This window comes from Oncorhynchus nerka, unplaced genomic scaffold (assembly GCF_034236695.1).
Source record: "Oncorhynchus nerka isolate Pitt River unplaced genomic scaffold, Oner_Uvic_2.0 unplaced_scaffold_1363, whole genome shotgun sequence".
NCBI classification, from domain to species: domain Eukaryota; kingdom Metazoa; phylum Chordata; class Actinopteri; order Salmoniformes; family Salmonidae; genus Oncorhynchus; species Oncorhynchus nerka.
This window is the reverse complement of record NW_027039987.1, coordinates 1-128,154: the sequence shown is the minus strand read 5'-3', so window position 1 is coordinate 128,154 and position 128,154 is coordinate 1. Positions and strand designations below refer to the sequence as shown.

Genomic DNA, 128,154 nt, shown 5'->3' with positions numbered 1-128,154 from the left:
GTATCCCTACTCACAGTGAACTATAATATATCCTACTACTCACAGTGAACTAGGATATCTGATTATGACATCGGCAAAAAACAATTTTTAAAGAGCCTCATGATTTTTGGTTAAAACCCGATAATTATAAACAGAAACAACAGCTACTAGACCAAAAACGAAATATCCCAATTTGATCCCTAAACGAGCTCCTCCAGAACAAAATCCATTTGTTCCTGTTATGGTTGTAATCTATGGTTTCTCTTCTAAGAAGGTCATAAACTGTAATAACATAATAACATTCCCATTATAAACCGCAGTGGTTTCCCATTGAAGTCATATACAACCCCGGCCAGTTCCACAACAAGCGGAGAATGTTCCAGCGGAAAACACAACAAAATGATTGAATTCTGCAGCACTCTGCACCCAAGGGCAGGATTTAATTACATTAGAGCATCAATAAACGAATGAATAAATAAGTTTAGTGTGAACTCTCGTATTTTTTTTTTTCTCGTTCATCTGTCATCTGTCATCGTGGGGTCACTTTAAACAGCTATATTATAATATTGCCCCTTTCGGGAATAATTTTGCAGTTGGTCTTGCCTTGGCTATAACAATTTATAACCCTACTGCAATAGACCTTACCATTCATTAAAAAAAAGCATTTCAATTGTTATCGTGTTAAAGAGCTCTAGTTGACTATTTAATCACATTCTCAATTTGTTCCAAATGCCTATAAATGTTTTTCTTTAAATCATTTAAATCTGTGTCCTATCATCGTGTAGATAAAAAACATTTACATGGCTAAATTGTTGGAAGCTAGAGGTGTTCAACCATCGACTACACATAATAATAGGCTAACGCAAATACTGCTGTTGTTAAGCATTCATATGCATTTCGCTGCACCGGCTATAACATCTGCTAAACTGTGTACACGATCAATAAACTTAGACTTTTTTAATGCGGATTGTTATGTCTTATTTCAACAGGAGGCTCTGGGAACCGGTCACTGTCACCGCGCAGGACAGCCAGTGTCAAAGCCAAAGGCGCGAGGCCGCGTGCATTCATCGACGGGATTTTAGAGGTTATTTGTCAACAAAACTCGTATAGCTCCGTTAATCTCTGTATCCCCGTGTGCCCCCGTCCCTGTGGCTGGTCGTCCCTATAGGCTGATTGCTCATTGATCTCTGTTCAAACAGGTCGCTGTGGCCACTGTTGCTTTTGAATGCCAAACGAGTCATTCGCCCTCGTCCTTCGCATTGAACCTAATCCGGTAAACGAATGGGAATGGACGTCGTCCTCTCGAGACGGGATAATGCCCCCTTTCACTCCGCACATTAATTCTCTATTTATCTTATTGACTCAGTATAGACTGGAGTAAGATCAGAACGCTAAATGAGAAGGGTCACCGCATTATGATGGTCATAGCCAGGCTCTCGTCAAGGTTAAAAGGTTTTCAACTTTATTTTCCTCACAATTTATGAACAAATATAGGCTAATAAATTCAATTTGAAGGGTTTTGTTGTGTGATGTGATAAGGATTTAGAGGGAACTGAAATCATTTGATGTTTCTGAAAAGTTCACAGGTAATTTGTGCGTAATTGTGCACGTTAAAATCTAATTTACAAACAAGTTATGAGCTAAACTAGTTTTTGTATTTTACGGTCGACTTTATTATCACAACATTTAGATTTACATTTCACTAAGGTAAATATAGACAGGAAACTCAAGACAACCTTGTAATAGACAGGAAACCTTTGGAAAATCCAGCAGGCCTATTCTCTATTTCCATCAAACTAAATTACATTGTATTTTCTATTAGGCCTACAATGCAGCTTAATTTACATGATTTGCTTTAAATGGAAACGGTTTAGTAAGGCTACACGTGTGTATATGGGCAAAGCCTTCTCAACCCCATCAGTACATTCACCCAAATGTTCAATCTAGCGTGGTCGAGCTGTTTGAAAGTAAAGCAGGCGATCTAAACCTCCTACTATGAGGAGACTAAAATCAGTCACCCAGCGAACGGTCGAGGCCCTAAGCAACGGCCTTGATTTGTAAGGCACGACACAGGGAATGACATTTAACGTGTTATTATTTCCCTGAGAAGATTAATGATAAATTGTCTATAATTTATTTATTTTTTTTTCTTAAAAAGCGTCAGATAAGGCCGCAGTAGTTTGGCCCGGAGGCAGAGAGCGGCCGCTATGCAAAGTGACAGGCAATTATCAGGGCCTAGTTTGGGATAATGACTTTACAATGAATCTTTTGATTGAAATGTTACTGGCTTGGCTCCGGGCAAACTGCGGGAAAAAAAATGAATAGAAAAGTTAAAGAAACAATGAGCAAATATAAAATAAATCTCTCTCTCTACTCCCCCTCTCTTCAAATAGCAATAGTGCCTACGCGGTGCAGAAGAGATATGCATATAATGATGAAAAAAATATTAAGTCATAGAGCGCTTGCAGCAAACATAAATTAACATATTCAGGGTAAATATGCAGACTATTTACGATAATAAGGGCGGATTATTCAATTCAATGAATGTTAAATAGATGAGGAAATGGTATGTCTCTTATCTAGCCATGGCTCCTATTCATTTTAATCGCTTCCCAATTGAACTCTTCATTTTCTTCACTCTGCATTATTGTTCTCATTCCTGGAGCGGTGGCACCCATTGGCCGCGGTGATTTCCACTGGTCACATGGTTTAAGTGGCTTTCCCTTTATTCAGTGCGGGGGCAAATAGAGGAATTCGACGTCACGCCCGGGGCCAACATCACGATAAGATGTTTTCATTATGCACCGCGGCTGATAGGCTACGCGATTATTCCGGTTCCTATATGCATAAAGGCAAGAACATACCATTCATCTAGATGAAATATAAACTGTATGTCCTTTATACATCGTCCACATGTTCGCTATGGACATAGAAAACAAATGAAGAGCAGAGACCCCAGACCAAACTTTAACTGTGTGTGTGTGTGTGTGTGTGTGTGTGTGTGTGTGTGTGTGTGTGTGTGTGTGTGTGTGTGTGTGTGTGTGTGTGTGTGTGTGTGTGTGTGTGTGTGTGTGTGCGTGTGACAGAGAGAGAGAGAGAGCACCGTTTCAAGTTTAAGGCTACTCAGGCAGGTTTATATAACTTAAGGCTACTCAGGCAGGTTTCTATAGCAGAAGGCTACGCAGGCAGGTTTATATAGCAGAAGGCAACTCAGGCAGGTTTATATAACAGAATGGTACTCAGACAGGTTGATATAACAGAACACTACTCAGGCAGGTTTATATAGCAGAACACTACTCAGGCAGGTTTATATAACAGAACACTACTCAGGCAGGTTGATATAACAGAAGGCTACTCAGGCAGGTTTATATAACAGAACACTACTCAGGCAGGTTGATATAACAGAAGGCTACTCAGGCAGGTTTATATAACAGAAGGCTACTCAGGCAGGTTTATATAGCAGAAGGCTACTCAGGCAGGTTGATATAACAGAAGGCTACTCAGGCAGGTTTATATAACAGAACACTACTCAGGCAGGTTGATATAACAGAAGGCTACTCAGGCAGGTTTATATAACAGAATGGTACTCAGACAGGTTGATATAACAGAACACTACTCAGGCAGGTTTATATAGCAGAACACTACTCAGGCAGGTTTATATAACACAATGGTACTCAGACAGGTTGATATAACAGAAGGCTACTCAGGTAGGTTCATATGGCAGACTCTGCTGCCCTCTACTGCTAGTTGTTAGTCTCACATCTGTTGTCGCATATTATGGGTTGTACATTGAGTGTACAAAACATGAAGAACACTCCAAATATTGAGTTGCACACACTTTTGTCCTCAGAATTGCCTCAAGTTGTTAGGTCAGGGACTCTACAAGGTGTCAAACGCGTTCCACAGGGATGATGGCCCATGTTAACTCCAATGCTTCCCACAGCTGTGTCAAGTTGGCTGGATGTACTTTGGGTGGTGGACCGTTCTTGAGAACACACAGGAAACTGTTGAGTGTGGAAAAACCCAGCAGCGTTGCAGTTCTTGACACAAACCGGTGCGCCTGGCACCTACTACCATAACCTGTTCAAAAGACAATTAAATACCCTCTGAATGACACACATACACAATCCATGTCTCTATTATCTCAAGGCTTTAAAATCCTTCTTTAACCTGTCTGCTCCCCTTCATCTACACTGATTGAAGTGGATTTAACAAGTGACATCAATAAGGGATCATATCTTTCACCTGGATTCACCTGGTCAGTCCATGTCATGGAAAGAACAGGTGTTTGTAAGGGTTTTGTACACTGTGTGTGTTTGTGTCCCTGTCTGCTCTTCCTTCCTGCCGCCACAGGTGCCAGTCTCCTGATGGGAAGTGTAGAGTGTCATGTTTACCACAAGGTGCCAGTCTCCTGATGAGAAGTGTAGAGTGTCATGTTTACCACAAGGTGCCAGTCTCCTGATGAGAAGTGTAGAGTGTCATGTTTACCACAAGGTGCCAGTCTCCTGATGAGAAGTGTAGAGTGTCATGTTAACCACAAGGTGCCAGTCTCCTGATGGGAAGTGTAGAGTGTCATGTTTACCACAAGGTGCCAGTCTCCTGATGAGAAGTGTAGAGTGTCATGTTTACCACAAGGTGCCAGTCTCCTGATGGGAAGTGTAGAGTGTCATGTTTACCACAAGGTGCCAGTCTCCTGATGAGAAGTGTAGAGTGTCATGTTAACCACAAGGTGCCAGTCTCCTGATGAGAAGTGTAGAGTGTCATGTTTACCACAAGGTGCCAGTCTCCTGATGAGAAGTGTAGAGTGTCATGTTTACCACAAGGTGCCAGTCTCCTGATGAGAAGTGTAGAGTGTCATGTTAACCACAAGGTGCCAGTCTCATGATGAGAAGTGTAGAGTGTCATGTTTACCACAAGGTGCCAGTCTCCTGATGAGAGGTGTAGAGTGTCATGTTAACCTGGCTGCCAGTCTCCTGATGAGAAGTGTAGTGTCATGTTAACCACAAGGTGCCAGTCTCCTGATGAGAAGTGTAGAGTGTCATGTTTACCACAAGGTGCCAGTCTCCTGATGAGTAATGTAAACAGACATGTTAAAGTGGCTGCTTGGTTTCAGAGATCTTTTCTGTGAAGACTAGACATGTATTTCTCTCATGTAATAAAACACAACAACACTGTGCCCCAAATGGCACCCTATTCCCTTTCGGCCCTGGTCAAAGTGATGCACTGCATAGGGAATAGGGTGCCATTGGAGATGCCACTGCATAGAGAATAGGGTGCCACTATATAGGGAATAGGGTGCCATTGGAGATGCCACTACATAGGGAATAGGGTGCCATTGGAGATGCCACTATATAGGGAATAGGGTGCCATTGGAGATGCCACTACATAGGGAATAGGGTGCCATTGGAGGCGCTACTATATAAGGAATAGGGTGCCATTGGAGATGCCACTATATAGGGAATAGGGTGCCATTGGAGATGCCACTATATAGGGAATAGGGTGCAATTTAGCTTTCTCAGAATGAGTCATAAGTAAAGACATTGGCTCAGGAAGCCGGGTGTCTCGTCTCCTTCCCCTGTCAGAGGGTTTCTGTTCAGTCATTGGAGAAGTCCCGAATGGCACCCTATTCCTTATTTAGGGCACTACTTTTGACCAGGGCTGTAGGGCTCAGGTCAAAAAAAAAGTAGTGCACTATATAGGGAATTTGGGATGAATCCACTATATCTTCTTATCAAATCAGTCAAGGCACACCGCAGATGATGAGGCCTTGTTTTTCTAAATTCAGACTCAGGACGTCGACATGCACTGTTCTGTTCCATCCTCCTCTGTCGTTTAGTTTAAAATCAAATAATACAGAATAATACAAATCATGACAGCTCTGATGGAAACAGGAAGTTGAGGTATAGTTGTATAAATGCCAGAGATCATTTGTTCATTGGGATCTTTTTGTGCCTGTAAAATAAATGTTGAGAGAAATGGCGGTGGAAAAGCCTTTATGTACAAATATTGATAGAGGTCCTGGTGTAGAGGTCCTGGATGGCACGCAGCTTAGCCCCAGTGATGTACTGGGCCGTACACACTACCCTCTGTAGTGCCTTGCGGTCAGAGACCGAGCAGTTGCCGTACCAGGCAGTGATGCAATCATGCTCTCAGAGGTTGCAGCTGTAGAACCTTTTGAGGATCGCAGGACCCATGCCAAATCTTTTTGGTTTCCTGAGGGGAGTAGACTTTGTCGTGCCCTCTTCACGACTGTCTTGGTGTGTTTGGACCTTTCTACTTTGTTGTTGATGTGGACACCAAGGAACTTGAAGCTCTCAACCTGCTCCACTACTGCCCCGTCAATGAGAATGGGGCCGTGCTTGGTCCTCCTTTTCCTGTAGTCCACAATAATCTCCTTAGTCTTGGTTACGTTGAGGGATAGGTTGTTATTCTGACACCACCCGGCCAGGTCTCTGACCTCCTCCCTGTAGGCTGTCTCGTCGTTGTCTGTGATCAAGCCTACCACTGTTGTGTCGTCTGCAAACTTAATGATGGTGTTGGAGTCATGCCTGGCCATGCACTCATGGGTGAACAGGGAGTACAGGAGGGGACTGAGCACGCACCCTGGGGAGCTCCAGTGTTGAGAATCAGCGTGGCAGATGTGTTGCTACCAACCCTCACCACCTGGGGGTGGCCCATCAGGAAGTCCAGGATCCAGTTGCAGAGGAAGGTGTTTTAGTCAAAGGGTCCTTAGCTTAGTGATGAGCTTTGATGGTACCATGGTGTTGAACCCTGAGCTGTAGTCAATGAATAGCATTCTCACATAAGTGTTCCCTTTGTCCAGGTGGGAAAGGGCTGTGTGGAGTGCAATAGAGATTCCATCATCTGTGGATCTGTTTGGGCGGTATGCAAATTGGAGTGGGTCTAGGGTTTCTGGGATAATGGTGTTGATGCCATTACCAACCTTTCAAAGCACTTCATGGCTACGGACGTGAGTGCTACAGGTCTGTAGTCATTTAGGCAGGTTGCCTTTGTGTTCTTGGGCACAGGGACTATGGTGGTCTGCTTGAAACATGTTGGTATTACAGACTCTGACAGGGAGAGGTTGAAAATGTCAGTGAAGACACCTGCCAGTTGGTCAGCGCATGCCCGGAGCACACGTCCTGGTAATCCGGCTCGCGGCTGTGCTTCCCTTTGTAGTCTGTAATAGTTTGCAAGCACTGCCACATAAGACGAGCGTCGGAGCCGGTGTAGTATGATTCAATCTTAGCCAAGTCCCGATCCTTGAAAGCGGCAGCTCTACCCTTTAGCTCAGTGCGAATGTTGCTTGTAATCCATGGCTTCTGGTTGGGGTATGTACGTATAGTCACTGTGGGGACGACGTCCTTAATGCACTTATTGATAAAGCCAGTGACTGATGTGGTGTACTCCTCAATGCCATCGGAAGAGTCACGGAACATGTTCCAGTCTGTGATAGCAAAACAGTCCTGTAGTTTAGCATCTGCTTCATCTGACCACTTTTTATAGGCCGAGTCACTGGTGCTTCCTGCTTTAATTTTTGCTTGTAAGCAGGAATCAGGGGAAGGATAGAGTTGTGGTCGGATTTACCAAATGGAGGTGAGGGAGAGCTTTGTACGTGTCTCTGTGTGTCGAGGAAAGGTGATCGAAATTATTTTCTCCTCTGGTTGCACATTTAACATGTTGGTAGAGATTTGGTAGAACTGATTTAAGTTTCCCTGCATTAGAGTCTCCGGCCACTAGGAGCGCAACTCTGGGTGAGTGGTTTCCTGTTTGCTTATTTCCTTATACAGCTGACTGAGTGCGGTCTTATTTCCAGCATCTGTCTGTGATGGTAAAATAAACAGCCACGAAAAGTATAGCTGAGAACTCTCTAGGCAAGTAGTGTGGCCTGCAGTTTATCACAATATACTCTACTTCAGGCGAGCGAAATCTATAGACTTCCTTAGATTTCATGCACCAGCTGTTGTTTACAAATATGCACAGACCGCCCCCCCCCCTCGTCTTACCGGAGTGTGCTGTTCTATCCTGCCGGTGCAGCGTGTATCCCGCTAGCTGAATATCCATATCGTCACTCAGCCACTATTCCGTGAAACATAGGATATTACAGTTATTGGTGTCCCTTTACTAGGATATTCGTGATCGTACCTCGTCTAGTTTATTGTCCGATGATCGCACGTTGGCGAGTAGTATTGACAACGGCAGGTTTCCCCTTGCCTTTTCCGGGTCCTGACCAGGCATCCGGCTCTTTGTCCTCTGTACCTCGTCATTTCCTGTAAGATGGCTGTTCATTGACTACAGCTCAGCATTCAATGGGGCCCTGGGTATGAATCCGCACTGTGCAATTGGGTCCTGGACTTCTTGACGGGCCGCCCCCGAATGGTGAAGGTAAGAAGCAACACCTCCATTCTGCTGATCCTGATCAACACTGGGGCCCCACAAGGGTGTGTGCTCAGCCCCCTTCTGTACTCCCTGTTCACCCACGACTACGTGGCCTTGCACGCCTCCAACTCAATCATCAAGTTTGCAGACGACACAACAGTAGTAGGCCTGATTACCAAACAACGACGAGACAGCCTACAGGGAGGTGAGGGCCCTGGGAGTGTGGTGCCAGGAAAATAACCTCTCACTCAATGTCAACAAAACAACGAATTGGAGATGATTGTGGACTTCAGGAAACAGCAGAGGGAGCACGCCCCTATCCACATCGACGGGACAGTAGTGGAGAAGGTGGAAAGCTTCAAGTTCCTTGACCATACACATCACTGACAATCTGAAAGGGTCCACCCACACAGACAGTGTGGTGAAGAAGGCACAACAGCTTGTCTTCAACCCCAGGGGGCTGAATAAATTTGGCTTGGCCCTTAAAACCCTCACAAACATTTACAGATGCACAATTGAGAGTATCCTATATCACCACCTGGTACGGCAACTGCACCCGCCAAGAATCAAAACTCTCCAGAGGGTGGTGCGGTCTACCCAACGTATTACCGGGACAAACTACCTGCCCTCCGGGACACCTACACCACCCGATTTCACAGAAGGGCCAAAAAGATCATCAAGGACAACAACCACCCTGCCTGTTCACCCCGCTATCATCCAGAAGGCAAGGTCAGTACAGGTGCATCAAAGCTGGGACCGAGAGACAGAAAAACAGCTTCTATCTAAAGGCCTTCAGGCTGTTAAATAGCCAGCACTAGCACATTAGAGGCTACTGCCCTATATGCATAGACTTGGTATCACTGGCCACCTTAATAATGGACAACTAGTCACTCTAATAATGTTTAAATAATGTTTACATGTATTCTATTCTTGTAAGACCCTGGAGTGGAAAAGCAGGGGAGTCAAACATTTAATCGTAACAAGACAGGAACAGTGTCAACACACAAGGACATATGACAATGAATGGGAACAGAGCAGGGGAACAGACAGATGTAGGGGTGGTAGACAGAGGTGATTGAGTCCAGGTGAGTCCAATAATCGCTGATGTGCGTGACGGGAGGAAGGCAAGTGTGTGTAATGGTGGTGGCAGGAGTGCGTAATGCTGGGGAGCCTGGCGCCCTCGAGCGCCAGGGGGAAGAGCAGGAGCAGGAGCAGAGGTGACATTCTACTGTATTTTAGTCAATGCCACTCTGACACATTGCTCAATCTAATATTTATATATTTCTTATTTCAATTGTTTTACTTTTAGACTTGTGTGTATTGTTGTGAATTGTTAGATACTACTGCACTGTTGGTGCTAGGAACACAAGCATTTAGTTAGATACTACTGCACTGTTGGAGCTAGGAACACAAGCATTTAGTTAGATACTACTGCACTGTTGGAGCTAGGAACACAAGCATTTAGTTAGATACTACTGCACTGTTGGAGCTAGGAACACAAGCATTTAGTTAGATACTACTGCACTGTTGGAGCTAGGAACACAAGCATTTAGTTAGATACTACTGCACTGTTGGAGCTAGGAACACAAGCATTTAGTTAGATACTACTACACTGTTGGAGCTAGGAACACAAGCATTTAGTTAGATACTACTACACTGTTGGAGCTAGGAACACAAGCATTTAGTTAGATATTACTACACTGTTGGAGCTAGGAACACAAGCATTTAGTTAGATACTACTGCACTGTTGGAGCTAGGAACACAAGCATTTAGTTAGATATTACTGCACTGTTGGAGCTAGGAACACAAGCATTTAGTTAGATATTACTACACTGTTGGAGCTAGGAACACAAGCATTTAGTTAGATACTACTGCACTGTTGGAGCTAGGAACACAAGCATTTAGTTAGATACTACTGCACTGTTGGAGCTAGGAACACAAGCATTTAGTTAGATACTACTGCACTGTTGGTGCTAGGAACACAAGCATTTAGTTAGATACTACTGCACTGTTGGAGCTAGGAACACAAGCATTTAGTTAGATACTACTGCACTGTTGGAGCTAGGAACACAAGCATTTAGTTAGATACTACTGCACTGTTGGAGCTAGGAACACAAGCATTTAGTTAGATACTACTGCACTGTTGGAGCTAGGAACACAAGCATTTAGTTAGATACTACTGCACTGTTGGAGCTAGGAACACAAGCATTTAGTTAGATACTACTGCACTGTTGGTGCTAGGAACACAAGCATTTAGTTAGATACTACTGCACTGTTGGAGCTAGGAACACAAGCATTTAGTTAGATACTACTGCACTGTTGGTGCTAGGAACACAAGCATTTAGTTAGATACTACTGCACTGTTGGAGCTAGGAACACAAGCATTTAGTTAGATACTACTGCACTGTTGGAGCTAGAAACACAAGCATTTAGTTAGATACTACTGCACTGTTGGAGCTAGGAACACAAGCATTTAGTTAGATACTACTACACTGTTGGTGCTAGGAACACAAGCATTTAGTTAGATACTACTGCACTGTTGGAGCTAGGAACACAAGCATTTAGTTAGATACTACTGCACTGTTGGTGCTAGGAACACAAGCATTTAGTTAGATACTACTGCACTGTTGGAGCTAGGAACACAAGCATTTAGTTAGATACTACTGCACTGTTGGAGCTAGGAACACAAGCATTTAGTTAGATACTACTGCACTGTTGGAGCTAGGAACACAAGCATTTAGTTAGATACTACTGCACTGTTGGTGCTAGGAACACAAGCATTTAGTTAGATACTACTGCACTGTTGGAGCTAGGAACACAAGCATTTAGTTAGATACTACTGCACTGTTGGTGCTAGGAACACAAGCATTTAGTTAGATACTACTGCACTGTTGGAGCTAGGAACACAAGCATTTAGTTAGATACTACTGCACTGTTGGAGCTAGAAACACAAGCATTTAGTTAGATACTACTGCACTGTTGGAGCTAGGAACACAAGCATTTAGTTAGATACTACTACACTGTTGGTGCTAGGAACACAAGCATTTAGTTAGATACTACTGCACTGTTGGAGCTAGGAACACAAGCATTTAGTTAGATACTACTGCACTGTTGGTGCTAGGAACACAAGCATTTAGTTAGATACTACTGCACTGTTGGAGCTAGGAACACAAGCATTTAGTTAGATACTACTGCACTGTTGGTGCTAGGAACACAAGCATTTAGTTAGATACTACTGCACTGTTGGAGCTAGGAACACAAGCATTTAGTTAGATACTACTGCACTGTTGGTGCTAGGAACACAAGCATTTAGTTAGATACTACTGCACTGTTGGAGCTAGGAACACAAGCATTTAGTTAGATACTACTGCACTGTTGGTGCTAGGAACACAAGCATTTAGTTAGATACTACTGCACTGTTGGAGCTAGGAACACAAGCATTTAGTTAGATACTACTGCACTGTTGGAGCTAGAAACACAAGCATTTAGTTAGATACTACTGCACTGTTGGTGCTAGGAACACAAGCATTTCGCTACACCCACAATAAAATCTGAGAAATATGTGCATGTGACCAATAAAATCTGAGAAATATGTGCATGTGACCAATAAAATCTGAGAAATATGTGCATGTGACCAATAAAATCTGAGAAATATGTGCATGTGACCAATAACATCTGAGAAATATGTGCATGTGACCAATAACATCTGAGAAATATGTGCATGTGACCAATAAAATCTGAGAAATATGTGCATGTGACCAATAAAATCTGAGAAATATGTGCATGTGACCAATAAAATCTGAGAAATATGTGCATGTGACCAATAAAATCTGAAAATATGTGCATGTGACCAATAAAATCTGAGAAATATGTGCATGTGACCAATAAAATCTGAGAAATATGTGCATGTGACCAATAAAATCTGAGAAATATGTGCATGTGACCAATAAAATCTGAGAAATATGTGCATGTGACCAATAAAATCTGAGAAATATGTGCATGTGACCAATAAAATCTGAGAAATATGTGCATGTGACCAATAAAATCTGAGAAATATGTGCATGTGACCAATAACATCTGAGAAATATGTGCATGTGACCAATAACATCTGAGAAATATGTGCATGTGACCAATAAAATCTGAGAAATATGTGCATGTGACCAATAAAATCTGAGAAATATGTGCATGTGACCAATAAAATCTGAGAAATATGTGCATGTGACCAATAAAATCTGAGAAATATGTGCATGTGACCAATAAAATCTGAGAAATATGTGCATGTGACCAATAAAATCTGAGAAATATGTGCATGTGACCAATAAAATCTGAGAAATATGTGCATGTGACCAATAAAATCTGAGAAATATGTGCATGTGACCAATAAAATCTGAGAAATATGTGCATGTGACCAATAAAATCTGAGAAATATGTGCATGTGACCAATAAAATCTGAGAAATATGTGCATGTGACCAATACATCTGAGAAATATGTGCATGTGACCAATAACATCTGAGAAATATGTGCATGTGACCAATAAAATCTGAGAAATATGTGCATGTGACCAATAAAATCTGAGAAATATGTGCATGTGACCAATAAAATTTGATTTTAATTTGATGTTTTTAGGCTCATCTGTAAAACAGACCCTGGTTTCAGTATGACTTCCTGTCAAAATAAGGGTAAAGGTTAAATATTTCATTTTTACCCATAAGAGTAAAATGTCTCTATTCTCAGAACTTACAACCAATTTTCTACTCTGAGACACTTTGTGGATATGGCCCCTGGCCAAGAAGGCAGCAGCAAAACACAATGTTACAACATTTTAAACAACACGATACAATCACCACAACAACACGATCCCATGTCACAAGTCGTGGAAACCGAAGGCGGCAGCATGATGTTAAGTGGACGGGAGTGACTGCGAGAGGTTCAGAGCAGATTGACATAAGGAATAGCTTTCGCTGCAATGCGCCTTCATTGATGGGATTGCCTGTGTCTGCAACGGCAGTACTGACTCCTGTGGGGCCTAATCTACCTGTGCCTTCAGCTCCGGGACCGTTTGTGTCTGACTCCTGTGGGGCCTAATCTACCTGTACCTTCAGCTCCGGGACCGTTTGTGTCTGACTCCTGTGGGGCCTAATCTACCTGTGCCTTCAGCTCCGGGACCGTTTGTGTCTGACTCCTGTGGGGCCTAATCTACCTGTGTCTTCAGCTCCGGGACCGTTTGTGTCTGACTCCTGTGGGGCGTAATCTACCTGTACCTTCAACTCCGGGACCGTTTGTGTCTGACTCCTGTGGGGCCTAATCTACCTGTACCTTCAGCTCCGGGACCGTTTGTGTCTGACTCCTGTGGGGCCTAATCTACCTGTGTCTTCAGCTCCGGGACCGTTTGTGTCTGACTCCTGTGGGGCGTAATCTACCTGTGTCTTCAGCTCCGGGACCGTTTGTGTCTGACTCCTGTGGGGCCTAATCTACCTGTACCTTCAGCTCCGGGACCGTTTGTGTCTGACTCCTGTGGGGCCTAATCTACCTGTACCTTCAGCTCCGGGACCGTTTGTGTCTGACTCCTGTGGGGCCTAATCTACCTGTGCCTTCAGCTCCGGGACCGTTTGTGTCTGACTCCAGCTGTGGCTTCGTCCTCAAGTTCGGCTCCTTCTCCTCCTTTCTCTGGATCTCCCACATGCTGTGGGAGGTCCTGGACCTATCGCCAGGATTAGCGGGCGCACGCGAACTAATTGTGTGTGTCAATATCGTTGTATTGGACAGTTCGAAGGTGAGAAACGTCTCAGTGTCTCGAGCAAAAACATTGCGATATTCAGGAGCACGATTACAGGACATCAATAAACTGCTCCCCACACATTTTAAACTAGCATCAGGAAATTAAGTGTAGCACAGTTCGTGTGTGATTCAATGACACTATGAAGGGCAGCTCAGAACAGTTGAAGATACATTTTAAAGAACTGATTGGGTTTCTACTTGACACCAACAAACGCCCCATAATATCTGTCCCTCTGACCTCCCTAAATGGTGGCATTGAACGGTTCAGCAGACTGTTATCCCTCCATAACTGGTTACCAGGCTGTTATCCCTCTAACTGGTTACCAGACTGTTATCCCTCTAACTGGCTACCAGGCTGTTATCCCTCTAACTGGTTACCAGACTGTTATCCCTCCATAACTGGTTACCAGACTGTTATCCCTCTAACTGGTTACCAGACTGTTATCCCTCTAACTGGTTACCAGACTGTTATCCCTCCATAACTGGTTACCAGACTGTTATCCCTCCATAACTGGTTACCAGACTGTTATCCCTCAATAACTGGTTACCAGACTGTTATCCCTCCATAACTGGTTACCAGACTGTTATCCCTCCATAACTGGCTACCAGACTGTTATCCCTCCATAACTGGTTACCAGACTGTTATCCCTCCATAACTGGTTACCAGACTGTTATCCCTCCATAACTGGTTACCAGACTGTTATCCCTCTATAACTGGTTACCAGACTGTTATCCCTCTAACTGGTTACCAGACTGTTATCCCTCCACAGGTAGAGCGTTTGACAGTGATGAGGGGTGGTCGTTTGACTGCGGCTCCGTGGCGGATACAGGCAATGAGGCAGTGATCGCTGAGATCCTGGTTGAAGACAGCGGAGGTGTATTTGGAGGGCCAGTTGGTCAGGATGACGTCTATGAGGGTGCCCTTGTTTACAGAGTTAAGGTTGTACCTGGTGGGTTCCTTGATGATTTGAGTGAGATTGAGGGCATCTAGCTTACATTGTAGGACTGCCGGGGTGTTAAGCATATCCCAGTTTAGGTCACCTAACAGAACAAACTCTGAAGCTAGATGGGGGGCGATCAATTCACAAATGGTGTCCAGGGCACAGCTGGGAGCTGAGGGTGGCCGGTAGCAGGCGGCAACAGTGAGAGACTTATTTCTGGAGAGGGTAATTTTCAAAATTAGTAGTTCGAACTGTTTGGGTATGGACCTGGAAAGTATGACATTACTTTGCAGGCTATCTCTGCAGTAGACTGCAACTCCGCCCCCTTTGGTAGTTCTATCTTGACGGAAGATGTTATAGTTGGGTATGGAAATCTCTGAATTTTTGGTGGCCTTCCTGAGCCAGGATTCAGACACGGCAAGGACATCAGGGTTAGCAGAGTGTGCTAAAGCAGTGAGTAAAACAAACTTAGGGAGGAGGCTTCTGATGTTGACATGCATAAAACCAAGGCTTTTCGATCACAGAAGTCAACAAATGAGGGTACCTGGGACATGCAGGGCCTGGGTTTACCTCCACATCACCCATGCGGAACAGAGAAGGAGTAGTATGAGGGTGCGGCTAAAGGCTATCAAAACTGGTCGCCTAGGCGTTGGGGGCAGAGGATAAGAGGAGCAGGTTTCTGGGCATGGTAGAATATATTCAGGGCATAATGCACAGACAGGGGTATGGTGGGGTGCGGGTACAGCGGAGGTAAGCCCAGGCACTGGGTGATGATGAGACAGGTTGAATCTCTGGACATGCTGGTTGTAATGGGTGAGGTCACCGCATGTGTGGGAGGTGGGACAAAGGAGGTAACAGGGGTATGCAGAGTGGGTCTAGGGGCTCCATTGTGAACTAAAACAATTATAACTAACCTGAACAACAGTATACAAGGCATATTGACATCTGAGAGAGACATACAGCGAGGCATACAGTAATCACAGGTGTTGAATTTGGAAAGCTAGCTAAAAACAGTAGGCGAGGCTAATCCGCTAGCACAACAAACAGCAGGTAAAATGGCGTTGACTAGGCAACGGGGCCGACAGGTAAGACAAACAAGCAGAAAGGAGTACCGTGATTAATGGACAGTCCAGCGTGCGTCAGCTATGTAGCCAAGAGATCAGTGTCCAGGGGCAGCGGTGGATGGGCAGGGGGCTGGCGAGTGTTATCCAGGTTTTTTTTTTTTTTTTTTTTTTTTTTTAAACTAACAATGACTAACTAGCTTGTAGCTAGTTAGCTGGTTAACGTCTGGAGGTTCTTGAGTGTGTCATAAAAATAAAAATAAGAGTAAAAGTAATAGCGATTCCGTATCACATTGGGTGAGGCAGGTTTCGGAAGGTATAAACAAATAAAAAATCAAAAAGAGATAGAAAGTAAATGGGGTCAGAGAGTGATTGGGACGCGGTGGTACAGACGGTTAGCAGGCCTGTGCTAACAAGCTAACAGTTCGTAGGCCCGAGCTAGACAAGGTAGCAGTTAGCGGACCGGAGCTTGACAAGCTAGCCGTTAGCAGGCCGAATTAGCAAGCAGGGAGATAGCGAGGGCTAGAGAGTTAACCTTTGGGGGGACGTCGCGATGGGGTGAGTCTGTTTATTTATTCCTCTTCATGCGGTGAGCTGGAGATACAGCGATTCAGAAAGCTCGCGGGCCTTGGCCAGCAGATGGATCTTTGGCGATGTCGCAGCGGAAAAGCCTGTTGAAACCCCCTCGGACGATTATGTCGGCGGACCAGTCGTGATGGATCGGCGGGGCTCCGTGTCGGCAGTAGAGGGTCAGTAGAGGGTCCAGGCCAATTGGCAAATTAGGTATTTTTGGACCTCTTCGGGTAGTCGGGAGATGGGCTTAGCTCGAGGCTAGCTCCAGGCTAACTGGTGCTTGCTCTGGGACAGAGACGTTAGCCAGGAGTAGCCACTCGGATTGCAGCTAGCTATTTACGATGATCCGGTATAAAGCTTCAGAGCTTGCGGTAGGAATCCGGAGATGTGGTAGAGAAAAAGCAGTCTGATATGCTTTGGGTAGATGTCGCGCTGGTGTCCTAGTTAGCGTTAAAGACCGCTAGCAGTGGCTAGCTAGTAGCTAGTTAGCGGCTAGCTTCTGGTGAGGGTTCCGATTCTAAAGCATAGAAAAAGCAGATCCGTACCACATTGGGTGATGCGGGTTGCAGGAGAGTATATTCAGCCTGTGGTTGGGAAGTGAGATTAAAATATGTACGAAATATATACGGAAAAAAGAGGAAAAAATATATATTTACACTATACAGGACGGGACAAGACAAAACACACGTCCGACTGCTACGCCATCTTGGATAAGTTATCCCTCCATAACTGGTTACCAGACTGTTATCCCTCCATAACTGGTTACCAGACTGTTATCCCTCCATAACTGGTTACCAGACTGTTATCCCTCCATAACTGGTTACCAGACTGTTATCCTTCCATAACTGGTTACCAGACTGTTATCCCTCCATAACTGGTTACCAGACTGTTATCCCTCCATAACTGGTTACCAGACTGTTATCCCTCCATAACTGGTTACCAGACTGTTATCCCTCCATAACTGGTTACCAGACTGTTATCCCTCTATAACTGGTTACCAGACTGTTATCCCTCCATAACTGGTCACCAGACTGTTATCCCTCTAACTGGTTACCAGACTGTTATCCCTCTAACTGGCTACCAGGCTGTTATCCCTCTAACTGGTTACCAGACTGTTATCCCTCCATAACTGGTTACCAGACTGTTATCCCTCCATAACTGGTTACCAGACTGTTATCCCCCCATAACTGGTTACCAGACTGTTATCCCTCCATAACTGGTTACCAGACTGTTATCCCTCCATAACTGGTTACCAGACTGTTATCCCTCTATAACTGGTTACCAGACTGTTATCCCTCCATAACTGGTTACCAGACTGTTATCCCTCTATAACTGGTTACCAGACTGTTATCCCTCCATAACTGGTTACCAGACTGTTATCCCTCTAACTGGCTACCAGACTGTTATCCCTCCATAACTGGTTACCAGACTGTTATCCCTCTAACTGGCTACCAGACTGTTATCCCTCTAACTGGCTACCAGACTGTTATCCCTCTAACTGGTTACCAGACTGTTATCCCTCTAACTGGCTACCAGACTGTTATCCCTCTAACTGGCTACCAGACTGTTATCCCTCTAACTGGCTACCAGACTGTTATCCCTCTAACTGGCTACCAGACTGTTATCCCTCTAACTGGTTACCAGACTGTTATCCCTCCATAACTGGTTACCAGACTGTTATCCCTCCATAACTGGTTACCAGACTGTTATCCCTCCATAACTGGCTACCAGACTGGTATCCCTCCATAACTGGTTACCAGACTGTTATCCCTCCATAACTGGTTACCAGACTGTTATCCCTCCATAACTGGTTACCAGACTGTTATCCCTCCATAACTGGTTACCAGACTGTTATCCCTCTATAACTGGTTACCAGACTGTTATCCCTCCATAACTGGTTACCAGACTGTTATCCCTCTAACTGGCTACCAGACTGTTATCCCTCCATAACTGGTTACCAGACTGTTATCCCTCTAACTGGCTACCAGACTGTTATCCCTCTAACTGGCTACCAGACTGTTATCCCTCTAACTGGTTACCAGACTGTTATCCCTCTAACTGGTTTACCAGACTGTTATCCCTCTAACTGGCTACCAGACTGTTATCCCTCTAACTGGCTACCAGACTGTTATCCCTCTAACTGGCTACCAGACTGTTATCCCTCTAACTGGCTACCAGACTGTTATCCCTCTAACTGGTTACCAGACTGTTATCCCTCCATAACTGGTTACCAGACTGTTATCCCTCCATAACTGGTTACCAGACTGTTATCCCTCCATAACTGGCTACCAGACTGGTATCCCTCCATAACTGGTTACCAGACTGTTATCCCTCCATAACTGGTTACCAGACTGTTATCCCTCCATAACTGGTTACCAGACTGTTATCCCTCCATAACTGGTTACCAGACTATGGCAGCTCTGTGGGTGTAACATTTTATAAGGGGGATGGGATCCACCCAAATGATCTGGGTTCCTGGATCCTTTCACAGCACTATAAGGAGGATGGGATCCACCCAAATCATCTGGGTTCCTGGATCCTTTCACAGCTTTATAAGGAGGATGGGATCCACCCAAATCATCTGGGTTCCTGGATCTTTTCACAGCACTATAAGGCTGCTTTGAGACAATGTACCAATGACCCAAACCCAGCTCATTTAATCCCTACCATTGTGTCGCTGAGTCATCATAATGCTTCAGCAAAATGTACATTATACCAGGGGTGTTGGAAGACACAATGTAATTAACCTATTTTATGTCCCTCTTACTGCCTTGAATGCCTCTGCTGATCCTACAGTTAATGTATGCAGTAATCATGTGCCTATGCATTATACTGTCAGCACTGAGGCGGTGTGGCCTAGCAGGAAGTCCACTGTGTTTAGCTCACCCTGCATTAACATAAATAACCTGAGCACTTCTGCTAAACTTCCCAGTAAAACAATAAAAACAATCAAGCATCCCAGATATAAGTGTTAAAAAATAGCCCACGTTAAGTAGCAAACTCAACTCAGTACTGCACTATATAGGGACTAGGGTTCTATAGGGGCCTGGTCTAAAGTAGTGCACTATATAGGGACTATGGGTCCATTTGGGACGTAGATAGGGTGTTGCATGGAGCAGCCAATCAAATCAGAAGCACGTATTTATTCCTACGATGTATGTAAACACACACAATCAGAGAGCTACGGAAAGTCTAACAAACATTCCAAACTAGATAGCAGCATTTCTGCATCAACGATTTCTGGAAAGGGTTTTTGGAACATCTAATTTTAGAGATTATATTGTTAGGCCTACTTGACATGTTCTTTTAGAGAATATATGGTGTGGCCTACTTGACGTGTTCCATAAGAGAATATATGGTGTTGCCTACTTGACGTGTTCTTTTAGAGAATATATGGTGTGGCCTACTTGATGTGTTCTTTTAGAGAATATATGGTGTGGGCTACTTGACATGTTCTTTTAGAGAATATATGGTGTGGGCTACTTGACGTGTTCTTTTAGAGAATATATGGTGTTGCCTACTTGACGTGTTCCATAAGAGAATATATGGTGTGGGCTACTTGACGTGTTCTTTTAGAGAATATATGACTAGGCCTACTTGACGTGTTCTTTTAGAGAATATATGGTGTGGGCTACTTGACGTTTTCTTTTAGAGAATATACGGTGTTGCCTACTTGACGTGTTCTTTTAGAGAATATATGGTGTGGCCTACTTGACGTGTTCTTTTAGAGAATATATGGTGTGGGCTACTTGACGTGTTCTTTTAGAGAATATATGGTGTGGGCTACTTGACGTGTTCTTTTAGAGAATATATGGTGTGGCCTACTTGACATGTTCTTTTAGAGAATATATGGTGTGGGCTACTTGACGTGTTCTTTTAGAGAATATATGACTAGGCCTACTTGACGTGTTCTTTTAGAGAATATATGGTGTGGGCTACTTGACGTTTTCTTTTAGAGAATATACGGTGTTGCCTACTTGACGTGTTCTTTTAGAGAATATATGACTAGGCCTACTTGACGTGTTCTTTTAGAGAATATATGGTGTGGGCTACTTGACGTGTTCTTTTAGAGAATATATGGTGTGGGCTACTTGACGTGTTCTTTTAGAGAATATATGGTGTGGGCTACTTGACGTGTTCCTTTAGAGAATATATGACTAGGCCTACTTGACGTGTTCTTTTAGAGAATATACGGTGTCTCCTACTTGACGTGTTATTTTAGAAATATATGACTAGGCCTACTTGACGTGTTCTTTTAGAGAATATATGGTGTTGCCGACTTGACGTGTTCCATAAGAGAATATACGGTGTTGCCTACTTGACGTGTTCTTTTAGAGAATATATGACTAGGCCTACTTGACGTGTTCTTTTAGAGAATATATGGTGTGGCCTACTTGACATGTTCTTTTAGAGAATATATGGTGTGGGCTACTTGACGTGTTCTTTTAGAGAATATATGGTGTGGGCTACTTGACGTGTTCTTTTAGAGAATATATGGTGTGGGCTACTTGACGTGTTCCTTTAGAGAATATATGACTAGGCCTACTTGACGTGTTCTTTTAGAGAATATACGGTGTCTCCTACTTGACATGTTATTTTAGAGAATATATGACTAGGCCTACTTGACGTGTTCTTTTAGAGAATATATGGTGTTGCCTACTTGACGTGTTCCATAAGAGAATATACGGTGTTTCCTACTTGACGTGTTCTTTTAGAGAATATATGACTAGGCCTACTTGACGTGTTCTTTTAGAGAATATATGGTGTGGCCTACTTGACGTGTTCTTTTAGAGAATATATGGTGTGGGCTACTTGACGTTTTCTTTTAGAGAATATATGGTGTGGCCTACTTGCCGTGTTCTTTTAGAGAATATGTGGTGTGGCCTACTTGCCGTGTTCTTTTAGAGAATATATGGTGTGGGCTACTTGACGTGTTCTTTTAGAGAATATACGGTGTTGCCTACTTGACGTGTTCTTACATTTACATTACATTTAAGTCATTTAGCAGACGCTCTTATCCAGAGCGACTTACAAATTGGTGCTTTCACCTTATGACATCCAGTGGAACAGCCACTTTACAATAGTGCATCTAGGTCTTTTAAGGGGGGAGGGGAGAAGGATTACTTTATCCTATCCTAGGTATTCCTTAAAGAGGTGGGGTTTCAGGTGTCTCCGGAAGGTGGTGATTGACTCCGCTGTCCTGGCGTCGTGAGGGAGTTTGTTCCACCATTGGGGGGCCAGAGCAGCGAACAGTTTTGACTGGGCTGAGCGGGAACTGTACTTCCTCAGTGGTAGGGAGGCGAGCAGGCCAGAGGTGGATGAACGCAGTGCCCTTGTTTGGGTGTAGGGCCTGATCAGAGCCTGGAGGTACTGAGGTGCCGTTCCCCTCACAGCTCCGTAGGCAAGCACCATGGTCTTGTAGCGGATGCGAGCTTCAACTGGAAGCCAGTGGAGAGAGCGGAGGAGCGGGGTGACGTGAGAGAACTTGGGAAGGTTGAACACCAGACGGGCTGCGGCGTTCTGGATGAGTTGTAGGGGTTTAATGGCACAGGCAGGGAGCCCAGCCAACAGCGAGTTGCAGTAATCCAGACGGGAGATGACAAGTGCCTGGATTAGGACCTGCGCCACTTCCTGTGTGAGGCAGGGTCGTACTCTGCGGATGTTGTAGAGCATGAACCTACAGGAACGGGCCACCGCCTTGATGTTATTTGAGAACAACAGGGTGTTGTCCAGGATCACGCCAAGGTTCTTAGCGCTCTGGGACGAGGACACAATGGAGTTGTCAACCGTGATGGCGAGATCATGGAACGGGCAGTCCTTCCCCGGGAGGAAGAGCAGCTCCGTCTTGCCGAGGTTCAGCTTGAGGTGATGATCCGTCATCCACACTGATATGTCTGCCAGACATGCAGAGATGCGATTCGCCACCTGGTCGTCAGAAGGGGGAAAGGAGAAGATTAATTGTGTGTTCTTTTAGAGAATATATGACTAGGCCTACTTGATGTGTTCTTTTAGAGAATATATGGTGTGGGCTACTTAACGTGTTCTTTTAGAGAATATATGGTGTGGCCTACTTGACGTGTTCTTTTAGAGAATATGTGGTGTGGCCTACTTGACGTGTTATTTTAGAAATATATGACTAGGCCTACTTGACGTGTTCTTTCAGAGAATATATGGTGTTTCCTACTTGACATGTTATTTTAGAGAATATATGACTAGGCCTACTTGACGTGTTCTTTTAGAGAATATATGGTGTTGTCTACATGACGTGTTCCATAAGAGAATATACGGTGTTGCCTACTTGACATGTTATTTTAGAGAATATATGACTAGGCCTACTTGACGTGTTCTTTCAGAGAATATATGGTGTTTCCTACTTGACATGTTATTTTAGAGAATATATGACTAGGCCTACTTGACGTGTTCTTTTAGAGAATATATGGTGTTTCCTACTTCACATGTTATTTTAGAGAATATATGACTAGGCCTACTTGACGTGTTCTTTTAGAGAATATATGGTGTTTCCTACTTGACATGTTATTTTAGAGAATATATGACTAGGCCTACTTGACGTGTTCTTTGAAAGAATATACGGTGTGGCCTACTTGACGTGTTCCCTTTCATTCTCAGTGGGGTGATGGCCGTTCCGCCTGCGGTGTAAAACATACTTTACATCCCGTCTGTTTCACCGAAGGGTTTGGAATCTCTGAAAAGGGAACATTTCCGCCGTTAATTTCTTTAACAATCTCGTGGAGCGTTATTGGCTTTGTTGTTTGTGTTTTCTCAGTTGGTCCCCAGGGGAGGGAGTCTGTTAGCTGAGTAGAGGAGGGAGTCTGTTAGCTGAGTAGAGGAGGGAGTCTGTTAGCTGAGTGGAGGAGGGAGTCTGTTAGCTGAGTAGAGGAGGGAGTCAGTTAGCTGAGTGGAGGAGGGAGTCTGTTAGCTGAGTAGAGGAGGGAGTCTGTTAGCTGAGTGGAGGAGGGAGTCAGTTAGCTGAGTAGAGGAGGGAGTCAGTTAGCTGAGTAGAGGAGGGAGTCTGTTAGCTGAGTAGAGGAGGGAGTCTGTTAGCTGAGTAGAGGAGGGAGTCTGTTAGCTGAGTGGAGGAGGGAGTCAGTTAGCTGAGTGGAGGAGGGAGTCTGTTAGCTGAGTGGAGGAGGGAGTCTGTTAGCTGAGTAGAGGAGGGAGTCTGTTAGCTGAGTAGAGGAGGGAGTCTGTTAGCTGAGTGGAGGAGGGAGTCAGTTAGCTGAGTAGAGGAGGGAGTCTGTTAGCTGAGTGGAGGAGGGAGTCTGTTAGCTGAGTAGAGGAGGGAGTCTGTTAGCTGAGTGGAGGAGGGAGTCAGTTAGCTGAGAAGAGGAGGGAGTCTGTTAGCTGAGTAGAGGAGGGAGTCTGTTAGCTGAGTGGAGGAGGGAGTCAGTTAGCTGAGTGTAGAGGAGGGAGTCAGTTAGCTGAGTGGAGGAGGGAGTCAGTTAGCTGAGTGGAGGAGGGAGTCAGTTAGCTGAGTAGAGGAGGAGTCAGTTAGCTGAGTAGAGGAGGGAGTCAGATAGCTGAGTAGAGGAGGGAGTCAGTTAGCTGAGTAGAGGAGGGAGTCAGTTAGCTGAGTGGAGGAGGGAGTCAGTTAGCTGAGTAGAGGAGGGAGTCAGTTAGCTGAGTAGAGGAGGGAGTCAGATAGCTGAGTAGAGGAGGGAGTCAGTTAGCTGAGTAGAGGAGGGAGTCAGTTAGCTGAGTGGAGGAGGGAGTCAGTTAGCTGAGTGGAGGAGGGAGTCAGTTAGCTGAGTGTAGAGGAGGGAGTCTGTTAGCTGAGTAGAGGAGGGAGTCAGTTAGCTGAGTGGAGGAGGGAGTCAGTTAGCTGAGTGGAGGAGGGAGTCAGTTAGCTGAGTGTAGAGGAGGGAGTCTGTTAGCTGAGTAGAGGAAGGAGTCAGTTAGCTGAGTAGAGGAGGGAGTCTGTTAGCTGAGTAGAGGAGGGAGTCAGTTAGCTGAGTAGAGGAGGGAGTCTGTTAGCTGAGTAGAGGAGGGAGTCAGTTAGCTGAGTAGAGGAGGGAGTCAGTTAGCTGAGTAGAGGAGGGAGTCAGTTAGCTGAGTAGAGGAGGGAGTCAGTTAGCTGAGTGTAGAGGAGAGAGTCAGTTAGCTGAGTGTAGAGGAGAGAGTCAGTTAGCTGAGTGTAGAGGAGGGAGTCTGTTAGCTGAGTAGAGGAGGGAGTCAGTTAGCTGAGTAGAGGAGGGAGTCTGTTAGCTGAGTAGAGGAGGGAGTCAGTTAGCTGAGTAGAGGAGGGAGTCAGTTAGCTGAGTAGAGGAGGGAGTCAGTTAGCTGAGTAGAGGAGGGAGTCTGTTAGCTGAGTAGAGGAGGGAGTCTGTTAGCTGAGTAGAGGAGGGAGTCTGTTAGCTGAGTAGAGGAGGGAGTCAGTTAGCTGTGTAGAGGAGGGAGTCAGTTAGCTGAGTGTAGAGGAGAGAGTCAGTTAGCTGAGTAGAGGAGGGAGTCTGTTAGCTGAGTGTAGAGGAGGGAGTCAGTTAGCTGAGTAGAGGAGGGAGTCAGTTAGCTGAGTAGAGGAGGGAGTCAGTTAGCTGAGTAGAGGAGGGAGTCAGTTAGCTGAGTGGAGAGGAGGGAGTCTGTTAGCTGAGTAGAGGAGGGAGTCTGTTAGCTGAGTAGAGGAGGGAGTCTGTTAGCTGAGTAGAGGAGGGAGTCAGTTAGCTGAGTAGAGGAGGGAGTCAGTTAGCTGAGTAGAGGAGAGAGTCAGTTAGCTGAGTAGAGGAGGGAGTCAGTTAGCTGAGTAGAGGAGAGAGTCAGTTAGCTGAGTGTAGAGGAGGGAGTCAGTTAGCTGAGTAGAGGAGGGAGTCAGTTAGCTGAGTAGAGGAGAGAGTTTGTTAGCTGAGTAGAGAAGGGAGTCAGTTAGCTGAGTAGAGGAGGGAGTCAGTTAGCTGAGTAGAGGAGGGAGTCTGTTAGCTGAGTAGAGGAGGGAGTCAGTTAGCTGAGTAGAGGAGGGAGTCTGTTAGCTGAGTAGAGGAGGGAGTCAGTTAGCTGAGTGTAGAGGAGGGAGTCTGTTAGCTGAGTGTAGAGGAGGGAGTCTGTTAGCTGAGTGTAGAGGAGGGAGTCTGTTAGCTGATTAGAGGAGGGAGTCAGTTAGCTGAGTAGAGGAGGGAGTCAGTTAGCTGAGTAGTGGAGGGAGTCTGTTAGCTGAGTAGAGGAGGGAGTCAGTTAGCTGAGTGGAGGAGGGAGTCAGTTAGCTGAGTAGAGGAGGGAGTCAGTTAGCTGAGTAGAGGAGGGAGTCTGTTAGCTGAGTCGAGGAGGGAGTCAGTTAGGTGAGTAGAGGGGGGAGTCTGTTAGCTGAGTGTAGAGGAGGGAGTCAGTTAGCTGAGTAGAGGAGGGAGTCAGTTAGCTGAGTAGAGGAGGGAGTCAGTTAGCTGAGTAGAGGAGGGAGTCAGTTAGCTGAGTGGAGGAGGGAGTCAGTTAGCTGAGTAGAGGAGAGAGTCAGTTAGCTGAGTAGAGGAGGGAGTCAGTTAGCTGAGTAGAGGAGAGAGTCAGTTAGCTGAGTGTAGAGGAGGGAGTCTGTTAGCTGAGTGTAGAGGAGGGAGTCTGTTAGCTGAGTAGAGGAGAGAGTCAGTTAGCTGAGTAGAGGAGGGAGTCAGTTAGCTGAGTAGAGGAGGGAGTCTGTTAGCTGAGTAGAGGAGTCTGTTAGCTGAGTAGAGGAGGGAGTCAGTTAGCTGAGTGGAGGAGGGAGTCTGTTAGCTGAGTGGAGGAGGGAGTCTGTTAGCTGAGTAGAGGAGGGAGTCTGTTAGCTGAGTAGAGGAGGGAGTCTGTTAGCTGAGTAGAGGAGGGAGTCAGTTAGCTGAGTAGAGGAGGGAGTCAGATAGCTGAGTAGAGGAGGGAGTCAGTTAGCTGAGTAGAGGAGGGAGTCTGTTAGCTGAGTAGAGGAGGGAGTCTGTTAGCTGAGTAGAGGAGGGAGTCTGTTAGCTGAGTAGAGGAGGGAGTCTGTTAGCTGAGTAGAGGAGGGAGTCAGTTAGCTGTGTAGAGGAGGGAGTCAGTTAGCTGAGTGTAGAGGAGAGAGTCAGTTAGCTGAGTAGAGGAGGGAGTCTGTTAGCTGAGTGTAGAGGAGGGAGTCAGTTAGCTGAGTGTAGAGGAGGGAGTCAGTTAGCTGAGTAGAGGAGGGAGTCAGTTAGCTGAGTAGAGGAGGGAGTCAGTTAGCTGAGTAGAGGAGGGAGTCAGTTAGCTGAGTGGAGAGTAGGGAGTCTGTTAGCTGAGTAGAGGAGGGAGACTGTTAGCTGAGTAGAGGAGGGAGTCTGTTAGCTGAGTAGAGGAGGGAGTCAGTTAGCTGAGTAGAGGAGGGAGTCAGTTAGCTGAGTAGAGGAGGGAGTTAGTTAGCTGAGTGTAGAGGAGGGAGTCTGTTAGCTGAGTGTAGAGGAGTCAGTTAGCTGAGTAGAGGAGAGAGTCAGTTAGCTGAGTAGAGGAGGGAGTCAGTTAGCTGAGTAGAGGAGAGAGTCAGTTAGCTGAGTGTAGAGGAGGGAGTCAGTTAGCTGAGTAGAGGAGGGAGTCAGTTAGCTGAGTAGAGGAGAGAGTCAGTTAGCTGAGTAGAGAAGGGAGTCAGTTAGCTGAGTAGAGGAGGAGTCAGTTAGCTGAGTAGAGGAGGAGTCTGTTAGCTGAGTAGAGGAGGGAGTCAGTTAGCTGAGTAGAGGAGGGAGTCTGTTAGCTGAGTAGAGGAGGGAGTCAGTTAGCTGAGTGTAGAGGAGGGAGTCTGTTAGCTGAGTGTAGAGGAGGGAGTCTGTTAGCTGAGTGTAGAGGAGGGAGTCTGTTAGCTGAGTAGAGGAGGGAGTCAGTTAGCTGAGTAGAGGAGGGAGTCAGTTAGCTGAGTAGTGGAGGGAGTCTGTTAGCTGAGTAGAGGAGGAGTCAGTTAGCTGAGTGGAGGAGGGAGTCAGTTAGCTGAGTAGAGGAGGGAGTCAGTTAGCTGAGTAGAGGAGGGAGTCTGTTAGCTGAGTAGAGGAGGGAGTCAGTTAGCTGAGTAGAGGGGGGAGTCTGTTAGCTGAGTGTAGAGGAGGGAGTCAGTTAGCTGAGTAGAGGAGGGAGTCAGTTAGCTGAGTAGAGGAGGAGTCAGTTAGCTGAGTGGAGGAGGGAGTCAGTTAGCTGAGTAGAGGAGGGAGTCAGTTAGCTGAGTAGAGGAGGGAGTCTGTTAGCTGAGTAGAGGAGGGAGTCAGTTAGCTGAGTAGAGGAGGGAGTCAGTTAGCTGAGTAGAGGAGGGAGTCAGTTAGCTGAGTAGAGGAGGGAGTCAGTTAGCTGAGTAGAGGAGGGAGTCAGTTAGCTGAGTAGAGGCGGGAGTCAGTTAGCTGAGTAGAGGAGAGAGTCAGTTAGCTGAGTAGAGGAGGGAGTCAGTTAGCTGAGTGTAGAGGAGTCAGTTAGCTGAGTGTAGAGGAGGGAGTCAGTTAGCTGAGTAGAGGAGGGAGTCAGTTAGCTGAGTGTAGAGGAGGGAGTCTGTTAGCTGAGTAGAGGAGGGAGTCAGTTAGCTGAGTAGAGGAGGGAGTCAGTTAGCTGAGTAGAGGAGGGAGTCTGTTAGCTGAGTAGAGGAGGGAGTCAGTTAGCTGAGTGTAGAGGAGGGAGTCTGTTAGCTGAGTGTAGAGGAGGGAGTCTGTTAGCTGAGTGTAGAGGAGGGAGTCTGTTAGCTGAGTAGAGGAGGGAGTCAGTTAGCTGAGTAGAGGAGGGAGTCAGTTAGCTGAGTAGTGGAGGGAGTCTGTTAGCTGAGTAGAGGAGGGAGTCAGTTAGCTGAGTGGAGGAGGGAGTCAGTTAGCTGAGTAGAGGAGGGAGTCAGTTAGCTGAGTAGAGGAGGGAGTCTGTTAGCTGAGTAGAGGAGGGAGTCAGTTAGCTGAGTAGAGGGGGGAGTCTGTTAGCTGAGTGTAGAGGAGGGAGTCAGTTAGCTGAGTAGAGGAGGGAGTCAGTTAGCTGAGTAGAGGAGGGAGTCAGTTAGCTGAGTGGAGGAGGAGTCAGTTAGCTGAGTAGAGGAGGGAGTCAGTTAGCTGAGTAGAGGAGGAGTCTGTTAGCTGAGTAGAGGAGGGAGTCAGTTAGCTGAGTAGAGGAGGGAGTCAGTTAGCTGAGTAGAGGAGGAGTCAGTTAGCTGAGTAGAGGAGGGAGTCAGTTAGCTGAGTAGAGGAGGGAGTCAGTTAGCTGAGTAGAGGCGGGAGTCAGTTAGCTGAGTAGAGGAGAGAGTCAGTTAGCTGAGTAGAGGAGGGAGTCAGTTAGCTGAGTGTAGAGGAGTCAGTTAGCTGAGTGTAGAGGAGGGAGTCAGTTAGCTGAGTAGAGGAGGGAGTCAGTTAGCTGAGTGTAGAGGAGGGAGTCTGTTAGCTGAGTAGAGGAGGGAGTCAGTTAGCTGAGTAGAGGAGGGAGTCAGTTAGCTGAGTAGAGGAGGGAGTCAGTTAGCTGAGTGTAGAGGAGGGAGTCTGTTAGCTGAGTAGAGAAGGGAGTCAGTTAGCTGAGTGTAGAGGAGGGAGTCAGTTAGCTGAGTGTAGAGGAGGGAGTCAGTTAGCTGAGTAGAGGAGGGAGTCAGTTAGCTGAGTGGAGAGGAGGGAGTCAGTTAGCTGAGTAGAGGAGGGAGTCAGTTAGCTGAGTGTAGAGGAGGGAGTCAGTTAGCTGAGTGGAGGAGGGAGTCAGTTAGCTGAGTAGAGGAGGGAGTCAGTTAGCTGAGTAGAGGAGGGAGTCAGTTAGCTGAGTGTAGAGGAGGGAATCTGTTAGCTGAGTAGAGGAGGGAGTCTGTTAGCTGAGTAGAGGAGGGAGTCAGTTAGCTGAGTAGAGGAGGGAGTCAGTTAGCTGAGTGTAGAGGAGGGAGTCAGTTAGCTGAGTGGAGGAGGGAGTCAGTTAGCTGAGTGTAGAGGAGGGAATCTGTTAGCTGAGTAGAGGAGGGAGTCTGTTAGCTGAGTAGAGGAGGGAGTCTGTTAGCTGAGTGGAGGAGGGAGTCTGTTAGCTGAGTAGAGGAGGGAGTCTGTTAGCTGAGTAGAGGAGGGAGTCTGTTAGCTGAGTGGAGGAGGGAGTCAGTTAGCTGAGTAGAGGAGGGAGTCTGTTAGCTGAGTGGAGGAGGGAGTCTGTTAGCTGAGTAGAGGAGGGAGTCTGTTAGCTGAGTGGAGGAGGGAGTCAGTTAGCTGAGTAGAGGAGGGAGTCTGTTAGCTGAGTAGAGGAGGGAGTCTGTTAGCTGAGTGGAGGAGGGAGTCAGTTAGCTGAGTGTAGAGGAGGGAGTCAGTTAGCTGAGTGGAGGAGGGAGTCAGTTAGCTGAGTGGAGGAGGGAGTCAGTTAGCTGAGTAGAGGAGGGAGTCAGTTAGCTGAGTAGAGGAGGGAGTCAGATAGCTGAGTAGAGGAGGGAGTCAGTTAGCTGAGTAGAGGAGGGAGTCAGTTAGCTGAGTGGAGGAGGGAGTCAGTTAGCTGAGTAGAGGAGGGAGTCAGTTAGCTGAGTAGAGGAGGGAGTCAGATAGCTGAGTAGAGGAGGGAGTCAGTTAGCTGAGTAGAGGAGGGAGTCAGTTAGCTGAGTGGAGGAGGGAGTCAGTTAGCTGAGTGGAGGAGGGAGTCAGTTAGCTGAGTGTAGAGGAGGGAGTCAGTTAGCTGAGTGGAGGAGGGAGTCAGTTAGCTGAGTGTAGAGGAGGGAGTCTGTTAGCTGAGTAGAGGAAGGAGTCAGTTAGCTGAGTAGAGGAGGGAGTCTGTTAGCTGAGTAGAGGAGGGAGTCAGTTAGCTGAGTAGAGGAGGGAGTCTGTTAGCTGAGTAGAGGAGGGAGTCAGTTAGCTGAGTAGAGGAGGGAGTCAGTTAGCTGAGTAGAGGAGGGAGTCAGTTAGCTGAGTAGAGGAGGGAGTCAGTTAGCTGAGTGTAGAGGAGAGAGTCAGTTAGCTGAGTGTAGAGGAGAGAGTCAGTTAGCTGAGTAGTGGAGGGAGTCTGTTAGCTGAGTAGAGGAGGGAGTCAGTTAGCTGAGTGGAGGAGGGAGTCAGTTAGCTGAGTAGAGGAGGGAGTCAGTTAGCTGAGTAGAGGAGGGAGTCTGTTAGCTGAGTCGAGGAGGGAGTCAGTTAGGTGAGTAGAGGGGGGAGTCTGTTAGCTGAGTGTAGAGGAGGGAGTCAGTTAGCTGAGTAGAGGAGGGAGTCAGTTAGCTGAGTAGAGGAGGGAGTCAGTTAGCTGAGTAGAGGAGGGAGTCAGTTAGCTGAGTGGAGGAGGAGTCAGTTAGCTGAGTAGAGGAGAGAGTCAGTTAGCTGAGTAGAGGAGGGAGTCAGTTAGCTGAGTAGAGGAGAGTCAGTTAGCTGAGTAGAGGAGGGAGTCAGTTAGCTGAGTAGAGGAGGGAGTCTGTTATCTGAGTAGAGGAGTCTGTTAGCTGAGTAGAGGAGGGAGTCAGTTAGCTGAGTGGAGGAGGGAGTCTGTTAGCTGAGTGGAGGAGGAGTCTGTTAGCTGAGTAGAGGAGGGAGTCTGTTAGCTGAGTAGAGGAGGGAGTCTGTTAGCTGAGTAGAGGAGGGAGTCAGTTAGCTGAGTAGAGGAGGGAGTCAGATAGCTGAGTAGAGGAGGGAGTCAGTTAGCTGAGTAGAGGAGGGAGTCTGTTAGCTGAGTAGAGGAGGGAGTCTGTTAGCTGAGTAGAGGAGGGAGTCTGTTAGCTGAGTAGAGGAGGGAGTCTGTTAGCTGAGTAGAGGAGGGAGTCAGTTAGCTGTGTAGAGGAGGGAGTCAGTTAGCTGAGTGTAGAGGAGAGAGTCAGTTAGCTGAGTAGAGGAGGGAGTCTGTTAGCTGAGTGTAGAGGAGGGAGTCAGTTAGCTGAGTGTAGAGGAGGGAGTCAGTTAGCTGAGTAGAGGAGGGAGTCAGTTAGCTGAGTAGAGGAGGGAGTCAGTTAGCTGAGTAGAGGAGGGAGTCAGTTAGCTGAGTGGAGAGTAGGGAGTCTGTTAGCTGAGTAGAGGAGGGAGACTGTTAGCTGAGTAGAGGAGGGAGTCTGTTAGCTGAGTAGAGGAGGGAGTCAGTTAGCTGAGTAGAGGAGGGAGTCAGTTAGCTGAGTAGAGGAGGGAGTTAGTTAGCTGAGTGTAGAGGAGGGAGTCTGTTAGCTGAGTGTAGAGGAGTCAGTTAGCTGAGTAGAGGAGAGAGTCAGTTAGCTGAGTAGAGGAGGGAGTCAGTTAGCTGAGTAGAGGAGAGAGTCAGTTAGCTGAGTGTAGAGGAGGGAGTCAGTTAGCTGAGTAGAGGAGGGAGTCAGTTAGCTGAGTAGAGGAGAGAGTCAGTTAGCTGAGTAGAGAAGGGAGTCAGTTAGCTGAGTAGAGGGGGGAGTCTGTTAGCTGAGTGTAGAGGAGGGAGTCAGTTAGCTGAGTAGAGGAGGGAGTCAGTTAGCTGAGTAGAGGAGGGAGTCAGTTAGCTGAGTGGAGGAGGGAGTCAGTTAGCTGAGTGGAGGAGGGAGTCAGTTAGCTGAGTAGAGGAGAGAGTCAGTTAGCTGAGTAGAGGAGGGAGTCAGTTAGCTGAGTAGAGGAGAGAGTCAGTTAGCTGAGTAGAGGAGGGAGTCAGTTAGCTGAGTAGAGGAGGGAGTCTGTTATCTGAGTAGAGGAGTCTGTTAGCTGAGTAGAGGAGGGAGTCAGTTAGCTGAGTGGAGGAGGGAGTCTGTTAGCTGAGTGGAGGAGGGAGTCTGTTAGCTGAGTAGAGGAGGGAGTCTGTTAGCTGAGTAGAGGAGGGAGTCTGTTAGCTGAGTAGAGGAGGGAGTCAGTTAGCTGAGTAGAGGAGGGAGTCAGATAGCTGAGTAGAGGAGGGAGTCAGTTAGCTGAGTAGAGGAGGGAGTCTGTTAGCTGAGTAGAGGAGGGAGTCTGTTAGCTGAGTAGAGGAGGGAGTCTGTTAGCTGAGTAGAGGAGGGAGTCTGTTAGCTGAGTAGAGGAGGGAGTCAGTTAGCTGTGTAGAGGAGGGAGTCAGTTAGCTGAGTGTAGAGGAGGGAGTCTGTTAGCTGAGTGTAGAGGAGTCAGTTAGCTGAGTAGAGGAGAGAGTCAGTTAGCTGAGTAGAGGAGGGAGTCAGTTAGCTGAGTAGAGGAGAGAGTCAGTTAGCTGAGTGTAGAGGAGGGAGTCAGTTAGCTGAGTAGAGGAGGGAGTCAGTTAGCTGAGTAGAGGAGAGAGTTTGTTAGCTGAGTAGAGAAGGGAGTCAGTTAGCTGAGTAGAGGAGGGAGTCAGTTAGCTGAGTAGAGGAGGGAGTCTGTTAGCTGAGTAGAGGAGGGAGTCAGTTAGCTGAGTAGAGGAGGGAGTCTATTAGCTGAGTAGAGGAGGGAGTCAGTTAGCTGAGTGTAGAGGAGGGAGTCTGTTAGCTGAGTGTAGAGGAGGGAGTCTGTTAGCTGAGTGTAGAGGAGGGAGTCTGTTAGCTGAGTAGAGGAGGGAGTCAGTTAGCTGAGTAGAGGAGGGAGTCAGTTAGCTGAGTAGTGGAGGGAGTCTGTTAGCTGAGTAGAGGAGGGAGTCAGTTAGCTGAGTGGAGGAGGGAGTCAGTTAGCTGAGTAGAGGAGGGAGTCAGTTAGCTGAGTAGAGGAGGGAGTCTGTTAGCTGAGTCGAGGAGGGAGTCAGTTAGGTGAGTAGAGGGGGGAGTCTGTTAGCTGAGTGTAGAGGAGGGAGTCAGTTAGCTGAGTAGAGGAGGGAGTCAGTTAGCTGAGTAGAGGAGGGAGTCAGTTAGCTGAGTAGAGGAGGGAGTCAGTTAGCTGAGTGGAGGAGGGAGTCAGTTAGCTGAGTAGAGGAGAGAGTCAGTTAGCTGAGTAGAGGAGGGAGTCAGTTAGCTGAGTAGAGGAGAGAGTCAGTTAGCTGAGTAGAGGAGGGAGTCAGTTAGCTGAGTAGAGGAGGGAGTCTGTTATCTGAGTAGAGGAGTCTGTTAGCTGAGTAGAGGAGGGAGTCAGTTAGCTGAGTGGAGGAGGGAGTCTGTTAGCTGAGTGGAGGAGGGAGTCTGTTAGCTGAGTAGAGGAGGGAGTCTGTTAGCTGAGTAGAGGAGGGAGTCTGTTAGCTGAGTAGAGGAGGGAGTCAGTTAGCTGAGTAGAGGAGGGAGTCAGATAGCTGAGTAGAGGAGGGAGTCAGTTAGCTGAGTAGAGGAGGGAGTCTGTTAGCTGAGTAGAGGAGGGAGTCTGTTAGCTGAGTAGAGGAGGGAGTCTGTTAGCTGAGTAGAGGAGGGAGTCTGTTAGCTGAGTAGAGGAGGGAGTCAGTTAGCTGTGTAGAGGAGGGAGTCAGTTAGCTGAGTGTAGAGGAGAGAGTCAGTTAGCTGAGTAGAGGAGGGAGTCTGTTAGCTGAGTGTAGAGGAGGGAGTCAGTTAGCTGAGTGTAGAGGAGGGAGTCAGTTAGCTGAGTAGAGGAGGGAGTCAGTTAGCTGAGTAGAGGAGGGAGTCAGTTAGCTGAGTAGAGGAGGGAGTCAGTTAGCTGAGTGGAGAGTAGGGAGTCTGTTAGCTGAGTAGAGGAGGGAGACTGTTAGCTGAGTAGAGGAGGGAGTCTGTTAGCTGAGTAGAGGAGGGAGTCAGTTAGCTGAGTAGAGGAGGGAGTCAGTTAGCTGAGTAGAGGAGGGAGTTAGTTAGCTGAGTGTAGAGGAGGGAGTCTGTTAGCTGAGTGTAGAGGAGTCAGTTAGCTGAGTAGAGGAGAGAGTCAGTTAGCTGAGTAGAGGAGGGAGTCAGTTAGCTGAGTAGAGGAGAGAGTCAGTTAGCTGAGTGTAGAGGAGGGAGTCAGTTAGCTGAGTAGAGGAGGGAGTCAGTTAGCTGAGTAGAGGAGAGAGTCAGTTAGCTGAGTAGAGAAGGGAGTCAGTTAGCTGAGTAGAGGAGGGAGTCAGTTAGCTGAGTAGAGGAGGGAGTCTGTTAGCTGAGTAGAGGAGGGAGTCAGTTAGCTGAGTAGAGGAGGGAGTCTGTTAGCTGAGTAGAGGAGGGAGTCAGTTAGCTGAGTGTAGAGGAGGGAGTCTGTTAGCTGAGTGTAGAGGAGGGAGTCTGTTAGCTGAGTGTAGAGGAGGGAGTCTGTTAGCTGAGTAGAGGAGGGAGTCAGTTAGCTGAGTAGAGGAGGGAGTCAGTTAGCTGAGTAGTGGAGGGAGTCTGTTAGCTGAGTAGAGGAGGGAGTCAGTTAGCTGAGTGGAGGAGGGAGTCAGTTAGCTGAGTAGAGGAGGGAGTCAGTTAGCTGAGTAGAGGAGGGAGTCTGTTAGCTGAGTAGAGGAGGGAGTCAGTTAGCTGAGTAGAGGGGGGAGTCTGTTAGCTGAGTGTAGAGGAGGGAGTCAGTTAGCTGAGTAGAGGAGGGAGTCAGTTAGCTGAGTAGAGGAGGAGTCAGTTAGCTGAGTGGAGGAGGGAGTCAGTTAGCTGAGTAGAGGAGGGAGTCAGTTAGCTGAGTAGAGAGGGAGTCTGTTAGCTGAGTAGAGGAGGGAGTCAGTTAGCTGAGTAGAGGAGGGAGTCAGTTAGCTGAGTAGAGGAGGAGTCAGTTAGCTGAGTAGAGGAGGGAGTCAGTTAGCTGAGTAGAGGAGGGAGTCAGTTAGCTGAGTAGAGGAGGGAGTCAGTTAGCTGAGTAGAGGAGAGAGTCAGTTAGCTGAGTAGAGGAGGGAGTCAGTTAGCTGAGTGTAGAGGAGTCAGTTAGCTGAGTGTAGAGGAGGGAGTCAGTTAGCTGAGTAGAGGAGGGAGTCAGTTAGCTGAGTGTAGAGGAGGGAGTCTGTTAGCTGAGTAGAGGAGGGAGTCAGTTAGCTGAGTAGAGGAGGGAGTCAGTTAGCTGAGTAGAGGAGGGAGTCAGTTAGCTGAGTGTAGAGGAGGGAGTCTGTTAGCTGAGTAGAGAAGGGAGTCAGTTAGCTGAGTGTAGAGGAGGGAGTCAGTTAGCTGAGTGTAGAGGAGGGAGTCAGTTAGCTGAGTAGAGGAGGGAGTCAGTTAGCTGAGTGGAGAGGAGGGAGTCAGTTAGCTGAGTAGAGGAGGGAGTCAGTTAGCTGAGTGTAGAGGAGGGAGTCAGTTAGCTGAGTGGAGGAGGGAGTCAGTTAGCTGAGTGTAGAGGAGGGAGTCAGTTAGCTGAGTAGAGGAGGGAGTCAGTTAGCTGAGTAGAGGAGAGAGTCAGTTAGCTGAGTAGAGAAGGGAGTCAGTTAGCTGAGTAGAGGAGGGAGTCAGTTAGCTGAGTAGAGGAGGGAGTCTGTTAGCTGAGTAGTGGAGGGAGTCTGTTAGCTGAGTAGAGGAGGGAGTCAGTTAGCTGAGTGGAGGAGGGAGTCAGTTAGCTGAGTAGAGGAGGGAGTCAGTTAGCTGAGTAGAGGAGGGAGTCTGTTAGCTGAGTCGAGGAGGGAGTCAGTTAGGTGAGTAGAGGGGGGAGTCTGTTAGCTGAGTGTAGAGGAGGGAGTCAGTTAGCTGAGTAGAGGAGGGAGTCAGTTAGCTGAGTAGAGGAGGGAGTCAGTTAGCTGAGTAGAGGAGGGAGTCAGTTAGCTGAGTGGAGGAGGGAGTCAGTTAGCTGAGTAGAGGAGAGAGTCAGTTAGCTGAGTAGAGGAGGGAGTCAGTTAGCTGAGTAGAGGAGAGAGTCAGTTAGCTGAGTAGAGGAGGGAGTCAGTTAGCTGAGTAGAGGAGGGAGTCTGTTATCTGAGTAGAGGAGTCTGTTAGCTGAGTAGAGGAGGGAGTCAGTTAGCTGAGTGGAGGAGGGAGTCTGTTAGCTGAGTGGAGGAGGGAGTCTGTTAGCTGAGTAGAGGAGGGAGTCTGTTAGCTGAGTAGAGGAGGGAGTCTGTTAGCTGAGTAGAGGAGGGAGTCAGTTAGCTGAGTAGAGGAGGGAGTCAGATAGCTGAGTAGAGGAGGGAGAGTCAGTTAGCTGAGTAGAGGAGGGAGTCTGTTAGCTGAGTAGAGGAGGGAGTCTGTTAGCTGAGTAGAGGAGGGAGTCTGTTAGCTGAGTAGAGGAGGGAGTCTGTTAGCTGAGTAGAGGAGGGAGTCAGTTAGCTGTGTAGAGGAGGGAGTCAGTTAGCTGAGTGTAGAGAGAGAGTCAGTTAGCTGAGTAGAGGAGGGAGTCTGTTAGCTGAGTGTAGAGGAGGGAGTCAGTTAGCTGAGTGTAGAGGAGGGAGTCAGTTAGCTGAGTAGAGGAGGGAGTCAGTTAGCTGAGTAGAGGAGGGAGTCAGTTAGCTGAGTAGAGGAGGAGTCAGTTAGCTGAGTGGAGAGTAGGGAGTCTGTTAGCTGAGTAGAGGAGGGAGACTGTTAGCTGAGTAGAGGAGGGAGTCTGTTAGCTGAGTAGAGGAGGGAGTCAGTTAGCTGAGTAGAGGAGGGAGTCAGTTAGCTGAGTAGAGGAGGGAGTTAGTTAGCTGAGTGTAGAGGAGGGAGTCTGTTAGCTGAGTGTAGAGGAGTCAGTTAGCTGAGTAGAGGAGAGAGTCAGTTAGCTGAGTAGAGGAGGGAGTCAGTTAGCTGAGTAGAGGAGAGAGTCAGTTAGCTGAGTGTAGAGGAGGGAGTCAGTTAGCTGAGTAGAGGAGGGAGTCAGTTAGCTGAGTAGAGGAGAGAGTCAGTTAGCTGAGTAGAGAAGGGAGTCAGTTAGCTGAGTAGAGGAGGGAGTCAGTTAGCTGAGTAGAGGAGGGAGTCTGTTAGCTGAGTAGAGGAGGGAGTCAGTTAGCTGAGTAGAGGAGGAGTCTGTTAGCTGAGTAGAGGAGGAGTCAGTTAGCTGAGTGTAGAGGAGGGAGTCTGTTAGCTGAGTGTAGAGGAGGGAGTCTGTTAGCTGAGTGTAGAGGAGGGAGTCTGTTAGCTGAGTAGAGGAGGGAGTCAGTTAGCTGAGTAGAGGAGGGAGTCAGTTAGCTGAGTAGTGGAGGGAGTCTGTTAGCTGAGTAGAGGAGGAGTCAGTTAGCTGAGTGGAGGAGGGAGTCAGTTAGCTGAGTAGAGGAGGGAGTCAGTTAGCTGAGTAGAGGAGGGAGTCTGTTAGCTGAGTAGAGGAGGGAGTCAGTTAGCTGAGTAGAGGGGGGAGTCTGTTAGCTGAGTGTAGAGGAGGGAGTCAGTTAGCTGAGTAGAGGAGGGAGTCAGTTAGCTGAGTAGAGGAGGGAGTCAGTTAGCTGAGTGGAGGAGGGAGTCAGTTAGCTGAGTAGAGGAGGGAGTCAGTTAGCTGAGTAGAGGAGGGAGTCTGTTAGCTGAGTAGAGGAGGGAGTCAGTTAGCTGAGTAGAGGAGGGAGTCAGTTAGCTGAGTAGAGGAGGGAGTCAGTTAGCTGAGTAGAGGAGGGAGTCAGTTAGCTGAGTAGAGGAGGGAGTCAGTTAGCTGAGTAGAGGAGGGAGTCAGTTAGCTGAGTAGAGGAGAGAGTCAGTTAGCTGAGTAGAGGAGGGAGTCAGTTAGCTGAGTGTAGAGGAGTCAGTTAGCTGAGTGTAGAGGAGGGAGTCAGTTAGCTGAGTAGAGGAGGGAGTCAGTTAGCTGAGTGTAGAGGAGGGAGTCTGTTAGCTGAGTAGAGGAGGGAGTCAGTTAGCTGAGTAGAGGAGGGAGTCAGTTAGCTGAGTAGAGGAGGGAGTCAGTTAGCTGAGTGTAGAGGAGGGAGTCTGTTAGCTGAGTAGAGAAGGGAGTCAGTTAGCTGAGTGTAGAGGAGGGAGTCAGTTAGCTGAGTGTAGAGGAGGGAGTCAGTTAGCTGAGTAGAGGAGGGAGTCAGTTAGCTGAGTGGAGAGGAGGGAGTCAGTTAGCTGAGTAGAGGAGGGAGTCAGTTAGCTGAGTGTAGAGGAGGGAGTCAGTTAGCTGAGTGGAGGAGGGAGTCAGTTAGCTGAGTGTAGAGGAGGGAGTCAGTTAGCTGAGTAGAGGAGGGAGTCAGTTAGCTGAGTAGAGGAGAGAGTCAGTTAGCTGAGTAGAGAAGGGAGTCAGTTAGCTGAGTAGAGGAGGGAGTCAGTTAGCTGAGTAGAGGAGGGAGTCTGTTAGCTGAGTAGAGGAGGGAGTCAGTTAGCTGAGTAGAGGAGGGAGTCTGTTAGCTGAGTAGAGGAGGGAGTCAGTTAGCTGAGTGTAGAGGAGGGAGTCTGTTAGCTGAGTGTAGAGGAGGGAGTCTGTTAGCTGAGTGTAGAGGAGGGAGTCTGTTAGCTGAGTAGAGGAGGGAGTCAGTTAGCTGAGTAGAGGAGGGAGTCAGTTAGCTGAGTAGTGGAGGGAGTCTGTTAGCTGAGTAGAGGAGGGAGTCAGTTAGCTGAGTGGAGGAGGGAGTCAGTTAGCTGAGTAGAGGAGGGAGTCAGTTAGCTGAGTAGAGGAGGGAGTCTGTTAGCTGAGTAGAGGAGGGAGTCAGTTAGCTGAGTAGAGGGGGGAGTCTGTTAGCTGAGTGTAGAGGAGGGAGTCAGTTAGCTGAGTAGAGGAGGGAGTCAGTTAGCTGAGTAGAGGAGGGAGTCAGTTAGCTGAGTGGAGGAGGGAGTCAGTTAGCTGAGTAGAGGAGGGAGTCAGTTAGCTGAGTAGAGGAGGGAGTCTGTTAGCTGAGTAGAGGAGGGAGTCAGTTAGCTGAGTAGAGGAGGGAGTCAGTTAGCTGAGTAGAGGAGGGAGTCAGTTAGCTGAGTAGAGGAGGGAGTCAGTTAGCTGAGTAGAGGAGGGAGTCAGTTAGCTGAGTAGAGGAGGGAGTCAGTTAGCTGAGTAGAGGAGAGAGTCAGTTAGCTGAGTAGAGGAGGGAGTCAGTTAGCTGAGTGTAGAGGAGTCAGTTAGCTGAGTGTAGAGGAGGGAGTCAGTTAGCTGAGTAGAGGAGGGAGTCAGTTAGCTGAGTGTAGAGGAGGGAGTCTGTTAGCTGAGTAGAGGAGGGAGTCAGTTAGCTGAGTAGAGGAGGGAGTCAGTTAGCTGAGTAGAGGAGGGAGTCAGTTAGCTGAGTGTAGAGGAGGGAGTCTGTTAGCTGAGTAGAGAAGGGAGTCAGTTAGCTGAGTGTAGAGGAGGGAGTCAGTTAGCTGAGTGTAGAGGAGGGAGTCAGTTAGCTGAGTAGAGGAGGGAGTCAGTTAGCTGAGTGGAGAGGAGGGAGTCAGTTAGCTGAGTAGAGGAGGGAGTCAGTTAGCTGAGTGTAGAGGAGGGAGTCAGTTAGCTGAGTGGAGGAGGGAGTCAGTTAGCTGAGTGTAGAGGAGGGAATCTGTTAGCTGAGTAGAGGAGGGAGTCTGTTAGCTGAGTAGAGGAGGGAGTCAGTTAGCTGAGTAGAGGAGGGAGTCAGTTAGCTGAGTGTAGAGGAGGGAGTCAGTTAGCTGAGTGGAGGAGGGAGTCAGTTAGCTGAGTGTAGAGGAGGGAATCTGTTAGCTGAGTAGAGGAGGGAGTCTGTTAGCTGAGTAGAGGAGGGAGTCAGTTAGCTGAGTAGAGGAGGGAGTCAGTTAGCTGAGTGTAGAGGAGGGAGTCAGTTAGCTGAGTAGAGGAGAGAGTCAGTTAGCTGAGTAGAGGAGGGAGTCTGTTAGCTGAGTAGAGGAGGGAGTCAGTTAGCTGAGTAGAGGAGGGAGTCAGTTAGCTGAGTGGAGGAGGGAGTCAGTTAGCTGAGTAGAGGAGGGAGTCAGTTAGCTGAGTAGAGGAGGGAGTCAGTTAGCTGAGTGTAGAGGAGTCAGTTAGCTGAGTGTAGAGGAGGGAGTCAGTTAGCTGAGTGTAGAGGAGGGAGTCTGTTAGCTGAGTGTAGAGGAGGGAGTCAGTTAGCTGAGTAGAGGAGGGAGTCAGTTAGCTGAGTGGAGGAGGGAGTCAGTTAGCTGAGTGGAGGAGGGAGTCAGTTAGCTGAGTAGAGGAGAGAGTCAGTTAGCTGAGTAGAGGAGAGAGTCAGTTAGCTGAGTAGACGAGAGAGTCAGTTAGCTGAGTGTAGAGGAGGGAGTCAGTTAGCTGAGTAGAGGAGAGAGTCAGTTAGCTGAGTAGAGGAGGGAGTCAGTTAGCTGAGTAGAGGAGAGAGTCAGTTAGCTGAGTAGAGGAGGGAGTCAGTTAGCTGAGTAGAGGAGAGAGTCAGTTAGCTGAGTGTAGAGGAGGGAGTCTGTTAGCTGAGTGTAGAGGAGGGAGTCTGTTAGCTGAGTAGAGGAGAGAGTCAGTTAGCTGAGTGTAGAGGAGTCAGTTAGCTGAGTAGAGGAGGGAGTCAGTTAGCTGAGTAGAGGAGGGAGTCTGTTAGCTGAGTAGAGGAGGGAGTCAGTTAGCTGAGTGGAGGAGGGAGTCAGTTAGCTGAGTAGAGGAGGGAGTCTGTTAGCTGAGTAGAGGAGGGAGTCTGTTAGCTGAGTAGAGGAGGGAGTCTGTTAGCTGAGTAGAGGAGGGAGTCAGTTAGCTGAGTAGAGGAGGGAGTCAGTTAGCTGAGTAGAGGAGGGAGTCAGTTAGCTGAGTAGAGGAGGGAGTCTGTTAGCTGAGTAGAGGAGGGAGTCTGTTAGCTGAGTAGAGGAGGGAGTCTGTTAGCTGAGTAGGGGAGGGAGTCTGTTAGCTGAGTAGAGGAGGGAGTCAGTTAGCTGTGTAGAGGAGGGAGTCAGTTAGCTGAGTGTAGAGGAGAGAGTCAGTTAGCTGAGTGTAGAGGAGGGAGTCAGTTAGCTGAGTGTAGAGGAGGGAGTCAGTTAGCTGAGTAGAGGAGGGAGTCAGTTAGCTGAGTAGAGGGGGGAGTCTGTTAGCTGAGTGTAGAGGAGGGAGTCAGTTAGCTGAGTAGAGGAGGGAGTCAGTTAGCTGAGTAGAGGAGGGAGTCAGTTAGCTGAGTGGAGGAGGGAGTCAGTTAGCTGAGTAGAGGAGGGAGTCAGTTAGCTGAGTAGAGGAGGGAGTCTGTTAGCTGAGTAGAGGAGGGAGTCAGTTAGCTGAGTAGAGGAGGGAGTCAGTTAGCTGAGTAGAGGAGGGAGTCAGTTAGCTGAGTAGAGGAGGGAGTCAGTTAGCTGAGTAGAGGAGGGAGTCAGTTAGCTGAGTAGAGGAGGGAGTCAGTTAGCTGAGTAGAGGAGAGAGTCAGTTAGCTGAGTAGAGGAGGGAGTCAGTTAGCTGAGTGTAGAGGAGTCAGTTAGCTGAGTGTAGAGGAGGGAGTCAGTTAGCTGAGTAGAGGAGGGAGTCAGTTAGCTGAGTGTAGAGGAGGGAGTCTGTTAGCTGAGTAGAGGAGGAGTCAGTTAGCTGAGTAGAGGAGGGAGTCAGTTAGCTGAGTAGAGGAGGGAGTCAGTTAGCTGAGTGTAGAGGAGGGAGTCTGTTAGCTGAGTAGAGAAGGGAGTCAGTTAGCTGAGTGTAGAGGAGGAGTCAGTTAGCTGAGTGTAGAGGAGGGAGTCAGTTAGCTGAGTAGAGGAGGAGTCAGTTAGCTGAGTGGAGAGGAGGGAGTCAGTTAGCTGAGTAGAGGAGGGAGTCAGTTAGCTGAGTGTAGAGGAGGGAGTCAGTTAGCTGAGTGGAGGAGGGAGTCAGTTAGCTGAGTGTAGAGGAGGGAATCTGTTAGCTGAGTAGAGGAGGGAGTCTGTTAGCTGAGTAGAGGAGGGAGTCAGTTAGCTGAGTAGAGGAGGGAGTCAGTTAGCTGAGTGTAGAGGAGGGAGTCAGTTAGCTGAGTGGAGGAGAGAGTCAGTTAGCTGAGTGTAGAGGAGGGAATCTGTTAGCTGAGTAGAGGAGGGAGTCTGTTAGCTGAGTAGAGGAGGGAGTCAGTTAGCTGAGTAGAGGAGGGAGTCAGTTAGCTGAGTGTAGAGGAGGGAGTCAGTTAGCTGAGTAGAGGAGAGAGTCAGTTAGCTGAGTAGAGGAGGGAGTCTGTTAGCTGAGTAGAGGAGGGAGTCAGTTAGCTGAGTAGAGGAGGGAGTCAGTTAGCTGAGTGGAGGAGGGAGTCAGTTAGCTGAGTAGAGGAGGGAGTCAGTTAGCTGAGTAGAGGAGGGAGTCAGTTAGCTGAGTGTAGAGGAGTCAGTTAGCTGAGTGTAGAGGAGGGAGTCAGTTAGCTGAGTGTAGAGGAGGGAGTCTGTTAGCTGAGTGTAGAGGAGGGAGTCAGTTAGCTGAGTAGAGGAGGGAGTCAGTTAGCTGAGTGGAGGAGAGTCAGTTAGCTGAGTGGAGGAGGAGTCAGTTAGCTGAGTAGAGGAGAGAGTCAGTTAGCTGAGTAGAGGAGAGAGTCAGTTAGCTGAGTAGACGAGAGAGTCAGTTAGCTGAGTGTAGAGGAGGGAGTCAGTTAGCTGAGTAGAGGAGAGAGTCAGTTAGCTGAGTAGAGGAGGGAGTCAGTTAGCTGAGTAGAGGAGAGAGTCAGTTAGCTGAGTAGAGGAGGGAGTCAGTTAGCTGAGTAGAGGAGAGAGTCAGTTAGCTGAGTGTAGAGGAGGGAGTCTGTTAGCTGAGTGTAGAGGAGGGAGTCTGTTAGCTGAGTAGAGGAGAGAGTCAGTTAGCTGAGTGTAGAGGAGTCAGTTAGCTGAGTAGAGGAGGGAGTCAGTTAGCTGAGTAGAGGAGGGAGTCTGTTAGCTGAGTAGAGGAGGGAGTCAGTTAGCTGAGTGGAGGAGGGAGTCAGTTAGCTGAGTAGAGGAGGGAGTCTGTTAGCTGAGTAGAGGAGGGAGTCTGTTAGCTGAGTAGAGGAGGGAGTCTGTTAGCTGAGTAGAGGAGGGAGTCAGTTAGCTGAGTAGAGGAGGGAGTCAGTTAGCTGAGTAGAGGAGGGAGTCAGTTAGCTGAGTAGAGGAGGGAGTCTGTTAGCTGAGTAGAGGAGGGAGTCTGTTAGCTGAGTAGAGGAGGGAGTCTGTTAGCTGAGTAGGGGAGGGAGTCTGTTAGCTGAGTAGAGGAGGGAGTCAGTTAGCTGTGTAGAGGAGGGAGTCAGTTAGCTGAGTGTAGAGGAGAGAGTCAGTTAGCTGAGTGTAGAGGAGGGAGTCAGTTAGCTGAGTGTAGAGGAGGGAGTCAGTTAGCTGAGTAGAGGAGGGAGTCAGTTAGCTGAGTAGAGGAGGGAGTCAGTTAGCTGAGTGGAGAGGAGGGAGTCTGTTAGCTGAGTAGAGGAGGGAGTCTGTTAGCTGAGTAGAGGAGGGAGTCAGTTAGCTGAGTAGAGGAGGGAGTCAGTTAGCTGAGTAGAGGAGGGAGTTAGTTAGCTGAGTGTAGAGGAGGGAGTCTGTTAGCTGAGTGTAGAGGAGTCAGTTAGCTGAGTAGAGGAGAGAGTCAGTCAGCTGAGTGTAGAGGAGGGAGTCAGTTAGCTGAGTAGAGGAGGGAGTCATTTAGCTGAGTAGAGGAGAGAGTCAGTTAGCTGAGTAGAGAAGGGAGTCAGTTAGCTGAGTAGAGGAGGGAGTCAGTTAGCTGAGTAGAGGAGGGAGTCTGTTAGCTGAGTAGAGGAGGGAGTCAGTTAGCTGAGTAGAGGAGAGAGTCAGTTAGCTGAGTAGAGGAGGGAGTCAGTTACCTGAGTAGAGGAGAGAGTCAGTTAGCTGAGTGTAGAGGAGGGAGTCTGTTAGCTGAGTGTAGAGGAGGGAGTCTGTTAGCTGAGTAGAGGAGAGAGTCAGTTAGCTGAGTAGAGGAGGGAGTCAGTTAGCTGAGTGTAGAGGAGTCAGTTAGCTGAGTGTAGAGGAGGGAGTCAGTTAGCTGAGTGTAGAGGAGGGAGTCTGTTAGCTGAGTGTAGAGGAGGGAGTCAGTTAGCTGAGTAGAGGAGGGAGTCAGTTAGCTGAGTGGAGGAGGGAGTCAGTTAGCTGAGTGGAGGAGGGAGTCAGTTAGCTGAGTAGAGGAGAGAGTCAGTTAGCTGAGTAGAGGAGAGAGTCAGTTAGCTGAGTAGAGGAGAGAGTCAGTTAGCTGAGTGTAGAGGAGGGAGTCAGTTAGCTGAGTAGAGGAGAGAGTCAGTTAGCTGAGTAGAGGAGGGAGTCAGTTAGCTGAGTAGAGGAGAGAGTCAGTTAGCTGAGTAGAGGAGGGAGTCAGTTAGCTGAGTAGAGGAGAGAGTCAGTTAGCTGAGTGTAGAGGAGGGAGTCTGTTAGCTGAGTGTAGAGGAGGGAGTCTGTTAGCTGAGTAGAGGAGAGAGTCAGTTAGCTGAGTGTAGAGGAGTCAGTTAGCTGAGTAGAGGAGGGAGTCAGTTAGCTGAGTAGAGGAGGGAGTCTGTTAGCTGAGTAGAGGAGGGAGTCAGTTAGCTGAGTGGAGGAGGGAGTCAGTTAGCTGAGTAGAGGAGGGAGTCTGTTAGCTGAGTAGAGGAGGGAGTCTGTTAGCTGAGTAGAGGAGGGAGTCTGTTAGCTGAGTAGAGGAGGGAGTCAGGTAGCTGAGTAGAGGAGGGAGTCAGTTAGCTGAGTAGAGGAGGGAGTCAGTTAGCTGAGTAGAGGAGGGAGTCTGTTAGCTGAGTAGAGGAGGGAGTCTGTTAGCTGAGTAGAGGAGGGAGTCTGTTAGCTGAGTGTAGAGGAGAGAGTCAGTTAGCTGAGTGTAGAGGAGGGAGTCAGTTAGCTGAGTGTAGAGGAGGGAGTCAGTTAGCTGAGTAGAGGAGGGAGTCAGTTAGCTGAGTAGAGGAGGGAGTCAGTTAGCTGAGTAGAGGAGGGAGTTAGTTAGCTGAGTGTAGAGGAGGGAGTCTGTTAGCTGAGTGTAGAGGAGTCAGTTAGCTGAGTAGAGGAGAGAGTCAGTCAGCTGAGTGTAGAGGAGGGAGTCAGTTAGCTGAGTAGAGGAGGGAGTCATTTAGCTGAGTAGAGGAGAGAGTCAGTTAGCTGAGTAGAGAAGGGAGTCAGTTAGCTGAGTAGAGGAGGGAGTCAGTTAGCTGAGTAGAGGAGGGAGTCTGTTAGCTGAGTAGAGGAGAGAGTCAGTTAGCTGAGTAGAGGAAGGAGTCAGTTACCTGAGTAGAGGAGAGAGTCAGTTAGCTGAGTGTAGAGGAGGGAGTCTGTTAGCTGAGTGTAGAGGAGGGAGTCTGTTAGCTGAGTAGAGGAGAGAGTCAGTTAGCTGAGTGTAGAGGAGTCAGTTAGCTGAGCAGAGGAGGGAGTCAGTTAGCTGAGTAGAGGAGGGAGTCTGTTAGCTGAGTAGAGGAGGGAGTCAGTTAGCTGAGTGGAGGAGGGAGTCAGTTAGCTGAGTAGAGGAGGGAGTCTGTTAGCTGAGTAGAGGAGGGAGTCTGTTAGCTGAGTAGAGGAGGGAGTCAGTTAGCTGAGTAGAGGAGGGAGTCTGTTAGCTGAGTAGAGGGGGGAGTCTGTTAGCTGAGTAGAGGAGGGAGTCAGTTAGCTGAGTAGAGGAGGGAGTCTGTTAGCTGAGTAGAGGAGAGAGTCAGTTAGCTGAGTGTAGAGGAGTCAGTTAGCTGAGTAGAGGAGGGAGTCAGTTAGCTGAGTAGAGGAGGGAGTCTGTTAGCTGAGTAGAGGAGGGAGTCAGTTAGCTGAGTGGAGGAGGGAGTCAGTTAGCTGAGTAGAGGAGGGAGTCTGTTAGCTGAGTAGAGGAGGGAGTCTGTTAGCTGAGTAGAGGAGGGAGTCTGTTAGCTGAGTAGAGGAGGGAGTCTGTTAGCTGAGTGTAGAGGAGAGAGTCAGTTAGCTGAGTGTAGAGGAGGGAGTCAGTTAGCTGAGTGTAGAGGAGGGAGTCAGTTAGCTGAGTAGAGGAGGGAGTCAGTTAGCTGAGTAGAGGAGGGAGTCAGTTAGCTGAGTAGAGGAGGGAGTTAGTTAGCTGAGTGTAGAGGAGGGAGTCTGTTAGCTGAGTGTAGAGGAGTCAGTTAGCTGAGTAGAGGAGAGAGTCAGTCAGCTGAGTGTAGAGGAGGGAGTCAGTTAGCTGAGTAGAGGAGGGAGTCATTTAGCTGAGTAGAGGAGAGAGTCAGTTAGCTGAGTAGAGAGGGAGTCAGTTAGCTGAGTAGAGGAGGAGTCAGTTAGCTGAGTAGAGGAGGAGTCTGTTAGCTGAGTAGAGGAGAGAGTCAGTTAGCTGAGTAGAGGAGGAGTCAGTTACCTGAGTAGAGGAGAGAGTCAGTTAGCTGAGTGTAGAGGAGGGAGTCTGTTAGCTGAGTGTAGAGGAGGGAGTCTGTTAGCTGAGTAGAGGAGAGAGTCAGTTAGCTGAGTGTAGAGGAGTCAGTTAGCTGAGCAGAGGAGGGAGTCAGTTAGCTGAGTAGAGGAGGGAGTCTGTTAGCTGAGTAGAGGAGGGAGTCAGTTAGCTGAGTGGAGGAGGGAGTCAGTTAGCTGAGTAGAGGAGGGAGTCTGTTAGCTGAGTAGAGGAGGGAGTCTGTTAGCTGAGTAGAGGAGGGAGTCAGTTAGCTGAGTAGAGGAGGGAGTCTGTTAGCTGAGTAGAGGGGGGAGTCTGTTAGCTGAGTAGAGGAGGGAGTCAGTTAGCTGAGTAGAGGAGGGAGTCTGTTAGCTGAGTAGAGGAGAGAGTCAGTTAGCTGAGTGTAGAGGAGTCAGTTAGCTGAGTAGAGGAGGGAGTCAGTTAGCTGAGTAGAGGAGGGAGTCTGTTAGCTGAGTAGAGGAGGAGTCAGTTAGCTGAGTGGAGGAGGGAGTCAGTTAGCTGAGTAGAGGAGGAGTCTGTTAGCTGAGTAGAGGAGGGAGTCTGTTAGCTGAGTAGAGGAGGGAGTCTGTTAGCTGAGTAGAGGAGGGAGTCAGTTAGCTGAGTAGAGGAGGGAGTCAGTTAGCTGAGTAGAGGAGGGAGTCAGTTAGCTGAGTAGAGGAGGGAGTCTGTTAGCTGAGTAGAGGAGGGAGTCTGTTAGCTGAGTAGAGGAGGGAGTCTGTTAGCTGAGTAGCGGAGGGAGTCTGTTAGCTGAGTAGAGGAGGGAGTCAGTTAGCTGTGTAGAGGAGGGAGTCAGTTAGCTGAGTGTAGAGGAGAGAGTCAGTTAGCTGAGTGTAGAGGAGGGAGTCAGTTAGCTGAGTGTAGAGGAGGGAGTCAGTTAGCTGAGTAGAGGAGGGAGTCAGTTAGCTGAGTAGAGGAGGGAGTCAGTTAGCTGAGTAGAGGAGGGAGTCAGTTAGCTGAGTGGAGAGGAGGGAGTCTGTTAGCTGAGTAGAGGAGGGAGTCTGTTAGCTGAGTAGAGGAGGGAGTCAGTTAGCTGAGTAGAGAGGAGTCAGTTAGCTGAGTAGAGGAGGGAGTTAGTTAGCTGAGTGTAGAGGAGGGAGTCTGTTAGCTGAGTGTAGAGGAGTCAGTTAGCTGAGTAGAGGAGAGAGTCAGTTAGCTGAGTGTAGAGGAGGGAGTCAGTTAGCTGAGTAGAGGAGGGAGTCATTTAGCTGAGTAGAGGAGAGAGTCAGTTAGCTGAGTAGAGAAGGGAGTCAGTTAGCTGAGTAGAGGAGAGTCAGTTAGCTGAGTAGAGGAGGAGTCTGTTAGCTGAGTAGAGGAGGGAGTCAGTTAGCTGAGTAGAGGAGAGAGTCAGTTAGCTGAGTAGAGGAGGGAGTCAGTTACCTGAGTAGAGGAGAGAGTCAGTTAGCTGAGTGTAGAGGAGGGAGTCTGTTAGCTGAGTGTAGAGGAGGGAGTCTGTTAGCTGAGTAGAGGAGAGAGTCAGTTAGCTGAGTGTAGAGGAGTCAGTTAGCTGAGTAGAGGAGGGAGTCAGTTAGCTGAGTAGAGGAGGGAGTCAGTTAGCTGAGTGGAGGAGGGAGTCAGTTAGCTGAGTAGAGGAGGGAGTCTGTTAGCTGAGTAGAGGAGGGAGTATGTTAGCTGAGTAGAGGAGGGAGTCTGTTAGCTGAGTAGAGGAGGGAGTCAGTTAGCTGAGTAGAGGAGGGAGTCAGTTAGCTGAGTAGAGGAGGGAGTCTGTTAGCTGAGTAGAGGAGGGAGTCTGTTAGCTGAGTAGAGGAGGGAGTCTGTTAGCTGAGTAGAGGAGGGAGTCTGTTAGCTGAGTAGAGGAGGGAGTCAGTTACCTGAGTAGAGGAGAGAGTCAGTTAGCTGAGTGTAGAGGAGGGAGTCTGTTAGCTGAGTGTAGAGGAGGGAGTCTGTTAGCTGAGTAGAGGAGAGAGTCAGTTAGCTGAGTAGAGGAGGGAGTCAGTTAGCTGAGTAGAGGAGGGAGTTAGTTAGCTGAGTGTAGAGGAGGGAGTCTGTTAGCTGAGTGTAGAGGAGTCAGTTAGCTGAGTAGAGGAGAGAGTAAGTTAGCTGAGTGTAGAGGAGGGAGTCAGTTAGCTGAGTAGAGGAGGGAGTCAGTTAGCTGAGTAGAGGAGAGAGTCAGTTAGCTGAGTAGAGAAGGGAGTCAGTTAGCTGAGTAGAGGAGGGAGTCAGTTAGCTGAGTAGAGGAGGGAGTCTGTTAGCTGAGTAGAGGAGGGATTCCGTTAGCTGAGTAGAGGAGGGCGTCTGTTAGCTGAGTAGAGGAGGGAGTCAGTTAGCTGAGTGTAGAGGAGGGAGTCTGTTAGCTGAGTGTAGAGGAGGGAGTCTGTTAGCTGAGTGTAGAGGAGGGAGTCTGTTAGCTGAGTAGAGGAGGGAGTCTGTTAGCTGAGTAGAGGAGGGAGTCTGTTAGCTGAGTAGAGGAGGGAGTCTGTTAGCTGAGTGTAGAGGAGGGAGTCTGTTAGCTGAGTGGAGGAGGGAGTCAGTTAGCTGAGTGGAGGAGGGAGTCAGTTAGCTGAGTAGAGGAGGGAGTCAGTTAGCTGAGTGGAGGAGGGAGTCAGTTAGCTGAGTAGAGGAGGGAGTCAGTTAGCTGAGTAGAGGAGGGAGTTAGTTAGCTGAGTGTAGAGGAGTCAGTTAGCTGAGTAGAGGAGGGAGTCAGTTAGCTGAGTGGAGGAGGGAGTCAGTTAGCTGAGTAGAGGAGGGAGTCAGTTAGCTGAGTAGAGGAGGGAGTCAGTTAGCTGAGTGTAGAGGAGTCAGTTAGCTGAGTGTAGAGGAGGGAGTCAGTTAGCTGAGTGTAGAGGAGGGAGTCTGTTAGCTGAGTGTAGAGGAGGGAGTCAGTTAGCTGAGTAGAGGAAGGAGTCAGTTAGCTGAGTGGAGGAGGGAGTCAGTTAGCTGAGTGGAGGAGGGAGTCAGTTAGCTGAGTGTAGAGGAGTCAGTTAGCTGAGTGTAGAGGAGGGAGTCAGTTAGCTGAGTGGAGGAGGGAGTCAGTTAGCTGAGTAGAGGAGAGAGTCAGTTAGCTGAGTAGAGGAGAGAGTCAGTTAGCTGAGTAGAGGAGAGAGTCAGTTAGCTGAGTGTAGAGGAGGGAGTCAGTTAGCTGAGTAGAGGAGAGAGTCAGTTAGCTGAGTAGAGGAGGGAGTCAGTTAGCTGAGTAGAGGAGAGAGTCAGTTAGCTGAGTAGAGGAGGGAGTCAGTTACCTGAGTAGAGGAGAGAGTCAGTTAGCTGAGTGTAGAGGAGGGAGTCTGTTAGCTGAGTGTAGAGGAGGGAGTATGTTAGCTGAGTAGAGGAGAGAGTCAGTTAGCTGAGTGTAGAGGAGTCAGTTAGCTGAGTAGAGGAGGGAGTCAGTTAGCTGAGTAGAGGAGGGAGTCTGTTAGCTGAGTAGAGGAGGAGTCAGTTAGCTGAGTGGAGGAGGAGTCAGTTAGCTGAGTAGAGGAGGGAGTCTGTTAGCTGAGTAGAGGAGGGAGTCTGTTAGCTGAGTAGAGGAGTCTGTTAGCTGAGTAGAGGAGGAGTCAGTTAGCTGAGTAGAGGAGGGAGTCAGTTAGCTGAGTAGAGGAGGGAGTCAGTTAGCTGAGTAGAGGAGGGAGTCTGTTAGCTGAGTAGAAGAGGGAGTCTGTTAGCTGAGTAGAGGAGGGAGTCTGTTAGCTGAGTAGAGGAGGGAGTCTGTTAGCTGAGTAGAGGAGGGAGTCAGTTAGCTGTGTAGAGGAGGGAGTCAGTTAGCTGAGTGTAGAGGAGAGAGTCAGTTAGCTGAGTGTAGAGGAGGGAGTCAGTTAGCTGAGTGTAGAAGAGGGAGTCAGTTAGCTGAGTAGAGGAGGGAGTCAGTTAGCTGAGTAGAGGAGGGAGTCAGTTAGCTGAGTAGAGGAGGGAGTCAGTTAGCTGAGTGGAGAGGAGGGAGTCTGTTAGCTGAGTAGAGGAGGGAGTCTGTTAGCTGAGTAGAGGAGGGAGTCAGTTAGCTGAGTAGAGGAGGGAGTCAGTTAGCTGAGTAGAGGAGGGAGTTAGTTAGCTGAGTGTAGAGGAGGGAGTCTGTTAGCTGAGTGTAGAGGATTCAGTTAGCTGAGTAGAGGAGAGTCAGTTAGCTGAGTGTAGAGGAGGGAGTCAGTTAGCTGAGTAGAGGAGGGAGTCATTTAGCTGAGTAGAGGAGAGAGTCAGTTAGCTGAGTAGAGAAGGGAGTCAGTTAGCTGAGTAGAGGAGGGAGTCAGTTAGCTGAGTAGAGGAGGGAGTCTGTTAGCTGAGTAGAGGAGGGAGTCAGTTAGCTGAGTAGAGGAGAGAGTCAGTTAGCTGAGTAGAGGAGGGAGTCAGTTACCTGAGTAGAGGAGAGAGTCAGTTAGCTGAGTGTAGAGGAGGGAGTCTGTTAGCTGAGTGTAGAGGAGGGAGTCTGTTAGCTGAGTAGAGGAGAGAGTCTGTTAGCTGAGTGTAGAGGAGTCAGTTAGCTGAGTAGAGGAGGGAGTCAGTTAGCTGAGTAGAGGAGGGAGTCTGTTAGCTGAGTAGAGGAGGGAGTCAGTTAGCTGAGTGGAGGAGGGAGTCAGTTAGCTGAGTAGAGGAGGGAGTCTGTTAGCTGAGTAGAGGAGGGAGTCTGTTAGCTGAGTAGAGGAGGGAGTCTGTTAGCTGAGTAGAGGAGGGAGTCAGTTAGCTGAGTAGAGGAGGGAGTCAGTTAGCTGAGTAGAGGAGGGAGTCAGTTAGCTGAGTAGAGGAGGGAGTCAGTTACCTGAGTAGAGGAGAGAGTCAGTTAGCTGAGTGTAGAGGAGGGAGTCTGTTAGCTGAGTAGAGGAGGGAGTCAGTTAGCTGAGTAGAGGAGGGAGTCAGTTAGCTGAGTAGAGGAGGGAGTTAGTTAGCTGAGTGTAGAGGAGGGAGTCTGTTAGCTGAGTGTAGAGGAGTCAGTTAGCTGAGTAGAGGAGAGAGTCAGTTAGCTGAGTGTAGAGGAGGGAGTCAGTTAGCTGAGTAGAGGAGGGAGTCAGTTAGCTGAGTAGAGGAGAGAGTCAGTTAGCTGAGTAGAGAAGGGAGTCAGTTAGCTGAGTAGAGGAGGGAGTCAGTTAGCTGAGTAGAGGAGGGAGTCTGTTAGCTGAGTAGAGGAGGGAGTCAGTTAGCTGAGTGTAGAGGAGGGAGTCTGTTAGCTGAGTGTAGAGGAGGGAGTCTGTTAGCTGAGTGTAGAGGAGGGAGTCTGTTAGCTGAGTAGAGGAGGGAGTCAGTTAGCTGAGTAGAGGAGGGAGTCAGTTAGCTGAGTAGTGGAGGGAGTCTGTTAGCTGAGTAGAGGAGGGAGTCAGTTAGCTGAGTGGAGGAGGGAGTCAGTTAGCTGAGTAGAGGAGGGAGTCAGTTAGCTGAGTAGAGGAGGGAGTCTGTTAGCTGAGTAGAGGAGGGAGTCAGTTAGCTGAGTAGAGGAGGGAGTCTGTTAGCTGAGTAGAGGAGGGAGTCAGTTAGCTGAGTAGAGGAGGGAGTCAGTTAGCTGAGTGGAGAGGAGGGAGTCTGTTAGCTGAGTAGAGGAGGGAGTCTGTTAGCTGAGTAGAGGAGGGAGTCAGTTAGCTGAGTAGAGGAGGGAGTCAGTTAGCTGAGTAGAGGAGAGAGTCAGTTAGCTGAGTGTAGAGGAGGGAGTCTGTTAGCTGAGTAGAGGAGGGAGTCAGTTAGCTGAGTAGAGGAGGGAGTCAGTTAGCTGAGTAGAGGAGGGAGTTAGTTAGCTGAGTGTAGAGGAGGGAGTCTGTTAGCTGAGTGTAGAGGAGTCAGTTAGCTGAGTAGAGGAGAGAGTCAGTTAGCTGAGTGTAGAGGAGGGAGTCAGTTAGCTGAGTAGAGGAGGGAGTCAGTTAGCTGAGTAGAGGAGAGAGTCAGTTAGCTGAGTAGAGAAGGGAGTCAGTTAGCTGAGTAGAGGAGGGAGTCAGTTAGCTGAGTAGAGGAGGGAGTCTGTTAGCTGAGTAGAGGAGGGAGTCAGTTAGCTGAGTGTAGAGGAGGGAGTCTGTTAGCTGAGTGTAGAGGAGGGAGTCTGTTAGCTGAGTGTAGAGGAGGGAGTCTGTTAGCTGAGTAGAGGAGGGAGTCAGTTAGCTGAGTAGAGGAGGGAGTCAGTTAGCTGAGTAGTGGAGGGAGTCTGTTAGCTGAGTAGAGGAGGGAGTCAGTTAGCTGAGTGGAGGAGGAGTCAGTTAGCTGAGTAGAGGAGGAGTCAGTTAGCTGAGTAGAGGAGGGAGTCTGTTAGCTGAGTAGAGGAGGAGTCAGTTAGCTGAGTAGAGGAGGGAGTCTGTTAGCTGAGTAGAGGAGGGAGTCAGTTAGCTGAGTAGAGGAGGGAGTCAGTTAGCTGAGTGGAGAGGAGGGAGTCTGTTAGCTGAGTAGAGGAGGGAGTCTGTTAGCTGAGTAGAGGAGGGAGTCAGTTAGCTGAGTAGAGGAGGGAGTCAGTTAGCTGAGTAGAGGAGAGAGTCAGTTAGCTGAGTGTAGAGGAGGGAGTCAGTTAGCTGAGTAGAGGAGGGAGTCAGTTAGCTGAGTAGAGGAGAGAGTCAGTTAGCTGAGTAGAGAAGGAGTCAGTTAGCTGAGTAGAGGAGGGAGTCAGTTAGCTGAGTAGAGGAGGGAGTCTGTTAGCTGAGTAGAGGAGGAGTCAGTTAGCTGAGTAGAGGAGGGAGTCTGTTAGCTGAGTAGAGGAGGGAGTCAGTTAGCTGAGTGTAGAGGAGGGAGTCTGTTAGCTGAGTGTAGAGGAGGGAGTCTGTTAGCTGAGTTTAGAGGAGGGAGTCTGTTAGCTGAGTAGAGGAGGGAGTCAGTTAGCTGAGTAGAGGAGGGAGTCAGTTAGCTGAGTAGTGGAGGGAGTCTGTTAGCTGAGTAGAGGAGGGAGTCAGTTAGCTGAGTGGAGGAGGGAGTCAGTTAGCTGAGTAGAGGAGGGAGTCAGTTAGCTGAGTAGAGGAGGGAGTCTGTTAGCTGAGTAGAGGAGGGAGTCAGTTAGCTGAGTAGAGGGGGGAGTCTGTTAGCTGAGTGTAGAGGAGGGAGTCAGTTAGCTGAGTAGAGGAGGGAGTCAGTTAGCTGAGTAGAGGAGGGAGTCAGTTAGCTGAGTAGAGGAGGGAGTCAGTTAGCTGAGTGGAGGAGGGAGTCAGTTAGCTGAGTAGAGGAGGGAGTCAGTTAGCTGAGTAGAGAGGGAGTCTGTTAGCTGAGTAGAGGAGGGAGTCAGTTAGCTGAGTAGAGGAGGAGTCAGTTAGCTGAGTAGAGGAGGAGTCAGTTAGCTGAGTAGAGGAGGGAGTCAGTTAGCTGAGTAGAGGAGAGAGTCAGTTAGCTGAGTAGAGGAGGGAGTCAGTTAGCTGAGTGTAGAGGAGTCAGTTAGCTGAGTGTAGAGGAGGGAGTCTGTTAGCTGAGTAGAGGAGGGAGTCAGTTAGCTGAGTAGAGGAGGGAGTCAGTTAGCTGAGTGTAGAGGAGGGAGTATGTTAGCTGAGTAGAGAAGGGAGTCAGTTAGCTGAGTGTAGAGGAGGGAGTCAGTTAGCTGAGTGTAGAGGAGGGAGTCAGTTAGCTGAGTAGAGGAGGGAATCAGTTAGCTGAGTGGAGAGGAGGGAGTCAGTTAGCTGAGTAGAGGAGGGAGTCTGTTAGCTGAGTAGAGGAGGGAGTCTGTTAGCTGAGTGTAGAGGAGGGAGTCTGTTAGCTGAGTGGAGGAGGGAGTCAGTTAGCTGAGTGGAGGAGGGAGTCAGTTAGCTGAGTAGAGGAGGGAGTCAGTTAGCTGAGTGGAGGAGGGAGTCAGTTAGCTGAGTAGAGGAGGGAGTCAGTTAGCTGAGTGTAGAGGAGGGAGTCAGTTAGCTGAGTAGAGGAGGGAGTCAGTTAGCTGAGTGTAGAGGAGGGAGTCAGTTAGCTGAGTAGAGGAGGGAGTCAGTTAGCTGAGTAGAGGAGGGAGTCAGTTAGCTGAGTGGAGGAGGGAGTCAGTTAGCTGAGTAGAGGAGAGAGTCAGTTAGCTGAGTAGAGGAGGGAGTCAGTTAGCTGAGTGTAGAGGAGTCAGTTAGCTGAGTGTAGAGGAGGGAGTCTGTTAGCTGAGTAGAGGAGGGAGTCAGTTAGCTGAGTAGAGGAGGGAGTCAGTTAGCTGAGTGTAGAGGAGGGAGTATGTTAGCTGAGTAGAGAAGGGAGTCAGTTAGCTGAGTGTAGAGGAGGGAGTCAGTTAGCTGAGTGTAGAGGAGGGAGTCAGTTAGCTGAGTAGAGGAGGGAATCAGTTAGCTGAGTGGAGAGGAGGGAGTCAGTTAGCTGAGTAGAGGAGGGAGTCTGTTAGCTGAGTAGAGGAGGGAGTCTGTTAGCTGAGTGTAGAGGAGGGAGTCTGTTAGCTGAGTGGAGGAGGGAGTCAGTTAGCTGAGTGGAGGAGGGAGTCAGTTAGCTGAGTAGAGGAGGGAGTCAGTTAGCTGAGTGGAGGAGGGAGTCAGTTAGCTGAGTAGAGGAGGGAGTCAGTTAGCTGAGTGTAGAGGAGGGAGTCAGTTAGCTGAGTAGAGGAGGGAGTCAGTTAGCTGAGTGTAGAGGAGGGAGTCAGTTAGCTGAGTAGAGGAGGGAGTCAGTTAGCTGAGTAGAGGAGGGAGTCAGTTAGCTGAGTGGAGGAGGGAGTCAGTTAGCTGAGTAGAGGAGGGAGTCAGTTAGCTGAGTAGAGGAGGGAGTCAGTTAGCTGAGTGTAGAGGAGGGAGTCAGTTAGCTGAGTGGAGGAGGGAGTCAGTTAGCTGAGTGTAGAGGAGGGAGTCAGTTAGCTGAGTGTAGAGGAGGGAGTCAGTTAGCTGAGTGGAGGAGGGAGTCAGTTAGCTGAGTGTAGAGGAGTCAGTTAGCTGAGTGTAGAGGAGGGAGTCTGTTAGCTGAGTAGAGGAGGGAGTCTGTTAGCTGAGTAGAGTGGTCAGTTAGCTGAGTAGAGTGGTCAGTTAGCTGAGTAGAGTGGTCAGTTAGCTGAATAGAGTGGTCAGTTAGCTGAGTAGAGTACCACACGGAGTGCCCTTGTGCAAGCAGGCACCAGATGTGCCACAGAATTGAATAAGGCCTGCCTGGATAAAGCAAAAAGATATTATTAGACTGAGAGGAAAGACCACGGGCAGTAAATATGAATAATCATACCTAAAGATAACCTAACAGAGAACACTGAAGCTCTATAAATGTGTTATGCTACACACAGGACTGTACAGATTCTGGGAAGATTCAACCCTCCTGTCCAGCAGCCTCTTGATTTGAGGGGTTAGTAATGAGGCGCTGCCATTACAGTCCCCCTATTCTCTCCTGTAGACGTTCAGTCTCCTTCTTAATCTCTGTGTTGTAGTTCATAACGCTTCCCCTTTACAGACAGCTCTATGGTGGTGCCATGTATCTTCCTAACAGGCCTTCTCAACAAGGAGGTGAGAGCCTGGTGTGGGTGCCATTGTAACCCACACAGACAGACACACACCTTCCTACTCCATAAGGTTCTAGCAGTCTTTTTTAATTTTTTATTTTTAAAGGTAAAAATAGTAACGTCGTGCAATTCTAAAAAATAAAATAAAAATCCAAGGCTTATGACGTGTTCATGACGTGTTCATATGATATCTACGGGACCAGGGGTCGTCAACACAAGCCACTGAACACTGGACAATAGGTCCTAACTTTGGCCTATTTTAGTTTGAATGAATTGAATGTCTTTTAGAAAATAAGCCTTTAGTCAATTTTTTTGAATGTAAAGTGTAGATTTTGCCGAAAGCACACTTCAAGTACCCTTCCTCTCAGAATAGTACCCTGGAGCCACAGCCATCAATGACGAAAGTGGTCGACGACAACAATAAACGGCAGCACTTGAAATAGCTTGCCTGCCAGTCCGCTCAACCACTACATGTCTTATCAGATAGCAGCATTTCGGCACCACAGCTCAGGGACAGATCTTTCTTTCTAAGGGAAAAATCTAGAGATCAATCCATTTGAACTAGTTGATTACCGCATATAAAAAATATTTTTAAAAACTAAAAACACAGATTACAGAAAATATGGATTTTGACCGACCGATGAACGTTTCATTTTTGACTTTACCGGGGAGTTCAACTACTCCACGGTGTGAACGCCAGGTCAGTCCTCCCTGTTATTCTGATAGGGATCTGTTGGACTGGAGTCATAGGGAACCTTCTGGTACTACTGAGTCTCGTCCACGACCTGAGAAACAGGACAGCATCCGAAGTCAAAGCGCTACTTGCCGGTCTGAGCTCTACAGACCTATTGATCACACTGTTGTGTGCACCTGTGCGCGCAGTCACCTACTACAGACAGACCTGGATCTTGGGAAGCTTGTTGTGCCAAACAGCGGATTGGTTTCAGCACTCCTGCCTGGTCGCCAAAACGTTCACCCTGGCGGCAACAACCGGGGCAAGATGTACCTTTGTTTCAGGCTCCTCTGATAGCAAATATTTTAGCCACATGCACATCTATGGAGCCCTGGCTTCCATCTGGATAGCATCACTGGTCTCCTCCACCCCTCTTACGATATTCACGTCTTTACAGCCATACCATGACGTCAAGCTGTGCGTAACTGAAATACCATTTTGCGCATCTGGGTTCATGGATGTGTTCTACAAGATCTACCCAACCCTAACTTACCTGGTGCCCATTCTCTTTACCGTTGTGCACTACACCAAGACACTACTGGACACGAAGCCGAAGGGGGACCTTGACGTGACCAGTGTTCAACCCCAGGACAAGGGGGCCACTGCGGTGTGGTTATCTGTCAGTGTGGCCAACGCGCTCATGCTACTGCCTGAATGGAGCTCATGGACTTGGGCTCGGTTGGGATACAGTAACAACTACACACCTCCTGTGGGGTTCGTCATCTTCTCTCAGGTCCTCATGTACTCATGTAGCTCTCTGTCTCCCATCATATTCCTCACCGCATATGAAGACGTGCGTCATGGGCTCAAAAGTCTGTGGCTTTTCAGAACTTGCAGACGCTCGAAACGCACCAGTATTAGCACAAGTCCAAATATGGAGGAGCACGGAGCAGAGGGAAGAGGAGCCATTGTCATCTATCCACTCGTGGACTTGAAACATGCGTCTTTGGAGACGCCAGAGGGGTGCGATCTGCTTACAGACACTGCAGCGCGGAAGATCTTTCCTGACTTGGAACACTTTTGGACAGAGCGAGTGGACACGCACGATCCACTTCCGTGGGAGTCACAGGAGGAAAAATCATACTTTAAATCCTGAATTGATCTGAGCGGACGGTGAGACAGACGATTTTGGGATGAATATATTCTTGCTGTCCCACATATTATTTGGAAATGGTCCTCTTTCTGATTTATATGCGTTAGCCTAACTATTGTATTAAAATTACATCTTTTTCGCATTATTCATACACTCAGAATTCGTTGCTTCATCTTCAGTAGCCTACCTCTCCTTGTTGTGCATGAGAGTTCAATTGCGTGGTCTCAGTGGGTGTTCTCACTAAGTAGAGTACATGGGCGGAGAATCAAGTCGCAGTTAACTTAAATATTAAATTAAATTGAATATGATTAGAATGTAGTTTACTACAGTGTCTGTAAATAAATATTGATAATGGAACAAAGAGGGTGCTCAACCAACGTGAGTCGAAGTACAATGAAAAGCATGTCATTATGATTGAAAGGCACAACTCGCACATAGGTGACCATAGGTTAGGTTACTATGATCACTTGATGTAAAATGGGACCCAACGGGGCCATATAGTAGGCTTCACACAACCTGTTATTCTGCTCTGTGGTGTCCAAATTGTCCTAAATCCAGCAGGCTGAACACAACAAAAAAATGCAATTTCAGAATGTTGGGGAGACATGACCCCCTCTCCCCCGTCCCCGGGGAATGTTGGGGGAGACATGACCCCCTCTCCCCGTCCCGGGGAAAGTTGGGGAGACATGACCCCCTCTCCCCGTCCCCAGGGGAAAGTTGGGAGACATGACCCCCTCTCCCCGTCCCCAGGGAAAGTTGGGGGAGACATGACCCCCTCTCCCCGTCCCGGGGGAAAGTTGGGGAGACATGACCCCCTCTCCCCGTCCCCAGGGAATGTTGGGGAGACATGACCCCCTCTCCCCGTCCCGGGGAAAGTTGGGGAGACATGACCCCCTCTCCCCGTCCCCAGGGAATGTTGGGGAGACATGACCCCCTCTCCCCCGTCCCCAGGGAATGTTGGGGCGACATGAACCCCTCTCCCCCGTCCCCAGGGAATGTTGGGGAGACATGACCCCCTCTCCCCGTCCCCAGGAATGTTGGGGAGACATGACCCCCTCTCCCCCGTCCCCGGGGAATGTTGGGGAGACATGACCCCCTCTCCCCCGTCCCCGGGGAAAGTTGCACCCCTGGTACATTTTATAAATAGATCCAATTGTGTTTAAACAGTGATGTTTTTAGTTAGTCATGTTTTTAATAATAACAGTCATGTTTTTAATAATAACAGTCATGTTTTTAATAATAACAGTCATGTTTTTAGTAATAACAGTCATGTTTTTAATAATAACAGTCATGTTTTTAGTAATAACAGTCATGTTTTTAATAACAGTCATGTTTTAGTAATAACAGTCATGTTTTTAATAACAGTCATGTTTTTAATAACAGTCATGTTTTTAATAACAGTCATGTTTTAGTAATAACAGTCATGTTTTTAATAACAGTCATGTTTTTAATAACAGTCATGTTTTTAATAACAGTCATGTTTTAGTAATAACAGTCATGTTTTTAATAACAGTCATGTTTTTAATAACAGTCATGTTTTTAATAACAGTCATGTTTTAGTAATAACAGTCATGTTTTAGTAATAACAGTCATGTTTTTAATAACGGTCATGTTTTTAATAACAGTCATGTTTTTAGTAATAACAGTCATGTTTTAGTAATAACAGTCATGTTTTTAATAACGGTCATGTTTTTAATAACAGTCATGTTTTTAATAATAACAGTCATGTTTTTAATAACAGTCATGTTTTTAATAACAGTCATGTTTTTAATAACAGTCATGTTTTTAGTAATAACAGTCATGTTTTAGTAATAACAGTCATGTTTTAGTAATAACAGTCATGTTTTTAATAACGGTCATGTTTTTAGTAATAACAGTCATGTTTTTAATAACAGTCATGTTTTTAGTAACAGTCATGTTTTTAATAACAGTCATGTTTTTAATAATAACAGTCATGTTTTTAGTAATAACAGTCATGTTTTTAATAATAACAGTCATGTTTTTAATAACAGTCATGTTTTAGTAATAACAGTCATGTTTTTAGTAATAACAGTCATGTTTTTAATAATAACAGTCATGTTTTTAATAACAGTCATGTTTTTAATAACAGTCATGTTTTTAATAATAACAGTCATGTTTTTAATAACAGTCATGTTTTAGTAATAACAGTCATGTTTTTAATAACAGTCATGTTTTTAATAACAGTCATGTTTTTAATAACAGTCATGTTTTTAATAATAACAGTCATGTTTTTAATAACAGTCATGTTTTTAATAACAGTCATGTTTTTAATAATAACAGTCATGTTTTTAATAACAGTCATGTTTTTAATAACAGTCATGTTTTTAATAACAGTCATGTTTTTAATAACAGTCATGTTTTTAGTAATAACAGTCATGTTTTTAGTAATAACAGTCATGTTTTTAATAACAGTCATGTTTTTAGTAACAGTCATGTTTTTAGTAATAACAGTCATGTTTTTAATAATAACAGTCATGTTTTTAATAACAGTCATGTTTTTAATAACAGTCATGTTTTTAGTAACAGTCATGTTTTTAGTAATAACAGTCATGTTTTTAATAATAACAGTCATGTTTTTAATAATAACAGTCATGTTTTTAATAACAGTCATGTTTTTAATAACAGTCATGTTTTTAATAACAGTCATGTTTTTAATAACAGTCATGTTAATACTCACTGATGCTGGTTATCCTCTTTGCATGATCCTAATGAGCTAGATGCCCAAACATAATATGCTCTACGATGTTTAATGTTAGTATTAGCCTAACTATTTGGAAAGTTCTTGAAACTGCATGTCTATTTGGTGTTTGTGCAATTATATTATCAAACTACCTTGAGTTGATTCATTTTACTATTTTCCAGACAACTGATTGCGGGAATACAGTATGTTACAATATGTAAACTGAGTATTTACAAAACATTAGGAACAGCTGCTCTTTCCATGACATAGACTGACCAGGTGAATCCAGGTGAAAGCTGCTCTTTCCATGACATACACTGACCAGGTGAATCCAGGTGAAAGCTGCTCTTTCCATGACATACACTGACCAGGTGAATCCAGGTGAAATCTGCTCTTTCCATGACATAGACTGACCAGGTGAATCCAGGTGAAAGATATGATCCCGTATTGCTGTCACTTGTTAAATCCACTTCAAATCAGTGTAGATGAAGGGGAGGAGTCATGTAGATGAAGGGGAGGGGTCATGTAGATGAAGGGGAGGAGTCATGTAGATGAAGGGGAGGAGACTGGTTAAATAAGGATGTTTAAGCCATTCAGAGGGTGAATGGGCAAGACAAAATATTTAAGCGCCTTTGAATGAGGTATTGCAGTAGGTGCCAGAAACACCGGTTTGAGGTGGTGTGTGTGTGTGTGTGTGGGGGGGGGGGGGGGTTGGTACAGTCAGTGTGTATCCACACCATTATACTGTAAGTCCAATGTAAATACCTTCCTATAAGAGCCACTTGATATAAACTGGGACCCAACAGGGCCATATAGTAGGCTTGATATAACCTGGCACCCAACAGGGCCATGTAGTAGGCTTGATATAAACTGGGAACCAACAGGGCCATATAGTAGGCTTGATATAAACTGGGACCCAACAGGGCCATATAGTAGGCTTCATATAAACTGGGACCCAACAGGGCCATATAGTAGGCTTGATATAAACTGGGACCCAACAGGGCCATATAGTAGGCTTGATATAAACTGGGACCCAACAGGGCCATATAGTAGGCTATATATAAACTGGGACCCAACAGGGCCATATAGTAGGCTTGATATAAACTGGGACCCAACAGGGCCATATAGTAGGCTATATATAAACTGGGACCCAACAGGGCCATATAGTAGGCTTGATATAAACTGGGAACCAACAGGGCCATATAGTAGGCTATATATAAACTGGGACCCAACAGGGCCATATAGTAGGCTATATATAAACTGGGACCCAACAGGGCCATATAGTAGGCTATATATAAACTGGGACCCAAACAGGGCCATATAGTAGGCTTGATATAAACTGGGACCCAACAGGGCCATATAGTAGGCTATATATAAACTGGGACCCAACAGGGCCATATAGTAGGCTATATATAAACTGGGACCCAACAGGGCCATATAGTAGGCTTGATATAAACTGGGACCCAACAGGGCCATATAGTAGGCTTGATATAAACTGGGACCCAACAGGGCCATATAGTAGGCTTGATATAAACTGGGACCCAACAGGGCCATATAGTAGGCTATATATAAACTGGGACCCAACAGGGCCATATAGTAGGCTTGATATAACCTGGGAACCAACAGGGCCATATAGTAGGCTTGATATAATCTGGGAACCAACAGGGCCATATAGTAGGCTTGATATAATCTGGGAACCAACAGGGCCATATAGTAGGCTTGATATAACCTGGGAACCAACAGGGCCATATAGTAGGCTTGATATAACCTGGGAACCAACAGGGCCATATAGTAGGCTTGATATAACCTGGGAACCAACAGGGCCATATAGTAGGCTTGATATAACCTGGGAACCAACAGGGCCATATAGTAGGCTTGATATAACCTGGGACCCAACAGGGCCATATACAGGCAGCCTCTGAAACAAGCTCCTTGTTCCTGAACTGTTATCATTTTCTCCCGCAGTGTAATCATTAATATGTTTTATAAATAACTGGTGCTGTTTGGTGTAGTGATTAATATGTTTGATAAATAACCAACACTTTTTGGTGTAATGGTAGACAGGGTATTTCCAGTTAGTGTGCCTCCGTATGATGACATTGAAAACAGAGTCAGATGGATAGGTAATGCTGATTTTAATAAGATTTAAAGTCAATTATCTTATTGACATGATTGATTGATTAATGTATATGTAGAATCTTGTTCATTTCTAGTCATCGTTGGTCTGCAGTAGAATCTTGTTCATTTCCAGTCATCGTTGGTCTGCAGTAGAATCTTGTTCATTTCCAGTCATCGTTGGTCTGCAGTAGAATCTTGTTCATTTCCAGTCATCGTTGGTCTGCAGTAGAATCTTGTTCATTTCCAGTCATCGTTGGTCTGCAGTAGAATCTTGTTCATTTCCAGTCATCGTTGGTCTGCAGTAGAATCTTGTTCATTTCCAGTCATCGTTGGTCTGCAGTAGAATCTTGTTCCCGAGGTTTATGGTCTGATCCGCCTTCCAGTTTCTATGAAGTAGATTTCAATTTTACTTCCTGTATCATAATCACATTATTGATTCATTCAATGATTGATTGATCTAAAGAATGGACATCATGAAGACCATGAAATAACCAAAAAAAATACTAATTCCATACACCAATCTAGGAAATATTTCCCTCATCCTCCAGCTTTAATAGAATCTTGTCCCGCAGGTACAAGGCTCGTTCCTCCTCTCTGTCTCTGTAGAAGGACGAACAGATCTTCCTCCTGATCCTCCTGGTGAACACCTGTCATAATAACATCGTAATATGATACATGGCATTTGCAGAAGCTTTTATCCAAACGTTACGTAGAGTAGTAACGTTTTCAAACGGGTGGCAGCAAACAAAAGTGCCGAACTCTACCTACTGAGCTACAGAGGACCACCTCTCACCTCTCCCAGAATCATGACCAGGGCGGTGAGGAAGAGGGCTGCGGTGGTGGAGAGGACAGACGGGTCTGGGGGGGACAGGGGACGTACGCAGTCCGGGGGCAACAGCATGATCGTGTAGTGATACTCTTTGTTCATTTCTCCAGCAGGTTCACGGATAAAGCCAATGATTAGGACTGTAATCTAAAAACAGAGACAGAGGGTGGACCTTTGTGGATGGTAATACAGCTGATACTGTTGATACGGGTAGCGTAACCAGGTAATGTAACCAGGTAACGTAACCATGTAATGTAACCAGGTAACGTAACCAGGTAATGTAACCAGGTAACGTAACCAGGTAACGTAACCAGGTAACGTAACCAGGTAACGTAACCAGGTAACGTAACCGGGTAACGTAACCGGGTAACGTAACCATGTAACGTAACCGGGTAACGTAACCGGGTAACGTAACCGGGTAACGTAACCAGGTAACGTAACCAGGTAACGTAACCAGGTAACGTAACCAGGTTACGTAATCTAACCAGGTAACGTAACCAGGTAATCTAACCAGGTAGTGTAACCAGATAATCTAACCAGGTAATCTAAACAGGAAATCTAACCAGGTAATCTAACCAGGTAGTGTAACCAGGTAATCTAACCAGGTAATCTAACCAGGTAATCTAACCAGGTAGTGTAACCAGGTAATCTAACCAGGTAGTGTAACCAGGTAATCTAACCAGGTAATCTAACCAGGTAATCTAACCAGGTAGTGTAACCAGATAATCTAACCAGGTAACGTAACCAGGTAATCTAACCAGGTAGTGTAACCAGGTAATCTAACCAGGTAATCTAACCAGGTAGTGTAACCAGGTAATCTAACCAGGTAATCTAACCAGGTAGTGTAACCAGGTAATCTAACCAGGTAATCTAACCAGGTAATCTAACCAGGTCATCTAACCAGGTAGTGTAACCAGGTAATCTAACCAGGTAACGTAACCAGGTAGTGTAACCAGATAATCTAACCAGGTAACGTAACCAGGTAATCTAACCAGGTAATCTAACCAGGTAATCTAACCAGGTAACGTAACCAGGTAGTGTAACCAGGTAATCTAACCAGGTAGTGTAACCAGGTAATCTAACCAGGTAATCTAACCAGGTAATCTAACCAGGTAATCTAACCAGGTAGTGTAACCAGGTAATCTAACCAGGTAACGTAACCAGGTAATCTAACCAGGTAGTGTAACCAGGTAATCTAACCAGGTAGTGTAACCAGGTAATCTAACCAGGTAATCTAACCAGGTAATCTAACCAGGTAGTGTAACCAGATAATCTAACCAGGTAACGTAACCAGGTAATCTAACCAGGTAGTGTAACCAGGTAATCTAACCAGGTAATCTAACCAGGTAGTGTAACCAGGTAATCTAACCAGGTAATCTAACCAGGTAGTGTAACCAGGTAATCTAACCAGGTAATCTAACCAGGTAATCTAACCAGGTCATCTAACCAGGTAGTGTAACCAGGTAATCTAACCAGGTAGTGTAACCAGGTAATCTAACCAGGTAACATAACCAGGTAATCTAACCAGGTAACGTAACCAGGTAGTGTAACCAGATAATCTAACCAGGTAACGTAACCAGGTAATCTAACCAGGTAATCTAACCAGGTAATCTAACCAGGTAACGTAACCAGGTAGTGTAACCAGATAATCTAACCAGGTAATGTAACCAGGTAACGTAACCAGGTAGTGTAACCAGATAATCTAACCAGGTAATCTAACCAGGTAACGTAACCAGGTAATGTAACCAGGTAATCTAACCAGGTAACGTAACCAGGTAATCTAACCAGGTAACGTAACCAGGTAATGTAACCAGATAATCTATCCAGGTAATCTAACCAGGTAACGTAACCAGGTAATCTAACCAGGTAATCTAACCAGGTAATCTAACCAGGTAGTGTAACCAGATAATCTAACCAGGTAACGTAACCAGGTAATCTAACCAGGTAATCTAACCAGGTAATCTAACCAGGTAACGTAACCAGGTAGTGTAACCAGGTAATGTAACCAGGTAATCTAACCAGGTTGTGTAACCAGGTAATGTAACCAGGTAGTGTAACCAGGTAATCTAACCAGGTAGTGTAACCAGGTAATGTAACCAGGTAATGTAACCAGGTAATCTAACCAGGTAATGTAACCAGGTAATCTAACCAGGTAGTGTAACCAGATAATCTAACCAGGTAATCTAACCAGGTAGTGTAACCAGATAATCTAACCAGGTAGTGTAACCAGGTAATGTAACCAGGTAATCTAACCAGGTAATGTAACCAGGTAATCTAACCAGGTAGTGTAACCAGATAATCTAACCAGGTAATGTAACCAGGTAATGTAACCAGGTAACGTAACCAGGTAATCTAACCAGATAATCTAACCAGGTAATCTAACCAGATAATCTAACCAGGTAGTGTAACCAGGTAATCTAACCAGGTAGTGTAACCAGGTAATGTAACCAGGTAATCTAACCAGGTAATGTAACCAGGTAATCTAACCAGGTAGTGTAACCAGGTAATCTAACCAGGTAGTGTAACCAGATAATCTAACCAGGTAATCTAACCAGGTAATCTAACCAGGTAACGTAACCAGGTAATCTAACCAGGTAATCTAACCAGGTAATCTAACCAGGTAATCTAACCAGGTAGTGTAACCAGATAATCTAACCAGGTAATCTAACCAGGTAGTGTAACCAGATAATCTAACCAGGTAATCTAACCAGGTAGTGTAACCAGGTAATCTAACCAGGTAATCTAACCAGGTAATCTAACCAGGTAGTGTAACCAGATAATCTAACCAGGTAACGTAACCAGGTAATCTAACCAGGTAGTGTAACCAGGTAATCTAACCAGGTAATCTAACCAGGTAGTGTAACCAGGTAATCTAACCAGGTAATCTAACCAGGTAGTGTAACCAGGTAATCTAACCAGGTAATCTAACCAGGTAATCTAACCAGGTAGTGTAACCAGGTAATCTAACCAGGTAGTGTAACCAGGTAATCTAACCAGGTAACATAACCAGGTAATCTAACCAGGTAACGTAACCAGGTAGTGTAACCAGATAATCTAACCAGGTAACGTAACCAGGTAATCTAACCAGGTAATCTAACCAGGTAATCTAACCAGGTAACGTAACCAGGTAGTGTAACCAGATAATCTAACCAGGTAGTGTAACCAGGTAATCTAACCAGGTAATCTAACCAGGTAATCTAACCAGGTAATCTAACCAGGTAGTGTAACCAGGTAATCTAACCAGGTAACGTAACCAGGTAATCTAACCAGGTAGTGTAACCAGGTAATCTAACCAGGTAGTGTAACCAGGTAATCTAACCAGGTAATCTAACCAGGTAATCTAACCAGGTAGTGTAACCAGATAATCTAACCAGGTAACGTAACCAGGTAATCTAACCAGGTAGTGTAACCAGGTAATCTAACCAGGTAATCTAACCAGGTAGTGTAACCAGGTAATCTAACCAGGTAATCTAACCAGGTAGTGTAACCAGGTAATCTAACCAGGTAATCTAACCAGGTAATCTAACCAGGTCATCTAACCAGGTAGTGTAACCAGGTAATCTAACCAGGTAGTGTAACCAGGTAATCTAACCAGGTAACATAACCAGGTAATCTAACCAGGTAACGTAACCAGGTAGTGTAACCAGATAATCTAACCAGGTAACGTAACCAGGTAATCTAACCAGGTAATCTAACCAGGTAATCTAACCAGGTAACGTAACCAGGTAGTGTAACCAGATAATCTAACCAGGTAATGTAACCAGGTAACGTAACCAGGTAGTGTAACCAGATAATCTAACCAGGTAATCTAACCAGGTAACGTAACCAGGTAATGTAACCAGGTAATCTAACCAGGTAACGTAACCAGGTAATCTAACCAGGTAACGTAACCAGGTAATGTAACCAGATAATCTAACCAGGTAATCTAACCAGGTAGTGTAACCAGATAATCTAACCAGGTAACGTAACCAGGTAATCTAACCAGGTAATCTAACCAGGTAATCTAACCAGGTAACGTAACCAGGTAGTGTAACCAGGTAATGTAACCAGGTAATCTAACCAGGTAGTGTAACCAGGTAATGTAACCAGGTAGTGTAACCAGGTAATCTAACCAGGTAGTGTAACCAGGTAATGTAACCAGGTAATGTAACCAGGTAATCTAACCAGGTAATGTAACCAGGTAATCTAACCAGGTAGTGTAACCAGATAATCTAACCAGGTAATCTAACCAGGTAGTGTAACCAGATAATCTAACCAGGTAGTGTAACCAGGTAATGTAACCAGGTAATCTAACCAGGTAATGTAACCAGGTAATCTAACCAGGTAGTGTAACCAGATAATCTAACCAGGTAATGTAACCAGGTAATGTAACCAGGTAACGTAACCAGGTAATCTAACCAGATAATCTAACCAGGTAATCTAACCAGATAATCTAACCAGGTAGTGTAACCAGGTAATCTAACCAGGTAGTGTAACCAGGTAATGTAACCAGGTAATCTAACCAGGTAATGTAACCAGGTAATCTAACCAGGTAGTGTAACCAGGTAATCTAACCAGGTAGTGTAACCAGATAATCTAACCAGGTAATCTAACCAGGTAATCTAACCAGGTAACGTAACCAGGTAATCTAACCAGGTAATCTAACCAGGTAATCTAACCAGGTAATCTAACCAGGTAGTGTAACCAGATAATCTAACCAGGTAATCTAACCAGGTAGTGTAACCAGGTAATCTAACCAGGTAGTGTAACCAGGTAATCTAACCAGGTAGTGTAACCAGATAATCTAACCAGGTAATCTAACCAGGTAGTGTAACCAGGTAATCTAACCAGGTAGTGTAACCAGGTAATCTAACCAGGTAGTGTAACCAGGTAGTGTAACCAGGTAATCTAACCAGGTAGTGTAACCAGGTAATCTAACCAGGTAGTTTAACCAGGTAATCTAACCAGGTAGTGTAACCAGATAATCTAACCAGGTAATGTAACCAGGTAATGTAACCAGGTAATCTAACCAGGTAGTGTAACCAGGTAATCTAACCAGGTAGTGTAACCAGGTAGTTTAACCAGGTAATCTAACCAGGTAGTGTAACCAGGTAATCTAACCAGGTAGTGTAACCAGATAATCTAACCAGGTAATCTAACCAGGTAATCTAACCAGGTAACGTAACCAGGTAATCTAACCAGGTAATCTAACCAGGTAATCTAACCAGGTAATCTAACCAGGTAGTGTAACCAGATAATCTAACCAGGTAATCTAACCAGGTAGTGTAACCAGGTAATCTAACCAGGTAGTGTAACCAGATAATCTAACCAGGTAATCTAACCAGGTAGTGTAACCAGGTAATCTAACCAGGTAGTGTAACCAGGTAATCTAACCAGGTAGTGTAACCAGGTAATCTAACCAGGTAGTGTAACCAGATAATCTAACCAGGTAACGTAACCAGGTGATCTAACCAGGTAATCTAACCAGGTAATCTAACCAGGTAACGTAACCAGGTAGTGTAACCAGGTAATGTAACCAGGTAATCTAACCAGGTAGTGTAACCAGGTAATCTAACCAGGTAGTGTAACCAGATAATCTAACCAGGTAACGTAACCAGGTAGTGTAACTAGATAATCTAACCAGGTAATGTAACCAGGTAACGTAACCAGGTAGTGTAACCAGATAATCTAACCAGGTAATCTAACCAGGTAACGTAACCAGGTAATATAACCAGGTAACGTAACCAGGTAATCTAACCAGGTAACGTAACCAGGTAATCTAACCAGGTAACGTAACCAGGTAATGTAACCAGATAATCTAACCAGGTAATCTAACCAGGTAACGTAACCAGGTAATCTAACCAGGTAATCTAACCAGGTAATCTAACCAGGTAGTGTAACCAGATAATCTAACCAGGTAACGTAACCAGCTAATCTAACCAGGTAATCTAACCAGGTAATCTAACCAGGTAACGTAACCAGGTAGTGTAACCAGGTAATGTAACCAGGTAATCTAACCAGGTAGTGTAACCAGGTAATGTAACCAGGTAGTGTAACCAGGTAATCTAACCAGGTAGTGTAACCAGGTAATGTAACCAGGTAATGTAACCAGGTAATCTAACCAGGTAATGTAACCAGGTAATCTAACCAGGTAGTGTAACCAGATAATCTAACCAGGTAATCTAACCAGGTAGTGTAACCAGATAATCTAACCAGGTAGTGTAACCAGGTAATGTAACCAGGTAATCTAACCAGGTAATGTAACCAGGTAATCTAACCAGGTAGTGTAACCAGATAATCTAACCAGGTAATGTAACCAGGTAATGTAACCAGGTAACGTAACCAGGTAATCTAACCAGATAATCTAACCAGGTAATGTAACCAGGTAATCTAACCAGGTAATGTAACCAGGTAATCTAACCAGGTAGTGTAACCAGGTAATCTAACCAGGTAGTGTAACCAGAAAAATCTAACCAGGTAATCTAACCAGGTAGTGTAACCAGATAATCTAACCAGGTAATCTAACCAGGTAATCTAACCAGGTAACGTAACCAGGTAATCTAACCAGGTAATCTAACCAGGTAATCTAACCAGGTAATCTAACCAGGTAGTGTAACCAGATAATCTAACCAGGTAATCTAACCAGGTAGTGTAACCAGGTAATCTAACCAGGTAGTGTAACCAGATAATCTAACCAGGTAATCTAACCAGGTAGTGTAACCAGGTAATCTAACCAGGTAGTGTAACCAGGTAATCTAACCAGGTAGTGTAACCAGGTAGTGTAACCAGGTAATCTAACCAGGTAGTGTAACCAGGTAATCTAACCAGGTAATGTAACCAGGTAATGTAACCAGGTAGTGTAACCAGATAATCTAACCAGGTAATGTAACCAGGTAATGTAACCAGGTAATCTAACCAGGTAGTGTAACCAGGTAATCTAACCAGGTAGTGTAACCAGGTAGTTTAACCAGGTAATCTAACCAGGTAGTGTAACCAGGTAATCTAACCAGGTAGTGTAACCAGATAATCTAACCAGGTAATCTAACCAGGTAGTGTAACCAGGTAATCTAACCAGGTAGTGTAACCAGATAATCTAACCAGGTAATCTAACCAGGTAGTGTAACCAGGTAATCTAACCAGGTAGTGTAACCAGGTAATCTAACCAGGTAGTGTAACCAGGTAATCTAACCAGGTAGTGTAACCAGATAATCTAACCAGGTAACGTAACCAGGTGATCTAACCAGGTAATCTAACCAGGTAATCTAACCAGGTAACGTAACCAGGTAGTGTAACCAGGTAATGTAACCAGGTAATCTAACCAGGTAGTGTAACCAGGTAATCTAACCAGGTAGTGTAACCAGATAATCTAACCAGGTAACGTAACCAGGTAGTGTAACTAGATAATCTAACCAGGTAATGTAACCAGGTAACGTAACCAGGTAGTGTAACCAGATAATCTAACCAGGTAATCTAACCAGGTAACGTAACCAGGTAATATAACCAGGTAACGTAACCAGGTAATCTAACCAGGTAACGTAACCAGGTAATCTAACCAGGTAACGTAACCAGGTAATGTAACCAGATAATCTAACCAGGTAATCTAACCAGGTAACGTAACCAGGTAATCTAACCAGGTAATCTAACCAGGTAATCTAACCAGGTAGTGTAACCAGATAATCTAACCAGGTAACGTAACCAGGTAATCTAACCAGGTAATCTAACCAGGTAATCTAACCAGGTAACGTAACCAGGTAGTGTAACCAGGTAATGTAACCAGGTAATCTAACCAGGTAGTGTAACCAGGTAATGTAACCAGGTAGTGTAACCAGGTAATCTAACCAGGTAGTGTAACCAGGTAATGTAACCAGGTAATGTAACCAGGTAATCTAACCAGGTAATGTAACCAGGTAATCTAACCAGGTAGTGTAACCAGATAATCTAACCAGGTAATCTAACCAGGTAGTGTAACCAGATAATCTAACCAGGTAGTGTAACCAGGTAATGTAACCAGGTAATCTAACCAGGTAATGTAACCAGGTAATCTAACCAGGTAGTGTAACCAGATAATCTAACCAGGTAATGTAACCAGGTAATGTAACCAGGTAACGTAACCAGGTAATCTAACCAGATAATCTAACCAGGTAATGTAACCAGGTAATCTAACCAGGTAATGTAACCAGGTAATCTAACCAGGTAGTGTAACCAGGTAATCTAACCAGGTAGTGTAACCAGAAAATCTAACCAGGTAATCTAACCAGGTAGTGTAACCAGATAATCTAACCAGGTAATCTAACCAGGTAATCTAACCAGGTAACGTAACCAGGTAATCTAACCAGGTAATCTAACCAGGTAATCTAACCAGGTAATCTAACCAGGTAGTGTAACCAGATAATCTAACCAGGTAATCTAACCAGGTAATCTAACCAGGTAGTGTAACCAGATAATCTAACCAGGTAATCTAACCAGGTAGTGTAACCAGATAATCTAACCAGGTAGTGTAACCAGGTAATGTAACCAGGTAATCTAACCAGGTAATGTAACCAGGTAATCTAACCAGGTAGTGTAACCAGATAATCTAACCAGGTAATGTAACCAGGTAATGTAACCAGGTAACGTAACCAGGTAATCTAACCAGATAATCTAACCAGGTAATCTAACCAGATAATCTAACCAGGTAGTGTAACCAGGTAATCTAACCAGGTAGTGTAACCAGGTAATGTAACCAGGTAATCTAACCAGGTAATGTAACCAGGTAATCTAACCAGGTAGTGTAACCAGGTAATCTAACCAGGTAGTGTAACCAGATAATCTAACCAGGTAATCTAACCAGGTAATCTAACCAGGTAACGTAACCAGGTAATCTAACCAGGTAATCTAACCAGGTAATCTAACCAGGTAATCTAACCAGGTAGTGTAACCAGATAATCTAACCAGGTAATCTAACCAGGTAGTGTAACCAGGTAATCTAACCAGGTAGTGTAACCAGGTAATCTAACCAGGTAGTGTAACCAGATAATCTAACCAGGTAATCTAACCAGGTAGTGTAACCAGGTAATCTAACCAGGTAGTGTAACCAGGTAATCTAACCAGGTAGTGTAACCAGGTAGTGTAACCAGGTAATCTAACCAGGTAGTGTAACCAGGTAATCTAACCAGGTAGTTTAACCAGGTAATCTAACCAGGTAGTGTAACCAGATAATCTAACCAGGTAATGTAACCAGGTAATGTAACCAGGTAATCTAACCAGGTAGTGTAACCAGGTAATCTAACCAGGTAGTGTAACCAGGTAGTTTAACCAGGTAATCTAACCAGGTAGTGTAACCAGGTAATCTAACCAGGTAGTGTAACCAGATAATCTAACCAGGTAATCTAACCAGGTAATCTAACCAGGTAACGTAACCAGGTAATCTAACCAGGTAATCTAACCAGGTAATCTAACCAGGTAATCTAACCAGGTAGTGTAACCAGATAATCTAACCAGGTAATCTAACCAGGTAGTGTAACCAGGTAATCTAACCAGGTAGTGTAACCAGATAATCTAACCAGGTAATCTAACCAGGTAGTGTAACCAGGTAATCTAACCAGGTAGTGTAACCAGGTAATCTAACCAGGTAGTGTAACCAGGTAATCTAACCAGGTAGTGTAACCAGATAATCTAACCAGGTAACGTAACCAGGTGATCTAACCAGGTAATCTAACCAGGTAATCTAACCAGGTAACGTAACCAGGTAGTGTAACCAGGTAATGTAACCAGGTAATCTAACCAGGTAGTGTAACCAGGTAATCTAACCAGGTAGTGTAACCAGATAATCTAACCAGGTAACGTAACCAGGTAGTGTAACTAGATAATCTAACCAGGTAATGTAACCAGGTAACGTAACCAGGTAGTGTAACCAGATAATCTAACCAGGTAATCTAACCAGGTAACGTAACCAGGTAATATAACCAGGTAACGTAACCAGGTAATCTAACCAGGTAACGTAACCAGGTAATCTAACCAGGTAACGTAACCAGGTAATGTAACCAGATAATCTAACCAGGTAATCTAACCAGGTAACGTAACCAGGTAATCTAACCAGGTAATCTAACCAGGTAATCTAACCAGGTAGTGTAACCAGATAATCTAACCAGGTAACGTAACCAGGTAATCTAACCAGGTAATCTAACCAGGTAATCTAACCAGGTAACGTAACCAGGTAGTGTAACCAGGTAATGTAACCAGGTAATCTAACCAGGTAGTGTAACCAGGTAATGTAACCAGGTAGTGTAACCAGGTAATCTAACCAGGTAGTGTAACCAGGTAATGTAACCAGGTAATGTAACCAGGTAATCTAACCAGGTAATGTAACCAGGTAATCTAACCAGGTAGTGTAACCAGATAATCTAACCAGGTAATCTAACCAGGTAGTGTAACCAGATAATCTAACCAGGTAGTGTAACCAGGTAATGTAACCAGGTAATCTAACCAGGTAATGTAACCAGGTAATCTAACCAGGTAGTGTAACCAGATAATCTAACCAGGTAATGTAACCAGGTAATGTAACCAGGTAACGTAACCAGGTAATCTAACCAGATAATCTAACCAGGTAATGTAACCAGGTAATCTAACCAGGTAATGTAACCAGGTAATCTAACCAGGTAGTGTAACCAGGTAATCTAACCAGGTAGTGTAACCAGAAAATCTAACCAGGTAATCTAACCAGGTAGTGTAACCAGATAATCTAACCAGGTAATCTAACCAGGTAATCTAACCAGGTAACGTAACCAGGTAATCTAACCAGGTAATCTAACCAGGTAATCTAACCAGGTAATCTAACCAGGTAGTGTAACCAGATAATCTAACCAGGTAATCTAACCAGGTAGTGTAACCAGGTAATCTAACCAGGTAGTGTAACCAGATAATCTAACCAGGTAATCTAACCAGGTAGTGTAACCAGGTAATCTAACCAGGTAGTGTAACCAGGTAATCTAACCAGGTAGTGTAACCAGGTAGTGTAACCAGGTAATCTAACCAGGTAGTGTAACCAGGTAATCTAACCAGGTAGTGTAACCAGGTAATCTAACCAGGTAGTGTAACCAGATAATCTAACCAGGTAATGTAACCAGGTAATGTAACCAGGTAATCTAACCAGGTAGTGTAACCAGGTAATCTAACCAGGTAGTGTAACCAGGTAGTTTAACCAGGTAATCTAACCAGGTAGTGTAACCAGGTAATCTAACCAGGTAGTGTAACCAGATAATCTAACCAGGTAATCTAACCAGGTAGTGTAACCAGGTAATCTAACCAGGTAGTGTAACCAGATAATCTAACCAGGTAATCTAACCAGGTAGTGTAACCAGGTAATCTAACCAGGTAGTGTAACCAGGTAATCTAACCAGGTAGTGTAACCAGGTAATCTAACCAGGTAGTGTAACCAGATAATCTAACCAGGTAACGTAACCAGGTGATCTAACCAGGTAATCTAACCAGGTAATCTAACCAGGTAACGTAACCAGGTAGTGTAACCAGGTAATGTAACCAGGTAATCTAACCAGGTAGTGTAACCAGGTAATCTAACCAGGTAGTGTAACCAGATAATCTAACCAGGTAACGTAACCGGGTAGTGTAACTAGATAATCTAACCAGGTAATGTAACCAGGTAACGTAACCAGGTAGTGTAACCAGATAATCGTCCCCGGGGAAAGTTGGGGAGACATGACCCCCTCTCCCCCGTCCCCGGGGAAAGTTGGGGAGACATGACCCCCTCTCCCCCGTCCCCAGGGAAAGTTGGGGAGACATGACCCCCTCTCCCCCGTCCCCGGGGAAAGTTGGGGAGACATGACCCCCTCTCCCCCGTCCCCAGGGAATGTTGGGGAGACATGACCCCCTCTCCCCCGTCCCCGGGGAAAGTTGGGGAGACATGACCCCCTCTCCCCCGTCCCCAGGGAAAGTTGGGGAGACATGACCCCCTCTCCCCGTCCCGGGGAAAGTTGGGGAGACATGACCCCTCTCCCCGTCCCCAGGGAATGTTGGGGAGACATGACCCCCTCTCCCCGTCCCGGGGAAAGTTGGGGAGACATGACCCCCTCTCCCCGTCCCGGGGAAAGTTGGGGAGACATGACCCCCTCTCCCCGTCCCCGGGGAAAGTTGGGGAGACATGACCCCCTCTCCCCGTCCCGGGGAAAGTTGGGGAGACATGACCCCCTCTCCCCGTCCCCAGGGAATGTTGGGGAGACATGACCCCCTCTCCCCGTCCCCAGGGAATGTTGGGGAGACATGAACCCCTCTCCCCCGTCCCCAGGGAATGTTGGGGAGACATGACCCCCTCTCCCCCGTCCCCAGGGAATGTTGGGGAGACATGACCCCCTCTCCCCCGTCCCCGGGGAATGTTGGGGAGACATGACCCCCTCTCCCCCGTCCCCGGGGAAAGTTGCACCCCTGGTACATTTTATAAATAGATCCAATTGTGTTTAAACAGTGATGTTTTTAGTTAGTCATGTTTTTAATAATAACAGTCATGTTTTTAATAATAACAGTCATGTTTTTAATAATAACAGTCATGTTTTTAGTAATAACAGTCATGTTTTTAATAATAACAGTCATGTTTTTAGTAATAACAGTCATGTTTTTAATAACAGTCATGTTTTAGTAATAACAGTCATGTTTTTAATAACAGTCATGTTTTTAATAACAGTCATGTTTTTAATAACAGTCATGTTTTAGTAATAACAGTCATGTTTTTAATAACAGTCATGTTTTTAATAGTCATGTTTTTAATAACAGTCATGTTTTTAATAACAGTCATGTTTTAGTAATAACAGTCATGTTTTTAATAACAGTCATGTTTTTAATAACAGTCATGTTTTTAATAACAGTCATGTTTTTAATAACAGTCATGTTTTAGTAATAACAGTCATGTTTTAGTAATAACAGTCATGTTTTTAATAACGGTCATGTTTTTAATAACAGTCATGTTTTTAGTAATAACAGTCATGTTTTAGTAATAACAGTCATGTTTTTAATAACGGTCATGTTTTTAATAACAGTCATGTTTTTAATAATAACAGTCATGTTTTTAATAACAGTCATGTTTTTAATAACAGTCATGTTTTTAATAACAGTCATGTTTTTAGTAATAACAGTCATGTTTTAGTAATAACAGTCATGTTTTAGTAATAACAGTCATGTTTTTAATAACGGTCATGTTTTTAGTAATAACAGTCATGTTTTTAATAACAGTCATGTTTTTAGTAACAGTCATGTTTTTAATAACAGTCATGTTTTTAATAATAACAGTCATGTTTTTAGTAATAACAGTCATGTTTTTAATAATAACAGTCATGTTTTTAATAACAGTCATGTTTTAGTAATAACAGTCATGTTTTTAGTAATAACAGTCATGTTTTTAATAATAACAGTCATGTTTTTAATAACAGTCATGTTTTTAATAACAGTCATGTTTTTAATAATAACAGTCATGTTTTTAATAACAGTCATGTTTTTAATAACAGTCATGTTTTTAATAACAGTCATGTTTTTAATAATAACAGTCATGTTTTTAATAACAGTCATGTTTTTAATAACAGTCATGTTTTTAATAACAGTCATGTTTTTAGTAATAACAGTCATGTTTTAGTAATAACAGTCATGTTTTAGTAATAACAGTCATGTTTTTAATAACGGTCATGTTTTTAGTAATAACAGTCATGTTTTTAATAACAGTCATGTTTTTAGTAACAGTCATGTTTTTAATAACAGTCATGTTTTTAATAATAACAGTCATGTTTTTAGTAATAACAGTCATGTTTTTAATAATAACAGTCATGTTTTTAATAACAGTCATGTTTTTAGTAACAGTCATGTTTTTAATAACAGTCATGTTTTTAATAATAACAGTCATGTTTTTAGTAATAACAGTCATGTTTTTAATAATAACAGTCATGTTTTTAATAACAGTCATGTTTTAGTAATAACAGTCATGTTTTTAGTAATAACAGTCATGTTTTTAATAATAACAGTCATGTTTTTAATAACAGTCATGTTTTTAATAACAGTCATGTTTTTAATAATAACAGTCATGTTTTTAATAACAGTCATGTTTTTAATAACAGTCATGTTTTTAATAACAGTCATGTTTTTAATAATAACAGTCATGTTTTTAATAACAGTCATGTTTTTAATAACAGTCATGTTTTTAATAATAACAGTCATGTTTTTAATAACAGTCATGTTTTTAATAACAGTCATGTTTTTAATAACAGTCATGTTTTTAATAATAACAGTCATGTTTTTAATAACAGTCATGTTTTTAATAACAGTCATGTTTTTAATAACAGTCATGTTTTTAGTAATAACAGTCATGTTTTAGTAATAACAGTCATGTTTTAGTAATAACAGTCATGTTTTTAATAACGGTCATGTTTTTAGTAATAACAGTCATGTTTTTAATAACAGTCATGTTTTTAGTAACAGTCATGTTTTTAATAACAGTCATGTTTTTAATAATAACAGTCATGTTTTTAGTAATAACAGTCATGTTTTTAATAATAACAGTCATGTTTTTAATAACAGTCATGTTTTTAGTAACAGTCATGTTTTTAATAACAGTCATGTTTTTAATAATAACAGTCATGTTTTTAGTAATAACAGTCATGTTTTTAATAATAACAGTCATGTTTTTAATAACAGTCATGTTTTAGTAATAACAGTCATGTTTTTAGTAATAACAGTCATGTTTTTAATAATAACAGTCATGTTTTTAATAACAGTCATGTTTTTAATAACAGTCATGTTTTTAATAATAACAGTCATGTTTTTAATAACAGTCATGTTTTTAATAACAGTCATGTTTTTAATAACAGTCATGTTTTTAATAATAACAGTCATGTTTTTAATAACAGTCATGTTTTTAATAACAGTCATGTTTTTAATAATAACAGTCATGTTTTTAATAACAGTCATGTTTTTAATAACAGTCATGTTTTTAATAACAGTCATGTTTTTAATAACAGTCATGTTTTTAGTAATAACAGTCATGTTTTTAGTAATAACAGTCATGTTTTTAATAACAGTCATGTTTTTAGTAACAGTCATGTTTTTAGTAATAACAGTCATGTTTTTAATAATAACAGTCATGTTTTTAATAACAGTCATGTTTTTAATAACAGTCATGTTTTTAGTAACAGTCATGTTTTTAGTAATAACAGTCATGTTTTTAATAATAACAGTCATGTTTTTAATAATAACAGTCATGTTTTTAATAACAGTCATGTTTTTAATAACAGTCATGTTTTTAATAACAGTCATGTTAATACTCACTGATGCTGGTTATCCTCTTTGCATGATCCTAATGAGCTAGATGCCCAAACATAATATGCTCTACGATGTTTAATGTTAGTATTAGCCTAACTATTTGGAAAGTTCTTGAAACTGCATGTCTATTTGGTGTTTGTGCAATTATATTATCAAACTACCTTGAGTTGATTCATTTTACTATTTTCCAGACAACTGATTGCGGGAATACAGTATGTTACAATATGTAAACTGAGTATTTACAAAACATTAGGAACAGCTGCTCTTTCCATGACATAGACTGACCAGGTGAATCCAGGTGAAAGCTGCTCTTTCCATGACATACACTGACCAGGTGAATCCAGGTGAAAGCTGCTCTTTCCATGACATACACTGACCAGGTGAATCCAGGTGAAATCTGCTCTTTCCATGACATAGACTGACCAGGTGAATCCAGGTGAAAGATATGATCCCGTATTGCTGTCACTTGTTAAATCCACTTCAAATCAGTGTAGATGAAGGGGAGGAGTCATGTAGATGAAGGGGAGGGGTCATGTAGATGAAGGGGAGGAGTCATGTAGATGAAGGGGAGGAGACTGGTTAAATAAGGATGTTTAAGCCATTCAGAGGGTGAATGGGCAAGACAAAATATTTAAGCGCCTTTGAATGAGGTATTGCAGTAGGTGCCAGAAACACCGGTTTGAGGTGGTGTGTGTGTGTGTGTGGGGGGTTGGTACAGTCAGTGTGTATCCACACCATTATACTGTAAGTCCAATGTAAATACCTTCCTATAAGAGCCACTTGATATAAACTGGGACCCAACAGGGCCATATAGTAGGCTTGATATAACCTGGCACCCAACAGGGCCATGTAGTAGGCTTGATATAAACTGGGAACCAACAGGGCCATATAGTAGGCTTGATATAAACTGGGACCCAACAGGGCCATATAGTAGGCTTCATATAAACTGGGACCCAACAGGGCCATATAGTAGGCTTGATATAAACTGGGACCCAACAGGGCCATATAGTAGGCTTGATATAAACTGGGACCCAACAGGGCCATATAGTAGGCTATATATAAACTGGGACCCAACAGGGCCATATAGTAGGCTTGATATAAACTGGGACCCAACAGGGCCATATAGTAGGCTATATATAAACTGGGACCCAACAGGGCCATATAGTAGGCTTGATATAAACTGGGAACCAACAGGGCCATATAGTAGGCTATATATAAACTGGGACCCAACAGGGCCATATAGTAGGCTATATATAAACTGGGACCCAACAGGGCCATATAGTAGGCTATATATAAACTGGGACCCAAACAGGGCCATATAGTAGGCTTGATATAAACTGGGACCCAACAGGGCCATATAGTAGGCTATATATAAACTGGGACCCAACAGGGCCATATAGTAGGCTATATATAAACTGGGACCCAACAGGGCCATATAGTAGGCTTGATATAAACTGGGACCCAACAGGGCCATATAGTAGGCTTGATATAAACTGGGACCCAACAGGGCCATATAGTAGGCTTGATATAAACTGGGACCCAACAGGGCCATATAGTAGGCTATATATAAACTGGGACCCAACAGGGCCATATAGTAGGCTTGATATAACCTGGGAACCAACAGGGCCATATAGTAGGCTTGATATAATCTGGGAACCAACAGGGCCATATAGTAGGCTTGATATAATCTGGGAACCAACAGGGCCATATAGTAGGCTTGATATAACCTGGGAACCAACAGGGCCATATAGTAGGCTTGATATAACCTGGGAACCAACAGGGCCATATAGTAGGCTTGATATAACCTGGGAACCAACAGGGCCATATAGTAGGCTTGATATAACCTGGGAACCAACAGGGCCATATAGTAGGCTTGATATAACCTGGGACCCAACAGGGCCATATACAGGCAGCCTCTGAAACAAGCTCCTTGTTCCTGAACTGTCATCATTTTCTCCCGCAGTGTAATCATTAATATGTTTTATAAATAACTGGTGCTGTTTGGTGTAGTGATTAATATGTTTGATAAATAACCAACACTTTTTGGTGTAATGGTAGACAGGGTATTTCCAGTTAGTGTGCCTCCGTATGATGACATTGAAAACAGAGTCAGATGGATAGGTAATGCTGATTTTAATAAGATTTAAAGTCAATTATCTTATTGACATGATTGATTGATTAATGTATATGTAGAATCTTGTTCATTTCTAGTCATCGTTGGTCTGCAGTAGAATCTTCTTCATTTCCAGTCATCGTTGGTCTGCAGTAGAATCTTGTTCATTTCCAGTCATCGTTGGTCTGCAGTAGAATCTTGTTCATTTCCAGTCATCGTTGGTCTGCAGTAGAATCTTGTTCCCGAGGTTTATGGTCTGATCCGCCTTCCAGTTTCTATGAAGTAGATTTCAATTTTACTTCCTGTATCATAATCACATTATTGATTCATTCAATGATTGATTGATCTAAAGAATGGACATCATGAAGACCATGAAATAACCAAAAAAAAAAACTAATTCCATACACCGATCTAGGAAATATTTCCCTCATCCTCCAGCTTTAATAGAATCTTGTCCCGCAGGTACAAGGCTCGTTCCTCCTCTCTGTCTCTGTAGAAGGACGAACAGATCTTCCTCCTGATCCTCCTGGTGAACACCTGTCATAATAACATCGTAATATGATACATGGCATTTGCAGAAGCTTTTATCCAAACCTTACGTAGAGTAGTAACGTTTTCAAACGGGTGGCAGCAAACAAAAGTGCCGAACTCTACCTACTGAGCTACAGAGGACCACCTCTCACCTCTCCCAGAATCATGACCAGGGCGGTGAGGAAGAGGGCTGCGGTGGTGGAGAGGACAGACGGGTCTGGGGGGGACAGGGGACGTACGCAGTCCGGGGGCAACAGCAGGATCCTGTAGCGATACTCTTTGTTCATTTCTCCAGCAGGTTCACGGATAAGGTCAATGATTAGGACTGTAATCTAAAAACAGAGACAGAGGGTGGAGCTTTGTGGATGGTAATACAGCTGATACTGTTGATACGGGTAGCGTAACCAGGTAACGTAACCATGTAATGTAACCAGGTAACGTAACCAGGTAATGTAACCAGGTAACGTAACCAGGTAATGTAACCGGGTAACGTAACCAGGTAACGTAACCAGGTAACGTAACCATGTAACGTAACCATGTAACGTAACCAGGTAACGTAACCGGGTAACGTAACCGGGTAACGTAACCATGTAACGTAACCATGTAACGTAACCGGGTAACGTAACCGGGTAACGTAACCAGGTAACGTAACCAGGTAACGTAACCAGGTAACGTAACCATGTAACGTAACCAGGTTACGTAATCTAACCAGGTAACATAACCAGGTAATCTAACCAGGTAGTGTAACCAGATAATCTAACCAGGTAATCTAAACAGGAAATCTAACCAGGTAATCTAACCAGGTAGTGTAACCAGGTAATCTAACCAGGTAATCTAACCAGGTAATCTAACCAGGTAGTGTAACCAGGTAATCTAACCAGGTAGTGTAACCAGGTAATCTAACCAGGTAATCTAACCAGGTAATCTAACCTGGTAATCTAACCAGGTAGTGTAACCAGATAATCTAACCAGGTAACGTAACCAGGTAATCTAACCAGGTAGTGTAACCAGGTAATCTAACCAGGTAATCTAACCAGGTAGTGTAACCAGGTAATCTAACCAGGTAATCTAACCAGGTAGTGTAACCAGGTAATCTAACCAGGTAATCTAACCAGGTAATCTAACCAGGTCATCTAACCAGGTAGTGTAACCAGGTAATCTAACCAGGTAGTGTAACCAGGTAATCTAACCAGGTAACATAACCAGGTAATCTAACCAGGTAACGTAACCAGGTAGTGTAACCAGATAATCTAACCAGGTAACGTAACCAGGTAATCTAACCAGGTAATCTAACCAGGTAATCTAACCAGGTAACGTAACCAGGTAGTGTAACCAGATAATCTAACCAGGTAGTGTAACCAGGTAATCTAACCAGGTAATCTAACCAGGTAATCTAACCAGGTAATCTAACCAGGTAGTGTAACCAGGTAATCTAACCAGGTAACGTAACCAGGTAATCTAACCAGGTAGTGTAACCAGGTAATCTAACCAGGTAATCTAACCAGGTAATCTAACCAGGTAACGTAACCAGGTAGTGTAACCAGATAATCTAACCAGGTAGTGTAACCAGGTAATCTAACCAGGTAATCTAACCAGGTAATCTAACCAGGTAATCTAACCAGGTAGTGTAACCAGGTAATCTAACCAGGTAACGTAACCAGGTAATCTAACCAGGTAGTGTAACCAGGTAATCTAACCAGGTAGTGTAACCAGGTAATCTAACCAGGTAATCTAACCAGGTAATCTAACCAGGTAGTGTAACCAGATAATCTAACCAGGTAACGTAACCAGGTAATCTAACCAGGTAACGTAACCAGGTAATCTAACCAGGTAATCTAACCAGGTAATCTAACCAGGTAGTGTAACCAGATAATCTAACCAGGTAACGTAACCAGGTAATCTAACCAGGTAATCTAACCAGGTAATCTAACCAGGTAACGTAACCAGGTAGTGTAACCAGGTAATGTAACCAGGTAATCTAACCAGGTAATGTAACCAGGTAGTGTAACCAGGTAATCTAACCAGGTAGTGTAACCAGGTAATGTAACCAGGTAATGTAACCAGGTAATCTAACCAGGTAATGTAACCAGGTAATCTAACCAGGTAGTGTAACCAGATAATCTAACCAGGTAATCTAACCAGGTAGTGTAACCAGGTAATCTAACCAGGTAACGTAACCAGGTAATCTAACCAGGTAACGTAACCATGTAATGTAACCATGTAACGTAACCAGGTTACGTAATCTAACCGGGTAACGTAACCGGGTAACGTAACCAGGTAACGTAACCAGGTAACGTAACCAGGTAACGTAACCATGTAATGTAACCATGTAACGTAACCAGGTTACGTAATCTAACCAGGTAACGTAACCAGGTAATCTAACCAGGTAGTGTAACCAGATAATCTAACCAGGTAATCTAAACAGGAAATCTAACCAGGTAATCTAACCAGGTAGTGTAACCAGGTAATCTAACCAGGTAATCTAACCAGGTAATCTAACCAGGTAGTGTAACCAGGTAATCTAACCAGGTAGTGTAACCAGGTAATCTAACCAGGTAATCTAACCAGGTAATCTAACCAGGTAATCTAACCAGGTAGTGTAACCAGATAATCTAACCAGGTAACGTAACCAGGTAATCTAACCAGGTAGTGTAACCAGGTAATCTAACCAGGTAATCTAACCAGGTAGTGTAACCAGGTAATCTAACCAGGTAATCTAACCAGGTAGTGTAACCAGGTAATCTAACCAGGTAATCTAACCAGGTCATCTAACCAGGTAGTGTAACCAGGTAATCTAACCAGGTAGTGTAACCAGGTAATCTAACCAGGTAACATAACCAGGTAATCTAACCAGGTAACGTAACCAGGTAGTGTAACCAGATAATCTAACCAGGTAACGTAACCAGGTAATCTAACCAGGTAATCTAACCAGGTAATCTAACCAGGTAACGTAACCAGGTAGTGTAACCAGATAATCTAACCAGGTAGTGTAACCAGGTAATCTAACCAGGTAATCTAACCAGGTAATCTAACCAGGTAATCTAACCAGGTAGTGTAACCAGGTAATCTAACCAGGTAACGTAACCAGGTAATCTAACCAGGTAGTGTAACCAGGTAATCTAACCAGGTAGTGTAACCAGGTAATCTAACCAGGTAATCTAACCAGGTAATCTAACCAGGTAGTGTAACCAGATAATCTAACCAGGTAACGTAACCAGGTAATCTAACCAGGTAACGTAACCAGGTAATCTAACCAGGTAATCTAACCAGGTAATCTAACCAGGTAGTGTAACCAGATAATCTAACCAGGTAACGTAACCAGGTAATCTAACCAGGTAATCTAACCAGGTAATCTAACCAGGTAACGTAACCAGGTAGTGTAACCAGGTAATGTAACCAGGTAATCTAACCAGGTAATGTAACCAGGTAGTGTAACCAGGTAATCTAACCAGGTAGTGTAACCAGGTAATGTAACCAGGTAATGTAACCAGGTAATCTAACCAGGTAATGTAACCAGGTAATCTAACCAGGTAGTGTAACCAGATAATCTAACCAGGTAATCTAACCAGGTAGTGTAACCAGATAATCTAACCAGGTAGTGTAACCAGGTAATGTAACCAGGTAATCTAACCAGGTAATGTAACCAGGTAATCTAACCAGGTAGTGTAACCAGATAATCTAACCAGGTAATGTAACCAGGTAATGTAACCAGGTAACGTAACCAGGTAACGTAACCAGGTAACGTAACCATGTAACGTAACCATGTAACGTAACCATGTAACGTAACCAGGTAACGTAACCGGGTAACGTAACCGGGTAACGTAACCATGTAACGTAACCGGGTAACGTAACCGGGTAACGTAACCGGGTAACGTAACCAGGTAACGTAACCAGGTAACGTAACCATGTAATGTAACCATGTAACGTAACCAGGTTACGTAATCTAACCAGGTAACATAACCAGGTAATCTAACCAGGTAGTGTAACCAGATAATCTAACCAGGTAATCTAAACAGGAAATCTAACCAGGTAATCTAACCAGGTAGTGTAACCAGGTAATCTAACCAGGTAATCTAACCAGGTAATCTAACCAGGTAGTGTAACCAGGTAATCTAACCAGGTAGTGTAACCAGGTAATCTAACCAGGTAATCTAACCAGGTAATCTAACCAGGTAGTGTAACCAGATAATCTAACCAGGTAACGTAACCAGGTAATCTAACCAGGTAGTGTAACCAGGCAATCTAACCAGGTAATCTAACCAGGTAGTGTAACCAGGTAATCTAACCAGGTAATCTAACCAGGTAGTGTAACCAGGTAATCTAACCAGGTAATCTAACCAGGTAATCTAACCAGGTCATCTAACCAGGTAGTGTAACCAGGTAATCTAACCAGGTAGTGTAACCAGGTAATCTAACCAGGTAACATAACCAGGTAATCTAACCAGGTAACGTAACCAGGTAGTGTAACCAGATAATCTAACCAGGTAACGTAACCAGGTAATCTAACCAGGTAATCTAACCAGGTAATCTAACCAGGTAACGTAACCAGGTAGTGTAACCAGATAATCTAACCAGGTAGTGTAACCAGGTAATCTAACCAGGTAATCTAACCAGGTAATCTAACCAGGTAATCTAACCAGGTAGTGTAACCAGGTAATCTAACCAGGTAACGTAACCAGGTAATCTAACCAGGTAGTGTAACCAGGTAATCTAACCAGGTAGTGTAACCAGGTAATCTAACCAGGTAATCTAACCAGGTAATCTAACCAGGTAGTGTAACCAGATAATCTAACCAGGTAACGTAACCAGGTAATCTAACCAGGTAACGTAACCAGGTAATCTAACCAGGTAATCTAACCAGGTAATCTAACCAGGTAGTGTAACCAGATAATCTAACCAGGTAACGTAACCAGGTAATCTAACCAGGTAATGTAACCAGGTAATCTAACCAGGTAATGTAACCAGGTAGTGTAACCAGGTAATCTAACCAGGTAGTGTAACCAGGTAATGTAACCAGGTAATGTAACCAGGTAATCTAACCAGGTAATGTAACCAGGTAATCTAACCAGGTAGTGTAACCAGATAATCTAACCAGGTAATCTAACCAGGTAGTGTAACCAGATAATCTAACCAGGTAGTGTAACCAGGTAATGTAACCAGGTAATCTAACCAGGTAATGTAACCAGGTAATCTAACCAGGTAGTGTAACCAGATAATCTAACCAGGTAATGTAACCAGGTAATGTAACCAGGTAACGTAACCAGGTAATCTAACCAGATAATCTAACCAGGTAATCTAACCAGATAATCTAACCAGGTAGTGTAACCAGGTAATCTAACCAGGTAGTGTAACCAGGTAATGTAACCAGGTAATCTAACCAGGTAATGTAACCAGGTAATCTAACCAGGTAGTGTAACCAGGTAATCTAACCAGGTAGTGTAACCAGATAATCTAACCAGGTAATCTAACCAGGTAGTGTAACCAGATAATCTAACCAGGTAATCTAACCAGGTAATCTAACCAGGTAACGTAACCAGGTAATCTAACCAGGTAATCTAACCAGGTAATCTAACCAGGTAATCTAACCAGGTAGTGTAACCAGATAATCTAACCAGGTAATCTAACCAGGTAGTGTAACCAGGTAATCTAACCAGGTAGTGTAACCAGATAATCTAACCAGGTAATCTAACCAGGTAGTGTAACCAGGTAATCTAACCAGGTAGTGTAACCAGGTAATCTAACCAGGTAGTGTAACCAGGTAATCTAACCAGGTAGTGTAACCAGATAATCTAACCAGGTAACGTAACCAGGTAATCTAACCAGGTAATCTAACCAGGTAATCTAACCAGGTAACGTAACCAGGTAGTGTAACCAGGTAATGTAACCAGGTAATCTAACCAGGTAGTGTAACCAGGTAATCTAACCAGGTAGTGTAACCAGATAATCTAACCAGGTAACGTAACCAGGTAATCTAACCAGGTAATCTAACCAGGTACTGTAACCAGATAATCTAACCAGGTAGTGTAACCAGGTAATCTAACCAGGTAATCTAACCAGGTAGTGTAACCAGGTAATCTAACCAGGTAATCTAACCAGGTAGTGTAACCAGGTAATCTAACCAGGTAGTGTAACCAGGTAATCTAACCAGGTAGTGTAACCAGGTAATCTAACCAGGTAATCTAACCAGGTAATCTAACCAGGTAATCTAACCAGGTAGTGTAACCAGGTAATCTAACCAGGTAATCTAACCAGATAATCTAACCAGGTAATCTAACCAGGTAATCTAACCAGGTAGTGTAACCAGGTAATCTAACCAGGTAATCTAACCAGATAATATAACCAGGTAATCTAACCAGGTAATCTAACCAGGTAGTGTAACCAGGTAATCTAACCAGGTAATGTAACCAGGTAATCTAACCAGGTAATGTAACCAGATAATCTAACCAGGTAATCTAACCAGGTAGTGTAACCAGGTAATGTAACCAGGTAGTGTAACCAGGTAATGTAACCAGGTAATCTAACCAGGTAATCTAACCAGGTAGTGTAACCAGGTAACGTAACCAAGTAATCTAACCAGATAATCTGAGTCAATGAGTAACGACATATATAATATATAGACAGGGTACCAGAGTCAATGAGTAAGTATATATATAATATATACACGGGGTACCAGAGTCAATGAGTAACAGCAGATTTTCCACTCGTCATCGGGGGGGGGGGGGGGGTGCCCCGTCGGATGTCTGGAGTAAATCCTTCACATCCTACTCATTAAAGAAAAGTCTTTGTTGAATATACTAACCTTCATACGGAGTGAAATGGTAGTTTTCACCTCAGGAATGTCCTGTGCCCAGCTCAGAGACGTCTGCAGGACAGAGTAGATGAGGTGGTCGAGCCCTAGGACCAGGGCACATACCAGGCAGTAGAAGCCCAGGATGGTGCCTCCCCACAGGCATCGTCTCAGCTCCCTCTGTGTCATCCTCCAGCCCCTGGTCCTCACCAGCCTCTTTCTGTAATCAATCAATCAAATGTACTTTATAAATTCCTTTTTACATCAGTAGTTGGCACAAAGTGCTCTACAGATACTCAGCCTGGATCTGAAGAGACCTACAGGTTTCCCACCTGTAGGCCTCTGGGAGCTCCTCCACCCCCCGGGCCCTCAGTAACTCCTGTAGCCGGCGTGTCTGACACACATTGTCGTGCTTTAGGTCTGTGAGATACCTGAGGAAAAGAAGAGAACTCCTCGTCTAAACATATGAAAAGGGAGGCTGGAACCACATCACATCAAATGTATTTTATTAATCCTTTTTCCGTCAGCAGTTCACAGATACCCACCCTAAAGAGCAAGCCTCCCTAGAAGAAGGGGACCTACAGTAGTTAGGCAGGAACCTAGAAATAAACCTAGAGAGGAACTAAGAGGGGTGTCCTCTTCAGCTGTATTGGGTAGATTACCTGACCAGGTAACTGGCAGAACTCCCCAGCAGCAGCATGATGAAGGAGGAGGCGATGACCTTCTGGGCTACGTGACCTGTGACCTCCAGAGTATCCTGTGTAAGGGAGTTAAGAATTTGCCTTAAGCTGAAAATCTCTCAATGGTGCCATCGAAAATATTCATTTTTTTGGTGACACAACTGCTTGGTATGTTTTTCAAAGAGGGCGGTGGAATTCAGATCAGACTGATGAAGTGAAGCTGTTAGCAACACACTGATGTTGGTTTCACCTGAAGCAGAATTGAAAACATTATTGAAAACAAAGGTTGTTGCTTGTGTTCAAATAGAGTCAGGATTTTTATTTTTTTGCAAACTACGACAATAACCCTTTCCTAAACTCAACCTAATTCTCCTAACCTGCTATGTTAATTATTCTAACCTTCTGAGTAAGTTCTCCTAACCTGCTATGTTAATTATTCTAACCTTCTGAGTAAGTTCTCCTAACCTGCTATGTTAATTATTCTAACCTTCTGAGTAAGTTCTCCTAACCTGCTATAAAAAGTTACGCCTGCCGTACTCCCCATCTAGTCAAAACCCGGCAGGCCTGCCCCCCAGAACAACGTGAGTTTCCAATAACACGATACACCTCACCTGCATGGCTTTGAACTCAGCCTTCAGTCTGGCCGAGGCGTTTCTGATACCCATCTTCATCTCCTCCACATCCACTTTCTGCTCGATCTGCAAGAACCGGTCGCTGTTCACAAGTCTCGGTATGCTTCCGATTAAATTCTTCATGTCGTGTAGGGCATTGTTTACTTGACTGGTGGAGGCCAGGATTCTCTCGACGGTGCTGTGGGAACCATTTCAAAGTGTGTTACATGGAGTCACATTTATTTATTTTCCATGATATAGCACACACTTTTTTCCATACAGCTGGTTCTTAAAGAGTTTAGTCAGCTTCTTGATTAAATAACATCTCTCCTTCATGCTTCGGGGGAGAGTGGGGTAAATTCAGCACAGGCGGTTGGTGGCACCTTAGAGGAGGATGGGCTCGTGCAATGGCTGGAGCCAAAAGGCCAAAGGCTAGGAGTCAATGGCCACTATATCCATACCAATGATGATTTCATGTTCTCTGTTTTTCATGCGTAATATGTATAACATTCTTGCAATGAGTCATGAACTCAACTCGGAGAACTTGCCAACAAATTGGTCAAGAAAATGGAAGGGACAGTGATGTTGAACAGAGAGATCTACAACAAATTGGTCAAGAAAATGGAAGGGACAGTGATGTTGAACAGAGAGATCTACAACAAATTGGTCAAGAAAATGGAAGGGACAGTGATGTTGAACAGAGAGATCTACAACAAAATGGAAGGGACAGTGATGTTGAACAGAGAGATCTACAACAAAATGGAAGGGACAGTGATGTTGAACAGAGAGATCTACAACAAAATGGAAGGGACAGTGATGTTGAACAGAGAGATCTACAACAAAATGGAAGGGACAGTGATGTTGAACAGAGAGATCTACAACAAAATGGAAGGGACAGTGATGTTGAACAGAGAGATCTACAACAAAATGGAAGGGACAGTGATGTTGAACAGAGAGATCTGCAACAAAATGGAAGGGACAGTGATGTTGAACAGAGAGATCTACAACAAAATGGAAGGGACAGTGATGTTGAACAGAGAGATCTACAACAAAATGGAAGGGACAGTGATGTTGAACAGAGAGATCTACAACAAAATGGAAGGGACAGTGATGTTGAACAGAGAGATCTGCAACAAAATGGAAGGGACAGTGATGTTGAACAGAGAGATCTACAACAAAATGGAAGGGACAGTGATGTTGAACAGAGAGATCTACAACAAAATGGAAGGGACAGTGATGTTGAACAGAGAGATCTGCAACAAAATGGAAGGGACAGTGATGTTGAACAGAGAGATCTGCAACAAAATGGAAGGGACAGTGATGTTGAACAGAGAGATCTACAACAAAATGGAAGGGACAGTGATGTTGAACAGAGAGATCTACAACAAAATGGAAGGGACAGTGATGTTGAACAGAGAGATCTACAACAAAATGGAAGGGACAGTGATGTTGAACAGAGAGATCTACAACAAAATGGAAGGGACAGTGATGTTGAACAGAGAGATCTACAACAAAATGGAAGGGACAGTGATGTTGAACAGAGAGATCTACAACAAAATGGAAGGGACAGTGATGTTGAACAGAGAGATCTACAACAAAATGGAAGGGACAGTGATGTTGAACAGAGAGATCTACAACAAAATGGAAGGGACAGTGATGTTGAACAGAGAGATCTACAACAAAATGGAAGGGACAGTGATGTTGAACAGAGAGATCTACAACAAAATGGAAGGGACAGTGATGTTGAACAGAGAGATCTACAACAAAATGGAAGGGACAGTGATGTTGAACAGAGAGATCTACAACAAAATGGAAGGGACAGTGATGTTGAACAGAGAGATCTACAACAAAATGGAAGGGACAGTGATGTTGAACAGAGAGATCTGCAACAAAATGGAAGGGACAGTGATGTTGAACAGAGAGATCTGCAACAAAATGGAAGGGACAGTGATGTTGAACAGAGAGATCTACAACAAAATGGAAGGGACAGTGATGTTGAACAGAGAGATCTACAACAAAATGGAAGGGACAGTGATGTTGAACAGAGAGATCTGCCTTCGGAAAGTTTTCAGAACCCTTTTCCCACATTTTCTTATTATATATTATATTATATAAATATAATATGGTTACAGACATATTCTAACATTGATCATATATTTTTCCCCCCCATCTACACACAATACTGCATAATAAGAAAGCAAAAACAGGATTTTATTAAAATAAGAAACTGAAGTATCACATTTACATAAGTATTCAGACCTTTTACTCAGTACTTATTTTTTTATATATTTTTTTTAACCTTTATTTAACTAGGCAAGTCCGTTAAGAACAAATTCTTATTTACAATGATGGCCCTACACCGGCCAAACCCAGACGATGCTGGGCCAATTGTGCACCTCCATATGGGGCTCCCAATCCCGTCCGGTTGTGATACAGCCTGGATACAAACCAGATTGGCTGTAGTGACGCCCCTAGCACTGAGACATAGTGCCTTAGACCAAAGCACTTTTGGCAGCAATTACAGCCTCGAGTCTTCTTGGGTATGATGCTACAAGCTTGGCACACCTGTATTTGGGGAGTTTCTCCCATTCTTCTCTGCAGATTCTCTCAAGCTCATTCAGGTTGGATGGTGAGCGTTGCTGCACAGCTATTTCCAGGTCTCTTTAAGAGATGTTCGATCGGGTTCAAGTCTGGGCTCTGGCGGGGCCAGTCAAGGACGTTCAGATTCTAGTCCCAAAGCCACTCATATGTTGTCTTAGCTGTGTGCTTAGGGTCGTTGTCCTGTTGGAAGGTGAACCTTCGCCCCAGGTCGGAGGTCCTGAGCGCTCTGGAGCAGGTTTTCATTAAGGATCTCTCTGTGCTTTGCTCCGTCCATCTTTGCCTTGATCCTGACTAGTCTCCCAGTCCCTGCCGCTGAAAGACATCCCAACAGCATGATGCTGCCACCACCATGCTTCACCGTAGGGATGGTGCCAGGTTTCCTCCAGACGTGACGTTTCGTATTCAGGTCAAAGAGTTCACTGTTGATTTCATCAGACCAGAGAATCTTCTTTCTCAAGGTATGAGAGTCTTTAGGTGCCTTTTGGCAAACTCCAAGCGGGCTGTCATGTGCCTTTTACTGAGGAGTGGCTTCCGTCTGGCCACTCTACCATAAAGACCTGATTGGTGGAGTGCTGCAGAGATGGTTGTCCTTCTGGAAGCTTCTTCCGTTTTTAATTTGTACTTATTTTGTTTATTTTACCTTTATTTAACTAGGCAAGTCAGTTAAGAAGAAATTCTTATTTACAATGACAGCCTAGGAACAATGGGTTAACTGGTCTAGGAACAATGGGTTAACTGGTCTAGGAACAGGGGGTTAACTGGTCTAGGAACAGTGGGTTAACTGGTCTAGGAACAGTGGGTTAACTGGTCTAGGAACAGTGGGTTAACTGGTCTAGGAACAGTGGGTTAACTGGTCTAGGAACAGTGGGTTAACTGGTCTAGGAACAGTGGGTTAACTGGTCTAGGAACAGTGGGTTAACTGGTCTAGGAACAGTGGGTTAACTGGTCTAGGAACAGTGGGTTAACTGGTCTAGGAACAGTGGGTTAACTGGTCTAGGAACAGTGGGTTAACTGGTCTAGGAACAGTGGGTTAACTGGTCTAGGAACAGTGGGTTAACTGGTCTAGGAACAGTGACGGCCTACCAAAAGACAAGTCATCCTGCATGGACGTAGCTGGGATAAAAAATAAATTATAGTACAAAACACACATCACGACAAGAGCGACAGCACAACACTACATAAAGAGAGACCTAAGACAACAACATAGCAAGGCAGCAACACATGACAACACAGCATGGTAGCAACACCACATGACAACAATATGGTAGCAACACAACATGGCCGCTACACAACATGGTAGCAGCACAAAACAAGGTACAAATGTTATTGGGCACAGACAACAGCACAAAGGGCAAGAAGGTAGAGACAACAATACATCACGCAAAGAAGCCACAACTGTCAGTAAGAGTCCATGATTGAGTCTTTGAATGAAGAGAAAACTGTCCAGTTTGAGTGTTTGTTGCAGCTCGTTCCAGTCGCTAGCTGCAGCGAACTGAAAAGAGGAGCGACCCAGGGATGTGTGCTTGGGGAACATTTAACAGAATGTGACTGGCAGAACGGGTGTTGTATGTGGAGGATGAGGGCTGCAGTAGATATCTCAGATAGGGGGGAGTGAGGCATAAGAGAGTTTTATAAATAAGCATCAGCCAGTGGGTCTTGTGACAGCTATACAGAGATGAGCAGTTTACAGAGGAGTATAGAGTGCAGTGATATGTCCTATAAGGAGCATTGGTGGAAAATCTGATGGCCGAATGGTAAAAAACATCTATAAATTAGGTCTCCGTAATCTAGCATGGGTAGGATGGTCATCTGAATCAGGGTTAGTTTGGCAGCTGGGGTGAAAGAGGAGTGATTACGATAGAGGAAGTATAGATTTAACTTTAGCCTGCAGCTTTGATATGTGCTGAGATAAGGATTGTGTACCGTCTAGACATACTCCCACGTACTTGTATGAGGTGACTACCTCAAACTCTAAACCCTCAGAGGTAGTAATCACACCGGTGGGGAGAGGGGCATTCTTCTTACCAAACCAGATGACCTTTGTTTTGGAGGTGTTCAGAACAGGGTTAAGGGCAGAGAAAGCTTTGATGTAGAGCGTTTTACGCAACTGATTGACTCAAACGCACAAGGAAATAAATTCCACAAATTAACTTTTAAGAAGGCCCACTTGTTTATTGAAATGCATTCCAGGTGACTACCTCATGAAGCTGGTTGGGAGAATGCCAAGAGTGTGCAAAGCTGTGCCCCAGGACTACCTGACAAGATGACTCCTTGCTGTCCCCAGTCCACCTGACTGTGCTGCTGCTCCAGTTTCAACTGTTCTACCTTATTATTATTTGACCATGCTGGTCATTTATGAACATTTGAACATCTTGGCCATGTTCTGTTATAATCTCCACCCGTCACAGCCAGAAGAGGACTGGTCACCCCACATAGCCTGGTTCCTCTCTAGGTTTCTTCCTAGGTTTTGGCCTTTCTAGGGAGTTTTTCCTAGCCACCGTGCTTTTACACCTGCATTGCTTGCTGTTTGGGGTTTTAGGCTGGAATTCTGTACAGCACTTTGAGATATCAGCTGATGTACGAAGGGCTATATGAATACATTTGATTTGATTTGATTTGTCATCAAGGCAAAGGATGGCAATTTGAAGAATCTCAAATATAAAATATATTTTGGTTTGTTTAACACTTTTTCGGTTACTACATGATTCCATATGTGTTATTTCATAGTTTTGATGTCTTGACTATTATTCTACAATGTAGAAAATAGTACAAATAAAGAAAAATCCTTGAATGAGTAGTTGTGTCCGAACTGTTGGCTGGTACGGTATGTAAATACCATAAGTACAGAAATGGTTTGCTCAGTGGGAAATTAATATCCAACTTGTTAGTGACAACTGTGTGGAGTTTGGCATTTGTGACAGCAAAACATGTAACCCATTATATCTACATGTTTCTGAGAGTCTTCATAGCTTTTAATCATTTCAAACCATTTGGACGTTTTTTATTAAAAAAGACCTGGTCCGTGCCTCTCCCTTGTCTCACAAAACACTGTTGTATCTAGAGCCCTCGTTAATCACACAGCCTAGTTGACCTGGCCCGTGCCTCTTCGGGTCCCCCTTGTCTCACAAAACACCATTGTATCTAAAGCCCTCGTTAATCACACAGCCTAGTTGACCTGGCCCGTGCCTCTTCGGGTCCCCCTTGTCTCACAAAACACTGTTGAATCTAAAGCCCTCGTTAATCACACAGCCTAGTTGACCTGGCCCGTGCCTCTTCGGGTCCCCCTTGTCTCACAAAACACCATTGTATCTAAAGCCCTCGTTAATCACACAGCCTAGTTGACCTGGCCCGTGCCTCTTCGGGTCCCCCTTGTCTCACAAAACACCATTGTATCTAAAGCCCTCGTTAATCACACAGCCTAGTTGACCTGGCCCGTGCCTCTTCGGGGTCCCCCTTGTCTCACAAAACACTGTTGTATCTAAAGCCCTCGTTAATCACACAGCCTAGTTGGCATCAATGGATGCAGAAGAAATGAACTAATCCAATGGTGCAACCCAGAAGTCTGAAGTTCAAACGCACAATGTTTAAAAAGGGTTAGAAGCCCAAAACACTTCCATTAATATGAACATTGGTAATTGTAGTCTTATAACTAAAATATGAACTCTGTAGTCCAAAACACTTCCATTAAAATGAACATTGGTAATTGTAGTCCTATAACTAAAATATGTACTCAGTCAGGTCCTTTCTCATCCAATGGGTAGTGAGACGGAGACGAGGAAAGATAGGATGCAAGAAGTATGCAAATTAGATATTCCAAATGAGAAGGCAACACGCCTCCCAGGTGTGAGTCCCGAATGTGCATGGAGCTGGGAGGGCTACCACGGGCCAATGGCACCGCAGCTGTGGGAGGAGCACTTGAGCATATCAACAGAGGGGCTCACCTGTGGGAGGAGCACTTGATCTTATCAACAGAGGGGCTCACCTGTGGGAGGAGCAGTTGATCATATCAACAGAGGGGCTCACCTGTGGGAGGAGCACTTGATCATATAAACGGAGGGGCTCACCTGTGGGAGGAGCACTTGATCATATCAACAGAGGGGCTCACCTGTGGGAGGAGCACTTGATCATATAAATGGAGGGGCTCACCTGTGGGAGGAGCACTTGATCATGTCAACAGAGCGGCTCAAGTTCCTGGTCATGTTGGGGATGCAGCTGGTCACCACAATAACCAGGGCGGTGGAGATGAGGATCTTCCTGCCCTGTTTGTAGGGTTGCAGTGATGACACCAGGAAGTATCGCCGTACCAGGAAGTACCATGGCAAGGAAACAAAACATGAAGCTGGATTCAATATCGTGATTAATTATGTAAATAGCCTTGTTCGAGCCACAACCAACAACTGCTCATAGGAGCAGGAACCACCCGGCTCATAGGAGCAGGAACCAACGGCTCATAGGAACAGGAACCACCGGCTCATAGGAGCAGGAACCACCGGCTCATAGGAGCAGGAACCACCGACTCATAGGAGCAGGAACCACCGGCTCATTGGAGCAGGAACCACCGCTCATTGGAGCAGGAACCAACGGCTCATTGGAGCAGGAACCAACGGCTCATTGAGCAGGAACCACCGGCTCATAGGAGCAGTAACCACCGGCTCATAGGAACAGGAACCACCGGCTCATAGGAACAGGAACCACCGGCTCATAGGAACAGGAACCACAGGCTCATAGGAGCAGTAACCACCGGCTCATAGGAGCAGGAACCACCGCTCATAGGAACAGGAACCGCCGGCTCATAGGAACAGGAACCACCGGCTCATAGGAGCAGTAACCTGGACAGCTTGATGTCCCAGTACACCCCTGGACTTGACGCTAGACTATCACAGAGTCCTGATGAAGACAGTCCTACCATTAGAAACACTACTAGTCTATCACAGAGTCCTGATGAAGACAGTCCTACCATTAGAAACACTACTAGTCTATCACAGAGTCCTGATGAAGACAGTCCTACCATTAGAAACACTACTAGTCTATCACAGAGTCCTGATGAAGACAGTCCTGCTATCAGAAACACTACTAGTCTATCACAGAGTCCTGATGAAGACAGTCCTACCATTAGAAACACTACTAGTCTATCACAGAGTCCTGATGAAGACAGTCCTCCTATCAGAAACACTACTAGTCTATCACAGAGTCCTGATGAAGACAGTCCTACCATTAGAAACACTACTAGTCTATCACAGAGTCCTGATGAAGACAGTCCTACCATTAGAAACACTACTAGTCTATCACAGAGTCCTGATGAAGACAGTCCTACCATTAGAAACTGTTGGATTCTAGCTTGAAATGTACTTATTCATGTTACCATACTAGAATGTATTGATTAATTCACGTGTATAAGGAATGTATATGTTAGGGGTAAAGAGGAACTAGGTGTGTGTAAAGTTACTGACCTCAAGTTACTGTGAGAGAAAAGGGGAACAGAGTACATGACCGCGAAGACAACACCGCAAAATTTAGGCAGTATATCGGGCAACAGATAACAGTTCTGAGAAATTACACCCCTAATCTCATCTTGACATATAAATGCCTGTTTGATCATGTGCAAAATAAATATTTGCAGCTGTATGACCCAGTGGGTTGAATACGTTTCGTTTGAGCTTTTCCTTGTCGTCCTTCGCTTATGTTGTTCTGTTATGAGCCACATGTTTTATTTTCCAAGTGTTTGACATAAAGCAGGTTCTTAAAGGACTAAAGAGTTTACTCTGCTTCGTACTTTCTTTATTTTTTTGCAATGAAATGTGAAACCCTAATATGAAACCCTAATGAGAAACCCTAATATGAAACCCTAATGTGAAACCTTAATGTGAAACCCTAATGTGAAACCCTAAAGAAAGCCTAATGTGAAACCATAATGTGAAACCCTAATTAAACCCTAATTAAACCCGAATGTGAAACCCTAATGTGAAACCCTAATGAAACCCTAATGAGAAACCCTAATGTGAAACCCTAATGAAACCCTAATGAGAAACCCTAATGTGAAACCCTAATGTGAGACCCTAATGTGAAACCCTAATGAAACCCTAATGTGAAACCCTAATGAAACCCTAATGTGAAACCCTAATGAAACCCTAATGAAACCCTAATTAAACCCTAATGTGAAACCCTAATGAAACCCTAATGAAACCTTAATTAAACCCTAATGTGAAACCCTAATGAAACCCTAATGTGAAACCCTAATTAAACCCTAATTAAACCCTAATATGAAACCCTAATGTGAAACCCTAATGAAACCCTAATGTGAAACCCTAATATGAAACCCTAATGTGAAACCCTAATGAAACCCTAATGAAACCCTAATGTGACACCCTAATGTGAAACCCTAATGTGAAACCCTAATGTGAAACCCTAATGTGAAACCCTAATTAAACCCTAATTAAACCCTAATGTGAAACCCTAATGTGAAACCCTAATTAAACCCTAATATGAAACCCTAATGAAACCCTAATGTGAAACCCCAATGAAACCCTAATTAAACCCTAATATGAAACCCTAATGAAACCCTAATGTGAAACCCTAATTAAACCCTAATATGAAACCCTAATGAAACCCTAATGTGAAACCCTAATTTGAAACCCTAATGTGAAACCCTAATATGAAACCCTAATGTGAAACCCTAATTAAACCCTAATTAAACCCTAATATGATACCCTAATGTGAAACCCTAATGAAACCCTAATGTGAAACCCTAATATGAAACCCTAATGTGAAACCCTAATGAAACCCTAATGAGACCCTAATGTGACACCCTAATGTGAAACCCTAATTAAACCCTAATTAAACCCTAATGTGAAACCCTAATGTGAAACCCTAATTAAACCCTAATATGAAACCCTAATGAAACCCTAATGTGAAACCCCAATGAAACCCTAATTAAACCCTAATATGAAACCCTAATGAAACCCTAATGTGAAACCCTAATTAAACCCTAATATGAAACCCTAATGAAACCCTAATGTGAAACCCTAATTTGAAACCCTAATGTGAAACCCTAATATGAAACCCTAATGTGAAACCCTAATTAAACCCTAATTAAACCCTAATGTGAAACCCTAATGTGAAACCGTAATGAAACCCTAATGTGAAACCCTAATATGAAACCCTAATGTGAAACCCTAATGAAACCCTAATGAGACCCTAATGTGACACCCTAATGTGAAACCCTAATGTGAAACCCTAATGTGAAACCCTAATTAAACCCTAATTAAACCCTAATGTGAAACCCTAATGTGAAACCCTAATTAAACCCTAATATGAAACCCTAATGAAACCCTAATGTGAAACCCCAATGAAACCCTAATTAAACCCTAATATGAAACCCTAATGAAACCCTAATGTGAAACCTTAATTAAACCCTAATATGAAACCCTAATGAAACCCTCATGTGAAACCCCAATGAAACCCTAATTAAACCCTAATATGAAACCCTAATGTGAAACCCCAATGAAACCCTAATGAGAAACCCTAATGACAACTCTACCTGTTTGGTTCCCAGGGAGGGCACTGACATAGAGAGGACACAGCGGACGGGGTGGAGGAGGAGCAACAGCAGGACTACTATACAGCCCCAGGTACTGGACACCACCATTGAGGTAAAGGGCTGGTAGTTCAGACTGTAGACCATCCAGACGTGTAGAAGACCTCCTATCGCTGCACCGATGACGAGACAGAAACAGAAGAGGATGAAGACCTCTAACTTGTTCGCCGGGGAAGGTTTGGAATATACACCCCATTGGAACGTCAACAGGGAAGAAAGTCTTCCTGTAAAAGATGATCTATGGATTCAAAACAAAAAAAACAAAAAAATATACATCCTGGTCTTTTGATTAGATGTTATATTATGATAAGACTTAACACATTGGGGGTGTTGGGGGGGGGGGGGGTAACACACTCTACCAGGATATACTTCCACACTCCATGCCCCAGGTGGCGGCAGCACTGAATCTTGGATATATAATATGAAACGAGGTTTTGATGTGTCTGTGCTATATCTCGGAGGTTGTTTGTGTTTTTTTTGGACACATGCAGCTGAAGTCGGGAAGTTTTACACCTCAGCCTAATACATTTAAACTCAGTTTTTACACAACTCCTGACATTTTACATTTTACTCAGTTTTTACACTCCTGACATTTTACATTTAAACTCAGTTTTTAAACTCCTGACATTTTACATTTAAACTCAGTTTTTACACTCCTGACATTTTACATTTAAACTCAGTTTTTACACTCCTGACATTTTACATTTTACTCAGTTTTTACACAATTCCTGACATTTCATCCTAGTAAAAATTCCCTGTCTTTTGGTCAGTTAGGATCACCAGTTTATTTTAAGAATGTGAAATGTCAGAATAATAGTAGAGAGAATGATTTTATTTAAAGTTGTATTTCTTTCATCACATTCCCAGTGGGTCAGAAGTTTACTTACACTCAGTTATTATTTGGTAGCATTGCCTTCAAATTGTTTAACTTGGGTCAAACGTGTCGGGTAGCCTTCCACAAGCTTCCCACAATAAGTTGGGTGAATTTTGGCCCATGGTGTAACTGAGTCAGGTTTGTAGACCTCCTTGCTCGCACACACTTTTTCAGTTCTGCCCACAAATCTTCCATAGGATTGAGGTCAGGGCTTTGTGATGGTCACTCCAATACCTTGACTTCATTGTCCTTCAGCCATTTTGTTACAACTTTGGAAGTATGCTTGGGGTCATTGTCCATTTGGAAGACCCTGTTGTGACCAAGCTTTAACTTCCTGACTGATGTCTTGAGATGTTGCTTCAATATATCCACATAATTTTCCTACCTCGTGATGCCATCTATTTTGTGAAGTGCACCAGTCCCTCCTGCAGCAAAGCACAAACACAACATGATGCTGCCACCCCCGTGCTTCATGGTTGGGATGGTGTTCTTCGGCTTGCAAGCCTCCCCCTTTTTCCTCCAAACATAACGATGGTCATTATGGCCAAACAGTTATATTTTTTTCAGACCAGAGGACATTTCTCCAAAAGGTATGATCTTTGTCCCCATGTGCAGTTGCAAACCGTAGTCTGGCATCTTTATGGCGGTTTTGGAGCAGTGGCTTCTTCCTTGTTGAGCGGCCTTTCAGGTTATGTCGATATAGGACTTGTTTTACTGTGGATATAGATACTTTTGTACCTGTTTCCTCCAGCATCACCACAAGGTCCTTTGCTGTTGTTCTGGGATTGATTTGCACTTTTCGCACGAAAGTACGTTTATCTTTAGGAGACAGAACGCGTTTCCTTCCTGAGCAGTATGACGGCTGCATGGTCCCATGGTGTTTATACTTGCGTACTATTGTTTGTACAGATGAACGTGGTCCCTTCAGGCGTTTGGACATTGCTCCCAAAGATGAACCAGACCTGTGGAAATCTACAAAAAAGGTCTTGGCTGATTTCTTTCGATTTTCCAATGATGTCAAGCAAAGAGGCACTGAGTTTGAAGGTAGACCTTGAAATACATCCACAGGTACTACTCCAATTGACTCAAATTATTGAAATTAGCCCATCTGAAACTTCTAAAGCCATGACATCATTTTCTGGAATTTTCCAAGCTGTTTAAAGGCAGTCAACTTAGTGTATGTAAACTTCTGACCCACTGGAATTGTGATACAGTGAATTATAAGTGAAATAATCTGTCTGTAAACAACTATTGGGAAAATGACTTGTGTCATGCAGAAAGTAGATGTCCTAACCGACTTGCCGAAACTATAGTTTGTTAACAAGATCATTTGTGGAGTGGTTGAAAAACGAGTTTTAATAACTCGAACCCTAAGTGTATGTAAACTTCCGACTTCAACTGTATTTAAGTCCTTGTTTTTGTTGGCACAAAACCTCCCCTTCATTTGTATTGGTTACCTTCAGACGAGTTCTGTGACACTTAGTTTTCCTGTTTCGTCACTATCTGAACAAATAATAACCCACTTTGACTGGCCGACCCAGTGGTCAAGAAGGAGCTGGCCCTGGAAGGTAAGGTGGCCCTGGAAGGTAAGGTGGCCCTGGAAGGTAAGGTGGCCCTGGAAGGTAAGGTGACCCTGGAAGGTAAGCTGGCCCTGGAAGGTAAGCTGGCCCTGGAAGGTAAGGTGGCCCTGGAAGGTAAGGTGGCCCTGGAAGGTAAGGTGGCCCTGGAAGGTAAGGTGGCCCTGGAAGGTAAGGTGACCCTGGAAGGTAAGCTGGCCCTGGAAGGTAAGCTGGCCCTGGAAGGTAAGGTGGCCCTGGAAGGTAAGCTGGCCCTGGAAGGTAAGTAGGCCCTGGAAGGTAAGCTGGCCCTGGAAGGTGAGGTGGCCCTGGAAGGTAAGTAGGCCCTGGAAGGTAAGGTGGCCCTGGAAGGTAAAGTGGCCTGGAAGGTAAGGTGGCCCTGGAAGGTAAGTAGGCCCTGGAAGGTAAGGTGGCCCTGGAAGGTAAGCTGGCCCTGGAAGGTAAAGTGGCCCTGGAAGGTAAGGTGGCCCTGGAAGGTAAGGTGGCCCTGGAAGGTAAGGTGGCCCTGGAAGGTAAGCTGGCCCTGGAAGGTAAGGTGGCCCTGGAAGGTAAGGTGGCCCTGGAAGGTAAGCTGGCCCTGGAAGGTAAGGTGGCCCTGGAAGGTAAGTAGGCCCTGGAAGGTAAGGTGGCCCTGGAAGGTAAGCTGGCCCTGGAAGGTAAGGTGGCCCTGGAAGGTAAGTAGGCCCTGGAAGGTAAAGTGGCCCTGGAAGGTAAGGTGGCCCTGGAAGGTAAGGTGGCCCTGGAAGGTAAGTAGGCCCTGGAAGGTAAGGTGGCCCTGGAAGGTAAGTAGGCCCTGGAAGGTAAGTAGGCCCTGGAAGGTAAGGTGGCCCTGGAAGGTAAGTAGGCCCTGGAAGGTAAGGTGGCCCTGGAAGGTAAGCTGGCCCTGGAAGGTAAGGTGGCCCTGGAAGGTAAGTAGGCCCTGGAAGGTAAGGTGGCCCTGGAAGGTAAGGTGGCCCTGGAAGGTAAGGTGACCCTGGAAAGTAAGGTGGCCCTGGAAGGTAAGGTGGCCCTGGAAGGTAAGGTGGCCCTGGAAGGTAAGTAGGCCCTGGAAGGTAAGGTGGCCCTGGAAGGTAAGGTGGCCCTGGAAGGTAAGGTGACCCTGGAAAGTAAGGTGGCCCTGGAAGGTAAGGTGGCCCTGGAAGGTAAGGTGGCCCTGGAAGGTAAGGTGGCCCTGGAAGGTAAGTAGGCCCTGGAAGGTAAGGTGGCCCTGGAAGGTAAGGTGGCCCTGGAAGGTAAGGTGACCCTGGAAAGTAAGGTGGCCCTGGAAGGTAAGCTGGCCCTGGAAGGTAAGGTGGCCCTGGAAGGTAAGTAGGCCCTGGAAGGTAAGGTGGCCCTGGAAGGTAAGCTGGCCCTGGAAGGTAAGGTGGCCCTGGAAGGTAAGGTGGCCCTGGAAGGTAAGGTAGGCCCTGGAAGGTAAGGTAGGCCCTGGAAGGTAAGGGTGGCCCTGGAAGGTAAGGTGGCTCCTTGGTCCAACCATGTACATTCAACACCTGGTTGCTCTTACTTCTCATTTGAATGCGTCAAATCAGGTTACACACAGTGAACTGGGCCTAAGACCCCTCGACCCCTCGACCCTCGACCCCTCGACCCCAGATAAATAATATTAGCAGTCGGTTTTGAAAACAATTACATGAAACATATAAAATGGTAAATAATTAATACACTGACCTGGGTTCAAATACTATTTAAATTGTTTCCATTTCTTTCACATACATTTTAAATTAAGTAATCAGATATTTTCTACTTGAAAATAAAAGCAGTTGAATATTGGAATGTATTTGGGAAGTATTGGGATGTATTTGATAATACTCAAATACTCAGATTATTTTCAAATACAAAAATAAATACCCCCATGCATTTGAACCCAGGTCCTAGGAGTATTTAAAATAATGTATTTGGAAATATTTTCAAATTGTAGACGACTTCGAGGAAATTATTTGAAAATAATTTCAAGTATTTCCAATAAAAGTAGTTCATTTTGGCCACATTTATTTGATAATAATCAAAAAAAACAAAAAGCAGTTATTTCCATAACAAATAATCAAAAACAAAAAGTGTAAAAAAGTGTAGTTGAACTGTGATTATTAACTCTGGACTCACAGGCATCCTGAGGCTCTCGGTGTGGACCGCTGGAGACAGCCTCCATGAGGTATGGACTTCAATGACTGGGATCAAATCAACAACAACATAATGGGTGAAATATTCACAAATTGGTACAATTTTATTTTTTTTTTAATTAAAAAAATAAACATGTACATGTAAATATTGAACGATGGTGTTTTCTGTTTTTTAAATAAAACATAATTGGTTCAGCCAATATAACATTTTAACAATTAGTTCTGCTATTATGTCTACAGATATTCATATCAATTCTAGTTTATAACCTACCTTCAGTTCTCTGGCACAGTACTGTGTTACGTGTAGAATCTATGAATCATAGTTTATAACCTACCTTCAGTTCTCTGGCACAGTACTGTGTTGAGTGTAGAATCTATGAATCATAGTTTATAACCTACCTTCAGTTCTCTGGCGCAGTACTGTGTTACGTGTAGAAATGCCCTTGGTAGTCCAACTCAAGAGACCGATTGATTTATGTACAGCCCTGAGGGGTTCCTGTTTTCTGGCCATGGGCAGGCTGAAACACTTACGTAATATGTTGATAAATACAGGGTCTGAAAAAACATTCATTTCTACTGTGTTGAAATGGAACTTCAGATGTCCTGTGTGTCAGACATTAACTGGTATGACTGTGTAATAAGGCAGTAGTAGAAAGCCAGCGCTCAGGCTAGAATGAAAGACTGCCGTAGAAAGCCAGTACGAGGGTTAGTGCTCAGGCTAGAATGAAAGGCGGCCGTAGAAAGCCAGTACGAGGGTTAGTGCTCAGGCTAGAATGAAAGGCGGCCGTAGAAAGCCAGTACGAGGGTTAGTGCTCAGGCTAGAATGAAAGGCGGCCGTAGAAAGCCAGTACGAGGGTTAGTGCTCAGGCTAGAATGAAAGGCGGCCGTAGAAAGCCAGTACGAGGGTTAGCTCTCAGGCTAAAATGAAAGACGGCCGTAGAAAGCCTGTAGGAAGGTAAGCAGGCCCTGGAAGGTAAGGTGGCCCTGGAAGGTAAGGTGGCCCTGGAAGGTAAGGTGGCCCTGGAAGGTAAGCTGGCCCTGGAAGGTAAGCTGGCCCTGGAAGGTAAGGTGGCCCTGGAAGGTAAGGTGGCCCTGGAAGGTAAGCTGGCCCTGGAAGGTAAGGTGGCCCTGGAAGGTAAGGTGGCCCTGGAAGGTAAGGTGGCCCTGGAAGGTAAGGTGGCCCTGAGATTTTGAGGGTTAGCTCTCAGGCTAAAATGAAAGACGGCCGTAGAAAGCCTGTACGAGGGTTAGCGCTCAGGCTAGAATGAAAGACGGCCGTAGAAAGCCTGTACGAGGGTTAGCGCTCAGGCTAGAATGAAAGGCGGCTGGTGCGTGGGAGAGAGCTCAAAAAGTACTCACACTCAAAACCATGACAAGACATAACACAAAATGTTAAAGTGTAAGGGACTGCTGATGTGTGTGGACAACACTACAAGAAACATACAAAGTCCAATTCCTCATTAACCCCTTGGGGGAGTAGAGTTTTTAAGTGGAAGAGCCATCCGTACCATCTGGAGAAGGCACTCATCTGTACCATCTGGAGAAGGCACTCATCCGTACCATCTGGAGAAGGAACTCATCCGTACCATCTGGAAAAGGAACTCATCCGTGCCATCTGGAGAAGGAACTCATCCGTACCATCTGGAGAAGGAACTCATCCGTACCATCTGGAGAAGGAACTCATCCGTACCATCTGGAGAAGGAACTCATCCGTACCATCTGGAGAAGGCACTCATCCGTACCATCTGGAAAAGGAACTCATCCGTACCATCTGGAGAAGGAACTCATCCGTACCATCTGGAGAAGGAACTCATCCGTACCATCTGGAGAAGGAACTCATCCGTACCATCTGGAGAAGGAACTCATCCGTACCATCTGGAGAAGGCACTCATCTGTACCATCTGGAGAAGGAACTCATCCGTACCATCTGGAGAAGGAACTCATCCGTACCATCTGGAGAAGGCACTCATCCGTACCATCTGGAGAAGGAACTCATCCGTACCATCTGGAGAAGGAACTCATCCGTACCATCTGGAGAAGGAACTCATCCGTACCATCTGGAGAAGGAACTCATCCGTACCATCTGCGGTTTGAGAAAACATGGTCAATGACACAGAACTTAAGATCAGTCACAGTATGATTAGCCTCATGAAAGTGTCTGGTGATTTCAGGTCCTTTCTAGAGGATTGGCACTGTGATGCTCGTTGATGCGTAACCGTAGTTGTCTGTGTGTTTTGCAAGACAGTAGATGCACTACATTGTTAGAATCCACAGGCGATGAATCTATTGACGGTGTATTCTCTATTTGTGGGTGAAAGATCTGAATGTGTTGTTCTTTTCAATACTTGTACAGGCCGAAGGGGAATAATAAACCACAGGAGGCTGATCAACAACTGCAGGAAGTGTTTGGTCATTACTAAAGGTGGCACAACCAGTTATTGAGCTTAAGGGGCCAATTACTTTTTCACACAGGGGCATTGGGTGTTGCATAACTTTGTTTATAAAACGAAATAATTATCAAAATGTTGTGTTATTTGTTCCCTCAGGTTCCTTTCATCTAATGTTAGGTTTTGGGTGAAGATCTAGAAACATTCAGTGTTGGAAATATACAAAAACATAAAAATACTTGTTCACAGAACTGTCTATTACATTGGTGTTTTATATAGGTGTATTATATAATCTACTATATAGGTGTATTCTATAGTGTATTCTATAGTGTATTATATAGGTGTATTATACAGGTGTATTCTATAGTGTGTTATATAGTGTATTATATAGGTGTATTCTATAGTGTAGTATATAGTGTATTCTATAGTGTATTCTATAGGTGTATTATATAGTGTGTTATATAGTGTATTCTATAGGTGTATTCTATAGTGTATTATATAGTGTATTCTATAGTGTATTGTATAGGTGTATTATATAGTGTGTTATATAGGTGTATTCTATAGGTATATTATATAGGTATATTATACAGGTGTATTCTATAGTGTGTTATATAGTGTATTATATAGGTGTATTCTATAGTGTATTATATAGTGTATTCTATAGTGTATTGTATAGGTGTATTATATAGTGTGTTATATAGTGTATTATATAGGTGTATTATATAGTGGATAATGTAGGTGTATTATATAGGTATATTATATAGTGTGTTATATAGTGTATTCTATAGTGTATTCTATAGTGTATTGTATAGGTGTATTATATAGTGTGTTATATAGTGTATTCTATAGGTGTATTCTATAGTGTAGTATATAGTGTATTGTATAGGTGTATTATATAGTGTGTTATATAGTGTATTATATAGGTGTATTATATAGTGTAGTATATAGGTGTATTATATAGTGTATTCTATAGTGTATTATATAGGTGTATTATATAGTGTAGTATATAGGTGTAGTATATAGGTGTATTATATAGTGTATTATACAGTGTATTATATAGTGTATTATATAGTGTATTATACAGTGTATTATATAGTGTATTATATAGTGTATTATATAGTGTATTATGTAGTGTATTATATAGTGTATTATATAGTGTATTATACAGTGTATTATATAGTGTATTATATAGTGTATTATGTAGTGTATTATATAGTGTATTATATAGTGTATTATATAGTGTATTATATAGTGTATTATATAGTGTATTATATAGTGTATTATATAGTGTATTATATAGTGTATTATACAGTGTATTATATAGTGTATTATATAGTGTATTATATAGTGTATTATGTAGTGTATTATATAGTGTATTATATAGTGTATTATATAGTGTATTATACAGTGTATTATATAGTGTATTATGTAATAGTGTATTATATAGTGTATTATATAGTGTATTATATAGTGTATTATACAGTGTATTATATAGTGTAGTATATAGGTGTAGTATATAGGTGTATTATATAGTGTAGTATATAGGTGTAGTATATAGGTGTATTATATAGTGTATTATACAGTGTATTATATAGTATATTATATAGTGTATTATATAGTGGATAATGTAGGTGTATTATAAAGGTGTATTACATAGTGTGCTATATAGGTTTGTTATATAGGTGTATTATATATTGTATTATATTGTGTGCTATATAGGTTAATTATATAGAGTATTATACAGGTGTTTTATAGTGTATTATATAGATGTATTGTATAGTGTATTATATAGGTGTATTACAGAGTGTATTATCTAGTGTATTATATAGTGTGCTATATAGGTTAATGATATTATATAGGTGTATTCTATAGTGTATTCTATAGGTGTATTATATAGTGTATTATATAGGTGTATTACAGAGTGTATTATCTAGTGTATTATATAGTGTGCTATATAGGTTAATGATATTATATAGGTGTATTATATAGGTGTATTAAATAGTGTATTATATAGTGTATTATATAGGTGTATTATATATATATATATTATATATTATATAGGTGTATTATATATATATAGCAGCAACAACAGCGGCCAGCATCACAGGACTCCTGGACATGGGAGGAGATACTGAACGGAGAGGGACCCTGGGCACAGGCTGGGGAATATCGCCCCAAAGCAGAGCTGGAGGCAGCGCTGAGCGCGCGATATGAGGAGGCAGCACGGCAGCGGGACAGGTACGAGAGGCAGCCCCAAAATGTTTTGGGGGAGGCACACGAGGGGTGGGGGCACACGGGGGGTGGGGCTAAGCCAGGTAGCAGACCTGAGCTCACTCCTCGTGCTTATGATAAGCAGCGCGTTACTGGTCCAGGCACCGTGTTATGCGGTTAAGCGCACGGTGTCGCCAGTACGTGCCCATAGCCCGGTGCGCTATAGGGCAGCCCCGAGGCGTCATGCGAGTGTGGGCATCCAGCCAGGGCGTATGGTGCCTGCTCAGCGTGTCTGGTCGCGATCGCCCGTTTCAGGCCAGGGTATCCGGCGCCGGCTCTGCGTGCTGTGTCTCCGGGGCGCTGGGAGGGTGCAGTGCGTCCTATGCCTGCGCTCCACTCGTGCCGGGCAAATGTGGGAGTGGATCCTAAGGGAGAGGTGCGTGTAGTAGGCACTAGATCTCGTGCTTACCCACAGCCCGTTCAACCTGTGCCTGCACTCTGGAGGGTCCGGGCTAGAGTAGTTATCCAGCCTGGGGAAGTGGTGCCATGGCTGCGCACCAGAGCTCCAGTGCTCCCCCACAGCCTGGTCCTTCAGGTGCCTCCTCCTAACACCAAGCCTCCTGGAGGTCTCCCTGTCTCCTCCCTACAGGTGCTCCCGCCTGTCCGGCGCTGCCGGAGCTACCCGTCTGCCCAGCGCCATCAGAGTCGCCAGTCTGCCCAGCGCCGCCAGTGCCGCCAGTCTGCAAGGAGCCGCCAGTGCCGCCAGTCTGCAAGGAGCCGCCAGTCTGCAAGGAGCTGCCAGTGCCGCCAGTCTGCAAGGAGCCGCCAGTGCCGCCAGTCTGCAAGGAGCCGCCAGTGCCGCCAGTCTGCAAGGAGCCGCCAGTGCCGCTAGTCAGCCAGGAGTCGCCAGTCAGCCAGGAGCTGCCAAGAGCCGCCAGAGCCGCCAGTCAGCCAGGATCCGCCAGTCAGCCAGGATCCGCCAGAGCCGCCAGTCAGCCAGGATCTGCCAGAGTCGTCAGCCAGTACGGAGCTGCCCCTCTGTCCCGAGCTGCCCCTCTGTCCCGAGCTGCCCCTCTGTCCAGTGGGTTAATTTAGAAGGGTCGCCGTAGTTAGGAGGCCACGGAAGCGGACAATGAGGGGGACTAAGACGATGGTGAAGTGGGGTCCACGTCCCGCGCCAGAGCCGCCACCGCGGACAGATGCCCACCCAGACCCTCCCCTATAGGTTAAGGTTTTGCGGCCGGAGTCCGCACCTTTGGGGTACTGTCACGTTCTGACCTTTATTACCTTTGTTTTGTCTTTATTTAGTGTTGGTCAGGGCGTGAGTTGGGGTGGGCAGTCTGTTTGTTTTTCTATGATTTGGGGATTTCTATGTTTCGGCCTAGTATGGTTCTCAATCAGAGGCAGGTGTCATTAGTTGTCTCTGATTGAGAATCATACTTAGGTAGCCTGGGTTTCACTGTGAGTTTGTGGGTGTTTGTTTCCGTGTCTGTTGTTCACGGTACTGTTTTGGGTTTCGTTCATTCCACGTTTATTGTTTTTTGTATTCAGTTGTTCATGTTGAGTATTTCTTATTAAAAAGAACCATGGACACTTACCACGCCATATTGGTCCTCGATCCTTCTCGCCTGTCCTCTTCGGAAGAAGAGAGGAAATCCCTTACAGCCAGAGGATGTGAGTGTGTATTGTGGCAAAGTGGCCTTCTATGCACAGCCCTGGTACCCCATGGCAATGGCCCTGCTACAAGATGGGACTCCAACGAATCTAGGAGACACTAGTGTAATGTTGAGAGCCATGCAGGAAGTATATTTAGGATATATTTTAAGTCAACAGGGCAGAAAAAAAGATGAAGGTAGAAAAGGAGTGATTTTATAAGCATTAAATTTAATTATGAAAATAAATATGTTGCAGTTCTTAGGGATAATAAAGTACTGTAGGTAATGGATCCCATACCACGCAACATATATAAAATTATTGATTAGACTGAGTTAAGATTAACCCAGGTTATTGTTAGATAAAATACAGTGAGAGATTTCATTAGTACAGAAAACATATGCTATGTTTAGCAGCGTTTTGGCCTCCATCTAATCAATGGAAGGTTTGTCTTCAAATAGTTGAAAGAATATATGGCATCTGTTGTGAACCAGGATCATTGAGAGTATCGGGTTAATTAAGTTGAACTATATAATTCTCTTATAGGTTACTACATAGAAATGTTGAGTTCTATAAAATGCATTAGTGTAAACAGGGAGACAGTGAGACAGTCAGTCAATATTTGGAAACAGAGACCATATCTGGTACTGTCAGTATTAGCTGCGGCAACAGGAAGCAGATGCGGAAGCGAAAAAGGCCGGTTTTGAATAGCCAGACACAAAAGTAGCCTTAACCAAGTTGAATACTGCAGGCAGGAAACTGAATCTGACAAAAAGACAGATAGGCAGGAAGGAAGTCAGCTTTCTCGGATTCACAATTAGCGACGGAATAACTGCGAGTGAAGGATACCTAGAAAAAGTGCAGAGAATGGAGAAGCCACAAACAGTGAATGAAATGCAGAAATGCCTAGGTAAACTAGGGTATATTAGAAACCACATACCGGGCTATAGCAGAGCAGCTAAGCATTGCTATAAAGGCATTACTAGATGAAATGACCAACTAGAGCTGTCACATAAGCAATATGGGAAAGAGCCCATAATTTGAACAGAAAAATGACTGAATCATGGATAAAGTTTTTTTAAAGATGGCAGCTGTAGCCCAGACTAAATGAGCCAAGAAACCCCGATCTGCCCCTATGGATATTTGTAAAATTAGAAGGGGAGGACATAGATAGGGACGGGTTCATATGGGTGGCCAATGAAGGATCGGAGAGAACTGTGAAGTGCTACAGTAAACACTTAAAGGGACCAGTGATTATTTTATTTTTATTTTTATTTATTTTTTATTTATCCGTTATTTTACCAGGTAAGTTGACTGAGAACACGTTCTCATTTGCAACAACGACCTGGGAATAGTTACAGGGGAGAGGAGGATGAATGAGCCAATTGTAAACTGGGGATTATTAGGTGACCGTGATGGTTTGAGGGCCAGATTGGGAATTTAGCCAGGACACCAGGGTTAACACCCCTACTATTATGATAAATGCCATGGGATCTTTAATGACCTCAGAGAGTCAGGACACCTGTTTATCGTCCCATCCGAAAGACGGCACCCTACACAGGGCAGTGTCCCCAATCACTGCCCTGGGGCATTGGGATATTTTTTAGACCAGAGGAAAGAGTGACCTCTACTGGCCCTCCAACACCACTTCCTGCAGCATCAGGTCTCCCATCCAAGGACTGACCAGGACCAACCCTGCTTAGCTTCAGAAGCAAGCCAGCAGTGGTATGCAGGGGGTATATACGCCTGAAGGAGCCAAGATGGCCCTATTAGAAATATATTGGAACAAGATAGTATCACTGACTCAGGGTCAACAAATGATAATAAAAGACCAGGAGCTAAACAGGCTATGGGCAGACAACCACATGAAGAAATGCTAGAGGTGACAACCACCACCTGGGACAAATGGAAAAATGTAGTAGGAACCAAGGGAGTACTGTTTTTTAGCAGACAAAGGTTGAGAACAAGAAGATGAACCTCCTAAAGCAAGGCAAAGGAAGCATAAAACACCAAAAGAAAAACCCAGTGTTTACGGATGGAAGCGAGAAGTCAGAAGAAAAAAACAGATGGGGCTTTATAGTGAAAAATAAAGCTACAGGAAATACTCTGACCAAACAGAGTCGAACAATAACAGGGACAGCCCAAAAGGCAGAGGTAATGGCAGTGCTGGAGGCACTTTTACACTGTATAGGGTCTAACCTGAAAAGGATAGAAATAGTGACCGACAGTGATTACTGTGCGCGAGCTATGGCCTCAGATAAAAAGATTTGGCAGAATAACGGGTACAGAGGTACCAAAAATAAGCCAATTCAATATGAGGGTGAGTGGAGGAAAATCCATGAGTTAATGGATCAAATGGACATAGTGGTAAGTCATTAAAAGGCTCACACTGCCAAGTCAGTAAGTGCAGAAGCAGACTTTAACCAACTAGGCAATAAATAGGTAGATTAACTAGTTCAAATGGGAAGAATAGTTCTCTATAAAACGAGAAACAGACAAACTGAGAGCACTCCATGAGGATTGGGGCCACTTGGGGGTCCCGAATATTCATGAAAAGGCTAACAAACGAGGGCATTTTCTATACTAGAGAAGAAGTACTAGAAATATGCAAGAAATGCATCATATGCCAAGAACAAAAGGTTAGTAACCTAGGCAGGATAGCAGGTCAACACATTAAATGCAACACACCATGGAAGCAGATATCATTAGATACTATGGGTCCTATGAAGGTGGCCACCTCCTTAGGGCACAGGTAAGCTATAGTAAGCGGTGTGTATGGCTACAGGATACTCAATAGTGCTCACATCAAATTCATCCAATGCAGTGCCAGTGTTGCAAATGCTTAACCTTGAACCCTTTTGCTCTGGTCCTTTCCCATCCATTAGAACCGATAATGGAAGACAGTATAAGAATAAGAAGGTGGAGGAGTGGTGTATGTGGACCATGGGGTCGCACATATACTCCCCTTACACCCCACAGGCCAATGGCTGTGCTGAGACACTGAAATTAAAGACGACCCTGGGGTTATGGAAGGCAGAGAAAGATTGGGGACCTAAGTTGGCACAGGCCTGTGTGGAAATGAATTTAACTCCAACAGACACAGGGCCTAGCCCAAGAGAATTGATGGGACTACCCAACATCAGCACAGTGGTGGAAATAGCTCATGCGCAGCCTCCCCCTCTACCTTGTGTGTTACAGGTGGGAGACTGGATTAGGATGAAGACCAGGAGCTGACACGGGGAATAGAGTCCCAACAAAACCAAAAACTAAACAAACACGGAAAAAGACGCCAGGTAATAAAAATAATTTTGCACGCCCAATTTTTCAGTTTTTGAAATGTTAAAAAAGTTTGAAATATCCAATAAATGTCGTTCCACTTCATGATTGTGTCCCACTTGTTGTTGATTCTTCACAAAAAAATACAGTTTTATATCTTTATGTTTGAAGCCTGAAATGTGGCAAAAGGTCGCAAAGTTCAAGGGGGCCGAATACTTTCGCAAGGCACTGTAATTGCCGTGATCAGTGCAAACACGATCAAAGTAGACGGTGATATAACGGTAGACGTTGCACAATTTAAAAAGGTATGTCCACCAGAGTAGTTCATCCAGAGTGGCTGCACATGTTGACCTGCAGGTCAGGAATACAGGTGAGACGCTCGGATGACGCAGTATGGATAACCACTCATCTAAGAGACGAACAACTGGCGAAAGCAGGAGTGGTAGTTCGGGGGAATACCAGGGCTGTGTGGCACGAAAGCAGGTGCACAGATCCAGGACAGAAAGGTTATATGAACATAGCCCCATGTGAGGTATGCGGAGAACCCACAGGGGAGGTGCAGTATGAAGGCCCGGCCAAGATGAGCATAAGGCAGATAGCCACAGGAAGTGACATCAGGATGGGAGCCGAAGCAGTGCACATGTGTATGGACACACAGAGGTGTGTTGGTCCAGAAGAATTGTGTGGAGTGCAGACCTCAGAAACTGAGAGGGGGGAATGACCTGTTAAGAGGTAGCCTACTCACTCCAGTGAGAAGGGAGGAAGGCCTATGGCCTGTGGAAGCAGGGCCCTTCAGATTGGCTGGAGGAATAAGTACCTACAAAAATTGTGAACAGTGGCCGGAGGAAAGGAAAGGTGACCCAGTCCCAGGATATGGCACACAACCAGGAGAACCAGAATGTTGGATGAGGGTAGACGGGAAATGTTCCCTATGGAACCCTAGGACTTACCTAAGTCAGATGTTGACAAACAGACGTGACTGGGAACAAGATGATGAATATGAATTAGACAATAACCATGAGAGAAACGACCACCATGGGCTAATGAGAAGATGCTGGTGGGAAGGAACATGTAAGCCAGTGAGAGAACATCACTGGGGTAGGTTAATGAGGAAAGAGAGGACACTGTGCTGTGTCTCCAAGCCAGTGAGAGAATATCACTGGGGCAGGTTAATGAGGAAAGAGAAGACAATGTGCTGTGTCTCCAAGCCAGTGAGAGAACATCACTGGGGCAGGTTAATGAGGAACGAGAAGACACTGTGCTGTGTCTCCAAGCCAGTGAGAGAACATCACTGGGGCAGGTTAATGAGGAACGAGAAGACACTGTGCTGTGTCTCCAAGCCAGTGAGAGAACATCACTGGGGCAGGTTAATGAGGAAAGAGAAGACACTGTGCTGTGTCTCCAAGCCAGTGAGAGAACATCACTGGGGCAGGTTAATGAGGAACGAGAAGACACTGTGCTGTGTCTCCAAGCCAGTGAGAGAATATCACTGGGGCAGGTTAATGAGGAACGAGAGAAGACACTGTGCTGTGTCTCAAGCCAGTGAGAGAACATCACTGGGGCAGGTTAATGAGGAAGAGAAGACACTGTGCTGTGTCTCCAAGCCAGTGAGAGAACATCACTGGGGCAGGTTAATGAGGAACGAGAAGACACTGTGCTGTGTCTCCAAGCCAGTGAGAGAATATCACTGGGGCAGGTTAATGAGGAACGAGAAGACACTGTGCTGTGTCTCCAAGCCAGTGAGAGAATATCACTGGGGCAGGTTAATGAGGAACGAGAAGACAATGTGCTGTGTCTCCAAGCTTATGGCCTTAGAGGATACAGAACCCGTCAGGGGTGACAAAAGAGAAAGGCACATGGTGAAATTGGGCTGGTAAATATACATTGCCCAGGACCCCAAAACCAAATTGGACTGTGTATACTCGTGCCACATGTTGGTGGACAGGAAAGCAGCTCCTGGAGAGGGAAGAGGTAGACATGAAGCTGCTCTACCTGATCCATAAGGAAATATCAGAAGGTTGATTAACCTAATAAAAAGAAAACTAACCTCAGACACACAAGACCCTGGAGAGGGCACATCTAGACAAAGGGACACAGGCCATACTAGGTCCACCATTTGTAAAAAATAAATAAGAAAGAAAAGAAAACTAACTAGAATGTCTCCCTCTGTTTCCACAGGGAAATGAGGCTGGGAGAATATAGAACCAGGCATAGGGAATGCAAGGTGGGATGGTGCTGGTGGGTAAGTATCCTTTCCACCATAATATTAGCCATAATAATAGGACTAAACCTAGGGATAGTGTATGAAAAACAAGAGAGAGAATTAGTACAGGGACTAGAGATACTCCAAGAAAAATGTGCCAACTCTATACCAACCTATAGAGCATTTTACAAAGAGATGGGGCACACCAGTACGTACAATGCACCATAACAAATGACTCACTGTGTCCAGGACACCCTTCAGTCAAGTTAAAACAGAGATATAATATTACATTTACATTTAAGTCATTTAGCAGACGCTCTTATCCAGAGCGACTTACAAATTGGTGCTTTCACCTTATGACATCCAGTGGAACAGCCACTTTACAATAGTGCATCTAGGTCTTTTAAGGGGGGGTGAGAAGGATTACTTTATCCTATCCTAGGTATTCCTTAAAGAGGTGGGGTGACCTGGGATCATAATGATACCATAGTGGTGTTGTGGAAATCAGTGACCAGTAACACACTCCAAGGGTATATAGTAAATATAACTAAAGGACCAGTACTGGTTAATCAGACTAATATATGAATTCATATAAAGGTGGCCAGTGGAGGGGACAGCTGGGTGATGCAGAGAATATAACGGAGATCAAATGTATCTATGATCAAAGTACGACCAGTTCACCTTGGGAAAGGGTTGAGTGCCACAGTTTAACGACTGCTTTCAACACCTCGGCCTGGCCTAGGAGGACGAAACCAAGGCGTTGGCCTCGGATGAGCAAAAATAGCATGACCACGAGGCATCTGCAAGTGCAGCAATAACGACACCCCGTGAACCAGTCGGAAACAATACTAGCACCCTAGAGCGAGCTAAAGGGAAGTGGCCTCCCCGACCACACTGGCGTGCGACAAAACAGAAATTAACCTAACACACACAGAGGGCCCAAGATAGGGATCAAGGAGGCTTAAATATATTATGTCTGAAAGGGAATAGCTCCAGGTACCGAGTAAGGCGCAGCACGCAGAGGCGAATTACAGGACCAAGTCCTGAAGCTAAATGGTTGAATGATATAGTGTTATACCTAAACCCTGGAAAGTCCTCCTCCTAATAGAATACTGGGAGGAAGGAAGGGTATTATTTTGCCGTATGCAAAAAATAGGACCTATAAGTATCCAGGATTTACTAGTGGCCCATTAGATAGAGTCCCACCCCGAATGGAATATGGAGTGTGGGGACACGGCATTCCCCACTCCGCCAGGCTTGGAGAAAAACCAATAAAGTATTCCACCTCAGGATGGTATGCCCTTCTGACACAGAATAATACAAACCCAGGGTTGGCCTATCCCAGGTCAGCCCCATGGACAACACTAGACCTTAGGAGCTGGAAGAGAATTATCAACAGAGCCTTGAGATGACCCAAAGAATGTGTGCTAATTATCAACAGAGCCTTGAGATGGCCCAAAGAATGTGCTAATTATCAACAGAGCCTTGAGATGGCCCAAAGAATGTGTGCTAATTATCAACAGAGCCTTGAGATGACCCAAAGAATGTGTGCTAATTATCAACAGAGCCTTGAGATGGCCCAAAGAATGTGTGCTAATTATCAACAGAGCCTTGAGATGGCCCAAAGAATGTGCTAATTATCAACAGAGCATTGAGATGACCCAAAAGAATGTGTGCTAATTATCAGAGCCTTGAGATGACCCAAAGGAATGTGTGCTAATTATCAACAGAGCCTTGAGATGGCCCAAAGAATGTGTGCTAATTATCAACAGAGCCTTGAGATGGCCCAAAGAATGTGTGCTAATTATCAACAGAGCCTTGAGATGACAGAATGTGTGCTAATTAAAGAATGGCCCAAAGAATGTGCTAATTATCAACAGAGCCTTGAGATGGCCCAAAGAATGTGTGCTAATTATCAACAGAGCCTTGAGATGGCCCAAAGAATGTGTGCTAATTATCAACAGAGCCTTGAGATGGCCCAAAGAATGTGTGCTAATTATCAACAGAGCCTTGAGATGGCCCAAAGAATGTGCTAATTATCAACAGAGCATTGAGATGACCCAAAGAATGTGTGCTAATTATCAACAGAGCCTTGAGATTGAGATGAGAGCCTTGAGATGGCAAAGAATGTGTGCTATTATCAGCAGAGCCTTGAGATGGCTAATTATCAACAGAGCCTTGAGATGGCCCAAAGAATGTGTGCTAATTATCAACAGAGCCTTGAGATGGCCCAAAGAATGTGTGCTAATTATCAACAGAGCCTTGAGATGACCCAAAGAATGTGTGCTAATTATCAACAGAGCCTTGAGATGGCCCAAAGAATGTGTGCTAATTATCAACAGAGCCTTGAGATGGCCCAAAGAATGTGTGCTAATTATCAACAGAGCCTTGAGATGGCCCAAAGAATGTGTGCTAATTATCAACAGAGCCTTGAGATGGCCCAAAGAATGTGTAATTATCAACAGAGCCCTTGAGATGACCTAAAGGAATGTGCTAATTATCAACAGAGCCTTGAGATGGCCCAAAGAATGTGTGCTAATTATCAACAGAGCCTTGAGATGGCCTGAAGAATGTGTGCTAATTATCAACAGAGCCTTGAGATGACCCAAAGAATGTGTGCTAATTATCAACAGAGCCTTGAGATGGCCCAAAGGAATGTGTGCTAATTATCAACAGAGCCTTGAGATGGCCCAAAGAATGTGCTGCTAATTATCAACAATGAGCCTTGAGATGGCCCAAAGAATGTGTGCTAATTATCAACAGAGCCTTGAGATGGCAAAGAATGTGTGCTAATTATCAATAGAGCCTTGAGATGGCCCAAAGAATGTGTGCTAATTATCAACAGAGCCTTGAGATGGCCCAAAGAATGTGTGCTAATTATCAACAGAGCCTTGAGATGGCCCAAAGAATGTGTGCTAATTATCAACAGAGCCTTGAGATGGCCCAAAGAATGTGTGCTAATTATCAACAGAGCCTTGAGATGGCCCAAAGAATGTGTGCTAATTATCAATAGAGGCAGATGACCCAAAGAATGTTGAATTATCAACAGATGGCCCAAAGAATGTGTGCTAATTATCAACAGAGCCTTGAGATGGCCCAAAGAGAGCCTGTGTGCTGTGTGGTAATTATCAACAGAGCCTTGAGATGGCCAAAAGAATGTGTGCTAATTATCAACAGAGCCTTGAGATGGCCCCAAAGAATGTGTGCTAATTATCAACAGAGCCTTGAGATGGCCCAAAGAATGTGTGGTAATTATCAACAGAGCCTTGAGATGGCCCAAAGAATGTGTGCTAATTATCAACAGAGCCTTGAGATGGCCCAAAGAATGTGTGCTAATTATCAACAGAGCCTTGAGATGGCCCAAAGAATGTGTGCTAATTATCAACAGAGCCTTGAGATGACCCAAAGAATGTGTGCTAATTATCAACAGAGCCTTGAGATGGCCCAAAGAATGTGTGCTAATTATCAACAGAGCCTTGAGATGACCTAAATAATGTGTGCTTAATTATCAACAGAGCCTTGAGATGGCCCAAAGAATGTGTGCTAATTATCAACAGAGCCTTGAGATGGCCCAAAGAATGTGCTACTGGTATCAACAGAGCATTGAGATGACCCAAATAATGTGTGCTAATTATCAACAGAGCCTTGAGATGGCCCAAAGAATGTGTGCTAATTATCAACAGAGCCTTGGAGATGGCCCAAAGAATGTGCTTAATTATCAACAGAGCATTGAGATGGCCCAAAGAATGTGTGCTAATTATCAACAGAGCCTTGAGATGACCCAAAGGAATGTGTGCTAATTATCAACAGAGCCTTTGAGATGGCCCAAAAGAATGTTTTCTAATTATCAACAGAGCCTTGGCCCAAAGAATGTGCCAACAGAAGAATGTGTGCCACTATCAACAGAGCCTTGAGATGGCCCAAAGAATGTGTGCTAATTATCAACAGAGCCTTGAGATGGCCCAAAGAATGTGTGCTAATTATCAACAGAGCCTTTGAGATGGCCAAAGAATGTGTGCTAATTATCAACAGAGCCTTGAGATGGCCCAAAGAATGTGTGCTAATTATCAACAGAGCATTGAGATGGCCCAAAGAATGACCCAAAGTGCTAATTATCAACAGAGCCTTGAGATGGCCCAAAGAATGTGTGCTAATTATCAACAGAGCCTTGAGATGGCCCAAAGAATGTGTGCTAATTATCAAGAGAGCCTTGAGATGGCCCAAAGAATGTGTGCTAATTATCAACAGAGCCTTGAGATGACCCAAATAATGTGTGCTAATTATCAACAGAGCCTTGAGATGACCCAAAGAATGTGCTAATTATCAACAGAAATTGAGATGGCCCAAAGAATGTGTGCTATTATCAACAGAGCATTGAGATGACCTGTGTGCTAAAGAATGTGTGCTAATTATCAACAGAGCCTTGAGATGGCCCAAAGAATGTGTGGCCCTAATTATCAACAGAGCCTTGAGATGACCCAAAGAATGTGTGCTAATTATCAACAGAGCCTTGAGATGGGCCCAAAGAATGTGTGCCAATTATCAACAGAGCCATGAGATGGCCCAAAGAATGTGCTAATTATCAACAGAGCCTTGAGATGGCCCAAAGAATGTGTGCTAATTATCAACAGAGCCTTGAGATGGCCCAAAGAATGTGTGCTAATTATCAATAGAGCCTTGAGAGATGGCCAAGAATGTGTGCCAAAGAATGTGTGCTAATTATCAACAGAGCCTTGAGATGGCCCCAAAAGAATGTGTGCTAATTATCAACAGAGCCTTGAGATGGCCCAAAGAATGTGTGCTAATTATCAACAGAGCCTTGAGATGGCCCAAAGAATGTGTGCTAATTATCAACAGAGCCTTGAGATGGCCCAAAGAATGTGTGCTTAATTATCAACAGAGCATTGAGATGACCCAAAGAATGTGTGCTAATTATCAACAGAGCCTTGAGATGGCCCAAAGAATGTGTGCTAATTATCAACAGAGCCTTGAGATGGCCCAAAGAATGTGTGCTAATTATCAACAGAGCCTTGAGATGACCTAAATAATGTGTGCTAATTATCAACAGAGCCTTGAGATGGCCCAAAGAATCAACCCAGAATGTGCTAATTATCAACAGAGCCTTGAGATGGCCCAAAGAATGTGTGCTTAATTATCAACAGAGCATTGAGATGGCCCAAAGAATGTGTGCTAATTATCAACAGAGCCTTGAGATGGCCCAAAGAATGTGTGCTAATTATCAACAGAGCCTTGAGATGACCCAAAGAATGTGTGCTAATTATCAACAGAGCCTTGAGATGGCCCAAAGAATGTGTGCTAATTATCAACAGAGCCTGAGATGGCCCAAAGAATGTGTGCTAATTATCAACAGAGCCTTGAGATGGCTAATTATCCAAAGAATGTGTGCTAATTATCAACAGAGCCTTGAGATGGCCCAAAGAATGTGCTAATTATCAGCTAATTATCAACAGAGCCTTGAGATGGCGAGCAAAGAATGTGTGCTAATTATCAACAGAGCCTTGAGATGGCCCAAAGAATGTGTGCTAATTATCAACAGAGCCTTGAGATGGCCCCAAAGAATGTGTGCTAATTATCAACAGAGCCTTGAGATGGCCCAAAGAATGTGTGCTAATTATCAACAGAGCCTTGAGATGGCCCAAAGAATGTGTGCTTAATTATCAACAGAGCATTGAGATGGCCCAAAGAATGTGTGCTAATTATCAACAGAGCCTTGAGATGACCCAAAGAATGTGTGCTAATTATCAACAGAGCCTTGAGATGGCCCAAAGAATGTGTGCTAATTATCAACAGAGCCTTGAGATGGCCCAAAGAATGTGTGCTAATTATCAACAGAGCCTTGAGATGGCCCAAAGAATGTGTGGTAATTATCAACAGAGCCTTGAGATGACCCAAAGAATGTGTGCTAATTATCAACAGAGCCTTGAGATGGCCCAAAGAATGTGTGCTAATTATCAACAGAGCCTTGAGATGGCCCAAAGAATGTGTGCTAATTATCAACAGAGCCTTGAGATGGCCCAAAGAATGTGTGCTAATTATCAACAGAGCCTGAGATGGCCCAAAGAATGTGTGCTAATTATCAACAGAGCCTTGAGATGGCCCCCAAAGAATGTGTGCTAATTATCAACAGAGCCTTGAGATGGCCCAAAGAATGTGTGCTAATTATCAACAGAGCCTTGAGATGGCCCAAAGAATGTGTGCTAATTATCAACAGAGCATTGAGATGGCCCAAAGAATGTGCTAATTATCAACAGAGCCTTGAGATGGCCCAAAGAATGTGTGCTAATTATCAACAGAGCCTTGAGATGGCCCAAAGAATGTGTGCTAATTATCAACAGAGCCTTGAGATGGCCCAAAGAATGTGTGCTAATTATCAACAGAGCCTTGAGATGGCCCAAAGAATGTGTGCTAATTATCAACAGAGCCTTGAGATGGCCCAAAGAATGTGTGCTAATTATCAACAGAGCCTTGAGATGGCCCAAAGAATGTGTGCTAATTATCAACAGAGCCTTGAGATGGCCCAAAGAATGTGTGCTAATTATCAACAGAGCCTTGAGATGACCCAAAGAATGTGTGCTAATTATCAACAGAGCCTTGAGATGGCCCCAAAGAATGTGTGCTAATTATCAACAGAGCCTTGAGATGGCCCAAAGAATGTGTGCTAATTATCAACAGAGCCTTGAGATGACCCAAAAGAATGTGTGCTAATTATCAACAGAGCCTTGAGATGACCCAAAGAATGTGTGCTAATTATCAACAGAGCCTTGAGATGGCCCAAAGAATGTGTGCTAATTATCAACAGAGCCTTGAGATGGCCCAAAGAATGTGTGCTAATTATCAACAGAGCCTTGAGATGGCCCAAGAATGTGTGCTAATTATCAACAGAGCCTTGAGATGGCCCAAAGAATGTGTGCTAATTATCAACAGAGCCTTGAGATGGCCCAAAGAATGTGTGCTAATTATCAACAGAGCCTTGAGATGGCCCAAAGAATGTGTGCTAATTATCAACAGAGCCTTGAGATGGCCCAAATAATGTGTGCTAATTATCAACAGAGCCTTGAGATGGCCCAAAGAATGTGTGCTAATTATCAACAGAGCCTTGAGATGGCCCAAAGAATGTGTGCTAATTATCAACAGAGCCTTGAGATGACCCAAAGAATGTGTGCTAATTATCAACAGAGCCTTGAGATGGCCCAAAGAATGTGTGCTAATTATCAACAGACTTCAGAGATGGCCCAAAGAATGTGTGGTAATTATCAACAGAGCCTTACAGATGGCCCAAAAGAATGTGTGTCTAATTATCAACAGAGCCTTGAGATGGCCCAAAGAATGTGTAGATAATTATCAACAGAGCCTTGAGATGGCCCAAAGAATGTGTGTGCTAATTATCAACAGAGCCTTGAGATGCCCAAAAGAATGTGTGCTAATTATCAACAGAGCCTTGAGATGGCCCAAAGAATGTGTAGTAATTATCAACAGAGCCTTGAGATGGCCCAAATAATGTGTGCTAGTATCAACAGAGCCTTGAGATGGCCCAAAGAATGTGTGCTAATTATCAACAGAGCCTTGAGATGGCCCAAGAATGTGTGCTAATTATCCCAACAGAATGTGTGCTATTGGTAGATGACCAAATTTGTGTGCTAATTATCAACAGAGCCTTGAGATGACCCAAGAATGTGTGCTAATTATCAACAGAGCCTTGAGATGGCCCAAAGAATGTGTGCTAATTATCAATAGAGCCTTGAGATGGCCCAAAGAATGTAACGTGCTAATTATCAACAGAGCCTTGAGATGGCCCAAATAATGTGTGCTAATTATCAACAGAGCATGAGATGGCCCAAAGAATGTGTGCTAATTATCAACAGAGCCTTGAGATGGCCCAAAGAATGTGTGCAGTATCAACAGAGCATTGAGACAAAAGAATGTGTGTAAGCTAATTATCAACAGAGCCTTGAGATGGCCCAAAGAATGTCATGCTAATTATCAACAGAGCCTTGAGATGGCCCAAAGAATGTGTGCTAATTATCAACAGAGCCTTGAGATGACCCAAAGAATGTGTGCTAATTATCAACAGAGCCTTGAGATGACCCAAAATGAATGCCCTCAGCAGCCAGCTAGCTAATGGCCCAAAGTGTGTGCTAATCAACAGAGCCTTGAGATGACCAAAGAATGTGTGCTAATTATCAACAGAGCCTTGAGATGGCCCAAAGAATGTGCTAATTATCAACAGAGCCTTGAGATGGCCCAAGAATGTGTGCTAATTATCAACAGAGCCTTGAGATGGCCCAACTCAATGTGCTGTGCTAATTATCAACAGAGCCTTGAGATGGCCCCCTTGTGTGCTAATTATCAACAGAGCCTTGAGATGGCCCAAAGAATGTGTGCTAATTATCAAAGAGCCTTGAGATGGCCCAAAGAATGTGTGCTAATTATCAACAGAGCCTTGAGATGGCCCAAAGAATGTGTGCTAATTATCACAGAGCCTTGAGATGACCCAAAGAATGTGTGCTAATTATCAACAGAGCCTTGAGATGGCCCAAAGAATGTGTGCTAATTATCAACAGAGCCTTGAGATGGGCTCCAAGGAATGTGTGCTAATTATCAACAGAGCCTTGAGATGGCCCAAAGAATGTGTGCTAATTATCAACAGAGCCTTGAGATGGCCCAAAGAATGTGCTACCACTGGTGTCAACAGAGCCTTGAGATGGCCCAAAGAATGTGCTAATTATCACAGAGCCTTGAGATGGCCCAAAGAATGTGTGCTAATTATCAACAGAGCCTTGAGATGGCCCAAAGAATGTGTGCTAATTATCAACAGAGCCTTGAGATGGCCCAAAGAATGTGTGCTAATTATCAACAGAGCCTTGAGATGGCCCAAAGCTGAATAAATCAAGAGCTGAGATGGCCTCAAATAATGTGCCCGCTAATGATCAACCAGAGCCTTGAGATGGCCCAAAGAATGTGTGCTAATTATCAACAGAGCCTTGAATGGCCCAAAGAATGTGTGCTAATTATCAACAGAGCCTTGAGATGGCCCAAAGAATGTGTGCTAATTATCAACAGAGCCTTGAGATGGCCCAAAGAATGTGTGCTAATTATCAACAGAGCCTTGAGATGGCCCAAAGAATGTGCTAATTATCAACAGAGCCTTGAGATGGTGCCCAAATAATGTGTGCTAATTATCAACAGAGCCTTGAGATGGCCCAAAGAATGTGTGCTAATTATCAACAGAGCCTTGAGATGGCCCAAAGAATGTGTGCTAATTATCAACAGAGCCTTGAGATGGCCCAAAGAATGTGTGCTAATTATCAACAGAGCCTTGAGATGGCCCAAAGAATGTGTGCTAATTATCAACAGAGCATTGAGATGGCCCAAAGAATGTGTGCTAATTATCAACAGAGCCTTGAGATGACCCAAAGAATGTGTGCTAATTATCAACAGAGCCTTGAGATGGCCCAAAGAATGTGTGCTAATTATCAACAGAGCATTGAGATGACCCAAGAATGTGTGCTAATTATCAACAGAGCCTTGAGATGGCCCAAAGAATGTGTGCTAATTATCAACAGAGCCTTGAGATGGCCCAAAGAATGTGTGCTAATTATCAACAGAGCCTTGAGATGGCCCAAAGAATGTGTGCTAATTATCAACAGAGCCTTGAGATGGCCCAAAGAATGTGTGCTAATTATCAACAGAGCCTTGAGATGGCCCAAAGAATGTGTGCTAATTATCAACAGAGCCTTGAGATGACCCAAAGAATGTGTGCTAATAATCAACAGAGCCTTGAGATGGCCCAAAGAATGTGTGCTAATTATCAACAGAGCCTTGAGATGGCCCAAGGAATGTGTGCTAATTATCAACAGAGCATGGCCCAAAGAATATGTGCTAATTATCAACAGAGCCTTGAGATGGCCCAAAGAATGTGTGCTAATTATCAACAGAGCCTTGAGATGACCCAAAGAATGTGTGCTAATTATCAACAGAGCCTTGAGATGGCCCAAAGAATGTGTGCTAATTATCAACAGAGCCTTGAGATGGCCCAAAGAATGTGTGCTAATTATCAACAGAGCCTTGAGATGACCCAAAGAATGTGTGCTAATTATCAACAGAGCCTTGAGATGGCCCAAAGAATGTGTGCTAATTATCAACAGAGCCTTGAGATGGCCCAAAGAATGTGTGCTAATTATCAACAGAGCCTTGAGATGGCCCAAAGAATGTGTGCTAATTATCAATAGAGCCTTGAGATGGCCCAAAGAATGTGTGCTAATTATCAACAGAGCCTTGAGATGGCCCAAAGAATGTGTGCTAATTATCAACAGAGCCTTGAGATGGCCCCAAAGAATGTGTGCTAATTATCAACAGAGCCTTGAGATGGCCCAAAGAATGTGTGCTAATTATCAACAGAGCATTGAGATGACCCAAATAATGTGTGCTAATTATCAACAGAGCCTTGAGATGGCCCAAAGAATGTGTGCTAATTATCAACAGAGCCTTGAGATGGCCCAAAGAATGTGTGCTAATTATCAACAGAGCCTTGAGATGGCCCAAAGAATGTGTGCTAATTATCAACAGAGCCTTGAGATGGCCCAAAGAATGTGTGCTTAATTATCAACAGAGCCTTGAGATGACCCAAAGAATGTGTGCTAATTATCAACAGAGCCTTGAGATGGCCCAAAGAATGTGTGCTAATTATCAACAGAGCCTTGAGATGGCCCAAAATAATGTGTGCTAATTATCAACAGAGCCTTGAGATGGCCCAAAGAATGTGTGCTAATTATCAACAGAGCCTTGAGATGGCCCAAAGAATGTGTGCTAATTATCAACAGAGCCTTGAGATGGCCCAAAGAATGTGTGCTAATTATCAACAGAGCCTTGAGATGGCCCAAATATATGTGTGCTAATTATCAACAGAGCCTTGAGATGACCCAAATAATGTGTGCTAATTATCAACAGAGCCTTGAGATGACCCAAAAGAATGTGTGCTAATTATCAATAGAGCCTTGAGATGGCCCAAAGAATGTGTGCTAATTATCAACAGAGCCTTGAGATGGCCCAAAGAATGTGTGCTAATTATCAACAGAGCCCCTACCACTGAGATGGCCCAAAAATGTGTGCTAATTATCAACAGACTAGCCAATTGAGATGGCCCAAAGAATGTGTGCTAATTATCAACAGAGCCTTGAGATGGCCCAAAAAGAATGTGTGCTAATTATCAACAGAGCCTTGGATACAAACCCAAAGAATGTGTGCTAATTATCAATTTCGTCGTCCCTAGAGCCTTGAGATGGCCCAAAGAATGTGTGCTAATTATCAACAGAGCCTTGAGATGGCCCAAAGAATGTGTGCTAATTATCAACAGAGCCTTGAGATGGCCCAAAGAATGTGTGCTAATTATCAACAGAGCCTTGAGATGGCCCAAAGAATGTGTGCTAATTATCAACAGAGCCTTGAGATGGCCCAAAGAATGTGTGCTAATTATCAACAGAGCCTTGATCACGGATGGCCCAAAGAATGTATCGGCTGCTAATTAACCAACAGAGCCTTGAGATGGCCCAAAGAATGTGTGGGCTAATTATCAACAGAGCCCTTGAGATGGCCCAAATAATGTGTGCTAATTATCAACAGAGCATTGAGATGACCCAAAGACATATCCGTGTGCTAATTATCAACAGAGCCTTGAGATGACCCAAAGAATGTGTGCTAATTATCAACAGAGCCTTGAGATGCTCCCAAAGAATGTGACCCTGCCTCACATATCAGGCACTTGTCAGAGCCTTGAGATGACCCAGAAGAATGTGTTTCAGCTAAGTTATCAACAGAGCTCTTGGCTTCCAGATGGCCCAAAGAATGTGCTGCTAGTATCAACAGAGCCTTGAGACCTCTGGCCCAAAGCCCAGTCAAAACTGTTCGCTGCTAATTATCAACGCCAGGACAACGGAGTCAATCACCACCTTCCCGGAGACACCTGAAACCCCAAAGAATGTAGGATAGGATAAAACTAATTTAGATGCAACTGTTCACTGGAGTCATTGAGATTTGTAAGTCGCCAAATAAATGACAGAAATGTAAATTATCAACAGAGCCAAAATTGAGATGACCCAAAAAGAATGTGTGCTAATTATCAACAGAGCCTTGAGATGGCCCAAAAGAATGTGTGCTAATTATCAACAGAGCCTTGAGATGGCCCAAAGAATGTGTGCTAATTATCAACAGGAGGACCTTGAGATGGCCCAAAGAATGTGTGCTAATTATCAACAGAGCCTTGAGATGGCCCAAAGAATGTGTGCTAGTATAACAGAGCCTTGGGGTGGCCCAAAGAATGTGCTAATTATCAACAGAGCCTTGAGATGGCCCGAGAATGTGTGCTAATTATCAGCAGAGCATTGAGATGACCCAAAGAATGTGTGCTAATTATCAACAGAGCATGAGATGACCCAAAGAATGTGTGCTAATTATCAACAGAGCCTTGAGATGACCCAAAGAATGTGCTAATTATCGCTTAGAGCCTTGAGATGACCCAGAGAATGTGTGCTCTAATTATCAACAGAGCCTTGAGATGGCCCAAAGAATGTGTGCTAATTA

The 128,154-nt window shown here is 44.7% G+C and overlaps 1 protein-coding gene and 1 pseudogene across 1 annotated transcript; one reads left to right on the top strand and one right to left on the bottom strand.

Moving 5' to 3' along the window:
* The first annotated feature begins 56,223 nt into the window (after positions 1 to 56,223).
* On the top strand, positions 56,224 to 57,681 carry LOC135568881 (G-protein coupled receptor 151-like; annotated as a pseudogene).
* A 22,777-nt stretch (positions 57,682 to 80,458) lies between these two features.
* LOC135568880 (osteoclast stimulatory transmembrane protein-like) lies at positions 80,459 to 116,344 on the bottom strand. Its single transcript, XM_065015655.1, has 14 exons — positions 116,239 to 116,344; positions 108,627 to 108,850; positions 105,882 to 105,910; positions 104,227 to 104,269; positions 103,811 to 103,875; positions 99,203 to 99,497; positions 95,812 to 95,924; positions 89,065 to 89,263; positions 88,436 to 88,530; positions 88,106 to 88,204; positions 87,786 to 87,993; positions 81,139 to 81,318; positions 80,861 to 80,992; positions 80,459 to 80,730 (listed from the first exon to the last, which is right to left on the bottom strand). The coding sequence occupies exons 1-13, from the start codon at positions 116,342 to 116,344 to the stop codon at positions 80,867 to 80,869; spliced, it is 1,782 nt and encodes a 593-aa protein (XP_064871727.1). The 3' UTR covers positions 80,459 to 80,730; positions 80,861 to 80,866.
* Positions 116,345 to 128,154: the final 11,810 nt, after the last annotated feature.

Excerpts from the sequence above, each read along its gene's own strand:
- LOC135568880 (XM_065015655.1), bottom strand. The coding sequence starts at position 116,344 with ATGCTATTTTTGCTCATCCGAGGCCAACGCCTTGGTTTCGTCCTCCTA. Across the intron at positions 105,911-108,626 it reads GCGCACCGGGCTATGGGCAC|ATGGTACGGATGAGTTCCTT; the intron begins GTACTGGCGACA and ends CTCAAACCGCAG. Across the intron at positions 81,319-87,785 it reads CCATTTCACTCCGTATGAAG|ATTACAGTCCTAATCATTGA; the intron begins GTTAGTATATTC and ends CTCTGTTTTTAG.